This window comes from Aplidium turbinatum, chromosome 2, assembly GCF_918807975.1.
Source record: "Aplidium turbinatum chromosome 2, kaAplTurb1.1, whole genome shotgun sequence".
Classification (NCBI taxonomy): domain Eukaryota; kingdom Metazoa; phylum Chordata; class Ascidiacea; order Aplousobranchia; family Polyclinidae; genus Aplidium; species Aplidium turbinatum.
Window position 1 is genome coordinate 55,918,623 of NC_137473.1, and position 144,179 is coordinate 56,062,801.

At 38.1% G+C, this 144,179-nt stretch overlaps 7 protein-coding genes, 1 long non-coding RNA gene and 1 other non-coding gene across 10 annotated transcripts in view; 4 read left to right on the top strand and 5 right to left on the bottom strand.

The window, feature by feature from the left end:
* LOC145764457 (uncharacterized) overlaps nt 1-384 on the bottom strand; it is a 1,122-nt gene extending 738 nt beyond the window's left edge. The window contains exon 1 of the mRNA XM_082576071.1: nt 1-384. This exon is cut by the window's left edge and continues 738 nt beyond it. Within this exon, the coding sequence (XP_082432197.1) occupies nt 1-384 (384 nt within the window).
* Nucleotides 385-15,866: 15,482 nt separating this feature from the next.
* On the top strand, nt 15,867-17,132 carry LOC145764458 (uncharacterized). The gene has a single exon (XM_082576072.1). The coding sequence runs from the start codon at nt 15,999-16,001 to the stop codon at nt 17,130-17,132; it is 1,134 nt and encodes a 377-aa protein (XP_082432198.1). The 5' UTR covers nt 15,867-15,998.
* A 1,755-nt stretch (nt 17,133-18,887) lies between these two features.
* LOC145764929 (uncharacterized) lies at nt 18,888-22,231 on the top strand. The gene has a single exon (XM_082576633.1). The coding sequence runs from the start codon at nt 20,180-20,182 to the stop codon at nt 21,545-21,547; it is 1,368 nt and encodes a 455-aa protein (XP_082432759.1). The 5' UTR covers nt 18,888-20,179; the 3' UTR covers nt 21,548-22,231.
* An 87-nt stretch (nt 22,232-22,318) lies between these two features.
* LOC145764930 (uncharacterized) lies at nt 22,319-25,326 on the top strand. Its single transcript, XM_082576634.1, has one exon. It carries the CDS (start codon nt 22,568-22,570, stop codon nt 23,894-23,896), a length of 1,329 nt encoding a protein of 442 aa, XP_082432760.1. The 5' UTR covers nt 22,319-22,567; the 3' UTR covers nt 23,897-25,326.
* A 7,217-nt stretch (nt 25,327-32,543) lies between these two features.
* Nucleotides 32,544-38,310, bottom strand: LOC145788204 (MOB-like protein phocein). Its single transcript, XM_082599899.1, has 5 exons — nt 38,167-38,310; nt 35,883-36,046; nt 35,458-35,667; nt 34,935-35,046; nt 32,544-34,526 (listed from the first exon to the last, which is right to left on the bottom strand). The coding sequence occupies exons 1-5, from the start codon at nt 38,236-38,238 to the stop codon at nt 33,969-33,971; spliced, it is 1,116 nt and encodes a 371-aa protein (XP_082456025.1). The 5' UTR covers nt 38,239-38,310; the 3' UTR covers nt 32,544-33,968.
* Nucleotides 38,311-59,060: 20,750 nt separating this feature from the next.
* LOC145764750 (EGF-like repeat and discoidin I-like domain-containing protein 3) lies at nt 59,061-80,475 on the bottom strand. Of its 2 annotated transcripts, XM_082576415.1 has the most exons (5): nt 80,245-80,475; nt 79,893-79,940; nt 73,508-73,669; nt 62,331-62,530; nt 59,061-60,156 (listed from the first exon to the last, which is right to left on the bottom strand). In XM_082576415.1, the coding sequence occupies exons 1-5, from the start codon at nt 80,447-80,449 to the stop codon at nt 60,019-60,021; spliced, it is 753 nt and encodes a 250-aa protein (XP_082432541.1). In that variant the 5' UTR covers nt 80,450-80,475; the 3' UTR covers nt 59,061-60,018. The 2 variants fall into 2 exon arrangements, with proteins under 2 accessions (XP_082432541.1, XP_082432542.1); XM_082576416.1 differs by lacking the exon at nt 79,893-79,940.
* On the bottom strand, nt 59,061-117,702 carry LOC145764752 (uncharacterized). Its single transcript, XR_014288519.1, has 2 exons — nt 116,744-117,702; nt 59,061-59,180 (listed from the first exon to the last, which is right to left on the bottom strand). It is a non-coding gene; the product is annotated as an uncharacterized LOC145764752 (long non-coding RNA).
* Nucleotides 103,089-103,195, top strand: LOC145765789 (U6 spliceosomal RNA). The gene has a single exon (XR_014288661.1). It is a non-coding gene; the product is annotated as a U6 spliceosomal RNA (small nuclear RNA).
* An 11,972-nt stretch (nt 117,703-129,674) lies between the features above and the next one.
* Nucleotides 129,675-137,893, bottom strand: LOC145765705 (collagen alpha-6(VI) chain-like). The gene is made up of 6 exons (XM_082577530.1): nt 137,743-137,893; nt 137,059-137,403; nt 131,721-131,863; nt 131,434-131,550; nt 130,815-130,951; nt 129,675-129,894 (listed from the first exon to the last, which is right to left on the bottom strand). The coding sequence occupies exons 1-6, from the start codon at nt 137,891-137,893 to the stop codon at nt 129,675-129,677; spliced, it is 1,113 nt and encodes a 370-aa protein (XP_082433656.1).
* Nucleotides 137,894-144,179: the final 6,286 nt, after the last annotated feature.

A 144,179-nucleotide genomic window follows, 5' to 3' on the forward strand; every position in this document is an offset into this window, starting at 1 on the left:
GTGTCTTCGTACAATGTGCTTTTTTAAATTTTGTTTTTGGGTAAATGATTGAGGACACAATGTACATTGATATGGTTTTTCTCCAGTGTGACTTCGACGATGGTCAGTCAAATGGTGTCGATGCTTGAACGACTTGGTACACACCTCACACTGATATGGTCGCTCGTTGTTGTGGATTCTATTATGACTCACAAAAGCATGTCTAAATCGGAATGATTTTTGACAAATGTTGCAGAAAAAGGGATTTTCTACATGAAAAGAATTTTTCTCCAAAGCTTCGGGTATGCCTGTGTCGTTTGTCAGATTATCTTCCTCAACCCTACATTCCGGAAACTGGACTTCTTCTGCAACTTCAAACTTCACAGAAGCATTTTCTTCCTCCATTATGTGATCAACTGCACTTACAATTAAACAGAGCCTGACCAAAACCTCAGGTATTACCTTGCTAGGCTGCAAAATACGAACATATTAAACCAAAAAATCCATTACAAATTGTTATTATTGTCCATCATTAATCAAAACATATTACACTATAACCCTTAGAAAGTAGATCAAAAATGGGAAAAACCAACCGAAAAAGGTGATCTGGTACTATGACACTTCCTCAAATGGGCGATCTACCGTACCTATCGCCCATTTGAAGAAGTGTCATAGTACCAGATCACCTTTTTCAGTTGGTTTTTCCCATTTTTGATCATAGATATGGTTTTTCTAGTTTTTCCAAACCTTGTCACCTATTCTGCCGCATTGATTGCTTTAAATTTTTGCACAATTGCAAGTTTAGCATGATGATGTAATAGAAGCGTTTATTCTAGATTTCACCGACATAGTATTTCTATAATCCTCTGCTTAGTAAATTTTATTTGAATTTTCAAGTGTTTGCCATTATACTTGCTCAAGCTAGATCAAATTGAAATTATAATATTCGAAAGTTGCGTTTTGCTAAAACTATAAAGAGAAGAAAAGGCAGAAATAAAGAAATGAATTTGGAGGATTGGAGGTCATGAACATTTTTATTTATTTGATTAATTTGTAATTTTTTGTTTGTTTTTGGTCCAGTTGTGCTGACATCTATTGATATTGTAGGCTAATTCTTATTTCGACTCAGTTGGGTGCAAGTATAGAATCCGCCACCTTGGTCAACATGACGTCACAAAACGGTCGCAACTATTATTGGGAGGGTGAAAAAAAGGAAGGTAAAAAGCGGCGGAATGGAGGTGATAAGGCGGAATGGATAAGGTTTTTTTGACAATTGTACTGTGTTTTTACCATAAAAACATTAAACCTACGTCGAATGTTGAATATAACTACCTAGAATGACAGGCAATCGTCGTTCAAACGTAGCCGCTGGGCGACACTTTTTTCCAATACGTTGTAAAGGCGAATCGATCCTTATTCAGTATAAGCCACCCATGTTTGCAGTGATCGGTAAATAGAGCTTCAACTAAGCTTGCTGTAGTTTTCTCGTTTCTGCTCGGATCTTAACAATTTTGCCATCGTTGGAAAGCACGATCATACATCTACACGAATCAATTAAACAGTAGCACGAAATAAATACTAGCTTTATCTTGTGATAACTTAAACTTCACCAACATGTAACGATTCTCAGCAACTTAATTTTTGCAATAAAATTATTAAATCTTTGAAAACTAAAACAATATGTCTTGCTTTATGCACCTGAAGTGTTTCAGATTTATATCTTATCTATAAAACTGGCAATCGTTATTCAAACGTAGCCGCCCAGCGAAGCTTTTTTCCAATGCATTGTAAAGGCGAAACGATCCTTATTCAGTATAAGCCACCCCCTGTTTGCAGTGATCGGTAAATAGTGCTTCTACTAAACTTGCTGTACCGTAGTTTTCTCGTTTCTGCTCGGATTTTAACAATTTTGCCATCGTTGGAAAGTACGATTATATATCTACCCGAATCAATTAAACAGTAGCACAAAATAAATACTACCTTTATCTTGTGATAACTTAAACTTCACCAACTTGTACCGATTCTCAGCAATTTAATTTTTACAAAAAAATCATTAATATGTTACAAATTGAAAGAGTATGTCTTGCTTTATTCACTTGAAAAGTTTCAGGTTTATATCTCATTTACCAAACGAGCAATTTTTGTTCAAACTTAACCGCCCAGCGAAGCTTTTTTCCAATGCATTGTAAAGGCGAATCGATCCTTATTCAGTATAAGCCACCCATGTTTGCAGTGATCGGTAAATAGTGCTTCCACTAAACTTGCTGTAGTTTTCTTGTTTCTGCTCGGATTTTAACAATTTTGGCATGGTTGGAAAGCACGATCATACATCTACACGAATCAATTAAACAGTAGCACAAAATAATTACTAGCTTTATCTTGTGATAACTTAAACTTTATCAATTTGTACCGATTCTCAGCAATTTACTTTATACAATAAAATTATTAAACTTTTACAAATTGAAAGAGTATGTCTTGCTTTATGCACATGAAAAGTTTCAAGTTTATATCTTATCTACAAAACTGGCAATCGTCGTTCAAACGTAGCCGCTCAGTGACACTTTTTTCCAATGCATTGTAAAGGCGAATCGATCCTTATTTAGTATACGCCACCTCCTGTTTGCTGTGATCGGTAAATAGTGCTTCCACTAAACTTGCTGTAGTTTTTTTGTTTCTGCTCGGATTTTAACAATTTTGCCATCGTTGGAAAGCACGATCATACATCTACAGTTCGCATTGCGGGATTGATTCGTGTAGATTCTACACGAATCAATTAAACCGTAGCACGAAATAAATACTAGCTTTATCTTGTGATAAGCCGCTTATTGTGAATAGCCGCTCAGTGAAGCTTTTTTCCAATGCATTGTAAAGGCGAATCGATCCTTATTTAGTATAAGCCACCCCTGTTTTCTGTGATCGGTAAATAGTGCTTCCACTAAACTTGCTGTAGTTTTCTTGTTTCTGCTCGGATTTTAACAATTTTGCCATCGTTGGAAAGTACGATTATATATCTACCCGAATCAATTAAACAGTAGCAAAAAATAAATACTACCTTTATCTTGTGATAACTTAAACTTCACCAATTTATACCGATTCTCAGCAATTTAATTTTTGCAAAAAAATCAATAATATGTTACAAATTGAAAGAGTATGTCTTGCTTTATTCACCTGAAAAGTTTCAGGTTTATATCTTATCTATAAAACGGGCAATCGTCGTTCAAACGTAGCCGCTCAGCGACACTTTTTTCCAATGCATTGTAAAGGCGAATCGATTCTCATTGTAAAGGCGAATCGACATACTCTTTCAATTTGTAATATATTAATGATTTTTTTCTCAGAGGCGTATTTTGATCGTTTCAACTAGAAGTTCCATGTACGGTATCAACTAACCTCATAGGTGTATCAACTAACCTTCCTGGAAGGTTAGTTGATACAAACCGGAGATGTATGTTTGAATGAGTCTGAACTGATAACCAGTGACACAGGGCCGTAGCCAGACCGCAGAGCTAGGGGGGGCCAACTTTTTGTTAGGGGGGGCCGAGAAAATTTAAACGATTTTGGCATTTTAACGTTTTAAATACCGGTATCCACAAAAATTGCAACATATCAGATTAGTGTTAAGCCCAACACTGGTCTCTTATTTTATCCGCTAGTTAAATCACGGCAACCATATTACAATGACCAACATAACACAGCAATTGTTGACTTGTTGTATAAATAGCGTTAGGCTACTTGTTATGAGCAGTAGCGTAGCCAGGAATTTTGAAAGGGGGGGGGGGGGGGGTTGACGGCGAGTTTCGCTTATCGCGACACCCAGCGGCGGAGGGTCTGAGGGGTCTCCCCCACAAAATTTTGAAAAATTACTTTGAATTTGGTGCATTCTGAGAGTATTTTCAACAAAATGTGGGTATGAATATTCCTGTAAAATGGTGCTGTCAGGTGGCATAGCAAAAGGATAAGATCATGTTTTCTTCGGCATTTTTGGGAAATAAAGCTACAAGTTGTTAATTCCAGGCTAAGATATTTGAATGTTTGATAATGGCAAAACTCGCTCTTTGCAGTTTCGTTTAAAGTTAGGCAAACTTTGTTTTAGAGACATAAAGAGACTGAAAGCATCATTTTCAATATCGTGACGTCACACGCGTGCCAAAGGGGAGGGCTGCAATCCCCATACCCCCCTTCCTCCCTTGGCTACGCCACTGGTTATGAGCAAAAACTTTAACTGGCTCGAAGAAGCTAGTGCCGAGGATTTTGATGTATATGATTACATTCCGCCTATACACCCGTGAGCTAGTCTATTGCAGTCGCGGATGTTTGGATGCAAACCGTCTCACAAACAAGTCTAAATCGATAGATTTCGGTACAGAATGTTCAAAGGCCATAAGCACCAAATTTGCCTGTCTTGGTTGTAACATGCTCCGTCTAGTGGGAGCGTCAACCATTGTTAACTCTGGGAATCCACACTCACAAACGGCAGTGCTTGATCCAAATGTAGCAATATCTGCTGCAAGGTTGAACACTTTACAGATTAGAAAACTAGAAACAAAATTTATTTACACTGATTGAAGAGAAAAAATAGTTACTGCTTAAAAGATTACGGGTTTATATTTTGTATGCGTTGTCTTCAAAAACCACTTGCTTTACCACTGCACATTTTGCGATTTATCACTGCACAAATTTGGTTTATCACTGCACAAATTGGTTATCACTGACCCTTAGAATTAAGTATGGTACCGAGAATAGCGACAGCTGATATCAAATAATCTAATTTGTACCGGTTTGTAGGCCTGCTCGAAAACCATTCCCTCTTTGTTAGGTTATCATTCTTTCCCAAAACATTTTTATTTTGCACAGTTTCTGACAATTTTTCTACCAGCCTAACACGTGTTGGCCGTGGTTGAATTGAACATGTTGAGGTTGCCAAAGGAGGGGGTAGGGGGGCGAAATTGTTTAATCATCTTAGCTGTTCACTAAACAAAACAATTGTAGTTAATTGGGCCTAGGTTGGAGCTCTGCAACGGGAAAGATGAGCAAAATCATTACAATTGTAGCTGTTGCTCGAGAATGTTGGAATTTTGCCAGGGGGAGCGAAATTTTTTTCAGGGGGGGCGAGGCCCCCCTGGCCCCCGGCTGGCTACGGGCCTGCAGTGACATCAAACAGACTAAACTTGGGGGAAAGTTAGCCCAACAAACGAAGTTTCTTTAGCACCATAAATGGTGTTTCTATATCCAACAGTTTTAGTAAAATCTCACTAAATGTGAAAATTGTATCAACTAACCTGCCTTTGCCCTAAGGATCGATTCGCCTTTAGCCTACAATGCATTGGAAAAAAGCTTTGCAGGGCGGTTAAGTTTGAACGACGATTGCTCGTTTGGTAGATGAGATATAAACCTGAAACTTTTCAGGTGAATAAAGCAAGACATACTCTTTCAATTTGTAACATATTAATGAGTTTGTTGTAAAAATTAAGTTGCTGAGAATCGGTACAAGTTGGTGAAGTTTAAGTTATCACAAGATAAACCTAGTACTAATTTTGTGCTACTGTTTAATTGATTCGTGTAGATATATAATCGTACTTTCCAACGATGGCAAAATTGTTAAAATCCGAGCAGAAATGAGAAAGCTACAGCACTTTCAGTGGAAGGACTATTTACCGATCACTGCAAACAGGGGGTGGCTTATACTGAATAAGGATCGTTTCGCCTTTACAATGCATTGGAAAAAAGCTTCGCTGGGCGGTTTAGTTTGAACAACGATTGCTCGTTTGGTAGATGAGATATAAATCTGAAACTTTTCAGGTGCATAAAGCAAGACATACTCTTTCCATTTGCAGAAAATTAATGATTTTATTGTAAAAATTAAATTGCTGAGAATCGGTATAAATTGGTGAAGTTTAAGTTATTACAAGATAAAGATAAAACTTGTTTTGGATTTGTAGCCAATTGATTCGTGTAGATGTATGATCGTGCTTTCCAACGATGGCAAAATTGTTAAAATCCGAGCAGAACCAAGAAAACTCAGCAAGTTTAGTTGAAGCACTATTTACCGATCACAGCAAACAGGGGGTGGCTTATACTAAATAAGGATCGATTCGCCTTTGCAATGCATTGGAAAAAAGTGTCGCTGAGCGGCTACGTTTGAACGACGATTGCCAGTTTTGTAGATAAGATATAAACCTGAAACTTTTTATGTGCATAAAGCAAGACATACTCTTTCAATTTGTAAAAGTTTAATAATTTTATTGTATAAAGTAAATTGCTGAAAATTGTTACAAATTGGTGAAGTTTAAGTTATCACAAAATAAAGCTAGTACTTATTTTGTGCTACTGGTTAATTGATTCGGGTAGATATATAATCGTACTTTCCAACGATGGCAAAATTGTTAAAATCCGAGCAGAAATGAAAAAGCTACAGCACTTTCAGTGGAAGCACTATTTACCGATCACTGCAAACAGGGGGTGGCGTATAGGCTACTGAATTAGGATCGATTCGCCTTTACAATGCATTGGAAAAAAGCTTCGCTGGGCGGTTAAGTTTGAACAACGATTGCTCGTTTGGTAGATGAGATATAAACTTGAAACTTTTCATGCGCATAAAGCAAGACATACTCTTTTAGTTTGCAAAAATTTAATGATTTTATTTCAAAAATTAAATTGCTGAGAATTGTTACAAGTTGGTGAAGTTTAAGTTATCACAAGATAAATCTAGTAGGCTACTTATTTTGTGCTACTGTTTAATTGATTCGTGTAGATGTATGATCGTGCTTTCCAACGATGGCAAAATTGTTAAAATCCGAGCAGAAACGAGAAAACTACAGCAAGTTTAGTGGAAGCACTATTTACCGATCGCAGCAAACATGGGTGGCGTATACTGAATAAGGATCGATTCGCCTTTACAACGCATTGGAAAAAAGTGTCGCCCAGCGGCTACGTTTGAACGACGATTGCCCGTTTTGTAGATAAGATATAAACCTGAAACTTTCCACGTGCATAAAGCAAGACATACTCTTTGCAGTTGCGTTAGATTGGTACGTTTATTGTAAAAATTAAAATGCGAGCAGAAATTAGATAGCTACAACACATTTAGTTGCAAACGTTTCGCATTTTTATTTTTAAAGTTTAATTGGGTAAATTTTTAGTGAATTGATGCAATTTGGTAAATTTTATGTCATTCTAGGTAGTTATATTCAACACTCGACGTTGGTTTAATGTTTTTATTTTAAAAACACAGTAAGATTCTCAAAAAAACCATATCCATTCCGCCTTATCACCTCCATTCCGCCGCTTTTTACCTTCCTTTTTTTCACCCTCCAATAATAGTTGCGACCGTTTTGTGACGTCATGTTGACTAGGGTGGCGGATTCTATACTTGCACCTAGGGTTGCCAGATTGGGCGCTTTTACGCCCAATTGGGCTACTTTTGATTTCTCCAGGCGCCAAAAATTCTCGTTGGGCGCGCTTTTTTGGATGGCGCCCAGTTGGGCTACTTTTTTTTAAAGTATAATATAACCTTTTTATCTAAAAATTGTGTCATGTTTAAGATTTTTACCTAATTCGTAGTTATTTCATTGAGGAGGAGCATTTTTGGAGGCCTCGGTCAGGCAGGGTTACCAATTTGGTAGGCTATAAAGATGCCAATTTTCAAAAATGTGCATGTTTAGGCTTTAATGTCTGGCAATCCTGGCAACTTAAGTGATCCATGTTGTCATGAAAATGCAGTGAGTGGACATCAGTTCAGATTTGTTTTTTTTTCTGACCATCGCAACGAAAAACAATGTACACTTTGTACAGTATGTCAACATAGCAGGGGTCTAGAAAAAGGTAGAAACGACAAAACACGGACGCTATAACGTGCATGATGCCAAAAGCAGGACAATCAGTTAGGGAACGTTCAAATATTACGTAACGCCTTCGAGGGAGAGGGGGGGTTTATGCAAAGCGTTACGTTAGCGTCACATCGGGGGGGAGGGGGTTCAAGCAAAACGTTACGTAACGTTTTCGAGTACGGAATGGCAGTTTTTTGTGCTGAATTTGTAGTGAAAAAGCGTTACATGGGGGAGGAGGGGATTGAAAAAAGTGTTACGTTGGCGTTACATGGGGGAGGGGGGGTCATAAATTCGGAAAAAAAGCGTTCCGTAATATTTGAACGTTCCCTTATGGCATGGTCGCAACACTTTAATAAAGTTTTTACAAAATGTAGAAAGATGAGAAAAAAATGGTTAGTGAAGGCATTTTTTGTGTTTAGGTACCGGTACCTGTTTGTAGCTATTTTAACAAACAGTTGATTGATTGAATCTTTATCCTCGGCCTAGGAAAGCTTCTTGAATAGTTTAATCCTGGCAGTTTCGCATACTTGTAGAGGCTTTAAATTACTGACGCAGGCCCGGTCACCGAGATTGACAGAGTGAAGTTGTCGATTGTTGAAGTTTTGTCGCCGGGGAATTATCCCATCCATTAGGTGCCACTGAATGGAGAGCAGTCCTGAAAATGAGTTGCTCAAGCGCACACCCCGAGAGTCAAACCAGCGCCGCTTGATCTTGAAGCTTCTTCGTTCTTGAAGTCACGCGCTATGCGCTAACCAAGTATCATCTGAGCTATCGGGTGAATGCATGGTTGCCAATCTGTTTGAAAGATGTGAAGAACTGGAAAAACACTTAAAATTTGGGACTGATGATCAAGCGCTTCGGAATAATTTTGTATATTAGCTTATCTCTTTGCTTGGGCTCCATTTTGGGCTCTATTTTAGAACCCCCCAAAAAATTGGGCTACTTTTGGGCTACTTTTTGCATAAGCTTTAGCTCTTTTTTATATTACCCTCTGGCAACCCTACTTGCACCGTAAAGCATTCAGTTTCCAGTTTGAGTAACGAGTGAGTACCGTATCGTACCACTAGATTAGTTTTGGTTCAATTGCTAGTTTTGTGGAAGATTTGTTGATAGCAAAACAGACCATGAAAAGAGCAAACTGTCATACCTGGGAAGTGGGAACTTAAAAGAAAATTGGTGAACAAAGTAATAGAGGGTGTTTGGCTGTTTGCCATTAACGTTATGAAAAACGACTCCGACAAAAAGACTTATAGAAAATAACTGTTGTAGAATGAAATACGGTATATTTGAATAGTCGATGGGTGGTACAAAATTTAAAGTTAGCAGAAAGTGTAGTGGATATCTCGAAGCTTTTTTAATACCGTAGCTATTATATAAACATCTGTTTTTTTTTTAGCCAATCTGGGTTTTTTTAAGATAAAATCTAGGTTTTTTTCAAATTTGTAGATGGGACCACTGTGTGTGGCGTATTATGACGTCGTCATTTTGTCCGGTTGACCAACAGGGCGTCTTGTGAAAGACCACCCTAACTTGTTGAGAAAAAATGTAATGCTTTGTTCGGCAAACACGGTCACATCAATCAATCAATCATTTTATTTTTCGTCATTAACGCGTCCGGGACGAAAAAGATACTAACTACAAAAATCGATATAGACCTACCAGCACGTTAATGAACGGGAAAAGGTGGCAAAACCTTGAAAGCTTTAAAACGTGCCTGAATGAAAAATTATGTAGTAGGCGATTAGTATATATCAGCAGGGCCGGATTAAGGGCTTATGGGGCCCTGGGCTGAGCTGAAAGTGGGGGCCCTTATCAAGTGACATTTTTCGCTAAAAATTAATGGTGGAGTGGAGCTACGACACGGGCCCAGTTGCATGTATCTGTGGCACCGAGCCCCAAACAGCGGACCAGTAGCGTAGCCAGAAACAAATTGTGGGGGGGCCAAATATTTGATGAATTGAAGAGAACAACAAAGTGTTTGATTTAAAGCCATCGCCAGTTGATGTGCAGTGGCGTATCTTGGTGGGTTGAAGCAATAAAAGTGGTAGGGAGGTTAGAGTGTGCCGAAGGCACGCGTATTCTAGGGGGGTCCGGGGGCATGCCCCCCCGGAAAATTTTTGAAAAATTACACTCAAATAATGGATTATACTGCTTTCTGAAAACACTTTTAGGGTAATATTTGTATGAAATTTATTAGCAGATAAACAGCTATTAATTTATTAAAGATAGCTCTTACACACGAACGGGCAAAAACTGCGGTTAAAATTAGAGAACACTAAAAACTCAGCTACACAAAAACTCAATAACTACACAAAAACCCAACAGAGTAAGCCATTCTGAAATTGCTTCCACAAATTACAATAGTTCAAAGAAACGTAAATCGCGTAAATTTTGCGCGATTTACAATTTGCAAAATTTATTGGTGTCTTTCTGTGTGTCTAAAACAAGTCCTTGGGGGTGTTAATAGCCAGATGTCTTGGAAAACGATATAAATTTCTACAAACTTTATTATATTTTCAACAAAGGGCTCAACTTTGGAATCCAAACTTGGAAAATTTGGGGAGCATGGCCCTTTTCGCCCCCCCCCTGGCTATGCCTATGCAGCGGATCACCTTCTTGTTTGCCCTCGGCTTGCCACCCGGTGCAGTAGGTGGGATCTGTCAGTGTATAACTCCGTTGCGGAAGAATGTGTCAATCTGTGGTGTACGGTATCAACGAACTTTAAAAGACTCGATAGAAGAAGAAGAAGAACTGCATCATATCTAACTGACCATCTTGTATCAGATAATGTCTTCAAAACAGGCAAACCATCTAGGAATTTTCGATGGACTTGCCAACGTTGAGTAGGCGAGAGCCATGAATAAAGGCTTTGCAACAATTCAAAAAGCTCAGCGGCAGAACGGCATGTTTCTACAGGACATTTAGGCTATATACCGATTAAATTAAGTTAATGTGCTGTGCAAGGGACATATTGAGCTACACTACATTTCTCGCGCAGAAGAGCTTGAAGACCGTTATACTTGCCACTCATATTGGCAGCATTATCATAACTTTGACCCGCAATCCGTAGGCCTACCATTTTCGGATATAAAAGTATCAAATAAATATGTTTTTTGTTGAAAAAACAAAGAAAAATTGAATAACTGGGATTGGGCAGGGGTGCTGCAGCACCGCAGCACATATGGGTGAGCCGCCCTTGCTTGTTTGAGATACGAATTAAAGCAGTAATCTCCAGCTGTGCAACTAAAAAAATTAGTAGATTTTTTCTTTGAAGTGGGGGCCCCCACAAGTGGGGGCCCTGGGCTTCAGCCCAGTCCGCCCCCCCCTTAATCCGGCACTGTATATCAGTACCGTAGTTAGCACGCCACAAACGGAAAATTACCCAGAGAAATTCTCAAATTCCAACTAATTAAAGAAACTCTAACTTTATTACTCACATTTGAAAAGACATAAAAAATTGGGCTGTAGGCTACTCAAATTAAAAATTGACTACAAAAATGCACTTCGGGTCAAAATTTAGTTTTAAAAAAAAAAAAAAAAGAACGCTTCCGGGTAGTATCGAACTCATTCCCTCTAGAATAGAAGCCGGTGAAGTATCGCCTGCGCTACGGATCGAGTTGAATAAAATTGTCGAATTTAGAACTTATATAATATGCGCTTCTCGTCTTTTGCTTTGAAAAAGGTGCCTGTTAGTGACGTCATGACCGGTCAAATAGTGTTTCAGATTCAAAGATCGGCGCCGGTCAAATAACCACTGCCTATTTTGCTTTGCCATGAATTGGTTTAAATAGATAACCTGATTTGGTACGTATGTATACAGCACTGCATGTATCTGTGTGTTTTTTTTCTGTTGCTGTACAGTACTTCCAATTATAAAATTCCTTGTATTATCAATGGTAAAAAAGTTGTCTATTCTTTATTATAGAACAACACGCATGAATTATTAAGAAAGCTAATCATTAAAATGCTTTTATTGAAATGTGAAAAGATTTGTTTGAAATGTGGAGTATGCTCTCAGTTGTTTTCAAACAGTGAAGCTCTAAATGTCCATTTTTCATCTCATGAAGACTGCTCTTTTAACAATTCAGTTGCCTCAAAGCAAGTTATTAGATCACAATATGCCATGTCAAATCTTGATGGCATATCTATCCCTGTGGGTTTAAATTGTGGTGAAAGCCGCAAGGAACCAAAACACAAATGCAATTTCTGTGGCAAGCACTTTGTTTTCACCGCCCAACTGCGACAACACACAATGAAGGAACATTATGAAGAATGCAATTTTAAATGTGATCAGTGTCATAAAGCATACACGGAAGAGGAGGAATTTGAACTACATTTAATATCTCATAGCAATCAGAAGTTGTATCCATGCAAAGTATGTGACATGAAGTGCACATCCCATTTGGCTTTGAAGAAGCATGGATTATGCCATAGCATCCAACGTCCTCATTTATGTGAATATTGTGGAAATTCATACAAACGTTCAAATACTTTTGTTTTACATATTAGAGTTCATACTGGAGAAAGACCATATCAATGCAATATATGTTCAAAATTATTTTCAAGGTCAGGGCATCTTAGTGAACATAAGCAAACACATATCAAAGACCAATTGTTTATTTGTAAAATATGTTCCTTAACATGTCGTTCAAATGCTTCTTTTAAAAAGCATATGAGAACACACAACAAATGCAATTCGGAACTCAGTAAAAGTTCTTCAAATCGTGTAACTGAAGGAAATATTAGGTTTTTTTTTCGTTGTGAGGTATGTGCAAAGTCCTTTACAACTAAAGCAAGTTTGCAAGCACATATGCTTAAGGCGCATATCAAACCATTTAAGTGTGAATTTTGTCCCAAAGTATTTGGATGCAATGCAAGTTTAATCATGCACAGAAGGACACACACTAAAGACTCTCCATTTCAGTGTGACATTTGTAAAAAGCGTGTAGTCTCAAAACAGAGTTTACAGGATCACAAAAAGATTCATACTGGAGAACGACCTTATAAATGTCATATTTGTTTGTACCGATTCATAAGCAAACGTTCTTTAGATTTTCACAAGTCAACAACTCATACGAATGTTAGACCTTTCATGTGTGAAATTTGTTCAAACACATTCAAACGCAAGTGTCACCTTGAGGCCCACATGAAAACCCATTCCAAAGAGAAACTTTTCAAATGTAAGTTCTGTCCAAAGGGTTACAAACAAAATTTTTATTTGAAAAAACATTTGAAGACCCATGAAGTCAACAGATAGAACTTTTACATTCATAATGTGCTACGATTTAATTACGTAAAAGCAGATGCACTCAGCCTTTACAAAGTTTTAATTTGTGCAAAATCTGTGCTGCTCTTAAAATTTTATATTCCGAAACTGTTGGTCTGGCTCAGCAGAGTTGCGTGGGTCATCGAAAAAATATTTTATTCTTACAATCAAAAAGATGAAATATCTTCTGACTGGTGTCAAACCCACAACAATGCTTGATATGAACGACTCGGTTGTAACATGTCTTGTAATATAAAGGAATTTATTTTCACACTCGTGAGTCAGTTCAATCATAAACAGCCAAAAATTGATTTCAATCAGCCAGCAGCTAGATCATCTTCAGTTAAGCTTATTCAAATAGAATAAAAATAAAATAGATTCTATTTGAATAAGCTTAGCTGAAGATGATCTAGCTGCTGGCTGATCGAAATCGATTTTTGCTGTTTTTGATTGAACTGACTCATGAAAAAATAAATTCCTTTGTATTTATTCTTGCAACATTCTCCTGTTTGTGTTGCAATGAACTTATTTGGGCTTTTGTATTCATCAAATCAATATTAAATTGCTTGTTGATAATGGACTTATCACCAAGCAACTGCATGCAACCATGTGGGCCACTTAGAACCTTCCTGTGGGCCACATGTGGCCTGTAGGCCATGGGTTGGACACTCCTGAACTAGATGCTACGCTTGTAAATTTTGCCTGAATTTTGGCTGTTGTGTGCTGCTCGAAGTGTTGTTGGCCAATTGATTTATATACCTTGAAAATTTTGGATTCCATATTTTGTGCTCATGTATGCAGTTAATGTGCTACTCAAGTGTGTAAATAACATGATGCGTTCTAACACGGCTGACTTCTTAAAGTGAAATTTCAATTTAACTGAAATATCTTTTCTTCCCGGACGCGTTAATGACGAAAAATAAAAGGATTGATTGAGTCACTTCGGGTCAAAATTTAGTTTAAAAAAAAAGAACTCTTCCAGGTAGTATCGAACTCATTCCCTCTGGAACACCAGCCCGAGGACTATCGTTTGCGCCACTGACAGAGTTGAATATGATTATCGAATTTAGAACTTATATAGGGACTTTTTTCTTCTCTTCTCGTCTTTTGCTTTAAAAGAAAAAAGTGCATGTATTGTATAGTGACGTCATGACTGGTCAAAGTTTCAAATTCAAACACCGGAGCCGGTCAAATAGCCACTGCCAAAAAATAATTAACATTTGTGCAAAACTACAGGATTTCATGTAACTAACAAACAAGTTGTTTTTAAGAGAGCAAGTCTTTTAGGCGCAGACAGTTAGGCGCCGGTCAAATAGGCGCGCACACTGTGGCGTCTGGATATGTAGGTGCGGAGCACTGTGCGCCCGTTCATTTAGGTGCTATTCCTAATCTAGTCTGCAGATTGTATCAGCTTGGCAGGTAGGGCAATGCTTTTCACACAAAATGTTGTATTGAACAGAAAAATATGTCATGGCTTCCGTGAGTGAAGCTGCTTAAACCGGCATTGCTTTTCACACAAAATATTATATTCAACAAAAAAATAGGTCATATGGCTTCCATGAGTGAAGCTGCTTAAACCGGCAATGCTTTTCACACAAAATGTTATATTGAACAAAAAAATATGTCATGGCTTCCGTGAGTGAAGCTGCTTAAACCGGCAATGCTTTTCACACAAAATGTTATATTGAACAGAAAAAAATATTGTATTTTAATGCGCGTGTTCGGCATTTATTTGTTGTTAGTCCAGGTTTGCGTTAGCGAAAGCTTTATCAATAAATTATTCAAGTTTCCGAAGATGATTGAGTTCACTTTTATTGAGTCAAATAATAAATAACTATAATAACTACATCAGTAAAAATATACCGCAGCCTATATTCAAGCGGGTGGTAGGCTTGAGTGAAGAGTAACTTAGATTTCCGTCAAAACCCCGACTAGGTTTAATAACGAGCAAAGTCGCACCAGTATGCTTGCAACTTGTAGCCAGAGTTCATATGCCCTATAGAAATGTATTCATGTAGTAGAGCGTTGTCTCATACGTACTCTCCACACAACCAATCCATCCCAAGTTGAAGTAATTGCGAAAGATAACAGATTAAGTAAAGTTCCATCTGGCTGCAACCTGTGTTCAGGATGCATAGTAAATGTCCTGTGGAGATGTGCTAATATCAAGAGTAGTAGAGCGTTGTCCCGCACATCTCCACAGTCCACACGCGTAATAACAAAACAACATATTTTTCTGTTCAATATAACATTTTGTGTGAAAAGCATTGCCCTACCTACCAAGCTGATACAATCTGCAGACTTTACTAGGAATAGCATCTAAATCAACGGGCGCCACTGTGCTCCGCACCTAAATATCCAGACGCCACAGTGTGCGCGCCTATTTGATCGGCGCCTAAAAGACGTGGACCCGTTTTTAATATCCAATGTTGCGATGTCAAACTACAGCTGGTGTTTAACTGCAAATCACTTGTGTCCTGGGGTAACTTTCATGCATCAGTGTTTATGTGCTTTTAAATGTACTTAAGGTTTAATTTAGTTATTTATATTTTGCTTTGCCATGAATTAGTTTAAATAGATAACCTAATTTGGCATGTATTGTATGTATATATAATTGTATACAGTACAGCATGCATCTGTGTGTTTTTTTTTCTGTTTCTGTACAGTACTTCCAATTATTAAATTTCTGGTATTGTCAATGGTAAAAATTTGTCTATTCTTTATTATAGAACAACACGCATGAATTATTAAGAAAGCTAATCATTAAAATGCTTTTATTGAAATGTGAAAAGATTTGTTTGAAATGTGGAGTATGCTCTCAGTTGTTTTCAAACAGTGAAGCTCTAAATGTCCATTTTTCATCCCATCAAGACTATTCTTTTAAAAATTCAGTTGCCTCAAATCAAGTTATTAGATCACAATATGCCATGTCAAATCTTGATGGCATATCTGTCCCTGTGGGTTTAAACTGTGGTGAAAGCCGAAAGGAACCAAAACACAAATGCAATTTCTGTGGCAAGCACTTTGTTTTCACCGCCCAACTGCGACTACACACAATGAAGCAACATTACGAAGAATGCAATTTTAAATGTGATCAGTGTCATAAAGCATACACAGAAGAGGAGGAATTTGAACTACATTTGATATCTCATAGCAGTCAGAAGTTGTATCCATGCAAAGTATGTGACATAAAGTGCACATCCCATTTGGCTTTGAAGAAGCATGGAATATGCCATAGCAATAAACGTCCTCATTTATGTGAATATTGTGGAAATTCATACAAACGTTCAAAGACGTTTGGTATACATTTAAGAGTTCATACTGGAGAAAGACCATATCAATGCGATGTATGCTCAAAATCATTTTCAAGGTCAGAGTATCTTAGTGGACATAAACAAACGCATATCAAAGACCAATTGTTTATTTGTGAAATATGTTCCTTCACATGCCGTTCAAATGCTTCTTTTAAAAAACATATGAGAACACACAACAAATACAATTCGGAACTCAGTAAAAGTTCTTCAAATCGTGTAACTGAAGGAAATATTAGGTTTTTTTTTCGTTGTGAGGTATGTGCAAAGTCCTTTACAACTAAAGCAAGTTTGCAAGCACATATGCTTAAGACGCATATCAAGCCATTTAAGTGTGAATTTTGTCCCAAAGTATTTGGATGCAATGCAAGTTTAATCATGCACAGAAGGACACACACTAAAGACTCTCCATTTCAGTGTGACATTTGTAAAAAGCGTGTAGTCTCAAAACAGAGTTTACAGGATCACAAAAAGATTCATACTGGAGAACGACCTTATAAATGTCATATTTGTTTGTACCGATTCATAAGCAAACGTTCTTTAGATTTTCACAAGTCAACAACTCATACGAATGTTAGACCTTTCATGTGTGAAATTTGTTCAAACACATTCAAACGCAAGTGCCACGTTGAGGCCCACATGAAAACCCATTCCAAAGAGAAACTTTTCAAATGTAAGTTCTGTCCAAAGGGTTACAAACAAAATTTTTATTTGAAAAAACATTTGAAGACCCATGAAGTCAACAGATAGAACTTTTACATTCATAATGTGCTGCGATTTAATTACGTAAAAGCAATTGCACTCAGTCTTTACAAAGTTTTAATTTATGAAAAATCTGTGCTGCTCCTAAAATTTTATATTCCGAAACTGTTGGTCTGGCTCAGCAGACTTGCGTGGGTCATCAAAAAATATTTTATTCTTACAATCAAAAAGATGAAACATCTTCTGACTGGTGTCAAATCCACAACAATGCTTGATATGAAGGACTCGATTAACATGTCTTGTAATATAAAGGGATTTATTTTCACACTTGTGAGTCAGTTCAATCATAAACAGCCAAAAATTGATTTCAATCAGCCAGCAGCTAGATCATCTTCAGTTAAGCTTATTCAAATAGAATAAAAATAAAATAGATTCTATTTGAATAAGCTTAGCTGAAGATGATCTAGCTGCTGGCTGATCGAAATCGATTTTTAGCTGTTTTTGATTGAACTGACTCGTGGAAAAATCAATTCCTTTGTATTTATTCTTGCAACATTCTCCTGTTTGTGTTGCAATGAACTTATTTGGGCTTTTGTATTCATCAAATCAATATTAAATTGCTTGTTGATAATGGACTTATCACCAAGCAACTGCATGCAATCATTTTCATATGTGACTATAAACTAATGACAAAGAAAGCAAATGAAAATTACCAATTTTTCGGAATGTAAGTTTGCCATAAATTATGTCACAGGCAATTAAGTTGTATAATATAAGTCATTTCGAAAAATACCATGTGGGCCACTTAGAACCTTCCTGTGGGCCACATGTGGCCTGTAGGCCATGGTTTGGACACTCCTGAACTAGATGCTACGCTTGTAAATTTTGCCAGAGTTTCGACTGTTGTGTGCTGCTCGAAGTGTTGGTGGCCAATTGATTTATATAATATACCTTGAAAGTTTTGGATTCCATATTTTGTGCTCATGTATGCAGTTAATGTGCTACTCAAGTGTGTAAATAACATGATGCATTCTACTGGAGCAATTTAACTGAACTATCACAATATGTATAAAGTGACAATCTGCTTTTATTCCGATGTTTTGTCAATTAGACACGGCTGACTTCTTCAGGGGCTGGACCAGGTAGTGCTACCTGTCTAGCATGGCAAAACACAGGGCCATGTTGCTGAAAGCAATTAAACATGGAAAATGAAAATTAATTCTTCTAGACAAAAAAAATTGTCGCTTGCAAAACTTTGAAACTAGATGTGGATGACACTTTTTGTATTATAAAAAAATCTTCGGCCAACCAATTCCATCAACATTTGAACACTTGAACAGCATATCTTCAATTTAATTCACAACAGAACATGAAGAAAACTACTCTATATCATTTTTAGATTTTGTGTTATTTGTCACAATGCCACAAACATGTTGACCACTACAATTTCAAAAAAAACCCACACACACTGACAGATATTTAAATTTTTATTTACACCATCCAAAACCTTAGTGCAGATAAAACTCTGTATGACCGCATTGACACACATGTCCTTAATACAATAACGTTCACGACAGAACAAAGCATTACACAGTACTTTGCGCCTCAATGGATTTCCAAGAAAGCGTGCTTGCCAACGACAACCTTAAAGTTTAGTACTTCTACCCAGTATAAGTCTTTTGTTTCTTTACCTTAGGTTAAGGGAGTTTTTAAAAAAAAATCAATGTATTTTATTGGAATTGGTGTAAAAGTCACTTTGAAACCTTTCTTGACAATTTAAGACAAAGTAATTTTTGCCTCCTTTAAAAGATATCTTGGAACTAAGTGAAATCTCAGATTTAGTGTACAAAGTATCTTGTGATGATTGCAATTTAATTTATGTGTTTTGTTCAAACAAAACAAGATCTTAAATCTCGCATTAATGAACTCGTAAGAGCTTTCAAATATCAACTCCAGGAACGCTCCTTGCATGCATGCCATAACTTCAAATCATAAAGTAACTAAAACAATTCTAAAAGTTGCAATAGTTTTTTCGTAGAGGAAAAGAGATGCCATCATTGCGATTCATTACATGAGGCTTTTGATTGATAAACCAACTTTCAGAAATCATGACTCATACTGTCCGTTCACTCTCTTTGCTGTTATTTATGTGTTTTGTTGGTCGTTTACATTTAAACCCTTTTTTGTAGTTTCAAAGTTTTGCACGCGGTAATTTTTTGTCTAGAAGTTGAGTTTTCATTTTCCATGTTTATTGTTTAGTTGATTTTGAACAGCAACATGGTCCTGTGTTTTGCCATGCTAGACAGGTAATTACTATCTGGTGTAGTCCCTTGAAGAAGTCAGTCGTGTCTGATTTGCGAAACGTCAGAATAAAAGCAGATTGTCCCTTTATACAGCTTGTGATAGTTTAGCTTAATTTGCACCAGTAGAACGCATCATGTTATTTAACTAAAGGCCTGGTGATCAGCCTCATTCAATTTCAACCAGTCAAGTGTGTAATTAAATTAACCCAGACGACGAATCGACAGTTTTTGACATTGACTCAACGTCTACACGCCGCTGTGTCTGGGCAAAGACACTTGATGACATACCAAAAATAAGGAAGGCAACTGAATCGAATACTAAGATGTCACTTTGGTGCTTCTTGTTGTCTTTTGTATCGCATCTGCTTGAGGGTTATGCGTCGATTCAAAGCCGATACTTCAAAGCGGCCAATTCAAAGCCGATAATTTATTTACGACAAAGACAATAACTTTAACCCAGGGATCTCTGAAGAACGTACGTTTTTTCTTCAGAGATCCCTGCTTTAAACTTTCGTCGTTGAATCATCGGCTTTGAATTGTCGTGATCCATGCTTGAGTATATAATTTGTTTAATTTATTGGTCATGGTCATGCTTTGCCAAAAAATTGGTTTGATGAATATTTTGTAGCCTGTATAATATCTATGTGTTTTTTTTTCTTATTTCTGTGCTTTCAATCAAATTTCTTGTATTGTCAAGCATGAAAATGTTTTTTTTTTCATAAGAACAACTGGCATGAATTATGAAGAAAGCTAATCATTAAAATGTTAATAGATTTTTTATAACATTTTGCAATGAATAGTGGTGACAGCTGCAGCGGTACTCAGCTGAACAAGGAATCCATTTTCTCGCAAACATTGATGAAAATCTCAAATCGCTTTCCAAAGATTTCTTTGAAATGTGGAGTATGCTCTCAATTGTTTTCAAACAGTGAAGCTCTAAATGTCCATTTTTCATCCCATGAAGACTATTCTTTTAAAAATTCAGTTGCCTCAATTCAAATTATTAGATCACAATGTGCCATGTCAAATCTTGATGACATATCTATCCCTGTGGGTTTAAACTGTGGTGAAAGCCGAAAGGAACCAAAACACAAATGCAAGTTCTGTGGCAAGCGCTTTGTTTTCACCGCCCAACTGCGACTACACACGATGAAGCAACATTATGACGAATGCAATTTTAAATGTGATCAGTGTCATAAAGCATACACGGAAGAGGAGGAGTTTGAACTACATTTGATATCTCATAGCAGTCAAAAGTTGTATCCATGCAAAGTATGTGACATAAAGTGCACATCCCATTTGGCTTTGAAGAAGCATGGAATATGTCATAGCATCCAACGTCCTCATTTATGTGAATATTGTGGAAATTCATACAAACGTTTTAAAACCTTATTGATACATATTAGAGTTCATACTGGAGAAAGACCATATCAGTGTGATGTATGCTCGTGGTCTTTTACAAGGTCAGGGCATCTTAGTGAACATAAGCGAACACATATCAAAGACAAAGACCAATTGTTTATTTGTGAAATATGCTCCTTAACATTTCGTTCAAATGCTTCTTTTAAAAGGCATATGAGAACACACAACGAAAGCAATTCGGAACTCAGTAAATGTCCTTCAAATCGTGTCAGTGAAGGAGATTTTGGTTCTTTCTTTTTGTGTGAGGTATGTACAAAGTCCTTCTCAACTGAAGCATTTTTGCAAGCACATGTACTGCAGACGCATATCAAACCATTTAAGTGTGAATTTTGTCCCAAAGTGTTTGGATACAATGCAAGTTTAATCATGCACAGAAGGACACATACTGAAGACTCTCCATTTCAGTGTGACATTTGTAAAAAGCGTGTAGTCTCAAAACAGAGTTTGGAGAAACACAAAATGATTCATACTGGAAAACGACCTTACAAATGTCATATTTGTTTGCATAATTTCATATCTAAATCAGCCTTAGCATCTCACAAGAGAAGAACTCATACCGATGCTAGACCTTTCTTGTGCCGAATTTGTTCAAGAGCTTTTAAACGTAGCACTCATTTAGAATCCCATATGAAAACTCACTCTGATGAAAAACTGTTCAAATGTAAATTTTGTCCAAAGGGTTATAAACAAAATTTTTATTTGAAAAAACATTTGAAGACACACAAACTCGATAGCTAGAAGTTTCCATGTGAAAATTATTTAATCGTCGGTTATTGTGAATATTATTACGGTACTCAACCTATTGTGCAATGCAACTGTATGAGGTTAAAATAACAATGAAAGCTGTAGGCTCATTTATTGATGACCATTTTAACGCAGCGGTTTGTAATGTTTTTCGTTATTGACACCACTTTAAAATCACCAGCTAGTTTTTACATCCCCTTTTAGAATTGCTAAACAGTAATAATTCTCCACAATTCAGAAAGTGTTTTCAAAGACCGGAATAAAATCGAACAGCTTGTTCTAACCAACCAGTGATTTTTCATCTAAGCAACAACAACCCAACAGTTCCTGAATATCTACGGCAAAAGCAGCCTTTGTTAAGAACTTCTGTTTTAAGTTGATGTGCACTGTTACTGCTGTTGTACCAAGAAACAATCTGAATGTGAAATTCCCAGAGATAACCCATCATTTGATTTGCTTCCATATTTCAGCTAAACTGATGAAACTTTGTAGTGAATTGTTTATATGGTTAGTTTAAGTTTGTTTGTACGTGAACAACTTCGTCAATCGAGATAATCATTTCAAGAGGGTTTTCATCATACTGCTTACTGTTTATGAACGTCGATTTGTAGTTTTGAGTTATGTTTTGTTCGTTATTATACAACTTACAATTATTATTAATGTCCACTGTTTTTTCAGGGTTTATAATTGTGTCATTATTTTTAACAGAGTTTATGAAGTTTTCATTTCACAAAATCTGCAGTTATTTTCAAAAAGCTGCATCCTCTTTTTCACGTGGGCAAGCAGTGATTGGAAGTCTTGTAATAAATGAGGCTACTTTGCATTTGGGAAGGTTTTTGAACAACCAAAGTTCCATATGAAGTAACAGTTGTCCTTGGTCGCTACTTGGTATTGATAGCTGTGTGAGTGTGTGATATCATAATGCGAAAGAAATAACCTTATGCTGAAAGCTCCACTGATTTTTCTTTACCTACGAGGAGTCTCCTGTGCATTCGTGGACCAATCTTTAAGTGGATGAATACCGAACTTTCTAACAATCTGATTGAAACATCTTTTAGATGTGGAATATGTTCCCAGCTGTTCTCTGACAGTGGGACCTTGAATTTTCATTTTTCATCGCACGAAAGTGTTTTGAAAAGTAGGTCTCTTGTTGCAAGTCGGAATGAAAGCACCTGTTCAAAACCAAGTACTACTGAAATACGTCAGAGTTCATCTGAGGAAATACGTGTAACTGAGGATTACAGCGCTGAAGGGCACAAATGCATTTTTTGTCAAAGACGTTTTGGGTTTAATAGCACTTTACAGCTGCATATACAAAGGGAACACCACAAACAATGCCAGTTAAAGTGTGGTCAATGCTCAGAGGTGTTTGTTGAAATAGATAAATTTAAATTGCACTTAATATCTCACACGAGTCTAAAGTCGTTCTCATGCAACATATGCCAAAAAAAGTTCAAATCAGAATTCACTTTGAGGCAGCATGCATTGTGCCACAGTGAACAACGTCCCTACTTGTGCGAGTATTGTGCCAACTCTTATAAGCGACTAACAACCCTAGCCACCCACATCCGGGTCCATGCGGGTGTGAAGCCGTTTCAATGTAATGTTTGTTCAAAAAGCTTTACAAGATCGTACCACTTGTCTCAGCACATGAGCATGCACGTCAAGGAACGTTCTTTCATTTGTAAAATTTGCTCCAAATCGTTCCCGTCACGAATCTATTTGAAAAAACATTTGAGAAGGCATTCAAAAAAACCTACTGGCGGTGCACCAGTAGCACCACCCAACGGTTGCCCAACGCCAACAAACCAAACCACTGGTGGTGCAAAATTTAAATTGTTTCCATGTGATGTTTGTTCGAAAGCATTTCCAACGGAGAGCTCTTTGACTGACCACACGAGGCGCAATCACATCAAACCATTCAAGTGTAAATTTTGTTCTAAAACATTTGGATGCAATTGGAACTTGGTACTTCATAGAAGGACGCACACAGGAGACTCACCATTTCAATGTGATATTTGTAAGAAGCGTGTTGTGTCTAAGCAGTATTTAAAACAACACAAAATGATTCACACCGGTGAACGACCTCACAAATGTCCCATTTGTTTGCATCGTTTCATAAGTAAATCGGAGGTAACGTCCCACACAAGAAGAACCCATGCAAAGGTGCGAAGATTTTTATGTGAAATTTGCTCAAAAGCTTTCAAGAGAAAATCTACTTTGACCTCGCACTTACAAACTCACAGCGCATTGAAGGGTTTCAAATGTGAATTGTGTTCAAATGCGTACCGTCAGAAAGATAGTTTAAGAAAGCATGTTCAAAAGTCTCATAAAGTTGGTTAAAGCCATCTTATTTCTAGTGGTCGCGTTCATAGTGTATAGGCTTCTTGTTTTGTGTGACACCGGGGTTGTCTACCTTTATTTGGCCACGAAAGGTGGATTCCCTTAATGACAACCATCCGGACCCCAGCTTTTAGACTAAGTCTTGTGTAAGCAGTTGGCGTTTAAATGAAATATTGAAACCAGAATGAATTAAAAAATTGCCTCAAACAAAATGATATTTTTAAGAACCATCAGAAGAGGAATTTTAAGCAGGTAATTTATGCGATTTAACGTCACTTGTTCCCCGTAGTGCGAAGGTTGGACGCCAACGAATGTCTACTTTGTCTGATGGCAATTTTCAATGGTCCGCAGATCCCCGGTCGGATACTACTGGTCTACATTATGTTAGCTTGGTATATTTTACAAGATTGGTTTTGTTACTACATGGTAACATTAAACCTTTCTACAGAATGTGTTGTGCCCTAGGCTTGATTTTGCAACTTCACTTTTGCTAAAAAATCTTATTAACGCTTCAAGCACCATCAGATTTCTGACAAAGACATGAACTCTTTCACGCATATTCTCTGATGTAGCCTACATGCGGTGACCGGCTGTGCTTGCATGTGGCTAGTGATGGTTTCAATATTACATGACCGCCCTTGGTGTCGCCAAAGCCGTTATGTTTCGTTACAAAGGTGAAAAACGTCATATCGACAGAGGAATGAAGGGGAATGGCATCATTTCATATTGCACACCCTCGTAAGCTTGACGTATACGATTACAAATTCACTTCACAATGAGCAATTGTTTCGTATTCTTTTAATTTCGGTTGGTTGAAGAATTGAATTCTAAATTAATTTTGAACTTTCTTTCGAACAGCTCACCCTGAAACGTGTTTTCATTTATTGACTTTAAAACTATTCATGTACAAACCGTCAAAATGGAAGGTTGTATAATTTTGCCACGTCATTGGTCTCATTTCGATTCAATGCAATAAACACGAAAATAATAAATTGCTTGGGTTTGGTTTAATTACAAGGTTTAACAGCCGCATCTAATTCCGGTGCTTGATGAAACGTGGAAGAATGTTAATTTGTTGATAACATTTTAGTTGTTCCGACGAAAGCGAAGAATTGTGAAGATATTGACTGACAATTATTGTGGAATATGGACTGCTCTATTTTTTTCAGCGTCGGCTGGTACAATCGCTTAATTCAGTTCGGTATTTTCTTACTAAACCTTGTTGATGACTAGGAATGTTATACAAACGTTTTTTTAAGTGTTTTGCTTTTATAGTGTTTTTAAGTAACCTTTGGTGAAACAACCGCTTTTATTAATTATAATAAAGACCACTGTAAAATTATAGCTGCTGAATAACTTATTATAACTTAAATTAGTTTACTGTACTGCGATTTTGACTTGGTTCTGCAAGTCAGAAGTGCAGCCGCATTCGCAGCAAGTGTTACCAATGACGAGGACTGTTCGGATGATGAATCCTTTCGAAATGGTCCCTGCGGTGATCATGTTAACAGTCAACCTACGTTGTTGCTTGTCTTGATTCCTTTTATTAGTTTGTTTTTGTATATATTTTGTTGCTTATATTATGATGAGTAAGTGTTCTTTAAATTCAATTGGTGATTCCACAGTCTAGTCGATTGATAGGCCTATAGGTTAACTTATTGAGGTATTTCAGAGAAGCAAAACTGCAAATTTTGTTCAATTATTTAAATTTTACATATAGGCAAATGTTTTTTTATTTATTTATTATTAAAAAAAAAAAAACAATCACAAAAAAACGACTTGGGTTACAGCCTTATTGATAATGAGAAGTAAGGTTGTTTCAATGATTGAAACAACTTTTCAGAGGCATTTATATTCGTAGCCTACTGGCCGTGTTTTCCGAAACATTTCAACGTAGGGGGACGATAGATTATTTAGTTTGACATGGAAGCACTGGCAGCATCCTTCGTCCAATGTGGCCAAATTAAATCAAAACAAGCCTCATGAACTTATAACTGATAGTATTCGTCAAATCTATAATTATCACCTAGCGCCAAGCCAAATTGCCCACTTTCGTCGCCATATGTGATGGCATAGTACTCAATTATAGGTAGGCTGCGGTAAGTGCTTAATTTCTGTTCAGTAATTCTCACATTAAAAAATATTCATTAAGTTGAAAAGATTTAATCATTATGCCTTTCCAACAACTTAATTAAAGCTCATGGATGGAGTCAGATTTCTCTGAATTAGTTATACGACACTTTATAAGTTGAAAATGTTCGATACCTGATGATAGGCTATAGGAGAGCTCAAAAACAACATCAAGACAGGTAGAGTTTTCAAACATCATGCATAAGCCATCGGAACTGGAGTTTGAAGTTGATTGCAGATAAAAAGTGTAGGCCTATTGGTTTCTATGTCTAAATGTATTTCAAGCCATTCAGTATTGTTGTTTACTTGTTTTTATCATGGGGATGCTTTAATAAGTTATGAAAAAATAACAATATTCGGAATCAAAATATCTTGCGGAATTCTCCATGTAGATTCAAAAATTTTCCTTACCGGTAGCCTATTAGGCCTACTTTATGGATTATTACCAATAGCCTATGCCAAGACTAAGATTGTAAAATAGACCACAAATGACTGATAACTTATTTTTCAAGAATAGCGTGTAAACTAAGTAGCCTAGGCTACGTCGATTAAAACAAATCTAATCAACCGGAAGTAGCCTATTGCAAAGATGAATTACAAGAAGTCTACAATTAGGCCTACTACAAAAGCCTAAGTCAGCCCTGTGAGCTCAGTGGTAAGCGCCAGAAACAAAATCAAGCTGATTCGACTCTTGCGGCGTGAACTGCTTGAACAACGCATTTCAAGACTGTTCCATTTAGCGGCACTTAGTGGATAGAATAACTAACAGACAGCAACAAGCGGATACTTTACTCAGTCAATCTCGGTGGCCGGCCTATCGTCAAAAGCCTCTGCAAGTATGAGAAACTGCCAGAAACGACCTATCAGAGACTTCGTCAGTTCGAGGGTAAAAATTCAAAACTAACCAAATCAGTTAAAAGCTAGGCTACAAACCAAATCCACTTGATATGTGGTAGCTGAATTGCCATCAATATTTAGGATGATTGATGTGCATTAATTATTATTTGTGCTCTAAAGTAGCATTTTTTTGTCTTCTGAACAACGTTAGGCCATCTATTTTTGTATGGCCACGATTTTCAATCCCTAACTGCTTTCATTGCAATAATTCCTTTGTGTTGGATTTTGGTATAAACAAGGCCCAACCGTTAGCGCTTCACTGTATTCTTTTCAGGAATTAAATTTTGAATCCAGCAACTTTCAGTGTTTGAAATATGATGAACTTTTCCGCAATGGACTATTCTTATCACCAAAACGATTCAAATGAGAGTAGAAGTTCAATCGCTCCGCCCACTCAATCACGATTGGTTGAAGAAATAATGATTGGCATTTTGATCGGGGTTAGTCTGTACCTCAGTGTTGCAGCGTTGACGTATCTATGCAGGTTTGGACAAAGAAATGTTAGACTCACGAATTTTCTGTGCGTCGCAGCGCCGATAGTGCTTCTATATTGCTGCATTTGGTTTGAAATTGAAATCTATGGCCAAAGTGTCTCGCAAGAGCTTTGTTACATCATCAAAGGGACAGCCGTGAGTGTGGCAACTATTGAAAAGCTCATGATTTACGTCATTTTGTGGGTGAGGCAAAGAACTTTGACCACGAAATCAAATCTGTCTCCAGAAACTTTGAAGAAGCTCTACGCGGCGAACAATATCGTCCTCACTGGGATGATCATTTTACCGATTCTGCAAGTTGTGGTTCTGATGGTGCAGCCAATCCACTCTGCAGATGGAAAGTGCGTTGCTCATGAACCTATTGCTTTTGTAACAGTTGCAACCCCGGTGGTCTACATGCTGTACGCTCTCTTTCAACTTGGCCTTCTAGCGCTTGTTTTAAGACCAATTATTGTTCACTTGAAGACAGCAAACGAGCGAAGTGCGCAACCCAAACTGGAGGCGTTGGTGATCCGTTTGAGCGTTTGCACCGCCGTTTGCGTGCTTACTGACATCGCGTTTGTCGCGATGGCAGCGTCGAGACAACACGAAGTCTCTTTTATATACATTCCAGTCATTCACAGCGTCAACTCTTTGATAAACATCATTGCGTTGTATTGCTCTTTCGTGGACTTCGCCAAAAGAATGTTTCCTTTTACTTGTTCTCCCAATCAAACAATCACTCCATCGGAAAGTTCGAGTCAAGCCGAACGAAGAACCTCAGCACTTCCAACTAGTCACGTGAGAGCCATTGACTGATTGTTGACCGAGTGGTGAGATTGTCTGCGCGATATTCGAAAGGGCGCCGGTTCGACTCCGCGATTGTCTCAGCAAAATATTTGGAACAGCTGACTCAACGATCCTTCGCTGCTTCCTGTTGTGCCGCTTCTATGATCCGAACTGTATATTTTGTACGAGCCACTGTTTACGAGTGTTATTATTGCAGCGGATTTTCATCACCTCAATTTGTGACGTCACGTACATGAAGACTTAAAGCCTTTGTACATGATCTGTTCTCGTCCTACGTTAGTTTATGTAATATCTTCGTGTACAAACATTTGATTTCTTCGTGTACAAACATTGGCCCCTTTTCCCGCGCTTTTACAAAGTAAGCAGCAAAGATTTTGCTCTCCAGGTCTAAATATATAAATTGGATTAAAGAAAAACTTAGGCCTAGAGCATAGGCGTACGAGCCAGGGGGGCAGGGGGGGCAGCCGCCCCCCCTGTTGTTTCAAAACGTCGCGAATTCGGGCAAAATCTTGAAATTATTAGGGCAAAAATTGCTATATAAAAAGCTACAAAATTGCATGAATTAAGAAAAATTATAACTTAGTAACTTTTACTTATCAAACTAAGTACAGCCTCTTATTTGCACAAGAAATGTGCCGCAAAATTGTCATTTGGCACACCCGTATTGATGTATTGTATTCCATGGTGATCAAATTGTAGTACGAAATACATTTAACCAACTGCATCATGCCAATTTGGGCAGCCACCAAAATATGTCTCTAATAGTTTTGTGAAACTGCCCAAATCAAATGGCAAAATTTGCAATATAGCTAATTTTATTAATTTTCACAAATGCATCGTGTTGATTTGGGCAGCTGAAATCATGAAATTAGGCTATTTGATGAAACTGATTAGTCTGTTTATGCAACTGCCCAAATTAGCGTGAGGCAGTTTCCCCAAAATGAACAAATTCATTAATTTTTCCCATTTACATAACTGTATCGTTTAGACTTGGGCAACAAAAAAATATGAAAATATCTGATCATAGCCTAGTCTATTTATAAAACTGCCCAAATTGGCATGATGCAGTTGCCTCGGCATCAAAATTTACAAAGTCTTTAATTTTTTTCATAATATCAATAAATGCATCATCTTGATTTGGGCAACTACAAAATATGAATTTATATAAATCTGGTGAATAGTCTACTTTTATAAAACAATTCGGGTGGGGAGGTCACTGTACTTTTTCAACCATAAACGGACATAGCTAAGCAACACCACAACATTTAACAAAAACATGTTACACCTGTTAAAAGTAATGTTAAGGTGTTGCTATTAGCTTTGTTTATTTACTTTTATAAAAGGTTCTGCTACTATTCGGCGAGTTCCCTATTCGGCAAGAGCCTTTTTCGGCGAGTTGCCTATTCGGCGATTTTTTGAAAATCCAACGACGCCTTCTGCAAATCCGATGATTGAATATTATTCAATATTCAGACATTGAATCAATGTAAATACGTACTGTTAGGCTAATTGGGTTCTTTGAATCCTACGTCATCGTCTGTATGCAAACTTAGAATACTGTATATTAGTTATTTTTGTCATCAAATTACCTAGCCTATCCATATTTTTAGAAGTAGTGCTGCCAGACCTTTTTATTTTTGTACTAAACTTCGTAGGCTATCATCAAAACTACTTTAATTGATTGAACAAAGTTTATTTGAACAGAAGTACAGTAGTATGTCTGTGTTTTATTACATTTAATTATAATTTCTCTATTGTTATGTACTTTTTTCTGAATCCGCATGGTCACCCTGAGCCGGTTTCCTGCAATGTTTATTTTTCTGAGTCTTTTATGACATCACAACTGAATATTTAAGTGGCATTGTTTATTATTTGTGGTGTGTAAAACAATATTTGTTACTCCTACTTACTATGCCAAAGTGCAGAAGCATCGAGCAATGCACAAGCAAGGTATCTTCAAAGATTAATTCAGTTGTTCTATCTTGATTAGCCTACTTTGGTAAGAAATTCTAGCTAGCTGGTAATCAGTGGCGTAGCCAGGGGGGGGGGGGGGGGTGGGTATTGCAAAGAGCGAGTTTTGCCAATACCAAACATTCAAATATCTCAGCCAGGAATTAGCAACAAGAAAACATAGAGACTTGAAGCTTTATTTCCGAAACATGCCGAAGAAAACATGATCTTATCCTTTTGCTATGCCACCAGACAGCACCCTTTTACAGGAATATTCATAACCACATTTTGTTGAAAATACTCTCAGAATGCACCAAATTCAAAGTAATTTTTCAAAATTTTCTGGGGGAGGCCCCCCAGACTCCCCACTGCTGGGTGTCGCCAGAAGCGAAACACACTGTCAACCCCCTCCCTTTCAAAATTACTGGCTACGCCACTGCTGGTGATCTTGTTATGTTAGTTTTTCACTGTTATCACACACCGCATGCATTATATTTGGGCAATTTCTACAAAAGCGTGCACATTTGGGCAAATTTACGTTCTGCCCCCCCAAAATGGTTTGGTCTCGTACGGCTATGGCCTAGAGAATAGGTAATTTTAGACAAATTAAGAAAGGAATTTAATTGTGGTCATTTCAGTCCAAAAATATTCGAAATTGATAAAGAATTCGCAAAGACAGAACAATTCAAAGAAACCCATGTCAAGAATCCAAGTCTGCGGTTGCCGCATGTAGCAAACAAGCAATTGACTCGCCAGCCTCAGCTCTGAAAGAATAGGGATGAGGAAAGTAAATTATTATCCAGTGAAGCAATTGAAGTACAGTACGGTAGAAAATTGATCAAACAATGATTAGTAAGCCATGTGAATTAATTGTTTTACATTCTATTGTGTAACATCTTGTTTGCTACCCATTATCAAATCCGTTCAAAGTTTGTCCTAAAATTTTTTGTTTTAAATTCAGTTGTTTTTTAAACTTTTGTGTATTAGTGTGTGTTGTATCAGTATAAATCAATTTAATTAAACCAGCGCAAGAGTTTTTAATGATAAATTACTTAGTTTTTGACATAAAAATCGAACGTTGGCCAGCAATCAAGCCTAGTCAGTTTTTAAGCAGGGCTGCCAGACAAGTTTGGATCAATCGCACATAGCATAGCCTAAATCGACAAAAGTGCTTTTTTTTTCTTGTTTTTATTTGAATGCGAAGTGTTTGATTTTTTTTAATTGATTTTAAATTTTGTTGCTTTATGTCAGTGGAAAAGTGACAAAAATTGTCATAAATTGTTATTTTGGGCTCAAACTTTGTAATGATACGTCGCCTGGATTTGATTTGTTAAATTTCGTCTGAAGAAAACATTATTGACCTATTGTGTTGTTCGGTTACACTCAAATATTTCTCATTTACTAGTTTCAGGATTGTTCGCTAGTTTCATGCAGCCTAACAGGTCACACTGAGAGTCACTCAGCCATTTCTTTTATGACAGAACAATAGGCCTATACCTTTTTTTTAAATTTTGATTATTTTTGTATTGTAATACTGTTACTAAAAATGTTTTTACTCGTATAGTCTTGTACTATTTATTGGCTTGAACTTTTCTCTGTTGCACTGAAGTTTAAACGCCCTTGCTACAAGAGGTTATTGATTTTAAAAGTTTTTCCTATTTTTAATCACCCGGAATAAAGTTTTTATTTGAATAAAAAACCACAGGACTTCACTTGAGGATCGCAGCAGCACATGATTTTTTTTTTCTTTCATTAATATTACTCAACATCAGCCTATCTTGTTTCAACGTAATTTGCCGATGCTTGACATTTGTCACATTAAGAACTGGGAAGCAGCTGACTCGATGACTGATATAGTCTTTCGCTGCTTCCTGTCTGTTGTGGTATTTAGATAGCTATTTTATTCGTATTGTCGCAACAGACAAAAGAAAAGGTTTCTCTCTCTCTCTTGTAAGCTTAGTTTAAATGGCAAAATCGTCATTTCCGTAGGGTGGCAATTGACTTGTAGACCGTATGGTCGTTTCGTTGTCTCCCAGTCGGTATGGGAACTTGTGTAACTTTGCATTGTGTACATTAATTGCATATTTCAAACATCTACCTATGTTCCTGTTACTGACAAATAAAACATTGATTGATTGATTTGATTGCCAGTGTGGCGTTCCAATCAAATTAACGTTTTGTACTTTCACCTCAATCACATCTTTTTCACAGTAGACTGTATAATGCGGTTTTACCTCAATTTGGGTGATCAACTGGTGCAAATTGTTACATATTTCTCTTTGACTTTTTCTCTCTTCTGTTGTACATGTCAATAAAATTACAATAACGCTTTTCATTTTGTTCAATAAACGTTTCCGCTGTTGTTTTGTTGTTAAGAGAGACTTAGGACACTTGTACGTAAGATCTTTATTGAGTTCCAAAAAGTGGGCTGCGGTTTTCCAACGACGATAAAAATACTGTTTCTGGATAATACGCACCAACATATTCTACGATACGACAAAGACACGCTTGGCTTGAAGCAAGCAGGCATACATATAACCACGACCTCAGCAGCCTCTCCTGGTCGTTATTGAGCAGTAGATAAGGAGCACAAAGAACTTCCTCTTCACTTAGGCTTACCATGACGTCACAGTCACACTTCCTACAAAGAGGGTTCCACAGCACGCTACAAACATTAAACAATCCTATGAACGTCTTGGATTTTACAAGTCGCAAAATTTTCAAAACAAAAAAATGACTCTGCAGTTGTAGAATAAATTGGAAAATGTGAACCCATCAAACCAACATCCATCCTCACAACCGGTAGATACCACGTCTTGACAAGTCGTTCTAAGATGAACTGACTGACAGAACGTGAGAAACAAAGCAAAAAGGACTTCATCGCAGCAAGCAATGCAGGCGTGGCGGTCACTTCAGATGAACCATCACGAACCCACTCTAGGGATTGTAGATCATAGGGATGCGAAACTTCATCCGCGTTTGGCTTATCCGCAACACTTAGAAGGGTTACGTTTTTTTGTAATTTACAAAATATTTTACTTTTTATGGGTTATATAAGAAGAGTGAAGTTGGTTTTAAAGTAATTTAAGGTTTTTAGTTGAAAGCAAGCCAGCAGTAAAGCGTAAAAAAATGTTAAATTGGCTATTGACCCTTCTAATGTTGAAGGAACAACGGAGTTGCGCGTCCCGTAATGTACTGTCCCTAACCCACTCACTGCTTGTCCCCCACGATTAATAGAAACATTGTCTTGACAAGCTTGCACAGTCACGGGCTACAAGATCACAAAATATAGAGCTACACATAATTAACTATTTTCAACAAGTAAAATGATAATAAACAACAGCAATCACATATTCCCAGGGGCTCCTTGCCATATCTTGTGTGTTAATATTGCCCATATGCCTTGCATTTCATCCGCCATGTTCGATTGTTCGTGTGAGTTTTGGGAAACATGGAATCAGACCAAACGTTCCACAATGCACGTTTATGGCGATAGATGGGAAGCAGCGGATTTCATGAAGAATAAGATAATTATCATGGATATCTATCTAAGCAGGAAGCTATACTTGACCAGGCGAGTACTCTGATACATATATATCACTAGAACGGTTTAAAAAACATAACAAAAAAACAGACTTATCTCCTCAGCCACAGCTTAGAAAACGTAATGAGTATATACTGTACTTTTAATTTGCCCAAACCGACAGAGAAGGACCGCGTTCCGTACATGTGGCAGTTAGCTTGCATCGACGTAAGATGCAAAGATTGTTGCGAGTTTCTGATTTCAAACTTTTTCCTAAAATAAAGCTCTTTCAATCTTCATCTTCCACAGGACTCTCAGCAGTTAAGGAGGAGTCTTGGGTCGCTGATTCAGTAGAATCGTTCTCCTCAACAGCGGCATCAATAACAGTGCTGTCCAGAGTGGCTTCCTCTTCCACATTGGTTGACTCACCATCGCTAGGTTCTTCTTCCGTGGTCTCTTTCTGTGGAACACTTTCAGGATCTTCTTTCATCGGTTTCAAGGTCGCATATTGCGCATCACCAGAGTAGGAAAAATCATCATCCACAAGTGCTCCACTGTCGTCTACATCATCCAGGACATCACCAAATTGCTCATCGATTTCAACATCATCACCATCCGGAACAACTCCTTCTGGGAGGTTAAGGAAACTGGTGATCCCGGAGGATGCGTTGGGTGGTTTCTTAGCGATGGAGTAGCTGGCAGTGAGAGCAGCCTTCACGGAGTTGTTGTTCGAGGAATTGCCGTCGCTTGAAGAATCACTCAGTATTGGAACAATGAGGTTGTCACGCGACATTAGATTGTACTTGATCACGAACGAAGTGAAGCGGCGGCACAGAAATGTTTCGTTCTAAAATAAAAACACAAGACTTGATTGAAGATTCCTATCGGCATCAAAATAAAAAAATACTTAACAAAATAAAAACTAAGTTGTAAAGATTCAAAACGTTTAATTAATATTAAAACTAATGAAAAGTTGGCCGTGCGAAAGAAACTTCGCTCAGTCAATCTCGTTCACAGGCCTGCGTCAGTGGTTCAAAGCCTCTGCGAGTATGCGAAGCTGTCAGGAATAACCTATCAGAGGCTTTCTCAGTCCGATGATAAAGATTCAAAACCCTCCCAAGGATGTTTCCAAGCTCAGCCTACACGCGTGTCCCTCGTTGACACTTGGAAATGCGTTGGAGCAAATAAAATTATCATCTCTACTGAGATAATGATCGATTCAAGCGAAGTAAGACATTAAGTGTCAGCAACACACCTCAGCCTCATCGAAGACCTGTCTGTGGTGGTAGTAAGCATGAGAGAATATCCGATACACTCGTCTGCAAACTGAACCCAACTTGGCAACTGATGAATCCTTTATGCTCACTCTGAAATAGAAGCGTTTCTTATTTTTGAATAAAAACCAGCTATATCAACACAAGCCAGCAACGAATACTCTGCATTCTGGTAGGTCTGGACCCGATTCCAGGTCGGGCACACCAAAAACCTTTTACAAATGGCACCAATTGTATTCTTCCTGGAGAAAAGTGGCAAGGGTTAGTCGGAGAAATGACGTGTTTACAACGTAAATACGATGCAAATTAAACAAATCAAGTCGGTAGAAACCCTTAAAGTAGTAACAGCATGGTAGCAAACATATCAATATAATTCTGCACTTCTAGCTTCTCCACAGAACAGTAGTTGCAGGAAACAAGATGGACTTTTTATGCTGATACCAAAAATTGAAGGAATTAAAAAACCACACCATTTCCAAACACATCGTGAAAGAAGCGACAAACCTGCTTGGGAAGTATTTGTTGCTATTCAGGAGACAAGCAGCTCCATCTAGTGTGTGACGAGTGTAATCAATAGCTGGACACTCTTTCGGGGTTTTGTGAGCGGCACACAGAAATATCCACTGCTCTGTCGCAGTCATCTGAGTGCATGTTTCAGGAGTGCACTCAGCCTGCAGTCGCACTGCCAGGCTGTTAAGTTCGAGACAAAACTGCCTAAACACAAAACAATTGATCATTACAATGAAACACAAACAATGATCATTAATACACCCAGTAATGCACAACAGAACACTTTTGACAATTCATTTCTGAAATATTGTAGTGATTTTTAACAAGAAATGTTTTGTTTGAAGCTTATGAAGTAAACAAAAAAGAATGTATATATATATATATTGAATGATGCAGCTCTGGTGTGAAATTTTTGTTACCTTAAGTGTTCGTACTTCCAAACACCTTCATCTTGACCTAATGGAGCTGATAAAATCTTTTCAACATCAGTGAAGTCTTGGCGAATCGTTTGCTGTATATACTGCTGGACGGCTAAGGTACTATCCATTTCATCCAACTTCTGAGCAGGCCATTTGTAAAAATCCTGTAACAGATCACCATAAAGTTAAGGGTTGGAGGCAATGAAGTAGGGTTGAAAAAAACCCGGGTTTTTTTAAAAAAGCCCAACCAGCCCGTTTTTTTTTTTTTAAAAAAACCTGTTTTTTTTGGTTTTTTAAAAAAAGATGCAAAAAAAGGTAGATTCGTGGTTACTTCACCTTCAAACTACATTTTATGAATGAAGTGCCTTTCACTCACAGTACATGCTTGCATAACTCAATAAAATAATGCACTAAGGCTGTTGTTGCTTGAATGTTGCATCATCTATTAATTTCAAGATCAAGTTGGATGTTGCATCATCCACTGATTTCTATACCAAGTTGATGCTACCGTGGTAGAAATCACATTATTGCATCATTTGCTTTAGATTTGAAGGCAAGGAGCATTTATGTCATCATGTTTAAATATTTTTTATCATTTATATATATATTATACATATATAGTAATGGATGAGCAATTGAGCGATTGCATGGCCATTTAGGCAATTAGGCAAATGCTCTGAAACAGCCATGCATTAGAATCCAGAATCTGTAATTAGTAAATAGCCTCCTAAATTGCATTTCACATCATAATACACTACAAACTACAGTAGAGTAGTACTTTCACCAGTTTAACTAATAACTATAAGGCCTTCTTGCATAAATGAGTTTTAGTGTAGTATACACAAAGTGGCATTACTTGATTTTTGTGTACTGTAAAATATCCACTGCATTTTCAGTTTATTCTTGGAAATTTACTTCACAATCACATCCTTAAGTCTTAATTTAAAGTTTGTTTTAAGTACCTTGTAGTGTTTTTGTTCATTTTTTTAATTTTCTAATAAAAACTGGACAAATATGATGCTCTGGGTTTTTTATGGGTTTTTTAAGTGGGCTTTTTTAAAAAAAACCCACCCGGGTTTTTTTAGGTCGGGTAAAATACCGACAACCCTGGCACAATGAAGCGCCAAGTTTTTCTGTAGAGAGATTATTCTACTGCAGTTTTGTAATCTAGTTAATGCATTTATCCAAATTATGCAGTTATTCATATTTTGTATCGCTATAGCTACAGTCTACACCTGACACTAGATTTTAAAGTGCTTGAACAACAATAGAAAGATGAATTTTCCAAAACAAATATTTGAGGTCAAAATATGTTCAGTATCATTTGCTATCAAAAGTTTTTATCAACACATTTCATTCTCTTCAACTGGAAAAGATCATAACTGTGTTGGTTTCTTTACTTTCAAGAAACAATCATACTGCACCATGTTACGTCTTACGTATTACTGTCTAAAATGTAAAGTCCCAAAGAACACATTGTTGTGTTCAAAGAAAGTTGACAATATCATGGTTCTATTTGAATAAGCTGGAGATGTTATGACTCTAGAGAAATCAATTCTTAATAAATTACACTGAGAGGTTAGATTGTTGTGTAAATGCCAGCATTTGATGAATGCAAAATAACAGTATCAGGTTCTCACTAAGTTTGCGTATAACATTAAGTGTTTCCCATAATCTGAATATTTGTTACTTTTTTAAACTGTAACAATAAGTTTTATCACTTGTATTAAACAATTTTCTCAAGTGAAGAAATAATTAATTAAAATTTTATAGAAAGACGCAATTAACAATATACAAATATGCTATAATTTGTATCCAATCGTATAAAAATGTTTTGTAGCAACTGAATGGCAATGATATGATGTGATGAAACATATTACCAGAATGGCCCGTTTCGGCTAGTCCGATTCGGCTAGTTCCCTATTCGGCAAATGTTTGAAAATCTAACCATAATCCTTCTGTAATCCAACAAACCAGCCGAAAAAGACTGCAGCCGAATCGGTCTAGCCGAATAGTAGCAGACCCACATATTACGTATGATACCGTACCGCAGCTATTTGCATTAAGTAGAATATAACATTTCTCAAACAAGAAGTCACTAAAAATAACAGTTCCATGAAGCAATAACAAGTATATATGTGAAGAAAAATTTCAAGCATAAAACTGTAACTGTAATCAACATAATTTTGAGGATTTAATTCTTTTCATCTCACTATACAACTACTTAACCAATTTAGCAGATATTACAAAACGATATTAACAAGTAAAGAAATTTTAAACTTACCGCAGCCTTGGTTCCAGGAGGATTTCTGCAGACAGTGTTCTCGGAGTTCATCATTGCAGCACTCGAAACCATCTCAAATAACAATTACAGTGGCACACAAATTTATTTCAGTGATTCAACATACTTAACGTACGAAGTATTTTATCAACAGCTAAAAAACATTCAAGTTGATAACACAATCTTCATTCTCTATATAACGTACATTTCCTGATGTTTCTTGATTGAACATTGGTAGTGGGTGTTGATTCAGTTCCTAGCAATTTGCACTTCATTGCATATATAATTGGGGATGGGGTGTATGTAGGGATGGGCATAATAGAATAATTAGCTATTCTAGAATACTGAAACCGAATATAGAATACAGATATCTATTCTAGAATAATTGACAGTTTTTACCATCGACACATTTTAATGATTTTTATGACTTTACAAAAACAATGAACATCACAAAAATTGCTGATCACAGGGTAACAAATTTAGGCTTTCTAAATTTTCACCAGTCAAATGGCATCTCAACTTGGTGGCAGTTAAACCTGCACTTGAAAAACATCTCTCTAAAGAAGCAGATGTAGCACACGATATGGAAGGTACACAAAAATATTTTGAAACTAACTGATATAAACAAGAAAATTGGTTTTTGTTTGCTTTCCACCAAACAAGGGCGTTTTCAAGAGATGTAGTGGATGCTTTCAACCATTGTTGAGCAACATGCAAAGCTCACGAGACAAAACAGCAGAAAGAGCTGTTTTAAGAGATCATTTTTTAAATTTTTACGTGTAGGATATAATCGTTCTTATTACGTAACATTCCATGATCGTTAAAGTCAATATTCAAATTGGGTAGAAGTTCCTCAGATACTTGGAAGACTATCAACAAGATAATACGTAAACAAAACAAATGAATTACCATCCAAAATCTCGCTTAACAATCACACAACTACAGAAAAACCAGAAGAAATCTGCGAGGAAATGAATAACTATTTTGTGAATATCGGTCATAAATTAGCCAAAGGTAAACAAATAAGCACAAATTACAGAAATACTCTATATAAAAAATGGACGGTCTAGTCCTGTTACTTCCGTCAGCCTGCAACCAACAGATGATAACGAAGTAATAAATATAATTGATGACCTCAAGCATAACAAGTCCCCAGGATACGGCGACATTCCCTTGACTATTATAAAGAGCTCCAAGTTCTTAATAGCTCCTTATCTTACCCGAGTCTTAAATAACTGTATGATTAGTGGACACTATCCTGAAGCTTTGAAAATAGTCGAAGTCATACCTATCTATAAATCAGGCTCCAAGCAGGAACCTCAGAATTACAGACCGATATCGATTTTATCGCCTTTCAACAAAATATTTGAGACAATCATTCACAAGCGCTTGGCTAATTTCTGGGAAAAATATAAACTCTTCTCCCCTTTGCAATTTGGATTTTGCAAAAACTACTCTTTAGGGTCATTCCAGCTCAACTCAACCAGTGCTTCCATGGGTACCGTCTCAGATTTTGCTCAAAATTGCACCAAATGTACCTCTATGGAAGCAATGAAAAATCCCCAAGTTTCAGATGAAAATTCCAAGCAGCTTTGATTTTATGGCCGTTTAAACTTTAAGGGCCTCATCGTTTTTTCATAACAGTGGACCGCCGCGTTCATTTTCAATGGTTTTTGAAGGCACATACGTCTTCATTTCTATGCATGCAATATGCCTGAAAATTGGGATTATGGGTATTTCTGGGCTGCTCTTTCAGAATCTGCTGTCATAATTGGACTAGGATGTGTTGATAAAAAGTTACAAGCATCTCAAAACTGGATTTTTGTTGGTCAAAATGTAAATTTTTCACATTTTGACCATCCGCTGTGAGTCCCTCTCTTGGCCAACATCACCAAATTTGTGTATTTTAGGCAATAAGCATTGTGTAGAAGCAAAATGTCTTGATACAAACAGGAAATAATGGTTTTACAGGCTGCTGAAAATGGTCACCACTTAAAAAATACCCCTCGGGCCCCCTTTTCCGGGGGGTAGATAACCACGTAGATGGTACCCCAGAGTGATGAAACTTTCACCACTTAAAGATAGAAGTCTTGGCTATGCCTGATATAAATTAGAACATCTCAACTCAACTCCTTCCTATATTACTCAGCTATTGAAAAGAAGCAATTTTCCTGTACTCGGCCAGTACATTTTTAGGGTCATTCCATATCAAAACAGCCAATATGAAGATATCTAGTATATGGTCCCTCTCAGATTTTGCTGAAAAGTTGTCTTACTATGCCTTAGGCTATCAAACGAAAGAATCCTAGATCAATATCTCAAACGGTTTTCCTATGGCGGCTATTTGAATTTCGGGCGCTACCCTCATTTTTGACTTGGGGGGGGGGGGGTTAGTGAATAGACATTTCAGTCATTTTCAGAGCTTCATAACTTATATTGTAATTATGGTAGAAGACTAAAAATTGCTGTGCTAGTTTATCATAAACTATACCACACAATTAAATAGTAGAAAACAACATCTCTTGATGCCTAAGTGGTAGGTGGGTCATCAAAATCCTGCTTTTTTGCCTCGTATAAGTGTTTTTTTCAATTTTCAAATGCTTCTACTACCCAAACCAATCAAAACATTTCTCTAAAACCTAATTATTTGTAATATTGGGAAACTTTTCTTCTGCCAACTTGAATTTGAGAGTTGTGGTGCCATTAATAGCTCTGTTATGAGGGTTTGAAAACCCCATCAGGCAGAAATCGCCCTTTTTACCCATATGTTTCGAGCCCTGAATGACCACGTGGGCATTTTATGGTCATGCTGAAAGTTATACCAGACAAACGTGTAGATTTATTCTTTCATTTTATGAAATAAAATCTTTGATTATCAAACTCCTTTACAATACATTTTATGTCTTTAAAATGTAACATTTTGGTCAGTTTTGACAAATAGTCTCAACTCCGTAATGTAGGTCAGAGAAAATTCAACAATGATTTATCATGAAAACGGTGAAAATAATTAGGTACTATGCTTAGTGATCATAAACATTGGAATGCTGACACTGCTTACCATTAATTTATGTTCAAAATGATGCTTTCACCCCTTCTCACCTATGAAAAAGTACCCACCTGCTATCAATGAGCTATGAAGTGGAGATGAAATTTAGATAAAAAAGCATCATGTGGAACATAATATTAAAGATTAATATATAAAAGATCAATGCTTTTGAAATGTGGTGCTTCCTTAGAATGCAACGCATTTCATGGCTGACAAAGAAAACAAATAAAGAAATTCTACACCAAGTGAACCAAACCAGAACTTTGTTAAAAAGTATGAAAACCACACAATATAAATTTCTCCGCCATGTAATAAGAAAGCAAAAACTGGAGCATCTCTCTTTAACTGGTAAAATTTTTGGAAAGCGAGCACCTGGCAGACAAAGACAAACACATCTGGAACAATTGAATGACAAAACAGAAACAATCACAAGCCTTAAAGCAGCCGGAGGCCATGGCCGCTAAGTAGTGGTTGAATGACCGCCGGTGCTACCCAAGTTTGGCCGCCGGTTTCTTCTAGCCAATTATTAAATTTCGCAATAGAATGATTGTGGATTAAATGACGAAAATATGTAGTCTCAAAGAGTGACGCAGAATTAGGTCAGCGCATCATAGTCACTACTGTTGTATTGAATATATACAGCTGCGATCACCAGCGCTGTAAGTCTTGTTTGCAATTTCCGATGTTTATTTTAACGAAGTGTTAATCCGAAGTGCTAATTTACATCGGCTGGCAATATTGTCGTTTTTATATCGATTCAATATTGTCGAACATTGAATCGTTGTTAAAAAGGAGAACTAGGTTAGTTGACATCCATGGGTAAAACACGTGTCTTCATAGTTGAGAACGCTGTGGGTTAGTGACTTCACACCCTCAATGGTGACATCATAACGGAATAAATGGTCAGGTTTTATGAAAGGTGGTATGCAATTGAAACAATTTACTGAGCTGCGAGCAGTGAAAACAATTTAAGGTTGTTAGATGGTCCCGCAATACCGAATTACAATCCCGATAAAGCATTTAATGCGTGGTGCAACGATTCTATTGCAGGACGTCGCCCAGACTTCAACAACGCTAAGTGATCATTTTAAATGCAAGTTTAATGCTATTTACTTGTGCTATCGTTATTGTATTTTGGCCTCCAAGCACGCAGATTTGGCCGCCGAGAAGGAGCTCTCGGTAGGCCACGATGGCTGCCGGGAAAAAACACGAGTTTTAAGGCCTGCAATCATCCATATAACATAATTACAGCTACCGCAAAATGACTTGAGACCTCGATCATTTTCACACGTTTTTAATTGCAATAAGTATTAAACCATTGTGTATTGCATAAAAGGCAATTGTTTCACTCAAATCAATTATGATGTATAGTACGTACACAATGGGCTATTAGCAAGACAATGTTACTGTAGAATTGCTTTGGGCATTTTATTAGAATAAAGTAGTGATAAGAATTCAGAGGAAGCTCAGCACCGCCTCCAAAAGGACTTGGATCTTCCGAGCCGTAAAGCTGTCAAAAAGCCTCTTATCAATGAGCGGATGAAAAAACAACGGCTAGCATTTGCCAAAAAATATGCCCATTGGACCACTGAGCAATGGAGAAAAGTAATGTTCTCTGATGAGAACAACTTCCAGGTCTTTAAGATGGGGTCTACTACGGTTCGGCGTCCAAGGTCATCTGATCGTTTTGATCCTCGATATACAGTTCCGACTGTTAACACCCACAGTCAGTCATGGTGTGGGGAAGTTTTTCTGGAGAGAAGGGAAGGGGAGGCCTGCACTTTCTTCCAAAAAACACAAAAATGAACGCTGATCTCTATATGCAAGTTTTGGAGGAGCATATGCTCAATTTCTTCCACATTCATGGCTCCGAGGTGTTCATGCATGATAGTGCACCCTGCCACAAATCTAAAAAAGTAACAACTTCCTTGAACACCAACAAATAAATGTTCTTGAATGGCCTGGCAACAGCCCAGATTTAAATCCCATCAAAAATTGCTGGCACAAAATGAAGAGAATGGCCGAAAAAAAAACTCCTAACCTGGATACTCTTAAAGAAGAGCTGAAAAAAGTGTGGTGTCTGGAAATGACACCGGATTATTTTAGAAATTTAAGCGACTCTATGCCCAAACGCTTGCAAATGGTTATCAAAAACAAGGGCAATACGACAAAATATTAACAAAAGTGACTATTTTTAATACAAGCGTTATTACAAATAAACCTGTGTTTTTCTTTAAAAATAAGGTAGGTCTCAAGTCATTTTGCGGTAGCTGTATAATAGGAACATTCAAATGGTCTAATTATTCATCTGAGGCCGTCGATGGCTGGTTCAGGCAAGGCAATTGAAGAAGATTAATGGTAAACAGTGTAAGCATTCCAATGTTTATAATCACTAAGCATAGTACATACCTAATTATTTTCACTGTTTTCATGATAAATCATTGTTGAATTTTCTCTGACCTACATTACGGACTTGAGATTATGTATGTTAAAATGTAACATTTTGGTTATTTTTGGCAAATAATCTCAATTCCATAATGTAGGTCAGAGAAAATTGAACAATGATTTATCATGAAAACAGTGAAAATAATTATATAGGTACCGTACTATGCTTAGTGATCATAAACATTGGAATGCTGACACTGCTTACCATTAATACATGTTCCAAATGATGCTTTTTATCCAAATTTTATCTCCACATTACAGCTTGTTGATAGCAGGTGGGTACTTTTTCATAGGTGAGAAGGGATGAAAGCATCATTTTGAACATAAATTAATGGTAAGCAGTGTCAGCATTCCAATGTTTATGATCACTAAGCATAGTACCTAATTATTTTCACCGTTTACATGATAAATCATTGTTGAATTTTCTCTGACCTACATTACGGAGTTGAGACTATTTGTCAAAAATGACCAAAATGTTACATTTTAAAGACATAAAATGTATTGTGAAGGAGTTTGATAATCAAAGATTTTATTTCATAAAATGAAACAATAAATCTATATGTTTGTCTGGTATAACTTTCAGCGTGACCATAAAATGCCCACGTGGTCATTTGGGGCTCGAAACATATGGGTAAAAAAGGCCATTTCTGCCTGATAGGGTTTTCAAACCCTCATAACATCTCTGTTAATGGCACCACAACTCTCAAATTCAAGTTGGCAGAAGAAAAGTTTCCCAATATTACAAATAATTAGGTTTTAGAGAAATGTTTTGATTGGTTTGGGTAGTAGAAGCATTTGAAAATTGTAAAAAAACACTTATACGAGGCAAAAAAGCAGGATTTTGATGACCCACCTACCACTTAGGCATCAAGAGATGTTGTTTTCTACTATTTAATTGTGTGGTATAGTTTATGATGAACTAGCACAGCAATTTTTAGTCTTCTACCATAATTACAATAAAAGTTATGGGGCTCTGAAAATGGCTGAAATTGCTATTCACTACCCCCCCCCCCCCAAGTCAAAAATGAGGGTAGCGCCCAAAATTCAAATAGCCGCCATAGGAAAACTGTTTGAGATATTGATCGAGGATTCTTTTGTTTGGTAGCCTAAGGCATAGTAAGACAACTTTTCAGCAAAATCTGAGAGGTACCATATACAAGACATCTTCATATTGGCTGTTTTGATATGGAATGACCCTAAAAATGTACTGGCCGAGTACAAGAAAACTGCTTCTTTTCAATAGCTGAGTAATATAGGAAGGAGTTGAGTTGAGATGTTCTAATTTATATCAGGCATAGCTAAAACACGGAATGGCCCGTTTCGGTGAGTCCGATTCGGTGAGTCCGATCCCTTAACGGGGGATTTTTTCAATTTTTTTTTAATTATGGGGTACCGTAGCCTAATTATCATTGCCATTTTAGGGTTAGGGGTTAAGGTTAGGGGTTAGAAGTTAGGAACTCACCGAATCGGACTCACCGAATAGTAGCAGACCCGCCAAAACATGTATCTTTAAGTGGTGAAAGTTTCATCACTCTGGGGTACCATCTACGTGGTTATCTACCCCCCCGGAAAAGGGGGCCCGAGGGGTATTTTGTAAGTGGTGACCATTTTCAGCAGCCTGTAAAACCATTATTTCCTGTTTGTATCAAGACATTTTGCTTCTATTGCTTCTACACAATGCTTATTGCCTAAAATACACAAATTTGGTGATGTTGGCCAAGAGAGGGACTCACAGCGGATGGTCAAAATGTAAAAAATTTACATTTTGACCAACAAAAATCCAGTTTTGAGATGCTTGTAACTTTTTATCAACACATCCTAGTCCAATTATGACAGCAGATTCTGAAAGAGCAGCCTGGAAATACCCATAATCCCAATTTTCAGGCATATTGCATGCATAGAAATGAAGATATGTGCCTTCAAAAACCATTGAAAATGAACGCGGCGGTCCACTTTTATGAAAAAGCGATGAGGCTCTTAAAGTTTAAACGGCCATAAAATCTAAGCTGCTTGGAATTTTCATCTGAAACTTGGGGATTTTTCATTGCTTCCATAGAGGTACATTTCGTGCAATTTTGAGCAAAATCTGAGACGGTACCCATGGAACTTTTGTTAAAGTTGGTTGAGTTGGGCTGGAATGACCCTCAACTAATTTAGCAATTACTCACTTCCATGAAGATATCATAAATGAATTAAACAACAATCACATTGTGTGCTCAGTGTTTATAGATCTCAAAAAAGCATTCGATACAGTTAATCATGAAATCTTAATTGACAAGTTAAATCATTATGGCGTAAGGGGAAACGTTAAAAACCTTATTCATTCATATCTAACCAATAGGCAGCAATATGTACATGGCGAGGAAATCAACTCTTCTCGCTCAAAAATAACTATTGGAGTTCCTCAGGGCAGTGTACTAGGCCCCTTTTTGTTTCAGTTTACATAAACGATCTTCCCGATGCAACTAATTTGAAAACTCTACTCTATGCTGATGACATAGTTCTCTATTTGGCTCAAAAAACTACCAGCAACCTCCAACCGATGATAAACAAAGAATTATGCAAACTCTACACTTGGCTTGATAACAATCAGTTGACACTCAACTTGAGTAAAACTAACTACATCCTCTTTAACAATAAAAAGACTACACTCTCCGATATGCAAATTAAATCGTACAATAATTAAGGAAGTTGACCACACACGCTACTTAGGAATCACAATAGATAACAAACTCAACTGGAAAAAACACATTGATAGCCTTTTGAAAAAACTATCCTCTTCTTCAGGCGTACTGAGTAAACTTATAAAATTTACTACTAGAAAAGTTATCATCAATATTTATTATAGCATTGTACACTCGCACCTACAATATGGAATTATCAACTGGGGATGCGCACCCACAAAATACTTGAATAAAATTCAAGTTAGACAAAACAAGATAATTAAAATCGTTACAGGAGCATTCGAAATGAAAACTAAATTACTGCCGCTCTATCAAGAAAATAAAATACTATATAACTGTTAATTCTACTTATAAACTAGAAATAAGTAAATTTATGTATATATAAATTTTATAATAATAAACTACCGGAAAACTTCAAAACTTTCTTTACACATGTATCAGCTATTCATTCGTATAACACCCTACGTTCAAGCTCCAATTCACTTTATACTAAACAGGCAAATACCCAATTATTTCAAAAAAGTTTAAAATGCATGGGAATCAAGGTATGGGACAGTTTACCTCAAAATATGAAAAAAAAACATGAAAAAAGGCTTCAAATTCTTCAGTAAAATATGCAAAAAAACACTTCTTCAATAATCAAGAGCTATAGAAATGACATCCACTACTTGACTATGGGTCATTCCATGCCAAATGAGCAAATGGGTTACACCACATGTCATAGATTTTTTTGAAATTTGGCATACTTGTAGATGTCAAAGAAATATGAAGAATACAAAAAAAATTTTTGAAAAAGTTTAAATATTAGCAGAGTTATGGTCATTAGTAAAATCACCATTTTTGCCTGTTCCGCTTCAGTGATGTTGTCCAATTTCCTATAGTATTTCTAATTTCTTAACCTATGATCAAACAAAATGGCTGAAAATTGCTAGACAGACATTTTAAGATCCAAGGAAACCAAAAATGTAAATTAAAAAGTTGACAGAGAACTTCTTGATATGATTATAAAGGTTTCAACTTGCTACATGCATTTTTCGGAGGCCAAACTTTGAGGGCCTATAAAAAAAATGGGTATAAAAATTAAGAACTGAAATTCACATGTATTGGACTTATACCAATACTCTTTCATGTCAAATAAAAAAAATTGAATTAATTTTGATAACTACTATGATAAAAGCTAGATTTTCTGACTTGCAAATTTTGACCTTTTTTACACTCATTGTTCAAGATTTTTGTCTATGACATCACAATTTACATTATTGCTTGTGGATGACATCACAATGTACATATTGTTTGTCATAATGCAGCTCATGAATGAATTGAATACTGGTAATACACTAAGGTTTAACGTTGTAGGCCATGCACTATAGTAGTTATCATATTATTAGTACTACATTAGTTTTACAATAACACAATTGTTATGGATTCATCACAGCATTATGACATTGGAAAAAAATAAGGTATTGTACCATAAAAATTCACTTTGCTAGAAGCATTGGGTTTTTGGACGTTGGTGGACTTGCAGAAACAGATGAACATGTTTATTATGAACCTTGACATTTCTCTGCTTCAAGCAGGTAGACGGGCTTTGAACACTTGAACAGTGGGAAAAGTATCTTTTCTGGTTGCAAGATCTGTGGAGCATGTTAGGAATAATACATTGCTAATAGGACAACCTAAAATTGAAATCACAGTTAAAAGAGTAATTAACTCAATAACTCTACAAGTTACCACTACTATGGTGCATGGCCTACTGCACTAAACCTTAGTGTATTACCAGTATTCAATTCATTCATGAGCTACATAACAATTGTCATGACAAACAATATGTAAATTGTGATGTCATCAACAAGCAATAATGTAAATTGTGATGTCATAGACAAAAATCTTAAACAATGAGTGTAAAAAAGGTCAAAATTTGCAAGTCAGAAAATCTAACTTTTATCATAGTAGTTATCAAAATTAATTCAATTTTTTTATTTGACATGAAAGTGTATTGGTATAAGTATAAAACATGTGAATTTCAGTTCTTAATTTTTATACCCATTTTTTTTATAGGCCCCCAAAGTTTGGCCTCCGAAAAATGCATGTAGCAAGTTGAAACCTTTATAATCATATCAAGAAGTTCTCTGTCAACTTTTTAGTTTACATTTTTGGATTCCTTGGATCTTAAAATGTCTGTTTAGCAATTTTCAGCCATATTGTATGATCATAGGATCAGAAATTAGAAATATGACAAGAAATTGGACAAAATCACTGAAGTGGAACAGGCAAAAATGGTGATTTTTCCGATGCCCATAACTCCACCAATGTTTGAAATTTTTCAAAAATTTTTTTGCATTCTTTATATTTCTTCGACATCTACAAGTATACCAAATTTCAATAAAATTTATGACATGTGGTGTAATTTTTCCAAAAAATTTGCTCATTTGGCATGGAATGACCCCTATGTTAATTGTTATTATCATTTTTTGTAGTATCTGTGTTTGTTTTTTTGTTTTTCTGTTCTTCCTTCCTTCTTCTTTATTGTGTAAATTTGCTACAATATTTAAAAACGCAATACTTTCATTCGTATAACTATTTGAATGAGAGAGTGCAGACTCAACGACCTCCTACGCCTTCAGGGCTACGGTCTTTCGCACTCTCTCATTGGATGCACACTGTCAGTTTTTGTCTTATGTATGTTTCGACGTTTCGCATCCAAACAAAAATAAAATGACCATCCATCCCATACGTACTTCTGCGAGAGAGGGTCACTAATCCTCACACCCTGTGGTCGACATTGCCCTACATAGTCCTGAGCATGGGAGCTTCCGATGTTGGGTTGCTTAGCGAAGGCAAGTCGACCCTTGTGTTCTACCAGAAACAACTTAGGTTTGTTGTACCGAAACAGAGCAAAATCCCGAAAGCGGATTAAGCTGTTTCGTGCCACATAACACCCCACAACCACCAGTGTCTGTTGAGGTTTACCCGAGACACGCAAAGGTAGAGTGCCCTGCGGCGTTAGGGATCCCCAGTGCGGGAGAGGTCCTCAAACCCTGTGGTTGACGTTGCCTTACATGCGAGAGTGGTAGCTCACGATGTTGGGTTGCTTAGCAAAGCAAGTCGAGCCTTGTATTCTACCAGAAACAACGTAGGTTTGTGGTACCGAAATAGAGAAATATCCTGAAAGTGGATTAAGCTGTTTTGTGCCACACTTCCGCAAGACTGTGAGGACTACAAAGCGCTTGACAAGAAAGATCTCTTTAATGTGAACAATGAAACTCGTGCGTTTTTCCTACGCCGCATCGCACTAAATCGATAAACAATTCTACTTTCGCTGCAGCGAATTCGTTGCGACCAAACGAACTAGTACGAAGTCGATCGTTAAAGCAGTTTCAATTATCTGATTTCATATGCATTTTGAAACCGGTTAGGCTCTACAACCGGTTATTCTATATTCGGTATTCTATTTTGCCCATCTCTAGGTGTATGTATGTGAAGTGAGTCCATATTCAGCATCACAGAATAGTCATAGCCCAACCAGGACTTCAAATTTACTTTGGTTTACTTACGAAAAAGTCATAAATACAATGATATAATAAATACAAGCATAATCAATTGTTTTCAATCAATCAAGTTTATTTCAGCATAGCTCCACATTCATTTTAATGTTCAATAGCAGAAAATGCAACATATCACTTTTATTCATATGGAAGCTACTGTACACCATGGGGGCAGGATGCAACGTATTTCGTCCCCTCAACACTTCGTACCCCGATTTTGTCCCCTGAAATCGAGGTACGAAGTGTTCTGGGGACGAAATACGTTGAATCCTTGGCTAAACCCTGACATCATTGCATAGCACGAACAATTGTTGCGAGAATATAATTTCCAGCGCATTCTAGAAAATGTTGATACTGTATATATCTCTTAGCTCACATTTAAGATGAAAACTTTGGACTTTTATCTTGCTTCTTAGCTAAGAATGGATGGGAGTACCGTACCTATTTCCACACTAATCACTCAGCGCAATTTAGTTCAAGTCTTACGTCACAATGTCTGGCTTTGATCTCTGAGTAATATTGATAAGGCAACGTTGATTACAAAATTAGATTATACAAGTACGATAGGCTAAGTTTTGGAATTACAGTGAGAAAGAAAAGGCCCAGGAAAAATTCTACAAGTGAGAATAAATACAATGAACCTACTTGCTCTTCATCACTTTTGCTCACATGACACGAAAAAACAAACCTAAGCAAACAAGCCTAGTGAAATGGTTGACTCTTTAAGCGCAGGTCATTGGTCTGATGAAAGCCTTTCAGTGACTTCGCTGAAATTTTAAAAAGTCTTCTAAACAGTAGATATAGTTCAAGATAAAGTAATTAAGCATGACAATCAACGAACTCGTGTGTCTTCCGTGAGACTTAATTTGTCTGCCGAGATAGCTGCTCAGACCGGACTCGTTTGTCCGCTGCCAACAAAATCGAATTTTCGAGGTCTGCAACCTATTTCGTCCCCTGAAAAGATCAAGAGAAATTTTGAAATGTTTGCGGCAACTCTGATCAGCGACTTCGGCTCTGTTGTATTTTTTTTGTTAATCTTTTCATCATCATCATAATCCATCGTCGGTCTGTTTCCCACTAGTGGGGGTGGCCGATTGTTTCCGCGCAGCAATTGTTTTAATCCCTTTTCTCCATTTCACCTTGTCCCTTGCATCTTACAAAATAGGTTGCACCTATTTAAGCAAAATATTGAAGGCAATACATGATAAGCATTGTTCAGATAATTGCCGAAAGTGTTTTGGAAACACTGCACTACTGCAATAAATGAACATTGAACAATTGAACATGAAGCAGCTACAGGCATGTCATATGAGAAACAAAATGCAGATTAGCGTCAATTAACAAACTTAAGGCCAGGAAAATTCCTGCTTTATGTTTAAGAGATATATGGATGAATAGAAAACAAGTAACCTACAATTATTATTCAATGACTTGACAAATTGCTTCATAATCCCAACTTAATGAGCACTGGTGGGAGGAAGATGTGATTACGCTTCACCAACTTAGGCTACAAGATCATGATCTAAACCACCCATATTATGCTAAGGCCGATATAATTTTGATTTTGAAATCTAAGCTAAATTTACTTTATATTTCTTTGAAATGATAGTTTTGAGAATTCAAATTGCCAAAGTGTCATCACTGACTCTTAAAACAAGCAAAACTCTTGTCTTGATGATACCTTCAAAAAATGACAAATTTTTTCCCATTTATCAGCGTTGCCAGACGCTTTTTGGATTCCCAGCATAACCTACTTTCACAGATGCATTTTTTTCTCCCATGCTATTCAATTTCAATTCAATTTTATTTTCCATTGCAGGCGCGAAAATTTACAGAAGGATACGAAATTTAAAACCAACAAAAGGGAAAGATGACAAAACCAAAAGATATAAAATATGCATCAATAAAACAATGTTTAAAAAACATAATCTTAAAAATGCACAGCCACCAAACCTAGAAAAGAAAGCGAAAGAAGAAAACTTTTATTTCGTCTGTTGTAAAATAGACCTACAATTAACACTTACAAGAGCAACAAGGGCGATTTAGCACAAAAGAAATTCAAAAAGTGACAAGTTTCCCGAAGTTTTTACTTTGCGAGTCTCACATTCAAAAACTTGGTTATGATGTCATAAAAAACTCAGAAAAATAAAAATTGCAGGAAACCGGCTCTGTAAGACCACACGGATTCAGAAAAAAATAAAATAAAAATAGAGATATAATTGAATATAGTAAAATATTGACATACTACTTCTATTCAAATAAACTTTGTTCAATCAATTTCACTTTCCAAAAGTTTTACAGAAGTTACAAGTGAAAAATTTTCTGGCGAATTAAATGCAAATTCGAAATTAAGAAGCAAAGTTTTCGCTCTCGGGGTTCAAATTTAAAAACTGGATTCGTGATAAATAGAGACCTGGAGATAAACTAAGTTTAGTTAAATGAAGAAGATAATTCGATTGTGAACATTTTAAAATCAAGATTTTCAAAGTTGTTCAAGGACTCAAAGAGAAATGATAGCCTAATAGCCTATCAAGAATCCAAGCCTGAGGTTGCTGCAAATCAGGACAAAAAAATATCGTTTTCACAGAAGACAAGAAGTAGGCTTTCAAAGTATGGAAACTATAGGCCATATGAAAAAGTTGCCTGTGCTGAACTGAAATATGATTAGTTATCATTAATGTGTCATTCCATGTGTCTAATGGGGTGAGACAGGGTGGTGTATTAAGTCCATATTTTTTGCTTTGTAGGCTACATGAATGATTTGTCGTGTGAGCTGAATAACCTTGCCGTAGGATGCTATGTTAGGAATTCTTGCCTTAATCACATTATTTATGCAGATGATGTGTGTTGTTTTGCACCCAGTATTAAGGGCCTGCAAAGAATTATTGATGTGTGCCAGCAGTAGGCTATGCTATGTTGCATGACATTATATTTAATTGTAATAAAACGGTTGGAGTTATGTTCAAAACCAAGTTCTTAAAACTTGATTTCCAACCGTTTGTTTATCTGGGTGATGCATGTATTCATTTTGAAACGACAGTAAAGTAGGCTACTTGGGCATTGTGATTAATAGGCTAACATGCTGTCTGATGATAAGACATAAAAAGACAGCTCCGGTCACTTTACTGCTCTGGCAATATGCTGAGAGCAAGATTCAGATCAGGTGTTCTACCACTGTCAAAAACGTACTATTTCGATCCTACTGTATGCCAATGTATGGTTCTCAGCTGTGGTGTAAATATTTTTCTTACAGTATCAACCGTCTACGTGTAGCGTAGGCTATAATAACAGCTATAGAATTATATTTTATCTTCCGAGGCGTATAGCCTAAGCTCTGTGATGGTAACTAACAAAATTATGACGTTTCATGCTCTCCTTCGTAAAAGTATATATCAATTTACTGATCGCTGCTTTAACACATCGAATACGTGGATTCAGCATTTGATGAATTCCGAGTGTTATTATCATTCTGCTTTCTTCCAGCATCGTGATCGTGCTCTCCAGCCTGAAACTTGTGGTTAATATTTGTGTAGTACCGATAGCTGCTACTCGTTTGTTACATGTACCCTACCACGTTTTTAACTAACAAAATTATGTTTTTAACATTTAACCGAAATTATCAGTATTGCAAAATGCATTTCAATGATGCAAATTCAAAAACCTAAATTCTGTTCTCACGGAATCTAGGTCACGCTTTCCCAGAAATGCCACTCTCACAGAATTAGCTCACCACAATCGTATTTCTGAAGCGCTATAATTGTGTAACTGGTTTTGCTTAATAATTCTCACGATAGGCTATTAGGCTACTGATAAAATAGCACCACATTATGAAATAAGCGGGGAATTGACAAATGAAAACATTCATTCAATTCAATTCAATTTATTTTTCTTTGTCGGAAAACAACAGCAATGATAAAGTTACAAATAGAGAACGGGAACAAAACCAACAAAAGGAAATTCAGAGACAGACTTGCAAAGCGAACAGACTGAACAACAGGAGAACTAAAATTCACAACTGGAGAATGTCGCTATTCTGACACCGGTTGAAATAAATTAAATTAATTAGATGTTTTTTCAATTTCCCGAATTTTTAACTTTGATTTAAATAAAAATGTCCAATTCTTTTTAATTCGTTTGCTTTTTTGTAGGAAGTCATACCCCTAGACTAGACAGAAAGCCTAAATTATCCTTTTTTATTAGAGACTCAGAGTCTCTCAATATTCTTTTAAATTATCTTTTTATTTTTATTTTATTTAACAAAATTTACGAAAATTAGACAGACATACCCTACGCTGGGGTGGTAAGTTAGGCCAAACCCTACATTGGGGGCAATAAGATAGTTAAAAACCCTACACGTTGTCTGTGTGGTATTGTATTTCGTTTTCTTTGTGTGTCCTATGGACCAATTCTACTTGTGTCTGAAACAAAATCCAAATAAATAAATAAATAAAATACAACTCTGAATTATCAAATTAGTTAGGCTATTGTTGTCATCAAATTGTTCATAAAATTATAAGTCATAAGTCCGCCATGTTAGCTCAGTGGTTACGCGCTCGACTCAAGATCATGCGGCGCTGGTTCGGCTCTCAGGATGTGCGCTTGAGCAACGCATTTCAGCACTGCTCTACATTCAGGGGCAATTCAGAGCAACGTTATTCAAAGCATTTCGAGAAGTTCATAGTGGAGCTGCTCTCTCTATCCGAAAAGATTTCAAGCTAAATAACACACCATTTGGTACTTTGAAGAACAAGGTTAAAGTACATTCGTAATTTAGTGAAAACTTACCTGGATGCTCGTGGCATCGTTGGTGCCAAATTCACAAAGAACCTACCTTGTGAGGATTGGCTAGATGGATTCATTGTACGCCACAACCTTTCGAAAAGATTAATGGACAACGAAGCAAGTATGCTGAACTGTCAGCAGAAATACTGAACGAGTATTTTGATAATCTTGAAATAACATTGCGATGAAGACCATTTGTATAATTCTGTTTCGTCATCTAATTATGATGAAACAGAATTATAGTGGTCCCCAGTGGTCCCCGCCGAATCCAACTACAAACTGATCATTCTAAAGAATCCATTAGTGTGATGTTTCGTGGGAATGCTGCTGGAGAGTATCTTCCTCCAATGGTTGTATATAAGGCTAAAATATAGATTCCTCTTGGACTGAGGGGAGTCCAGAAGGAGCGGGGTATGATGCAACACCCAGTGGCTGTTTTGATTCCAGAACTTTAAAAAACTGGATTTGCAAAGTTTTCCTTCCCAATGTTAAAAACAAAAAGGGAAATAAAGCAGTAGCCTAATTGGTGATAATTTATCTTCTCATTTCTCCCCAATTGTCATAAAAAAGCAGCAGAAGAACGAAATATTATGTTTGGGTCAAAGGAAAATCCGCACTGTGCCATAGGAAAATCCGCAGTTTGCAACCCTTCATGCTTTGATTGCCGATGTCTTTTATGGACAGCCCTTAATTGCATCATCATAGATTCATACATCATCGTAGATTTTGGGGGAGGCTCCCCAAACCCCCCGCTGTTGGATTTGCTTTCGGCGAACACGCAGCACCCCCATTTCCATAACTCACCAGTCGCCACTGCACAGTGCACACCCTCTTTCTTGGCCGTAAGCATCGCCAGATCCAGCTGTAGTAGTCTGAGAGGGAGGGCAGTGATTGCAAAAAACAAAATGATTGATGTGTAGATCTAACAGTAGCTTAATCCTATCTTGTAACTACACCATGAATAAAGTTACTTTGCTGTGTTTTAAGGGGGCGATCGCCTCCTTCGTCAGCCAAGAGCAGCCGTTGGCCCACACGAATGTTAGTTCTTCTATAAAACCATTCTAAAATCCATTAATCCATCATCACACCAACAGAGAAGCCAATAACACCAAGCTGGGCTTTAGCTCACATTAGACATGCTAGAAGCGATCGTTGCGATTCAGCCCGCCAGAGGAAACTATGGAAAGCATTAGCCTACATACATTTGGACCAAACTATTTTAACATTTAAATCACGCCGAACACAGAGTGTCACAATCAATGTGCATTGCCTCGCAATGGCTTGCTTTGTATCTTGATCACACGCGCTCTTTTAATTATGAAATTCGTGAGCGGCGTGTTATTATCGGTTATGACCAGTTGTAACCTTTGATTGTGAAATCGTTGTAACGTAATCTAGATCACTCTGTAAGATTCGAATCGGGAACATTCTGTTGCTTTCAAAATTGCCAATATCGTTTGTCATGATGTCACAAGGTTGTTTACCAATGGATCACTGATTGCGTAATCATTATTATGCATGCATTTTCTGGAATCATTTTACTACGTCACAATCTAGAAGCTTCGGCTTGTTTACAACTTAATGCAACTTGACAGAACCTTGTGTCCTATGATGTAATATTACGTAACCTTCTCGAAGTTACTAGACCGAACAAATCTTCTATAAATAGTGGTGTAATTTGTGTAATGGGTATTATGATGAATCGTTATTATGATGAGTTGGTGATGAGAGATCATTGTTGTAACTTAGTAGTAGCAGTTGTTAATAGACGCAAAGATTATTGTTGATCGAGAGTTGAAGTTATTAAATACGAGAAAAGCAAAGTTGATGCTAATATAATTTCTGATTGAAATTAGAATCGTATGAGAAGCTGTGAGTGGATCACGTTAAACTCGATCAAAAGCCGCAAGCGTTGCAATCTATTGCTGTTTACTGTTACTTTGATTAATTGCTGGAAGTGGTGAACCATTCGTTGGAGTCCTTCAAGCGTTTTCATCATTTCACTAGTAGAACTATCCGTGAATTTAATTGACTGCTTTTCGGTTATAACCCAATAAACTACGTCATTGAACCTTTCCAAGTCTCTTTTCTGGTAAGAGATAGAAAGAAATCGTGACACAGAGTTTCTTTGAAAGGTTTTAAAGCATAATTCAATCTAGAGGGGGGTCACCAAACTAGGCTACTACACCCGCTGGACTGATTCGGCCTGCAATGTTTGTCCACCGACCCACACACTGTGCTCGGGAAAAATTACATCTACAGGTAATTGAATTTTTATCCCCAGACTGGGAAAGCTTAATCCTAGCAGTTTCACACACTTGTAGAGGTTTTGAGTCACTGATGCAGGCCCGATCACCGAGATTGACGAGGTAGTGTTTCCGATTGTTGTTTCCGTTCTCTGGATTGTTGTTGTCGGGCCTGCATCAGTGACATTGTAGCGATCCATTATTTCATCATATAAATTCCATTTCTTTAACTAAAATGAACCATTTCAAACCATGCGTAATTTCCCAAAGAATTGTAATTTTCCATTTAAACTGCTCCCGAAGTAAATAAGAAAAAGGGAACACAAAATAAAATGGTTTGTTCGTCCTTTGACAAGAGCTCTATCACATCAAACCAGCTCAATTAGACAAAGAGCTCTATCAAATCGGACTAAGCTCACATCAAACAAGCTCAATTAGAAAAAGAGCTCTATTAAATCGGACGAGCTATCACATCACACCAGCTCAGTTAGACCAGTTCAGCTCTCAGAAAAACATTAAATTGATTGTTTAATTAAAATGTAATAACTCGTGATAATGTTTCACTATCCTGTAATTTCATTATTCTGTACTGTTTAAATTCAAATTGTGTTATAGACCTACAACATTATACGAACACCTTCTGATAACTTAAAATTATAATTCGAATAACAATTGTGTGGAAATTAGTTCATGGAGTCAGATAGCTAAATTAGATAGATAGAAATTTCATCAGGCAGTCAGAGAGCCTTCATCTTAATTCAACTTATAAACAAACCATTCTCATACTTAAACGCATACTTAAATATAAACTATATCCTCATACTTAAATAATATAAATAAAATATTACCACATTTTTATAAGTTACGGTACGTAAAATAGATAATAACCACAACATTCCATCCACTAGATGCTGCTAAATGGAGAGCAGTTGAAATGCGTTCCTCAAGCGCACACTCTGAGAGCCGAACCAACGTCGCTTGATCTTGCAGATTTTTAGCTCGTAAAGTCAGAGATTCAAAGAGGTTAAGTCCCCAACGGCGATCTCTTTTTGGCGGAAGAGGTAAGTGTCTGACGGGCAAGCATCCTGTTGGGCGGGCCTCGATGCACAGAGCACCCGGCAGGCCGTTGCAACCAGTTTCCCTTAAGCTGCATCTTTCGATCTTATTTGACCGCAGTGGACATGAAGCTGGCCAATAGTGTGTGCGTAGCCCTAGCGTAGTCACGACCACCTTAAACAACCACACAAGCAAATGGCCTTAGTCTCAATTTGGACCTGGACCAAACAAAGCCCAATGGCGATGATATCACGGGTGACGGGGGCAGACTTGATAGAGTTGGAAGCATCCAGCTCGGTTTCACACACTGGCGGCGGATCTATGATGATCATCTCTCAATGAACTGAGGTGACATTGGGTTCCTGTATCAAGACCCGTGTCCGGGCTGCGAAATATTTTTTCCTACGAGATTTTTGTCTCATTTACATATTTTGGTAAAAGTTTGTATTAAAACCGTGTGGAATGCAACAGTTTCTCGTTGGCACGGTTGGTTCAGTGGTATCATCCTCCGCCTAGTAATCGTGTGAACGAGGGTTCGAAGTCAAACCTTTTTTTTCTTTAAATTAATTTTTGCGGTGCACAAGAGCTTTTCAAAAAAGTAGGGTTAGGGAAAGCTTATATTTTATTATCATTGCAGAATTTTATTGGCAAATAGTTATTTCGCAATCTGAATCAACCAATCTCTCAAACACTTTCGGAAAATCTTACTTTTAAAGTGACTAAAATAAATGAGACAAAAATCTCGTAGGAAAAAAAAATTCGCGTCCGGGCTTGCCTATCTAGGATTTCCCGCAACCAACCCCACATGGGGAAGCACCTAGAAAAGGTGGGGTAAACATCGGACACCTCAATTCTCATCTGGCCAGCTTGCTGCAGCTGACGGATTACCCACCGAGCTAAAGCTAAATTCGATAGAAGATGAAACCAATGCTCGGACACTAGCTGGAGCCGACGACAATGATAGCACTAGCATAGACTTTAGTGACTTTTAATTTAATTTCGCTGGCTTTTATTTTGTCCACTAGGTGTCGCTTTAACTTTATTACGTCACCAGCGTTGTAAACCTATCCATGACTGAACTTTCAAAAAACCGATTGCATCAATTTGTTTATTTACAATCAGAGTATAAACAAATGTGGTAACATACGCGATAATTATCCTCCTAGACAACTAATAAAGTTCATATGATATTTTATGATCGCATAATATCAGACTATGGGTCATCGTTGCAATTTGGGCGGAAAATTTTAATGAAACATTAAAGGATAATTTTGCCATTGAAAACATTCCACATGATTTTTCGTTCAAACAGAATGGTTTCCAGCAAACACCCGAGAAATATTTGCAATTCAGCAAAAGATCGCTATTCAGCTCGAAGCTATTACTCATCAGAGATTGTTTGACTACAATTACAATGTCATTAATCATAATAGTCTACTTGTTATATAATTAAGATTACGATTGCAGTTGTATAAAATTTCAAAACAATCAAAATACGATTACTTGTTTATTCTACGATTGTAATCACGATTGTTCAATGTTTCAAACACTGATGATTACAAAATCTGTAACGAGCAGCATTGACACGTCACAATGGCGTCTCAAGGATGAGAAAAAGATTGCAATTTAAATGTTAGAGAAAGGTTATGAAATGTGTGCAGAAACTCTACATTGTACAAACAGTGAACAACATGGAGTCATTCGAAACTCTGTTGAGTCATTCGAAACGGAGGAATGGAATGTTGGCTATATAACCATGTCAACATACCGCGCAACGATTACACGACAAACTGTTCTCGATTATCCTAAAATTGTTGCTCATTGCTGTCGATGAACAACGATGAAATCCTTTTATCGATGTAATTTGACGTAAAAGCAGCATGTCATAAATTTGAGCAGAACAGAAGTAGTATCACTGATGATGATGAGTGATGTCGAAGGCGAATGTTATCGATTGTTTGGGTTGATTATGTGCAAGTGTGGTTGATTTCAATTTCCAATCTATTTCATCTTCAAGAATTAAAGTTTGACAAGCTTTGTCAGTCACCTGTTCAACATGTGACGTAATCCATTCGGAGGACGATGAATCCATGAAATGTTTGAACAACAAGCCGGAAGTATCTTGCCACCAGAGGGCGTGGGAAAGCACGGATGACGTGTGTGTTTCTATCAGTGTTACCTTGGAACACCTGAAGTTGTAAAAATGTAATGTAGAGTTTCTCATGCTTTCATGAAACAAGTAAACCCAGTATTTGAACCGACGTCGCTTGCAACACTAGACGATAGAGTCGATTACTTAAAGTTAATTGGTTGTACAAAACGTGAAAATTGCGAGTAGAATGTTGCTCTTACTTCGCAGCTGCAGGTTTTCGTCTGACTCTCTTCAGGAGCGCGGATGACGTGGGTGTTTATAAAAACTATTGATTCAGTCCTTTACCGCCAAAAAGAATTTGTTTATGCCTCTTCGTTAGTTTGAATTCTTCCTTGAAATGTTATTCCTGGTAGTTTTGCATACTTGTAGAGGCTCTTGAGTCTTGACGCAGGGCCGGTTAACGAGATTGAGAGAGTGAATTTTTTCCGATTGCTGAAGTGTCTGTGAATTATGCCATTCATTGGGTGCCGCTGAATGGAGAGCAATTCTCAACGTGCGTTACTCAAGCGCAAGCCCAGAGAGTCGAACCAGCGCCGCTTGATCATGAAGCTTCTTTGTTCAAGAAGTCACGCTCTAACCAACTGAGCTATCGGGACGAAATAAAAAAATGATTCGAGTAAAATGTTGCTATAGTTCGAAGCTGCAGGTTTTCGTCTAGCTCTTTTCAAAAGTTATCGTCGTGGTTTGACTCTCAGGGCGTGCGCTGTAGGAACGCACGTTAAGGACTGCTCTCCACTGAGCGGCACCCAATGAATGGCACAATTCACAGACACTGCAACAATCGCTAAAACTTCATTCTCACAATCTCGACAACCGGCCCTGCGTCAAAAGCCTCTACAACAGTGGTTCTCAAACTTTTTCAAAAAATTTGTTGAACGGTCCCCTTGTGATTTTTTCAACGATTCACGGTCCACTAAAAACTTAAGGCAAATTAGCACAAAAACGGTAAATAATAATTTTTTGTTACATGCAATTAAAACTGCACCCGTCAATAAAATGGGTCCACCTGCTTGGATGTTATCAGTTCTATATTAGGTTCCGTTTGGTTCAATATGATCTTGATATTATGCATTACATCCAACATGTTTTGAGTTAGGCATCAATGTGACATTGACTTCTGTATCTTTGACACCACCTGCGACAAAATGTTTTCCGATAGCTTAGATATTCTCCTACTCACAGTGTCGTCTGGCAGATACTTGCTTCAGCTTTTGAGCTTCAGATTCTCCCAAAACTGATACAATAACTTGGCAATAAGGCAAGATCCCTTTAATTGTTCTCCGATGGTGTGACTGTGAGGCTTCCCAGCGATAGCCATTTTTCTTGCAACTTCGTAGGAGGACCTTACCCATGCAGTATTTCCCTTCCATTGATCACCAGTGCTATCGAATCTTGACCTAACTAAACTATTAGCTTGCCGTTTAAAAAAATCTGCATCTTTGTTTAGATAATCTGGATGATGTGTTACCAAATGTCTTTTCAGCTTGATAGGTTTTAGAGCAGAACTTGCTAAAACTTTACAACATAGCACGCACTGCGGCTTTTCTTCTCCAGAATGTATCACAGTGGAAGCGAATTAAACATAGGAATCATTGAATCTTACTTTTTTTCGAGACTGAGCCATTTTCACTTTTTATACTCAAATTTAAGTTAAAAATTCAATTATAGTAAAGTTAAAAAGTTATTAATTTTTGGCTAATTTGACTGAGGTTAAAAAAGCTAAAAGTTCGGAAAGGCACATTCGATTCAAAACTTAAATCAGTAAAAATAACCAGCCTTAATCAACTTCGCCTAACTCTTTTTTAGTCAAGTAATTTGGTAATTCTGTTCTTGATCTGGTAAACACAAGTGTTGTAGAAGTACGTCACCACTATGCACTCCTTGATGTCACCAAGGCGATAGAAACGAAACAAAGGCTATCACAATCAAACGAAAGGCCAGGCTTAAAAAACTGTGTGGAGGGATGCCAAGCCAGCTTACTAAACTATATCTTTAACTTTGGTTTGGAAAATAAGTTGAAAATAAGTTGAGATCGAGCAAATTTTTTTGGAAGGTGCTTCGCGGTCCCAGAAAATTGTCTCGCGGACCCCAAAAGGACTGCGGACCCCAGTTTGAGAACCACTGCTCTACAAGTATGTGGAACTACCAGGAATAACCGATCAAGGCTTTGTCAATCCGAGGATAAAAATTCAAAACTAAAACCAACCAAACCTTGTCATTCCCATTCTCGTCCTTTATAGTTTTCAGAGTTGAAACAGAGTTTCCATATTGGATTTTGTAACTTGTTATCCAATATTCAGGATTAGAAATTAGATTAGAAATTCCTTCAGGATTAGAAATTCCTTGAGTAACAACACCAGCAACACGAGTTGGCTCCAACAAATCAATTTGTATCCACTCGCCAGGTGTTTCTGCAAATAGAATCAGGTTATTATTTTGATCCTGTTGTTATTAATCGTTGTCTATCCTACTCTGTCAGATTGACTTCACTGAGGGAGGGCTTATTAGTATAGGACCAGAACCAGAACAACCAAACCAGTTGTTGACATGGATGTGTAGGGTTCTGCCTAACTGATGTTACAGATGAGCACTGAGCAGTTGCCTCCGAAACAATTGTGCTTGGAAAAGTCTTGGTAACTTACATGGAGTCTACACCGATATGTTTAGCGGTACACATTGCTCGGATAGTGAGTACTCAAGCCTTGTGCTGACTGTCAGGTTGATTGCTCCTTCCACACAAAAAATTTATTCTTGGTTGATTGTTTTTTGTCCACAATGGTGAGTATTCATTTGACTGAATGAAGCAGTGATCGAGACCTTGGTAGCATTAATTAGTGATGCGATACTGATGAGCCTAGACTCATGCACGAAAAAGATGCCTGTCGCTGTTGGTACATTCTTGGCGACACCTGGCTTGATTGTTTTAGTCCACAATGGTACGTCTTCTTCATTTGACTGAAAGAAGCAGTGATCGAGACCTTGGTAGCATTAATTAGTGATGCGATACTGATTAGGCCTACCATATTTTCATTGCCCAAAAAGAGGACACGCTTCGCCAGCAAGTAGAATTTTACGCTTCAAGAATCTTTTACATGTTTTTAGATCATTACAGTATAGCCTAAGAGGCTAAGCCCACGCAGCAAAAAAAACATGAAAACGATTGACTGAACGTTTGACTTATTTTTTCTGATTTCTCGTGCTTCCTTAACTCTTTCGCAACCACCGAGGTTAAGACGTTTAATCTAAATAACCAGACATTTTTCACAAAAATCTTTTGTAGTTACGCCGTAAAACATCTCATGTGATCGACCTAGACGCACAATCTTGACATCAAATGAAAGCATACATCTTCAGCTATCCGAAGATGCAAAGATTTCCATTAAAATTTAAAACATTCAATGTACAACTAGCAACTTTCCAATCGGTATTTCTTCTCATTTCTAAAAAAATTAAAAATTGGCAGAAAAGTGTACTTCATTATAATCTTTACTGCCCCAAGCATGATACAATAATATGAAAATATATATATTTAGTTTAATCGAATGCCAAAACAATTCTGCACATGAGAAAAATTTTACTTGGTTTCTGCGCGCAATGCTTTTGGAAGCACAGCAGAACGATTATGGAGAAATTTGAAAAATTTTAAGCAAAAAGTTTACATAATTTAGCCTACAGTCTTTTTGATCGAGAAATTTCCAAAGTAAGGGGTTGCCTAGCCAGTTTTGACTGCCAATTCCAATAAGTGAAAAGAAAAAAATTTACTGTGTCCCCATCTTTAAGAAGTCCTCATCTGATAGCTGCACCGCCAAAATATATTTTTCCTTTGAGGACCGTTGGTACATATGTGTACTATAAACTTTTTCCACGATGTCTAATCATTTTCTTGTAGTTATCAAAAAGTATTTGTCTCTAAACGTTTCTTAAATAAATAATCTATTTATAAATTTAAAAAAATTGGAAATTGTATTTTGTTTAATCTTTGCTTTAACTGGTTTTGTTTGGTGAATTGGTCAGGGTTTGAAGCGGTAAACTTTGAAAGATCAACATGACAAGAAAAAAATTTAAAAAAAATATAATTTTTATTCTACATCAATGTTTAGTGATTAATCTGACTTATCCCATCAGTAAAACCATAAAAAAATTAAAAAAACATGTTGCTAGACAATGCTAAACTTTTGTGGTACACATATGTACCAAAGGTCCTGAAGGGTAAATTCTATTAGTCTAATGGAGGGATATAGTGATGTGGGAAAAACTTAAAAATTAAGACTGTTGTTGTGAAATTTTAATATAAATAACACGTAATATTTTAGGAATGTATTTTAGATCTACATGCAAAGGTAAATTTAACTGATAGCATTACTTCCGGTTGAAAAATTGTCAATAATTTGACGCGAATTATGTCAATACTGTATATACAAGCAATTATGGTTTTCGTCGTCGTCGCCGTGTGAGCCTCTGAAAACAGTCCCATCTAACCAAATAACTTTACAGACTTTTTGAAGTTAGTTTTTATTTCGCAGAGTAGCGATGAGCCATGAATGTAGAAGTGTTAGCTGTAAAGTTAGGGTATTCAACAGGTTATAGGAAGTTCTAGTCTAGCCTAGGGCATCTCAAAATCATTTGAACCTTGTATGCAACGGCTAGGCTAGTCAAGACTAAGCTCAATACTAGTAAAGTTTGTCTCTTAAGCAATACTGTTAGGTTTTTTTTAAATACAGCTTAGGAATATCAACTTTTCAACAAAGTTTGAAAGCATTTTTTCAAAATTTGGGGTAAAAACATGCTCAGAAAGCACCAAATTTAATGTGATTGTTCAAATTTTTCTGGGAGGAGACCCCCCAGACCCCCCCGCGAAGTCGTTCGCCTTCGGGGAACTCAGCGGCGGGCTTCGTCCCCCTCCACTATTCATTGCAGCCCCACTGCTCACAACACAGCACCAGCCGCCACTGTGTAAAACCATACCAGCAATGATACTAAACATATTACCCTTAAGGACCAATGGTACACATATGTACCACAGCGTAACTTCTATTTAAAATAAAAAAAAAATTTTTTTTTTTCAAATACCTCTTTAAAGTGATAAACTTGTAGTAAAAATCATCAATATTTAAATAAAACATGTCTCAAAAGTTTATGGTCCTCAAAGGGTTAATTAGCCAAAAAAGGACAGGCAAAGACTATGGATCTGCCATCATTTACAAATTTTTTTACCAGTGAACCACAGGCAATGAACGTTCCACAACAGTTCCATAAAATGCGCCAATTTCTTGTAGAATTTATAAATCAGTAGGCTAGGCCTACGTTACATTGGTGTACAGAATGTTAAAAAAACAAATAGCCTGCAAGCCGTCGCTGAAACGTCTTCAAGCAATATGATCCCGTTGAAAATCGGCCTATAAGCATGAAAACCCAAACTGCCAAAAAAGAGGACATTTGAGCATTTTTAGTGTCCTCGGAGGACAATTTATTTTTCTTGAAAAAAGAGGACAAATCCTCCTAAAAGAGGACGTATGGTATCCCTAATACTGATGAGCCTAGACCAGTGGTTCCAAACCTTTTTTGGTGTCGGGGCCGAATTTCAAACTTCAGAGTACGTATGGAGCCGCATGAAAGCACTCAAGTAATTATAACGAAAATTTTAAAGCATGAAAGCATGTACCAACGAATAGCAACACTAACAAGAAAAATAACACAAATCAATATTTAATGTCCTACTTGGCATTAGCTTTGAGCTTTAACAAGTTTGTCAAAGCGAGGCGCAATTGCAGAGGAAGCAGTAGCTGCTTGAGGTGGTCATCGGTCAACCGATTGCGACAGGCCCGGATTTAGGGGGGGGCAGAGGGGGCAGTTGCCCCGGGCCCCCCGACTTCTGAAGGGCCCCCCTAGGTGGAAAAAAAATGTAATTTTGTGTTATTTTTTTCCTTTTGGCCTTTAAATTTCTGCAAAATGCTGTGCAGTACTGGACTGCTGCTGCTGTAGACGTAGAGATGGTTTTTCGCGCCGCAGGCGCGAAAAATTTTTTGCACGGGGGCCCCCCGATCTAAAAGTGCCCCGGGCCCCCCATCAGCTAAATCCGGCCCTGGATTGCGATATCTATTTTTGATTATGATCATTTTGCTAAAAAGTGCTTTACATACGTAAGTTGCTCCAAATACAGGGGCGTTTTTCTAAGCATTGGTTTTCGCAAGAAGGCTTAGCTTAGCAAGTTTTTTAGCCGCAAGAAGGCTAGCTTGGAGCCGCATGCGGCTCTAAGAGCCGCGGTTGGGAATCACTGGCCTAGACTCATGCGCGAAAAAGACGCCTGTGGTAGTCAAGTCTTGCTACACTTGACTGCCAAAAAATCTTTGATACATGTTGTACTGTTAACTGTTTTATAACGGTTGCACTACACCATTTCAAAATAAAAGTTTATAAACTTGGTTTTAATAGTTGAGGCACTCCAAGACATTTATTGTCAAAATTTGAGTATTCGGAAACGATAGAAACTTGATTTGGAAGTTGAAAGCGTGGTATTAAACAATGCGAAATCACTAACTATTAGACCAATCTCTATGAATAATCGGCGACTTGTGAGTAAGTTGCTCAGTTTATTAAATGGAAGTTTCATCTTGGTTACAAGAGTACTTTAATGCTTGCCTACAATCTCTCCTTCTTCCTGTCACAACCATAACTTGCAATCGTTTATTTGTATGAATTTATTGAGTCTGAAATGGGAATAAAAACCTGATTTTTGTACACAATTATGATTCTTCACAACGGTTAAACTCAAATCCCAAGTGCACACATATCGTAAAGGTGTCCTGGCCTCTCTCTCGCTTGCTTTACCAATACTGAATTTTAACAGAAAAAGGTAAATGGTCTCTCCCAGTGGCGGCTGGTGAGTCCTAGAAATGGGGGTGCTGTGGCCGCGAAGGCGAATACAACAGCGGGGGGGGGGGGGGGTCTCCTTCAGAAAATTACATTTGATTTGGTACATTCTGAGCATATTTTAGCTCTAAATTGTGATAAAAGTTTAATGTAAAACTTGTCTTATAAGTTTTGCAAATGTGTAATATTTTGAATGGGACGATCAACAAACATATGTGAATAACACGTTCTTAATGATTAAAAGAGAAAACGGTTGTTTTTTTTCATTACCTACTCGACAAAAAATTCTACCGTGGCCTATGTCACTTTACATTTTGGATGTAGATACGTTGCTTGTTGCATGACATATTAAATTTAAGCAGTTTTTTTCCAAGGATGGGAAGTAGACCTATCCTAAAAAGTATCAGTTTTTCTAGTGCCTCCGTATTTGCGTTCTTCTTTAACTAAAACTACCCTAATACTAATCAGCGAAAATGTAAACTACTAATTGGTTTATTGCGTAATATTTAACAATGCGTAATTTTACAACGTGAAGGCGGATTCACACTGGTGTCGCTATTGCCTATTGCGTTGTAAACCACTTTTGACGTCACCACGAAGCCAGACACAGTGGATCGACTTTTCACTCTGCCTTTTTTCCTTTTTTCTCGTTCTGCCTGTGTGCTGCTCCGAAGACAGCACATCGCTTTGCAATTCGCTTGTACAGCCAATTCAAGAAAACTGGCGGCTCTACGACGTCACAGTCGATGCCTCTACGACGTTATGCTGGTGTGCTGTTTCAAAACAGCACATGTTTCCTAGCACGCAGAGTTTCCAAATATAATTTACACTTATAACAGTCAGCAATTCTGTGAACAGAGAACAAAAAATACATTTTGGGCAGAAGAAACGCTAAGATATTTGAGAAACTTTTTGTAAAAACTTTTATGGGAGTGCTGCAGCACCGCAGCACACACTAGCGAGCCGCCCCTGGTCTCTCCACACACAACGGCTCCCGGCACGAGACAAAAGCGACAATTAAGAGTGAAAAGTCTGAGTTCTCAGGCAGGCCACGTCTCGGAGAACGAAGAAACAACGCAAACTCAACGTCAGCACAATTATAAATCAAGAGGGCAATCGAGCAGCTGGAACACATCTATTGAATCAATCTTTGATTGCGGTAATTATAAATTGAAAGGTCGTAATCAGGCGCGGATTTATGGGGGGGGCCCAAGGGGCCCGGGCCCCCCCCGAAATTTTGTGAGAAATTGTTGAATGGTTTGATATGCTTCTAAACAGCTGATATTAGTCCCACAGCTGACTTACAACCCCCCCTTTGGCACGCGTACTGTGACGTCACGAGATTGAGAATGATGCTTTCAGTCTCCATGTCTCTAAAACAAAGTGTACCTAATTTTAAGCGAAACTGCATTACAAGAGCGAGTTTTGCCAATACCAAACATTCAAACATCTCAGCCAGGAATTAGCAACAAGAAAACATAGATGCTTAGCTTTACTACCGAAAAAATGCCGAAGAAAACATGATCTTATCCTTTTGCTATGCCACCGGACAGCACCATTTTACAGGAATATTTATACCCATATTTTTGTTGAAAATACTCTCAGAATGCACCAAATTCAAAGTAATTTTTCAAAATTTTGTGGGGGAGGTCCCCCAGACCCCCCGCCGCTGGGTGTCGTCTTTGGCGAACACGCCGTCAAAACCCCCCAAATTCCTGGCTACGCCACTGATTGTTCATAGGCTATCTGTTTTATCTTTTTCTTACTTTTTAATTCATTTTCAAATTTTCTGGCCCCCCCCAAAAAAACTCCTAGATCCGCGCCTGGTCGTAATCCTCATAGAAACAATGCTACCAATACAGTTAATTGCAGTATTTAAGAAACTGATATAGGCTAAACAGCAACTTAAGCATAGGCCTATGCTTCGCTTCAAATGTAAACTATTAATGTTAAAAACTGAAAAAAAATACCAAGAAATGCAAAAGCAATAACTCATCCAGGCTTGTGGATAGGTGTTATAAAATGGTCGTCGGACCACTCAGCATGCGACAACTCAGCAAGTGCTTTAACTCAGCAAATACATTTCAGCTACTGAAAAGTCGGCAAATTAGAATGATATTTTCTTGCTCACTTCGGACTTGCTTGGTCATCGGTTGCTAAACTGAATTTGCTGACTAGGGACATGCGGAGTTGCGGCGTACTCAGTTGTTATTTGCTCAGTTTTATCATTTGCCTTTTGCGTCTTTCTTTTTCGCCAACAAAACAAAAAATAAACTGAACTGAACTGCCAACTTTAGCCACGTGCTGAAATGTTGCTACCTCAGATGTCAACTGAGTCAACTGCCGTTTGCTCAGTTCATAACTGTACTGACTTGTAGGAAACTCTTATCCCATCCAGCCATGACAACTGGGGCCCATCTGGGTACCTCATCTGGGCACTTAATGGGCAATTTGTTTGGCCGTCACTGGGCTGCCAGATTGGGTCTCAGTTACATTTGTCCGCGGACTACAGTTCTCACCCAACTGGCGGCCCAGTTAAAAATGTTAAAAACACTGCGCGCGTTGTCGAACTCATGTCTTTTGTAATCTGGATCGCAGAAAGATGCGATGCGCCATTGAACCTCATGCCACGAACTTCCAGTTTACAGATAATCAACTTTTCTTTGTGGTTGAAGTGATGGAGAAAAAATGATTGGGGAGCCACTTTAAAATGACAATTTTCAGTAAGACCGAATGACAACGTCAACCAATCAAAACATGTTTAAGTGACTAATGTCCAATTGTGACCCCTCTAACACACAACCAGAGAGTTGATCTTACTTTGAACTTTGTTTGGTAATAAAAAAAAAGAGTTATGGAAAGAGTGGGCATCGAACCCAGGTCATCGAAATGTACTCCCTAGCCTAGTGGTTCTCAACCTGTGGTACGCGTACCACTAGTGGTACGGGAAGTCATTTTAGGTGGTACCCAGTTTGTTTTCAAGTAAAATTACAGTTTTAACAATACGTTAAGCGAATTTTTTCCATTGAAATAAACTATACATTCATCGTAATGATTGTATAGTTAAATATTTTATGCGTCATGCAATCCGATGAAAAATCAATGCACAAGGAAGTATCTCCAGTCAACTTCTGGATGAGCATGGCCTCTACATACAAGATTTTGGCTCGTAACGCTATTACTGAGCTGTTAGTTTTCCACAGTGCATGAGAGCGTGAGCAGGGTTTCTCTTCCTTGATGTGCATCAAAACAAAGAGTCGAAATCGCTTTGTAACTCCAGGATACGATTTCCGATGCGCTGTGAGCTCAGTTGGACCCTGTCTATATCTAGTAGATCAGCTTGTAGAGAAGAAACAATTGCAGCAACCATCACATTAACCTTTGTCTTGATAGTGTGTGTTATTAATAAAAATCAGGAGATGATGCCCGGCGGGGTGACTTTTTGTTATCAACTTGAACTTCTTCGAGAGTAGTGGGCCAAATTTGTTTCGAAATTTCCAGGCTGACTAATTAGCTAATCCTGTTAATAATCTTATATACATTTTGAGTAAAGTTGAGTTCGATAATTTGTTGGTAGGCCTACGCAACAAGATCATAGAACCTCAAGGTGGTATGCGGTAAAAAAAGGTTGAGAACCACTGCCCTAGCCTTAACCCTCTAGGGCTAGGCCTTAACGAATTATAAAAAAATGGTGCATTAAATTACTAATCTTCTGAACTAATGTAGAAAGTTCAACTCAGCCTAAATGTTGCAAAATGTTGTTGTGCAAATGAGCAGACCAACTGAACCAACATGAAATCCCACATTAGCCCTTGCAATCATTATTGGCAGTATAACATTTTTCAATATTGGGCAATCCACCTACCACCTATGTTCGGATGATTTTACAAATGGGCTATCCAGACTTAGCCCACATTACTGCTCATGCTCCCTGCTTTACTTTTCCAACTAAAAGAAAATAACAAGCAGTTGATATTAAGAGATTGGGTTCGTTTTGAGGCAATTAATTAAACAAACATGAAAAATTGGAATTGTGTTAACACATTTGTGGCTCATGAATAACCCACATGGTATGCCCAGGTGACCTCTTGAATTCTCACTTGGGTCCAAGTTGGGCTTGCGGGTTGATATAATATGATGCTCAAACTTTCTGGTTAAATGCTCAATGATGGTGTCTCGATTAGAGATGTAAATGCAAAAAAACAAACAAACCGTTTTTTTTTAAAGTCTTTACAAGTCTTTGCCTGCTTAGAAAACAATGCGATCATTTTACTTTTGGTGCGTTGTTTTCACCACATCTTAGCTAATGCCCAAATTCAATTATTGTTGTACCATCCTTGAAGTTTAATGGATATGTATTTTAGGAAAGATTTTTTTTTTAAGTTACAGGAAATTGAAGATCTTTTCCTTTTTTGTGTATGCAAATGTAGAGTTTTACAAAACGACAGATGGTCAGATACTTTTCATTGTTAACATTCGTTTACATTCTAATTTATTGAGGCTGTTCACCAGGCATTTAGATAACACGATATTTCTTCTGGTGTAAACTAAGCTAAACTTAGTAAACCAGATAAATAAGGGCATTGTTTGCAATCGCAGAGAGTTCCAGGGGATCTCAAAAAATTTTCATTTGGAAGGAAGAAATGTTTTACTTAAAAAAACCTTTATTGGAAAAGTTTGCCATCTTTTAGAGTCTTCTATGCCATCTCAATTGAAGGTTGTGTACTGCTGCAGGTAGCTTCTTATAACTTCTGATAATGTTGATAACGTCTATGCTGAGGTTGCAAGCAGCAGGGAATTGTGAAAGTTGGTTATGTTCGATGTTGATGACCTACCTTTGGAATAGGAACTTCTCGATATACCTGTCTTTGAAGAAGAAAGTGAAAACGAAAGAGTATAGAGACGTAAATAAACGCTTGATGACATTTCCTCAACGATGGAGATTATGCTGCTATGTATATCATGCGGCAATTGACAATGCGACGTCGATGGAAATCCTTGTCCAAGAAAGCTCAGAAGGAGAAATATAGATACGATTCATACAACTTGATATTTCAGTTACAGATTGATTCTGCTGTAAAAGGTAATAAAATAGAATAAGGTTTACAGCCGCATGTCGCCTTGCAAACCCAGTTAAAAAGATGACCTGCTCGGCCTATATATAAGCAAATGAAGTGTTAGCTTTAACCATGACTAGTTAGGTTTTAAAAGCTTTTTTTATTATTTATTCCCTGAGTGATAACTATGATTAATACAACGGTAGATCTCACGCTATTGTATAAGATTGCTCCATACTCAGTTACTGAGCTTCGAAGAAACATGATAAGGTTCTCATCATGTTAAACCTTCGGCACTAGCGCGAGTAGGAGAGTAAGATAGCCAGCTCATTTTTTCGCCGTTTTTCCTGCCACAAATACACCCACACCGGGTATCGAACCAGGTTTGCATCATTAGAAAGCCAACGCCTCATCCGCTGCGCTATCTCACGCGAGTTTCGCCTCATCGAATCTAAATGTCAAAATTTTCTGAACCCAAAAGCGGATTCTGCTCCTACATTCATAGAATCTTATTGGTCTGACAACCTGAAATTATATTCCAGACCATTGCTTTTCAACTCGTGGGATGGTACGCACTTCTCCTAATGCAAAATTCTAATGCGGATGAGGCGGATGGGAATTCTGCCTGATTTGTATGTTTCTTTATGTGCAATGATTCAAATAAGCTTCCTAATGTATTGTTAGCGATGACCATGTGTCTTTGATGCCTGTGCTCAAGCGCACACCCGAGAGCCAAACCTCCATGTACTACTTGTTCTATGGCCGCTAGCAGTTGCTTTATAAGCAAAGTCGTGCGCTAAATCCGGGTGGTATTGACATATTCGGTATAGGCTTAATGAGCTCAACACGACTTTACAAAGATGTGGAATTGATATATTCAAAGCAGATACTTAAAATCCCATTTGTTGAAGCAAAAAATTCAAAGTTGGAAGAAGAATTCTACAGTTATAACCTGACAAGTTTGATGACGCTCCACGTCTTCATGTCCACACAAATTGAATAAACTCCGGATAAGCTTATTATCAAGGCAGTGAGCTCTCATTTCTACATTCTGCTTAACAGTTTCAACATTTAACAATTTTCATTCTGTATTCACGTAATTTTGCGTTATTGCTGTGTGTTTTCTGCCTTGCGCAATTAAGCGTCATGTGATTTTGCCTCTTCGCTGCCTTGCCGTTTCATTCTTATGCGTTTAGTTATTTCATTTTTTGATTTTGTGTAGATCAGTTTTGTAATTTAAATTTATGTGTAACATCAGTCAGTTATTTCCTTGAAAGAGCTAACATGAGTATGGCGAAAAACGTTTGTAATTTTTAGTTTATTTTCAAGTTATTATATCATGTTGAATGCCGTGTGGTTGTTAGGTTTTATTAATATTGTCTGTGGTTCAGAAAAATCATCTTTTCACCAAAATTGTATTATAAAGTTGTTTATTTATATAGCAACATCATATCTTCTTACGATGACGAGAAGGATGAGGGTACCAATATCCTACATCTCCTTTAGATCGCGTATTATCCAGTCGTCCATGTGCAGCACCGTAGTTGCTGGTGTACTCAGAAGAAGCAGTTAACTGGGAATCCTGGATTCTTCCATCCTTCATTCCCACAGAGCAGAGAGCGACTGAAACCAAAGAATATAATCAAGCAATATCACAGACGATTGTAACTTGTGGACAAATAACAAGTTTGGTTTACAACCGCAGTGATAATAATCATCGCTGTGTGTGAGTCAGTAGGCTACGTAACAATCAAGGAGATTGGCACACATCGACTTGTTAATGATCAATGTTGTTCATAGTGGAAGTAAAGAAACTCATTGATTCAAAGAACGAAAAATATGGCAGATCTTTGATGATCAAAACATGGATAGTTATTCGGGAGGTATGTGTTACCGGTTTGAACACAGCTACAAAACCTTAAAATAGGTTTTGTTGGCTTATTAAAGTTGTTTACTATTGTATACGTTTTTATCAATACGTCATACACACTTCTCAAGTCAGCATAGCAACAAATCTATATGAAAAAACTGTCTAACCTACAATCATGGGCGTTTTAACACCATCTTGGGTCCCATCCCGAAATCCACTAATGGAAATCCCCTACGTGTAGTGATTTCTCGTAAAAAAAGGACGAGAAAGTGTTAGGTAAGGTCCGCAAGCTCTTGCAATGCAGGAAAAAAATTATATTCATCACTCTAGCAAAAGCCTAAACAACTCTACAGTTTTCTTTAAAAAAAGTTAATATCCCGACAATGCAGTGGTCGCGGATCTAAATAAAAGTTGGAGAAGGATCAGGGTTTTAACCAAAAAAATTTATAACATGAATGGACAATAACCTGCAAAACTTAATGCGCGCAAAAATCAAAGTTGAACAAGGGATGTGGGGGCTATCCCAAAAAATTGACAAGTTTAATCTTGTGTTGGCCACTTTTTAGGTATTTTCGGCGCAATCATATTTTTTTCTTATCAAAATGCACACTTGGCATGAAACCATGACATATAGGTCGCTAGGTATGTAATAAAATTGATCAAATTAAAATTTGATTGGGGTAGAAGGTTTTTGGTTTAAAATTTAAGTTAGTTTACCATTTCAAAAAAACTTCATTCACGACCACAGAAGGATTTTGAAGATTCTATTTTTTGAAAGTTTGGTAGGCCTATAGGATTGTAGCCTTTCAACACGCTCGAGCTTCGAAAATCTATTTGAAGTGGCTTCATCTTCGTTTCACTTATAGGCCTCGTATTTTTACACCACATTACACTTTATAGAAATCTCCACACGGAAATTTATCAATTTAATTGTTGATTAACTAGGCTGAGTGAGTAGTGACATTAATTTGATGGCTTTTTGTGGGACAACTAAAATTTTTTACTCCCTTAAAATCTACTTTATGATATTATGCCATTCCCCAACGTTGCTGGTGAGGCAAATCAAATGTGGTTGAGCGAGCAAAGCAAGCGAGAAAATTTTATAAAAATGGAAAAAATATTAAATGTTACAATAATCGCTAATACAAAAAAGTGCTCAACGCCGAGCAGAAAAGCCAAGCAGACCAAATTACATCAAATACAGTTAATGTACTGCATTCTAAAACCTCTAAAGCCTGTTTCAAACTTATTTAAGATCATCAGAAGGTCCTGGAAATCTTTTCAAGTGTTGCCGATTTATTATTTTTGCATATTTTTCAGGATCTTCTGATGATCTCGAGTAAGGGAGAAACAGGCTGTAGAGGTGTCAGAAAGTAGTAACTCTATTTGATATTAAACGTTACATGTAAAATTATCCTACAAGCTGAACAACGCTGCACGGGCTAAATATACGTCGGCCTTAGACGGAGATGGGCCCCCAGCCGGGGATTTGGGAAGCAGTGAATATACAGCCTTGCTTGATGTAATATATTGATTATCGAGCTTTTGTAGCAACTTATTTTTTTTTGGGGGGGGGAGAGGGGATTAACACGGTCCTGCTTACAATGCAAAGCGTCATTACGCGGCAACTGCGGCACAATAAGCACTTGGCTATCAATCATCAAACGCCTTGCTTAGCATCTCATCTTTTTAGTTTTGCAAAATTATGCATTTATTGTTATGTCACAAAACAATCTACAAATCAAGTTAAGATTCAAAGAAAATGAAGAGGTGTACCAGTAAACATCTATAGGTTTGGCCCATGATACAAGAGAAGGATCCACAGAGGATGCAAACTGTTATGCATAAATCAACAAGTGAATAAAGAAACTTGCAATGGTTAGTTTAAAGTTGTCATCTGCAATGTTTGTCTTCTGTTTGGAAGATTTGTCCAATTTCGATATGCAACAAAAACTTTTGAAATGTTTTTGTCTTGAACACTCGTAACTTTCAATACAATGGTACCATAATCGACAAATCGTTTTTGCTTTTCGTTATATTGGTTAATTCTTTGCGGTATATTCGTAGAGTTTAATCAAACCCAAAATCTCTCTCTTCACTAAACTGTCTTGTCAAAACTCAAAGGCCACTTGTCAACCATATCACTTTTTAGAACTCGATCAAGGCTTTTTCCAATGTCCACGTACAGTTTCTTGCCAGCCGCCTTAAACTTTTCCATCAATTGTGAGTTGTGACTCTAAGGAAAGGGCGTCGATTTTCTGGCACAAATCGTGTTTGAATTCTCGAAATCTTCCATCTCGAACATTTTTCTTTCGTATGAGAGAAATTGTTTAAATTCCAATGCCGATGATGGAAAGCCAGGTTAGTGTAGAGTCATCCAGTGCTGCCATGCAATGCATTCCATTTGGTGCTTTGTGGATGGGGAAATTTAAGAATGACATGGTCAGCAGCTTGCTCCTTAGCGCCACAATCGCAAGGATTCTTCAAATACTTTTACAATTACTTTCGTTCTATGTTCCAGCAGTTTGATAATTTTAAAACTTTCTCAAAATCTTGTATCACTTTTTCCACTGTATATTGGTTTCGATCATCAACTAACTAGCTGGGATCTTCAAACCATCCAACAAATATCTAATGTCTGCAAGCCATTGATTGATATTACGGATCAAGTCCTACATTGCTAATATGGCACACGCCCCGGCATGATAAGCGGAGCTTTCATGACCTCGAATTTGCTGCGATAAATGTCTCCAGCATTTTAAACTTGTTGGATCCAATAGGTTTTGACGTGTGTTAGAAGTCATCAGAGAGGCATTTTCATCATAAAATAAGCAGCAGGGTTGGCATTGAACACGGTCCATGTTTGGTGAACAACATAATCAATATCTTCGTAGTTTTAGACCTGATTGTGTTACATCGCCATGTGTTACATTAACAGTTACTGTCTACTTTAATTTACTGAATACCCTTTCTAGAAAAGATCTTTAAGAGAAGGTCCTTTATGTCGTTTGGAATTTGCTGCAATAATTGCTTTCTTGATCTTTGAGTTTGTGATGATGCCGGATGGTCATCATTTTTGCTTGCATCTCATCTATTATATTAGTACCGGAATTTTTTCTTCGGTATTGTTGTTGAAACTGTTAACGTCAACAAGTATAAGGAATAGATTTCACTTCTCTAATGCTGATGTCTTACTTATCCTCTTTACCATTACGACCTATTGAAGCTTCACGAGCATTACCACAACATTCTTGAAGTAACAATTAAAATAATTTTATTTTGCGTCGTATAATTGTTATTGTCACTAAGGCAATTCACCGAAGTTACTTGCTCGGTTGTTGCTCAACCATCTCTATGCTTTGATGGTTCTGGGAGTTTCTGGCTGCCTCAGCTATTTGTTCCTTTTCAGGTAATCTCTTTTGTGCTCTGCGCTGAGCTCTTTTCATACTAACTTGTAACTTAGTCAAATAGAGTTTTTATAATATTGTTGCTCAAAACCTAAAAAGTTTAATAAAAGTTGGACAACAGTTAATAAAATATTGTACGGTATAAAAAATATAGGTCGAGGCTAAATTGACTTTCACTGAGTGGTTCTAGCAACTACGCAGCTGTCAAATGGAAACTAAGCGTGGGTGTTGCAACAATTGAAAGTAAGTAATATAATATCATTGTAACAAATAAAAATGATCTTTGATTCAGTATCATCATATAAGTTCCATAAGAGCAAAATGAACCGAGCCAAGCACAAACATTAAGTGGATAGAGTGGGGCCCCAAGTAAGCAACGACAAAAACTTCAAGTGATAATCGAAAATCTCGCACGAAAAAGACTATATAGCCATCTCCGACGAAAACAACTATATCCTGCGTGTACATTAGGGTGGATCGAAAAACCCAAAATTTTTATTTTTCTAAGCTAGTATGTGAAAAAGGTGCGAAATACCCATAATAACATACATGCAAATTTTTGTTTGGTTTTGACAATTTTTTGATCGCCCCCCGCAAGGTTTTAATTTCCCTAATATCGGGTTGGAGAAAGTCTCCCGCAAAATTGGTCAAATGCATAAATACTGTGTGACTCACTTATGCGCTTTATGATGTCATAATAAGCGACTTGTGTTCAAACAGATAGGCTACAATTGACCGTTTTATCACCATTGCTAAAATACTTGGTTGGGTATCTCAACAATTAGCTGATGTAGCATTTGATTCTTCAAAAGAATTCTAGATACAAAAGAAGCTTTATAGTAGAAGTATTGGAATTTGCTTGCACTGCAGGTTCCACAAATTTTAATAAAAGTTATCATATATGCGCTTCTTACAGATTAAAAGGCAGTTTACTTAGACTAGTATGGGTAACTCTTCTGGGCGATGGCCTAGTTTTATTATTACTTGGTACTCCCTTCATCAATCTTCACCATTCAGTTTGACTGCACTGGTGAATGTAGCATTGATCTGGCGATGCGAAATCCAGGATGCTTGAATCACTCAGACACTCACGATGGCTGACTACAGCTAATTAATAGAACCCTTAGATTATATGTCAGCGATAACAATCCGTATGGGAGACGACAAGCATTGGTTATGTTCATTATCCGTGTTTATGCTCCAATGTGGTTCACAATAAAATCACATTCATCTTGCAAAGATGGAGCTAGACACATTCACCAAATGATAACCACATCACGATATCTTTGTCAGAAACACAAGAAAATTATCGACCCAGTTATGCACCGCAACTCATGCTTTGCTCATCCGGAAAATATAGGCCTAACTTTGGCTATAATAACTTACCATCGACCACATATTCGAGAACTAGGCCTGCGTGGAGTGATGAAAGCTAGAGCTGCAAAACCCAGGGGAAAAATACAAAAATTTAAAGTTCCCTCAAAGCTTAATTTTGATGCAGTGAAATACTTCGAATTGATTAACTGGACAGATCTTCCTATCACGGAGCCTCCTGTAATTAAAACAATGACGGATGCTGAGCTCCTGCAATTCATCATGATAGATGTGACTCCCACTGTATTTTTTCCCGAATTTCCATGTCACACGCAGGCTGTTAAAAGGCTCGTGCAAGCTGGTTACCGATGCATCTAAAGCAGTTTGTGGACCGACATATCGAGACGGCTTCATTTGTGCCCGAATTGCTTCTCGTCAGTTAATGCCAACATTTGAGTCTAAACGTGACTTTACTCACTTCAACTTGTAACTGTTTGTAATATTGCTTGCAGTCTTTGTATGCATGAGCGCATAAATTAATAGGAAGTGACTTTGCCAATGGGCCACCTGTCAAATCAGTCATACAAAGTTTAAGCTTGTGAGTCTATACTCGGCCATCTGATGGTGATGGTTAATAGGCGTTTACCTATTGGAACCGCGGGTGGTCCATCAGCCAAGTCACTTTAAAATTAATATGCTGAAAGAGGGTGAAGTCAAAACTCTTAAGTACACATATTTTCATTGTATTTGAACCTTATATTAGAACCTTTTGCCATGTCTGCAAAGCGAGTTAAAATCGAAAAAAAATTTGCCATGCAGTTCTTGTATGTATAAGTGCCTAAATTTGTATGTCGCGGGGGGAGATCAAAAACTTGTTCAAACCTCTTCAATTTTTTACATTGTGTTATGGTGATATATTGGCAACTTTTGCCATATCTAGCTAATCAAAATTGAGAAAAAAATTTTTTTTTGCCATTTTTGATCCACCCTAGTGTACATTCATAACAAAATAACAGCAAGTTTAGTTTTAACTTAAATATTTTACAGTAAAATGTAGCAATGCGGGGTCTCTTGCTCTGGAACTTCCGTGCATTGCACCGGCGATATGTGGAACATGTTCTTTTCGTACCTGCTCCATTGGCATCATATTGACGTCACTCATCCACAAATGAAACGTTGTTTTGATGTTTTCAATTCCTCATTGTAATGTTATGAAAAAACAGCTTTAATTTCATCATTGACGTCATAAACTCACCTTTCGCATTGTCAGTGAGGAGAATCGAATTGAAAGTTGCGGCTTGATCTGCAAAATGATGAAGAAAATTGTCAACGAAACTTCATTCGTTACGCTTTGCAATGGTGGTTGTGATTTAATTCGTCAGACGTCACTTCATGTCTTTCTCACAACAAACAACTTAAGATTGCGTTTGCCATATTTCCAACATGTCAACTGTTTGGAACTTTGAGGATTTATTGGATCACATGAAGCTTCATAAAAATATAAGAACAAAACAATTAAAAGAAATGTATCTTTTTCAAACACAACTTAAACCCTGATTTTAAGATACAACAGAATATTTTCTTTCATTTATTTTATTTCCACACACCACGAAGCGCCTGGACTTGTTCACGGAGTTCTTCTACATCTCGGAGGTCACAAGTACATGTCCCAGGAGGTCCCACAGGGCCTTGTGGTCCCGGAACTCCAGATTCTGCATCTTTTCGAACAGGAATAAAAACCTCATCAGTTTGTCCTCTCCCACAAATTGCTAAGAAGATGCACAAGACAATGAAAACTAGTTTTATTGACATGTTTAATTCTTTTTAACACTTGATAACTTACAAATTTGCTGTGATAGAAAATCTTAATAAAAGTTTGAACTTTTTCAACCTTTACAAATTAAGCAAGACCAAAATCTCAAAAAAATCCAAGTTGCAAATATTGCACTTGGTTAATGGTTATGGAAACTAAACAAAATTTTTCTGAAAATAAAAACTACGCCTTAGAAATATAAAGTTTCATATGTCAAGTGATAAATCTTGTAATTCCTTTGTGGGTATACAATTCAATATAATATACTTTTCATTGCTGGCGCGAACATGTAGAAAAAGATTCATTTCCTACTATTATTGGTTATAAAATTCTGAGTTGTCAGTTGAATTGTTGTTCTATAAACAAAATGAACTGTGTATCCACTTGTTCACACTGTTTCTAGCTCTAGTCTAGGTGTTGTCGAAACATTTCAATCAGCTGTGTTCTGAATCATCTGCATTGAACAACCGTTAGCTGGTATTGAGATTGCAAACAAACACATTCTTTGGACTCAAAACAAAGTGAGATAACTCGATTACGTCCAAACTCTAACAACTCGATCAGCTTTTCGTTGGTTTCCTTTTTCAGACCGAACTGTGTGGTAGTCGACAGGTGCTAAAATGCACTCAGAAGAAAAAAATGTTAAATGCACTCAACATGTAACAGGCTACGAAAGTCGTTTTCGTTGACGGCGGAAAACGTGTCCGGTCTGAGCAGCTATCTCGGCGGACAAATCAAGTCTCACGGCGGACACACCAGTTTTTGCGTCGATCGTCATGCTTAATCACTTTATCTTGATAATTCTTTGCCATTTGAGAACTATAGCTACGGCTTAGAAAGCTTATTAAAATTTCAACGAAGTCACTCTGAAAGGCTTTCATCAGACCAACGATGTGCGCTTGAAGAGTCAAAGCGCCGTGTAGCTGCTCAATATGCCGCATAACTGATTAACTTCCACCAAACAAGGTCATGTGGCTTCTTGCGTCACAATGCTCTGGGCACGAGTTGTTGGTCTGACTTCTACACTAACGCTACTATTTTCTGCTATGCAAAGTTTCACTAGGCTTTTTTCTTTCGGTTCATTTTTGAGAGTCATGTGAGCGAAAGTGACGAAAAGAATAAACAAAACTTAAGAAAAAGCACAATTATCTTTTGCTGTCTTCGTGATGCGGTCGCCTCTCCAAAATAGTATCAGTATTCCACGAGATCACGGCAGGCTCGGAGTTATAATCAGCGCAGTCATGGCCGTCCAAGCATTGAGAGCTTCAATAGTATCGATCTTCAAAGACATGCACCAATATCCACGAGATCACTGCTTGTCGTTAAGATACGTAATACTGAGATCTACTCCGTGTCTTTTCTCCAGACTAGATAATGGAGGAGAAAGCGTAAATGGGAGCTCTTCTTTAGCGATAACACTAGCCGACGAAAAAAAAAAAAATTTTGTGGTGCCGAAGATTTTTCAGCTGTTTTCGGCTAATTTGTGGTTGCTGATTTCGAAAATGTAGTCAGTTTTTGTCCATCAGATCTAGTTTTCTAGTTACGGTGATTCCACTGCATGAGTGAACTTGTGCATGAGGGCCACTCCGTGTCGATTCACACAGTCAAGAGATTCAACCTTTCGATTTTCTTTAAATTTTACACACCTTTTTACTATTCTATGTGATAAACACTTGCAAAATTTGAGTGAAATATATTGAGAAACACGAAAGTTATGAACCATTTAGTTTGGGGGGGTCTGCTGAGGGAGCACAATTTTTTTATTTTTGGCCATGTTTGAGGCCCTATTACTGCTAAACTAAATTAGGTAACAACCCAATTTTTTCACAGGGGATAGTACTTCTGCCAAATATTAAAAAAACAACATCGTTCACTTTGTCACTCTAAAAGGTCAAAGGTCATAAACTCCCAAATTTGGCCGTTTCCAGCTCTCGGTTAAAATTTTCCAAAATTTGGAAAGCTCACCAAGACCCCATTTTTGATTGATTTTGGCTGAAATTTGGTGGAAGTGTTGTTTACAGGATTCTCTATGAACTAAAAAAATTTCAGTACAAAATATTAAATAGATTGGGAGATATTTTATATGAAACATCGGTCAAAATGGAAAAAAGTTAAAAGTGGGGTCCTTTTAATATCCCGGTTACCCATAACCCCAGAGAAAATTTGCACTGAAATTTTATCCACATATTCACTAAGATATGACAAGTCTACCATGCAAAATTGATCCATGGTTCTCAATGTTTTATAGAAAGTATGCGTCAAAGTAAATCCAATTGTGGCAACCCTTCAAAAACAGGAACAGGAAGTTCTTCACTGTGTACAAGTGTGTAGCACTGGCCTGATTGCTGAAGCTAGGTTTGGATATTGCAAGAAAGTCCTATTTTTCCTGTTTATGCCTTTTGTGTTTACTGCACAAAAACAGCAGTCGCTAATGATATTTTGGCTCATGCCACACCATTAGACTTCTTTTGTTTCGTCCATTGACGTAAATGTTCTTTCGAAGTTTTGCAAACAATGTGGGGAGCCCAAGACTTATCTTGATCCCCAACTTCACTTTACAGCAAAGTAAAGGTGTGGAGTCTGAAGGTGTTGTGTGTCCACACCTTTACTATTGTTTACTTTAAAGTTTATGCTTACTTTACTGTAAAGTGAAGTTGGAGACCAAGATAAGTCTTGGGCTCCCCACATTGTTTGCAAAACTTTGAAAGAACATTTACGTCAATGGACGAAACAAAAGAAGTCTAATGGTGTGGCATAAGCCAAAATATCATTAGCGACTGCTGTTTTTGTGCAGTAAACACAAAAGGCATAAACAGGAAAAATAGGACTTTCTTGCAATATCCAATCCTAGCTTCAGCAATCAGGCCAGTGCTACATACTTGTACACAGTGAAGAACTTCCTGTTCCTGTTTTTGAAGGGTTGCCACAATTGGATTTACTTTGATGCATACTTTCTATAAAACATTGAGAACCATGGATCAATTTTTCATGGTAGACTTGTCATATCTTAGTGAATATGACGATAAAATTTCAGTGCAAATTTTCTTTAGGGTCATGGGTAACCGGGATATTAAAAGGACCCCACTTTTAGCTTTTTTCCATTTTGACCCATGTTTCATAAAAAATATCTCCCAATCTATTTAATATTTTGTACTAAAATTTTTTCAGTTCATAGAGAATCCTGTAAACAACACTTTCACCAAATTTCAGCCAAAATCAATGAGAAATAGGGTCTTGGTGAGCTTTTCAAATTGTGGAAAATTTTAACCGAGAGCTGGAAACGGCCAACTTTGGGAGTCTATGACCTTTGACCTTTTAGAGTGACAAAGTGAACGATGCTGTTTTTTCAATATTTGGCAGAAGTACTATCACTTGTAAAAAAATTGGGTTGTTACCTGATTTAGTTTAGCAGTAATAGGGCCTCAAACATGGCCAAAAATAAAAAAATTGTGCCCCCTCAGCAGACCCCCCCAAACTAAATGGTTCATAACTCTCGTGTTTCTCAATATATTTCACTCAAATTTTGCAAGTGTTCATCATATAGAATAGTAAAAAGATGTGTAAAATTTAAAGAAAATCGAAAGGTTGAATCTCTTGGCTGTGTGAATCGACACGGAATGGCCCTTATGCACAAGTTCACTCATGCAGTGGAATCACTGTAACTTAAAAAGTTGACCTGATGGACAAAAACTGATTGCATTTTCGGATTCAGCGCCCCAAAGTTAGTCTAAATCAGTTCAAAAACCGCCGGCACCAAAAATTGTGTCGGCCAGTGTAATATATACGATTTCAAACAGTCTCTTTATTTTGATTTTTTTGTTGTCACCCCTTTTGTCGATGGCCTTGACGATCGAAAATTGATGGCTTGGGTATTGTCTGCCAGATATGCTGAAGCTGCAGCCATATGAGGTAACGATGCCTTGTGATCTTTGATAGAACCAATCCTTACATTCGTTGTTCCTTTAATGTAATTATGCGACATGCGTCTTTCACTACTAAATTTCTCACATTGAGCATCTGTTGCTGCACCACTGCAGGATACTTCCTGCAGTAACTTATTTGCACCACATTAGATTTACTTGACCGTTGTCGCCTTTATAACGCAACCACTTGAAATTTTTTTTCGATCCACATTTGGATTGTAGCAATACTGCACACTCGTTTTTGAGTTTTAATAACGGTGGCTGTGGCTTTATTATCTTTATCCACTGCCGTAGAGCAAGTGGGTTCTTCGCCCTCATTCTCACTTTCAGAATTTTCCCTGGACCTTTTCTTTTTTACTGTATTATCAAAACAACAAGTTTTGCTGCATCTTGCTGTAGTAGCCTACTCGTATAATCTAATTTTGTAACCAACCTTACCCATGGCTACCTATAAAGATACGGCCTGAATTGTCATATTTTGCAAAAACTTTCAGATTTTGCTAACTTTTGGCGAATGTTTAAATAAATTTTTCTAAAAATTATATTTTTAAGCTTTCTTTGCTGTATTCCCCAAATGTCACAATATATTTTAACATCCTCTGATGTTGACAAACAAAGAAAATTTGATTTCGAAGATTTTAGTCAGACTGTTAATTTTTCAATAACAGTGTGATTCAACGTTTTTCAACTTACTTTTTCTCATTTGCTACTGTTTCAGTGTTTCTCCAAGGCAACAAAAATTATATTCTCGCAACTATTGTTCGTGCTATGCATTGAAAATTTGTATCGCTAATTCCTGTGTTATTTCTCGGCGGACAAGTATGACCGATCTAGATGGTACTTCCCGTGGACATCACATGCTATGACGGCGGACATGTCCGCCCTGAATTTCGAGGCCTAATGTAACGAAAACACAAAATCAAGCAACGCATTTGATAGGACGACTCTCCAATTAGTACCACCTAGCAGATGAAATACTTCACAAGCAACAAACTTCAGTCTGTCAAACTCGCTAACCGGCCTTGCGTTAATGGTTCAAAACCTTTACGTTATAAAATATTTTTGTTAAGTATTGCCTAGTGTATCTTTTCTAAATTTAGTAGTTTGCATGACAAGAATCAGGCATACATTGGCACAACCAGACATTTGGTAAGCAAGACTAGAACGTTTTTGAACACAGTTGGTAGCCTACTGTAATAGAACAAGACAATCTATGACTCATTTAGGGCAAGTTTTTGCAATTTTTGAAACTTTTTTTACAGCTTCTGATAGCTTCCTAAATACTCAGAATTTATGTAGTAGCCTATGATGTTTTAAGCTGTTTGTATGAATTTTATATTGCAACTTATTTCTATTTTACATACAACTTTTTACTGCAACTTTTATCAAGTATTGCGTGAAATGTAAAGGTGTGATTTAAAAAACATGCTGTAAAACTGTTTCTGATATGATTCTACTGTTTTTTACAACTTTTTTATACAACTTATGATTCAACTTTTTTTTACACCTTCCGGCAGCTTCCTAAATACTTAGAATTTATGTAGTATGATGTTTTAAGCTGTTTGTAGGAATTTTATATTGCAACTTTTTGCAACTTATTTCTATTTTACATGCAACTTTTTAATGCAACTTTTATTAAGTAGCCTATTGTACAAAATGTAAAGGAGTGATTTAAAAAACATGCTATAAAACTATTTCTAGTGTGGTTCTATTCTCTTTGCTTTGCATAACGAAGAGCTATGTGACGGTTTAGCTGCATCCAAGACGGACTATATAAGAGGCCATGACAACGTACAATGGGATTGTTAAAACTGGGGGCAGATAGTGATGTCATAGTGCCATTGTCTTCAATGAAATTTCTCTGCAGATGCTTCCATTTTGCAGTGCATTTAGTGCAGGGTAGTCAGGAGTTATTTTACTTTAATGAATACCGGTACAGTAGCCTACTTAAGTTAGAACTCTAAACTTGGTAGGAAAGTAATTTATAGGTGTCCTATATCAGCATAAGGATGAGATAGATCGATATTTGAAACAGAAATAGCCTACTTTGATTTGTTTTGGTATTTCAAAATATGTTTTTTTAATCGTTTCCAAATCTAAGCAATTTCATTTGGTTGTGCGTTTGAAACGACAGTGAAAAACTGGAGAATCTGAGAACGTAGGCCTAATAAGCTGCCAGACTAAATTTGACCCAACACGTCTGATACCTATATGAATGAGAGAGTCTCCTACAAGTCAGCAGTTCTTGAGATCACCAGCTGAGTGTATGAAACTGCCATACAGAACTACTAAACTAGGCTACTAGTTTGAGAATCTCAAATAGGCCTATTAGTTTCTGTGAGGTAGAAAACGAATAATTTACTTTTGCCTTTTCCGGCGTATTTTTTTTATCATTTCATTTTGATTTGAAGCAACTTATACTTTTCTTGGCTTCCCCCTAGGCCCTAATCCATATTTCGGAAATTTTTGCAATAAACAAATTGATATCATCAGTCAAAAAGTTTTCCAACCCCCAGTGCTATTGCATGGTAAGCTGCTTTTCCGGTTGTAATACAATGATTGTTTTTACGTTCATGGATGATTTGATTCGAAACAGCATAGCCTAATTGAATTGCTGGTCGTCATTTGAGCTATTAGGGCGGAGGCCCGGAGGGTCTACTCTTGAGCAGCCTTGATGGATAGGCTATTTAACGTCTTAATACGTCTATATTTGATTCAATCTTATATTTGATTTGTTTTACGTTGTGAAGCGTTGTTTGTGATATATTAGTACTCTTGTAAATATGGTTAAGAAGTGCTGTGTCTTTAATTGCAATGGAAATTATAGTGAAGAAAATAAAGTTGCAGTGTTTAGACTGCCTAAATGCCAACCGGAACGTGATAGATGGCTTGCCACTATCCCAAGGGATAATATTCCCGACTCAAAGGACATCGTCGTTTGTGAACGCCATTGGCCAGAAAACTATCCTACCACCATCAAGTATGGGAAAGTAAGACCTTTGTATCCACCATCTGTGTTTACCTGTGTCCCTTTGAGTTTAGTTCCTTCAACACCGTTTCTTCCTAGAAGTACTCAAAGGGCGTTAAGTGGAATTCGCAATCAGCCTGTTGATGAATTACCTAGTTTTGACAAAAGTGACATTATTGTGAGCTTTGAAAATCTCCTGGCTAATGCTTTTAGTGTCCAATTTCCTTTTTTAGCAGGTGATGACATTGTTGTATTTCGGGCTCATCAGACGCTTGTTTTTCAATGCAAGGAATTTATGCAAGATTCCGGCATACCCAAGTTTGTGTTAAGAATTGATGACAATCTGAGCTTTGAAGCATTTCATTCTGGAGTAAAATGCTCTATAACGTTTCTATCAGCAAGTAAATGTTCCAGATGGTCACAAATTCAAGAAGCTGTAAGATTCTTGCATTATATGGAATTATCTCATCAACAAAGCATTCTTTTACAACAGATGAAATCTATGAATTTTATGCCGGCTATAGAAAAGAAATACACCGTGGAAACAATCGTTAGGTCCTTCGAATATTTTTCTTTGTCCAGAAGCTCATACAACCGACTGAGACGGGATTTTAAGTTGCCCAGTATAGTCTGGGAGCCAAATGCCATTTTTTCCCTTAACCTTGCATTGTTGTATTAAGTTTTTTTTATTGTTGATTTTGGTAGCCAAGGGTCTCTATTATCAGAAACTGCTTGATGACATGTTGTCACCTTTGAGCAATTTGAGAAATTCAAGATGGTGTCCAAGATGGCCGCCATTACCTATAAATGACCATAACTCCCTACCCATTCACTTTAGGAAGGTGATTTCTGTCTCTATACCTAGGTTTTAGAGGTCAAGCTATCCATTAAAACTAAGTATTACGTTAATATCGTATAACATAATGATAATTTCCAAGATGGCGTCCAAGATGGCCGCTATTATACCTATAAATGACCATAACTTCCTACTCATTCACTGTAGGAAAGTAATGATTGTCTCTATACCTAGGTTTTAGGGGTCAAGCTATCCAATAAAACTAAGTATTACGTTAATATCGTATTACATACTGGTAATTTCCAAGATGGCCACCATTACCTATAAATGACCATAACTCCCTACCCATTCACCTTAGGAAGGTGATTTTTGTCTCTATGTATCTAGGTTGTGAGGGTCAAGCTATCCATTAAAATTATGAGCATTAGTATATTAGAGCATTAGTATTATGTTAATATCGTATTACATACTGGTAATTTCCAAGATGGCGTCCATTACCTATAAATGACCATAACTCCTTGTAAATATCACATTGCAGGCCCATAAATTCACGGCGGACATGTCCGCCGTCACAGCATGTGATGTCCGCGGGAAGTACCATCTAGATCGGTCATATTTGTCCGCCGAGAAATAACACAGGAACTAGCGATACAAATCGTCATTGCATAGCACGAACAATTGTTGCGAGAATATAATTTCCCGCGAATTCTAGCGCGCATCTACAAAACGTGAATACTGTACCCCTTAGTTTCCATTCAAGCAGAAAAACTTTCGACCTTTACGTTGCTTCAAGTTCAACGATTGATGACATTGAATCAGCGTAACAAAGGTGAACTCTTCGCTAAGTCTCGTCCGATTAATCAGTTATGCGGCGTATGAAGCAGCTACACGACGCTTTGACTCTGCAAGCGCACGTCGTTGGTCTGATGAAAGCCTTTCAAAGTGACTTCGCTGAAATTTTAAAAAGCCTTCCAAACCGTAGCTATAGTTCTCAAATGGCGAATAATTATCAAGATAAAGTGATTAAGTATGACGATCGCCGTTAAAACTGGTGTGTCCGCCGTGAGACTTAATTTTTCCGCCGAGATAGCTGCTCAGACCGAACACGTTTGTCCGCCGTCAACTAAAACGAATTTCGAGGCCTGTATTGTAATAGACGGGCACTAATATAATTCACTGTCGTCTTTTCAGGTATAGACTATAGTACTATAGTATAGTATATGACGATCACCAATAGTGAAATATGAATAAACAACAGTGCTTTTTCGTGTCCAAATTTGGATGTGAGAATAAGACTGAACCGTTGAAAGACACGGGTCCTGTCAGAATTCAAAACTTTATCAAGCATAGCAAAATCTACGGGGACAGGTATCATAAACTTCTTGAAGAAAAAATTATTGAAAATCCAGAATGCACAGTAAAATGTCACAGAAACTGTGCTTCAACATATACTTCAAGCCTCCAGGTTGAAAGGCACAAAAGGAAGAATCCAGGAAGTTACTCGTCTTACATTCCACCTAAGACCAGGAGACGGTCATCACTACCAGGGTTTATCTTCAAAGTACATTATTTGTTTTGTGGGAAAATTTGTGTGCTTGAAAAAGATCCCAAAAACCCAAAACGTTGGCGACCAGCATATTCTTATTCATGTCGGGAAATAGGCAGCGCAGGTGGCAAGAACTCACTCAAGCAAACTATACGTGAAGCCTGCGAACGGCGTCAAGATGAGCTATCAGAAGTTGTGCGGCAAAGGGTAGATAGCACTGTAGCCTAAGTGACCTTCATGCAGCTGATGCAAGGTATCATGTAGATTGCCGAAATAGCTTCTTGTCAGAAAAAAATGTGACTTCAGCTGCAACTAAGTCTGATAGCCAAGTTAACATTGATCGTGCCTTTGAATCACTTGTTGTAATGATAAAAGAATCGTCCGGCTTCCTGAATTCAGTTGAGTTGCATGAAGCATACAAAGAATTCGGGGATGATAGGCTGACACGTCGTTTAATTGTCCAAAACCTATGCGAACGCTTCGGCGATGGGTTGGTGGTTTTAAAGTCTCCAGGGTTAGCAGACATTGTTAGCTTGCGAAGTATAGCTGCAAGTCAGAATTACAATTAAAGAACATTTGAATATAACACCTGTGGTCGTTTTCCTTTTTATATTTACCTCCAAGAGTGAATAGTATATAATGTATATAGAAGATATTTTAGTGTTACGGCAGCCATCTTGGAAATTACCAGTGTGGAATACGATATTAACATAATACTTAGTTCTAATGGATAGCTTGACCCTTACAACCTAGGTATAGAGACAAAAATCACCTTCCTAATGTGAATGGGTAGGAAGTTATGGTCATTTATAGGTAATGGCAGCCATCTTGGACGCCATCTTGGAAATTACCATTATGTAATACGATATTAACAAAATAATTAGTTCCAATGGATAGCTTGACCCCTACAACCTAGGTATAGAGACAGAAATCTCCTTCCTAAAGTGAATGGGTAGGGAGTTATGGTCATTTATAGGTAATGGCGGCCATCTTGAATTTTTCAAATTGCTCAAAGGTGACAACATGTCATCAAGCAGTTTCTGAAAATAGACACCCTTGGCTACCAAAATCAACAATAAAAAAAACTTAATACAACAATGCAAGGTCAATCGTCTCTGCCACCGGACTAGTACTAGAACACTTACAAGACTCACATCAATTGTCAAAAACACTGATGATTTTTCTTTTCTTCGGAACGTTTTTGCTTCATTAGATCAGAGGCAAAAGACATGTCTGCTTTTAATCGATAAAGTTTATGTAAAGGCAATGCTGCAATACCACGGTGGTGTCCTCTTTGGCAAAGCTGTAAATAAGCCAGATTTGCTTGCAAATACAATGCTGAGTTTTATGGTAGTATCTCTTTTTGGAGGCCCCAAGTTTGTTTGCAAAATGTTGCCTGTTAGAAAACTCGATGCAAAGTTTCTTTTTCAACAAACTCAGCAGCTTATTTCAGTAATTAAAAATTCTGGTGGAAAATTAGTTGCAATACTTTGCGATGGTAACCGGGTTAATCAAGCTTTTTTCAAATCATTTTCTACCAAACCTGGTGCTCCATGGCGAACGGTTGACGACATCTTCTTGCTGTATGATTACGTGCATTTGCTCAAGAGCGTACGCAACAATTGGATAACAGAAAAAACTCAAGAAATACAATATACTAGTGCCGGAAGAAAACGCATCGCAAAGTGGTCTGATCTGAAAGCACTTCATTGTCATGAGAAAGAAAAGCTGGTAAAACTTTGTAAACTTACTGATGTATCCATATCGCCGAAGCCTATCGAAAGACAAAAAGTATCGACTTGCCTTCAAGTTTTCTGTGACGAAACGTTGTCTGCGCTAAGAACGCACCCACTTCTTATTGATGATGCAAGCGACACTGCCATTTTCCTGCAAACCTTCATTGACTTCTGGAAAATAGTTAATGTCCACGGTCCTTATGAAGATACCAAGTTCAATGACCAACGACGTGCAGTTATCCGATCAGTGTCTGATAACAATTTGCGATACTTAACAAGCGTTGGTGATCTCGCAAAAAATTTGTCTCCAGTACTTGCTAGCTCACGCGTGAAGTCGTTGACTCGAGATACCTCATCGAACTTGGCTCATACTTGCTACGGACTGGTTGATTTGACGAAGTTTCTTCTTGTCTCTGGTACTCATGATTATGTTACTCTGGGAAGTTTTACAACAGACCCAGTGGAGAAAGAGTTTGGCAAGCTTCGACAGGGTTCCGGAGGCACCTACTTCATATCCGTCCAACAAGCTTTAGAAAAACATCAAATACGCAAAACCAAGCTGTGCTTGAGGTTAAACACTGATTTATTTGAAGCCACTGCGCAAGTGTCTCACACTCATAGCTGTCCTAAATGCTGCTTCAGTTTATCAGAACGTTTTTGTGATATGATTGACAGTTTGCCACAACTAGAAACATGCTTATCTGAAGATACTAAAATGGCTCTAGTGTACATTGCAGGCTATATTTCACGACTTGATCACGATGATGAGGACACGTACAGTATTTATTCGCAGTATGGCTCTTATCTTAATGAGTTGAATCGAGGTAAATTAAAAGTACCTGGTGATTGCTTGTGTCATTGGTCATTTTTTTGCTACATCATGTTTCACGCTATTGCTGATTTAACCTGCATCTCATCACTTTGTAAGGTATTTCTAGTGATTTCAGACTTCTATGGATTTCATGTTTCGAAAGCTCACTGTCGTATTTTAAGCAATATCTTTTTTAACAACTATTCTTCACTTTATTGTCCCAGATCTGACAAAGAGCCGAGACAGAAAATTCTCAAGCTTGGGAGTTAATTATCATGGATTAGTTAACGTTAGTTTATGAGCTTTTCTGGATATTTATCTTGTTTTTTTCTTGAGTGTTCTCATTAATACTACTATAAGTCGGGTTAGCATAATAGTCAAATTATATTGACCTACTAAAGATGATGCGTATCAGCCTTGTCTCGATATTGACTTGTTTATAAGGCTTGGTGAATGATGCATTACTTTTTACACGTTAACAATTAATCTTTTAACTAACCGAGTCTAGGCTACGAGTAGCTGGTGCATTGTTTTTTACATACTTTTGGCTAGTGATGTTACCACTTTTTTAAATATCTCAGTGTTATCATGGCTCATCCACCGCAATTTTCAAGGTTGGTGTGGTACAATATCAGTATCACGAACGATTTAATTGTATTTTTCCTTTTACAAGTTTGTGATGGGCCCGTTTGATACAAGATTAAAAAATACTTAAATTGTTTACAAGACGAGTAGCGTAGCCTGCTTGGCGATTTATTTCAACTTTCAGTAGGCGACCGTTCTGTAACAATATACAGTATTAATTTTTTAAAGCTGCCACAGCTTTCGTTTCAGTGTTATAAATCTTAACGTTCAATGTCGGTTCAATTGAAGACAATGGCACTATGACGTCACTATCTGCCCCCAGTTTTAACAATCCCATTGTACGTTGTCATGGCCTCTAATATAGTCCGTCTTGGCTGCATCTCAACGTTACCTATGACGCAACAGTTGGCTTGCAAGCTAGAAGTTCACAAATCACAACCTCAGCAAAGCACGACAGTGCCCGAACTAAATTAGAAGTGGAAGTATGACTTGGCTTTTGGCCAAGCCCGCATCAACGGAAACAGGTTGTGTCAAGTCTTTCGAAGTAAATGAATGGTAAAAAGGTAAATAAATAAATGCAACTTTTTACTGCAACTTTTGTTAAAATTAAGTGCAAGTTTTTCACGATTTTAGTGCAACAAAAACTTGCCCTAGTTATCATGTATTTGATTTGGTGTGTAACTTTCCAATGTACTACTTCCTTGAATCTATGCAAAATTATATCTATAGTGAAATGTGCATGTTAGACTAAAACTTTTGAAACTCATTATATTATGTAATAAAACATAATTGCCCCTACGAGAACTAGTTCGTGATTTCTGTTTTTGTGTCTTTTGTATAATTAGTTTTGAGTAACGTCATGTAGATTATTTACTTGTTGTCAAACTGAATAACACTATGTCATTTTGTGTTATTCATTTTCAGTGGAGAATCCAGCATAGAACAATTCTTCACAAATTCCCAACCAACTGTAGGCTATTCACCATGGCTTACCAAGGTAGGCTAAGGCGTGGTTTTCATATCAATCATTTTTTCAATTTGTTGTTTTGTTAGAGCAAAATTAGAAAGCAGGCTAATATCATCCTTCCAGAAAGACCGACGGTGTTAAAAGCGTTTTGCAATTCAAAAAGGCTTATGTTCTAAACATTACATATAAAAATTTCCAAATGGGCCCCGATAGCTCAATTGGTTAGCGCGTGACTTCTGGAACGAAGAAGCTTCAAGATCAAGCTGCGCTGGTTCGACTCTCGGAGTTGCGCTTGAGCAACGCAAGTTAAGGACTGCTCTCCATTCAGCGGCATCTAATGGATGGAATAATTCCGTGGCAACAAGATTTCAAAAATCGGAAACTTCCCTTTGTCAATCTCGGTGACAGGGCCTGTGTCAGTGGTTCAAAGCCTCTACAAGTATGCGAAACTGCCAGGATTAAGCTCTTCAAGAAGCTTTCCCAGTCCGAGGTTAAAGATTCAATCAATCAATCAAAAGCTGTCTCATACTGATTCCAAGCGTCAAGGTATGAGAAAATAAGGTTTTTGTTATGTAAAGACTTTGTCTCTAACACAAGCAAGATGACCAGTTCATTTCTCCTTTTTCTTCTAGCAACTATGCCATCCTTATTTTTTACACTTGGTAAAGGTGTGCGATGATTTTCAACAACCAGCTTCAGCTAGGAGTCGAACCAGAATCATATGATTGGAACAGAAGTGCCTTTCCCCTGCGACATCCCACTGCCATTATTTCGTTGATAACGTTGTTTAATTATCAGTTTAATCGGTAATTACTTCACAAATCTCGCACTATGAGGTGGCATTTGCAGTGGAATGTTGTTCTACGACCTTGTTTGAGCAAGATAAATTAGTGCAAACCAGATTTAATTGTACGATAAGAACAGTCGCTCTAGTTCAACTTCCGCGGTGTGCGCTGGTGAAACACGGTGAAAGAACCACTGTCCAACAGCAGCAGCACCTAGAAAATGAAATAATTCAATCATGATGATATTTCAATCTCGCTGATCGGTCTGCGTCAGTGGTTCAAATCCTCTACGTGAATGCAAAACTACCAAGGTTAGGTTTCTAAAAATGGTTGTTCAGTACAAAAGTAAAGCTACAAATAATCAACTTCAGTTTATTTTATTGGGCCAAATATTGCACTTTATCGTCACCTGGCGTCAATGTTTTATGGTGCAAATAATTTTAGCCCCGATAACCCGATGATTGACCTCTTCTTCTGAAGGAACAAGGTAGTTTGTTTAGACTAAGGAAGAATCGTCCAACAGTGACCGAACCAGTGTGGACTTTCACAGAACGTGGAAAAGATTTGAAAAGCTTTAACTTTATTGGATTTACCTCTATTTTGTATTCAATGTTTCCTCCTGGATTTCATTCAGATATTCATCATCGGGAAGCAGGAATTTTTATCTTTTGCGCATTCCCAGTTAAATTGATCGTTGTCGTCTTTCAAGGGTGTGATACTTTTTGTTTTTATAATATGAAATTAACCCATTTAACTGTCATAAAAATGAATAAACCAAACGAAGTATGCAATTAGTCAATAACCTAGTAGCCTACACTAATCGGTTATGTTGGTAAAGGATAATTGGATCGAATTTTTCGATATCACGTGATTCCACAACTTCTTTTCAGAGACTGATGACGTCACTTCATTCAAACCATTATTCTGATTGGCTTCAATGGAGGTCAAAATTAAGTTACTTACTATCCACACAAGAAAAAAGATCGATTGAAATAATTTTCTGTTTATGTAACCAAAGTATTTTCTTCATTCAATTTCATCACTGATTGGAGCAGAGGTGGGCAGCAGTGAGCTACTTTTGTAACTCTGCAACTGTTTTGGAAGCGGTAACGCTGCTACATTTTTGTTGGAGTAGCGGATGCAGCAACGGCGATACTTTTTTCAATGCAGCGGTAGCAGAGAGGTGCTACATTTCTTCAGTCACACTCCCGCTATTCGGTACTTTTCAGTTTAAAGTAAAAAAATGAACGTTTTTAGTGATATTTCATGGAAACAATGCGTGAGAAAAATCAAAAGCAGAAATCATTCGACTGTTACGGGAGACATCAAGCCACGTTGATACCGACAAGAGTGACACCAACACCAGTCATAATTCCAAGGATGACTTTCTTCGTGTCTTGATGCCATCGCATGAAACGTCGGTACGAGAAGACAAGGCAATTGTTATGGCCTGTATATCTGACAGAAGCAAGCCCTTAAGCATGTACTTCTAGACTAGTCTAGTCTAGCGCTAATAACGGGTCTAGAAGTCGTAGTCTAGAAGTACATGCCTTGAGCTTTCGCAGTGCCGATTTAAACGTGCTTTTATTAACACTAGAACGGCCGAAAAAAGTATACCTCCAACGGCCGTTGGTGTCGAAATCGACACTTTTCACAAAAACTTTATTTTTTCGCAAAATTAACAGTAATAGTTCGTTTCATTTTACACTGATAAAATTATCTGAACCACTTATTACTTTTGTCACCTACTTGCACTGTTCATTTTTTGGTTTCAGACGAAAATTAGGACGTCGACTACCAGGTTTTGATCAGTTCGAAGCTTGACTGTATCTGTATCTTGACTCTGTACTGATCTAAAATTCAACAGAGCGAAGACATTATTATCATAAAAATAGCACACATTTCCTTATTCAGAAAAAAAAATCAAACAAACCAACAAACACTTTATGCAGTGCAGCCTTTGCACTCTATGACTTTCCAGTCACCATTATCACACTTCCCACTTTTCGACAGTGGCGGCAAATGGTAACTGTATTGTTTTTGCAATAATGTCCAGCACATTTTCTGCGTTTTCTAGATTGTTGTCCTTGCTCTTTTCTCTGCAGTGTCGGCTTTCGTTTCAGCACATAAGCAGTTCTCAAGCTCTCAATCTGGAGGATAAAATCACGTCGGCTGATGTTGCTGCCGGAACGCATTCGAAAAATAATCCAAAAGTTCAAAGCTGCAATATCTAGCATATTTGTCCAAACTGCAAGAGGCAATCTTTTGCTTGCTGCATGTGTGGTGCATTTTTTGCCATTTGGTCAAACGCATCAACTGCTACTTTGTTCTCGCTATAAAAATGGATCACAAAAGGTTTCTTTTTCTCTGTTGCATCAATACTGGGGGCTGTCATACACAGTGCAGGATTAAGGTGGATGCTATTGATGCTGCAGCATTAGGCCCATTCCTGAAATAGGCCCAGACGAAAACAGACGTGAATTTTCCGGACGCTGAACAGTTTTCCTTTGCTTAATTAACCCACAAATAATTCTTATTATGAAATTTGTAGTCCGACTTTCGCACGCCTAGGCACAGTGTTACGCCTAGGCACGTAAGATAAAGCAAGATTTTGGCATAGACTACTTATTTAAGATGAAAAATTATAACACTTTTCGAGCTGTTTCAGGGCCCTTCATTACTTCAGCCGCAGATAAGATGCACGGCTTTATTAACTCTTCCCCAATCGTGTATGCTTTTTTTGGTTTTAACTATTCGTAGAGAAACTAGATAGGATTCATGAAGAAAGGATTTTTCGGTAGTCGTCATCTTTTCATTTGCTTTTTTTAATCGTTCATATCAGAGAATATTCGTCCAAAATATTCAAGTGGCTTGCCTTCAAGATTGTTGTGCTTTGAATGAAAGTGACGAACAACTTTAGAAGGTTTCATAACGTCATTTGGCAGAATTTGGAAGCACACCAAACATTAGGGCCGTGACGATTGTTCACTACCCGGAACTATTGTAAAACCAAGCTCCAAGTATTTTTATTGTATTGCCTGACAAATTCCCCTTTTCGTTTCTTACTTCCCTCTGTGACACTCAACTTATCTGCATATGCCCTTTTCGTGGTTTACATTTGCACCTACTGATACTTGGTTCATTTCCATTTTGAGAATTATTTGTTTTAGAAGTCTTAGTTTTTTCCTTCTTGTTAAAATACACTTGTTGGTTCGTTGATTCCATATTAATCCTTCTGTAGTTTAACAGGACAAGCTATTGCAGCATCTGAAAAGTGAAGAATGACCTTGTATTACAAAACTTTTTGAAAGCTAGACGCAGTTTATGACGAAACAATCATAAACGGCACAAAATCTAGGTCATCGGAAGGTTAACATTTATTATTAAACAGTTCTGCTGTATCAACGAAGGAGAGATAGGCTATGCCAGTTTTAGCCTACTGCTGTGAATCGGCCAAGCGTAAAATGAGTTTTACAGGAAGTATCAACTTTGCAATGCTTATGATTCCAGATTAAAATTAGCTTGGCAGAAAGTAAGATACGGTACTTCGCGGACCGGCGGTTGAGAACCACTGATTTAGGCTAAGCCTTAGGAATAGATTAGGTTAAGGCAGTAAGATTAGTACTCATTATGTACTCATTACTCATTATGTACTCATTACTCATTATGTACTCATTACTCATTACTCATTATGTACTCATTACTCATTATGTACTCATTACTCATTATTTATGCGCACCCAGAAATCGGTGAGTGTGAACGAGTCAGCAGAGCTTACCATGTACAAGCTTTTGTCGTCGTTGAACCTTTCTCAAACATTTCCAAACGTCGAGATTGCTTTGCGCATCTATCTGTGCTTGATGGTGTCTAATGCCTCCGGCGAGCGGAGCTTCTCAAAACTGGGAATAGTCAAAGGAGAGCTGCGGTCCTCGATGAGGGAGGAAAGGCTAAACATGCTGGCGCTTATGAGCATTGAACATGAGGTGCTGAGCAGCCTTGACTGCACTGACATGATCGAAGATTTCGCGCTTGCTAAGGCTCGAAAAACAGTAGTATAAGTAAGCAGCACTAGCGCAGCATTGACAATATGCCAAGCCAACGTTAAGTTGATCTGGATTAGCCTTTTCTTCATTAACTCCGCTTTTCAGGCAATATTGGTATTGAATTGTGTTGGTGTTACATAGCCTGATGTTACTCTCGAGTTTTTACGACAACACGTCGTTATTATTGTTCATGTTCATTAAAATTTGGCTGACTGCGTCGAAAGCAATAAAGGCTCTTTGGTCGGTCTGATTACGCGTGTACGGTGGAGTCAGAGTGTCGAATGCATATGTACCAATGCCTAGAAAAAATAGGCCTGTTTTTGCGCTGCAGCATCAGGCCCAGTTTCGTCTTAATCCGGCCCTGGTCATACATTTTACATAGTGGAAAGGACAATTGCATTTCCTTTTTGCACTGATAGTTTACAAGCATGCAGCTGTTCGTTGAATTGTAGAAGAATTTACTGAAAAATCTTTCTCCTCCACCCTTGTTCATCTCCTTTGTCAATCCTTTACTGTTAGCTCGAACAGTTCCAACAGTGGTTCTATTTCTTTCCTGTAGCAAACCAGCAAGACTCACCCTAGTAAAGAAGTCAACTGTTGTGGCGTTGTATACCCGCTAATTGGGAAAATTGTAACATAAGATTCCCGGTTCCGTTCGTCTGTATGCAATGACCGAAAGAAACACTCTTCTGAAAACGTCTATTCAAGAATTGTATTTCTGTAAAAATAGCCTCAAAGCTGTCGAAATTGGGACGCAACACCGTAGTCCATACGCCACTAAAAGTTGTCACTACGATACAGACTACTTAGATAAAGACGAAAGTTTCATCCAGCTGGTAAGCACTAAGCAAAACAGTTAAATATGCGACCAACTCTTCAAGCAACAATTTTACAAATGACGAGAATAGATTGCAATATTATAAACGCACGTAAGCAGCTTCTGTGACATAGTAGTGATAAACATTGCGAAGCAATTCTTAACAGGTGTTCAAAGGTGATGATGCAATGTTTCATGTTTCAACAGGTGTGATACAAGTCTTACGAAGTATGTTGCAATCTTGGCTCATTTTTTAGGAAAAATTCCATGACGTAAAACGCTAAGATTCAGTAGACCTGAACGGTTTTATATGACGTTTGATTTGGTGAACAATTGTCGGGAACAACGCTATAAAGCAGTGTTTCCCAAAATTTTTTTCAATAGCGCCCCCCTGGACAACAAACAGAGTATCAAACGCCCCCTTCGACAAAAAAAAGTAAAACCAAAGTTATTATCCATTCACAACAACTTAAAGACCAATTCTAATGAGACGGATGAGGTTGGTGCAGATCAGCCTCTTGATATCGGGTTTCACTTTGGATAGGAACAATCTTAAGTCTCCCCGTCTGACTATGCCAAGACGGTTTCTTTTGTTATCCAGAAGCGTTGTTAAGGCACTGAAAGCACACTCCATCAAGTATGAGCTGGGAAAGGCAATAATAAAAACTTTGACCCGATTCCGCACGTGGGGGTATTTCTCTTTGATTTGGTTCTGTAGCCAGAACGATTGACACGAGATATTGAACTTCGGTTTGAGTGCAAAATCGCTTTGCAATTTTATTAGTTCCTCCTCAAGAATTCCATGTTCGGAAATATCACAGAATGGGTCGATTACCCAGTCATGGATTTCTAACTGGAATAATACATCCTGGAATCGAACTCCCATGCCTTTGTGGACTTCTTCAAGATGATTGCTGTACGTCTCTACATCAACATCAGATATGCCTTTGTCACTGGTATCAAGTTGATGCAAGCTTGAGAATTGGAAAAATTCTCGTCTGGCTAAATTTCGCTTATACAACACGAGCTTATTTCGTTACCCTGAAGGGATAATTAATTTTGATTCATTAAATTTGGAAAATACCCTATGTCTGACAAGTAGGCGATATCATTTCTCACAACCAGGACGTCATTCGCAAGGCCAGGGTTACAACTATTTAGAAATTCCACGATAGTTTCAATCAGGGAATAAACCCGTGCAAGGCAATTTCTCTTGGAAAGCTATCGTATTTCGGTGTGGAGTAGTAGGCTAATGCGCTCAAAAGCTTCATCGTTCTCATTTGCACAATCGTTTGAATAAAGCGTGTATTCACAGCGTGCGCTTTAATTTTATTCATTGCTTTGATGACAGTCTTCAAAGATAAATTAAGACGAACGCTAGATCAAAATACTCTCAGACTGTAAGGTCGGATTTGCGTAATCGCAGTGCTTCAAATTGTCATGCGTTATGCGTTACGTTACGACCTCAACTAACTTGTAAGGCACTGCGAAGCGACGTTGCCAACATAATTTCCACAATATCTGCCACAGAGCTCTTATAGTCACCGTCTTCTTTTGTATTTCTTTGAAGCGAAACATGACAAAAAATGCTTTGCAATCCTCTTCTTGTAACTGCCCCGATTTACTCTCAGCGCCCCCCAATCGCCCACTTTATAGCCAGCGCCCCCTTCATGGTCGCCAACGCCCCCAGGGGGGCGCTGGCGCCCACTTTGGGAACCACTGCTATAAAGTGTGAAAACTATTGAATTAGTTTTTTTCACACAGAAAATCTTTTATACTTTTCAAATCTTATTAAATTTGTATGAGGTATCGATTTCGACACCTCGGCCGTTAGAGGTAGATCCACCCATTGTACATAGCATAAAAAGATTTTTTAGAAAAATAATACTGAACTATAAAATGTAAGCATAATTGGGAAGCTACTGAAAGTTTGTAACAGTTGTGATAATAACTAAGGCCCAAAATAGTGACCTAAATTTCTAAAAGTGTCGATTTCGACACCTCGGCTTTCTAGTGTTAAATACAACACCCTCATTCCTTCCAGTGGTGCGGTGGAGCTTTTTCTTTGTTAGAAAAGACGCGCTGAAGCCAAAGTGGCAGGACTTAGCGGCTCACATCACACATCTGTTGCTGCACCATTGCAGGTTACTTCCTGCAGTATTCGCACCACATTAGATTTACTTGACCATTGTCGCCTTTATAGCGCAACCACTTGAAAAATTTTCTTCGATCCACATTTGGATTGTAGCAATACTGCACACTCGTTTTTAGTTTTAATAACGGTGACTGTGACTTTATTATTTTTATCCACTGCCGTAGAGCAAGTTGGTTCATCGCCCTCATTCTCACTTTCAGAATTTTTCCTGGACATTTTCTTTCTTACTGTAGTATCAAAACTTAACAAGTTTGCTGCATCTTGCTGTAGTAGCCTACTTGTATAATCTAATTTTGTAACTAACCTTAACCCATGCCATCAACATTACTCGGAGATCAAAGCCAGACATTGTGACTTAAGACTTGAACTAAGTTGCGCGTGATTAGTTCTAGAAGTAACAGTCCAAGAGTTACTGCGGTCCAAAAGTTAACGTGCTGCTGCAGCGTGACAGTCTAGAAATGACGTCAGACCACAAGTGAACAAAGCTGCCCAGCGCTTCCGAAAGTGATATAAAACCAAAACAAATTAAAACTAAGTTCAATTGAGCAGTTGCTCTCAAGCTCATGTATACCTTTTCATTTAAGATTAATCAATGCTTAAAATTGTTAATGTAACTTTTTGAGCAGTAGGAATTTCATTTATTTTCTTATATATATTTGGCAACCCTGGTAACGTTTTGACTGCGGTCACTTCTGGACCGTTACATCGGTACTCCCATCGATTCTTAGCGAAGAATTCACCTTTGTTACGCTGATTCAATGTCATCAATCGTTGAAGCCACGTAAAAATTGAAAGTTTTTCTGCTAGAATGGAAGCTATAAGGCAGGGGTTACCAACCTTTTTTGCATGCAGGCCACTTTGGCACTAAGGAGAGCTGTAGCGGGCCGCACTACTAAGATGTTAGGTAGGTTGACTTTTACTCTAGAAAAGAACGCATTTCGTACCCAGTATCCAGCGTTACATGGGGTTCATATTTATGTTAGAATACCGCAGCAACAAAATTAATCGAATAACGCTACTACCAGGCCAAGCTCCTTTTGCAACACTTTTGACTTTTTTAACAATGCCTAATAAATAGAGGCCACTTGTTTTGCGCACTTATACCGAGGCGGGCGGTTTCATCAGAATATCCATCGCCAAGCAAGAGTGGTGTTGTTACTTCGCTTCGCAAAATATATCTTGCAATTAACAGTTTCAGTAAACAAGGAAATGTTTGACACATCGCAATACAGGCAACAATAGTGACCTGTAAACATATCAGCGAAAAATAGGCTCCAATAACAGGGAAAAAGTAACCAGGTACCATGAAACAAACGCTTGTGGAAATCACCGAAAAATCGTAATTCTATCGTAATTCATGAACAGTCTTTTCTCTAAAAAAGCAATGAGTTGGTTTTTCATCCTTTTTGTGAGAGTCTATAAAACCGTCTTTTTTTATTATAGACAATCTGTCACTTAAGGTGCTCATCAGCGTGGCAAGAATTTGTTGATTAACAACATTTTGCAGTACTTGCTTCCGCAGTACATATACTATAATTGGAACGATACAGAGAATATTAGCATGGCTCCTGTGCAAGAATGACACGCAAAATCGTGAAGCTTTCCATATTTCTTAAAAAAAAAACGTTTTGCAGTACTAAGCTAAATCTTTTCATAATACAGTCAGAAAAAGTCTCTAAATTTATATGTAATATTTTGCCAATTTATTGTAAATTGAGTTGCCTCACCGACCCATTTTGCTAACAAAAACTTGCATAGCCTACATGTAAAGAGAACACCCTGGTGAAACACAATAACGGTGAAACTCGCACTAGTGTTTACATGATATTTGCAAACTTAAAATAAGCAACCCTATGCTCACAGACAATTTCGAAATTCAAAAACAAATGTTTGAACCAACCACTGGGACAGTGTGGCTGGACATCGCATTGGAATAACTAGCAACCCCAACCTAGAAGTATAATCTCATTGGTCGGTCGCTGGAAGCGCATGCAAAGCGAAAATATGCTTCACGGAAAGTATTTTTTGCCTTCGTGCTCTTTAACTCTTCAAGAAAAGTATTTTTGGTTATACTTCTACGCTGATACCTTCCGCGGGCCGCCGTTTGGTGACCCCTGCTATAAGGGATACAGTATTAACTTTTTCTAGATGCTCGCTAGAATGCGCGGAAATTATATTCTCACAACAACTGTTCGTGCTATGCAATGACGATTTGTAGCGCAAGTTCCTGTGTTATTTCTCGGCGGACAAATATGACCGATCTAGATGGTACTTCCCGCGGACATCACATGCTATGACGGCAGACATCATATGCTATGACGCCGGACATGTCCGCCTTTAAAGCAACGCATTTTGATAGGACGACTCTCCAATTAGTGCCATCTAGCAGATGAAATACTTCACAAGCAACAAACTTCATTCTGTCAGATATCCCTGGTAATTTTTCGATGTATTTTTTAATGAATAAACCAAAGTATGCAATTAGTCTATAACTCAGCACACTAGTCGGTTGTTGTTAGCAGGAAGCCAAACCATGGCCCACTCAAGAAAGGAGGAAAATTCGATCAGATTCCTCGATGTCACGTGACTCCACAAATTCCTTTCAAAAGCTGATTATGATGATGACGTCACTTTATTCAAACCATTTTAAATATAATTCACACTAGAAAAAAGATTGAGTGAAATAATTTTCTGTTATGTAACCAAAGTATTGTCTTTATTCAGTTTTGTCAGTTATTCGAGCAGAGGTTTGCAGTAGCGCGCTACTTTTGTAACTCCGCAACTTTTTTGGTAGCGATAACGCTGCTACATTTTTGTTGGAGTAGCGGATGCAGCAACGGTGATACTTTTGTCAATGCAACGGTAGCAGAGAGGTACTACATTTCTCCATTCGCTCTCCCACTATTCGGTACTTTCCAGTTTAAAGTGAAAAAATTAATCGTTTTTAGAGGTGTTTTATGGAGACAATGCGTGAGAAAAATCAAAGCAGAAATCATTTGACCAATACAGGAAACGACAAGCCACTTTGATACTGACGAGAGTGACACCAACACCAGTCACGACTTCGAGGATGAATTTTTTGAACTGGTGGCATTGCATGAAACGTCGGTACGAAAAGAAAAGTCAAACGTGGGAAACTTTTTTCAAACAGAAAGCAAGTCCTTGAGCTTTTGCAGTGCCGATTTAAAACGTGTCTTTATTAAGTAAAAATTCCCATTTCTTCCAGTGGTGCGGGGGAGAGATTTTTCTTTGTTGGAAAGGACGCGCTGAAGCCAAAGCGGCAGGACTTAGCTACTCGCAGTTAAAAATGCTTGTGTTTGAAATTGATACCAATAAATTTCAACAAGATCCTATTTTCTAAAAGGATGTTGAAATGACAGTTTAAATAAATGATATAATTTGTTTTCAAAGTAATTTTGACATCACAAAGTGCTTTCTGTGTTAGTTTAGGTTTAAACAAAAGTACCGTAGTGGGAGAAGTAGCGGTAGCGGATAGCGCGCTACTTTTAAAGTAACGGATGCCCACCTCTGGATTTGTAAAATAACTTTCGTAAGTAACTTTGACAAAGTAAGGTTGGGCAAAGTGAAACAGCGTTTGACTTTCTTACGTCAGTAGCTTTGTCATGAACTCAACCCAACCATGAGTAAAGTTCCACAAAATCTATTGCAGCGATTTGTTTATTTACAAACCTAACATATACAGCTTTCAACATACTAACATACGTCATAATCATCGGGTTAGGCAATTGATGTTTCCATGGCTTCTATGAACGCATAATAACAATCTTACTTTGCATAAATGAGAAATAATGTGAGTTTCATTTTTTCTTGCCTTCAACCGCACTGCAGTATGAAACTTTGTAAATTTTATTTTGTGTGTTATTCGTTCTGAGGATGCGCATTGTCATGGTGCGCGAAACGTCAGTGAAGCAATAAACCATCCTGTTTATTGTTGCTTTTACTTTCAATTTCATGAGATGAACGTTGCAACTAGTGCTACAAAGAATTAATCAGACAAAATGGAAGATATATTTAACGCTGCTTTTAGCCAAATAGGTAACCCTATCGGTAGCATCACGGGGTTTTATGAGGTCGCTCCACTCTATTAGTGAAATATTTCACAAAAGGAAATATAGTAGAAATGTGAAATTTCTTGACTTTTAGGTTTTAATTTTTGCAAATCATATGTTCTAAACCTAAACGGGTCATTTTTCTACCTTGCTGACCTTCACAATAAGCATTTCGTATCAGATGGCTAGAATTTTTTTCGTGCAATGGTAGATATATATATGTTAATGTTAGTGCAATATAAATGTTAGTGCAATTACTTTGAAATGTAGAAACGTTCAAAAATGCCTTATATTTATGAGCAAAAGTAATATTTTGTTTAGTTTAGTTATTATTAAAAAAAAATCAATTTTGAAGCTATTTTCAGGAAATTAGAATAAAAACCGGGTTTCTGACGTTTTTTCATCTCAAACAATTTATTTCAATAAATTTGTTGGGTAAAAAGTTAATTTCTATACGCACAATACACATCGCTATCATCTTGTAAAATATTTTATTTCTGTGATTTTCATATGTTCCGTTATTAGCGGTTAATTAGCACGGGGCCAAGATAGCCCGTGACGAGCCTTTCCGCGTACGAAAACAGCTCGTATTAAGATAGGTTAAGAAATGCTAAATGTTCAACAAATATCATCCTGCTCTTCTCCCACCTAGCAGATTAATATCTTGCAAAAAATGTATAAAGAAAAACCACATCAACTTGAAACGAAGAAACAAGTTTCGATGGTCTACAACACACATGTTATAGCTGTGTTCTTCGCTGTTCAGTTTATTTATTTTTTCTGCTGGCAAATAAACAAAAATATACACAACCCAATAAGCAAAAATAATTCGCATAGCAAGGATGGCAGCGAAAGACCTAAAGGTCACTAAAGTCAGCTGCCACCCAAACATATAAACAAAACACAAAAATTAAAGAACATAATATCGGTACTTAGCATAGTACAGTGAAACCACAAAAACAAAGCAACATAGAGAATATGTGCAAGGAGATAAGCAAATGTGATGTTGGCAACATGAGTCCATCAGCACTGCTTGTAAAAACACAGTCAGGCTAAGAGCCAACTTATAATTTCATAAACAATTTGATGACAAAAATAACTAATTTGCAGGATTTAAAGTTGTATTTTTATTATAAGGATGAATATAGTTGTAAATATATAATATAGTTAGTAAATATTAAATATAAGTATAAGGATAGCAGCGAAAGACAAAAAGGTCACCAAAGTCAGCTGCCACCCGAACATATAAGCAAAGTACACTAATTAAGGAACATAATGATTGGTTGGTTTTGAAATTTTATCCTGGTACTGACAAAGCCTTGATAGGTTATTCCTGGTAGTTTCGCATACTTGTAAAGGCTCTTGACGGAGGGCCGGTTACTGAGATTGGCAGAGTGAAGTTTTCCTATTGTTGAAGTGTTGTTGCCGACGAATTATTCCATTCACTGGATGCCGCTGAATGGAGAGCAGTACTGAAATGCGTTGCTCAAGCGCACACCCCGAGACTCGAACCAGCGACGCGTGATCTTGAGTCGGACGCGTAACCACTGAGCTAACGGGGCGGACACTACAATACCGGTACTTGACATAATATAGTGAAACATGGCCACCTGGAGATGCGCCTGATTCGTCACATTTTGCAGATTTTGATTCCAGCTACTGCTAATGTCTGACTGACATTTTATGAGATTTTTTTAATTTTTGCTGTCTCTTAATGATATAATAACTTTTTGTTGCCTTGGGGTAGGGACAGTACCATCCCTACCTTGGGGAAGCAGGACATACAATAAGGCAAAACTCGTTACAAAGATCATTAATAGAAGGAAAGATAAATGGTAAAAGAAACAAAGGCAGACCAAGAATGATTTGCACAACAAACATCACTAAGCGGGCAAAATTAAGTTATGAAAGTGCAGTACGCACAGCTCATGGTCGAGAACAATGGCGCATTGTATCCAACCCTCAATACGAGGAAGGAACATAATGATGATGTTGGGTCAGCTTTTTTCTTGTCTTGGGGAAGCAGTAGCAAATGAGAAAAAGTAAGTTAAAAAATCATTTTATAACTAACCTTGCAATGATTCAGCACCCGCACACCCCTTGGGAATAGTTTTCGCACCCCTGAGTAATACGTGCATCTCTCAACCCTTGTTTTACTGTTTTTTACTGTTCAACCCTTGTTTTATTTGTTTTACTGTTTTTGTTGCTGGCATGCCAGCTATTCAGCTTGCACTTAGCTTGCACTAAAAGTCCTTTCTATGACTTTGGGACACATTGATCAATAATTTTAGTTTTCCTTTGAACTGAGATTTGAACTGAGAAGGAAACTAATCTTGTGTCTTCCCAAGACACAGCTGCATGCTTTCAACAGGTGTTGAACTTTTTGGGGATCAGATATGCTTTCACTATTCAGCCAACAGATTTATCTGATTTTGCACAATAGGCTAGAGTTTTGTGTTCATTCTTATTTAGTGTGTATTGAGAATGCTGAAGGTGTCTAGTGTCCAACAAGTCATTGCCAAGCAAAAACCACTGGAGAAGGGTACAGATTTATATTTGCAGTAAACTTCCAATCTAAAGTAAGAGCTAGACTTTGCCAGGCCATTTTTTAGTGCTAATAACATACGAAATCAATGATCAATCCCATAAAGTGCATGAAGACTGGATCGGCTGGAGAGGCAAATGAATCCACCAATTGGGTCAATGGCTTTAACACTTTGCTCCTCAAAGGGAGGCCGGATTTGGCCCCCCCCTCATATTTCCTTTAATTATTTGAAGCACAGTAACGCCATGCACTTGGTTTTTCTTGACTTTTCCTAAAATTGCCAGGCGGATCTGATGATATTAAATTTGATGCTAAAAGTTGTGTAGTTTTCTTGTAAATTCAAGATTTTGGTGAATTTTTGCTATTTCTAGCTAACTTCCAGCAAAGCGTGAAATGGATTACATTGCGATGACAAGCCATAAGCTCATAATTGCTTCGTGCATCGATATGCGCGAGCAGAGAGAAGCATTCTCTTGCTTTCTTTTGTTTGGTTTGACCTCAATAATACAAAGCGCGTTATTTCTTATGCTACAAAGAAAAGCCAGTGATCGCAAAGCTGTTAATTAGAAACAATAATAGCAAACGTTTTTTGCGTTATCAGCTCTACAAAGAAGAATAGCAATCCACGATCAAAATAGTAGACTATGGAGGCCACAAACTATTCAAAACAGTTGTTTCAAGCAGATAATATTCATTGACGAATAAAAAACGTTACAATAAGAAATCTTCTCTTGGATAAAGACACGAAAACTTGGTTTCGAAATAAACGTTCTATGGAAATGCTCTCATTGACAAAACTTGCAATTGAGGAAATGTATCACTGCAAATGCTTTTGGGAGAAGCCGGAGAAATAGCGTTTTTGCAAACAGTAATTGTGAGATACTCAAAATTATGAGATAGGCTTCATTTACACGTAGCAGCTAACTCGATGGCGTCCCTTCACTGATTTATGTCGCCTACTTGTTGTTATGTCCTGTATTTTTGTTTCACAGTGCACTGTGTTTTGTTCCAAAGAGCGCAAAATAAAGATGATAATGCTTCATCTACATTACAAAATATTTTGTAATGTAGGCCTACAAACAAAATGTACAATGTACACAATGTACATTACAAAATATTTTGTACTGTAGACGAGGCATAAAGTTAGGCGTCACATAAGACAAACAACAAATCAGCTTTCTTCATCATTGATTCAACATCTGAATACGTTGCGCCAATGTATAAGAGGCCGGCTATTGTGAAGACCCGCCATTTAGGCTATAAACGATCCGATTATACCAAAAGTGGGACAAACTAGTGGATCAAAGAATGAATAAACAATGCTGAGAAAACTAAATCTAAGTGACGAACAATACCGATGTCTTCATTTATCTTGGAAAAATGCTGCCCAAACTTATCAACAAAAAATACCGTAAATAACGGCAAGGATCCCGAAAGCAGAATTTGCTCAACTTTGGCATGAATTTAGTCAGACATCTACAGTAATAATTCCACACATACAATAACGGGCTCTCAACTGCTGTAAGATAACACGATGGTTCTGGTTCTGGGCGATTTGTGTAACAGTTTAGGGGAAGACACTACTTGAAATGATGCACCACACAAAAGATTTTCAATGAAGACTGAGTCTAAAAACCGATGTGGATTGTGCTGCACAATGACTTCAAGTTCAGGACAGACAAGGCACAAAAATATCACGATAAAAATAAAGACCTTGTGGGAGATTTTCGAGAATCATAACACGATGCAAATACCAAAAACGCATGGTTTGCATGCTGCTCTAAGCTGGCCGGCAACCACAAAGGTAGACAATACAGGCAGTTTATAATTCGATAACAGCGCAATAAACATTATAAATACGTAAACCGACAATTTTCTTTTACAAACGTTTTACGTCTAATAGTAAATTTTCCCTCAACAATTTTTTGTGAAGCACTTGCAAACCACGGTTTTATAAAATAATTCATCATTATTATTTTTTACTTCTCGGATATTGTAAAACGTCATCAGCAAAATCACAAAAAAAATTTCATTACTTCAATGTAGTAGGCCTAAGAATTTCTTATAGAATTGTAGCCACGTTGTTTCAACAAAGAAGCCATTTTTTAGCAATATAGAGTTATAGAAAATAATTTGCAATCATGCAAATGGTTGGAAAGAATCTAGGAAGTCTTCTCACAATCTGGCACAAAATGATTATGTTTATTGTATCTCTGTAAAATGTTTTACGACAAACTTTGAAGCTTCGTTATAATCATTTTTATCTTTGAAGTCAAAAGTTATTTTTTTTTTTTTGGCCAGAAACATAATCACTGCCTTGCTGATGTTGTCGATATTACGCGTATTTTTAGTGCTTCAAACAATAAGGACCCAGTCAGCAATCCAGTCCTTTTACATTGATTCAACATTTGTAAACGTTAAATTTATGTAGATTTGCTGACTGTGGGTTATTTCACATTTCCTTTGTTTACGCACGTTCCTCAATTCGCTGTTGCATTATTTCGACGCTGGCGGCAATTCGCTGTTGCATTATTTCGAATTGATTGACACAATCTTCAATAAAAAGTGAGCTTCGAACTTAGCTTTGTTGATATAAATGCTGTATTTTTTGTGGATGTAATTTATGAGTCATGTTTATAAACACCCGTAAGCGAAATGACTTATGATGTGGCCTGCATGATATTTGTGATGCGACTTGACACAAATCCACAATTTCAAAAGCACCTAATTTGAACTTAGAAATTTCAGATAATTTCAACAACTTGTTCAACTGTCTTCTCTCTACTAAAAATATTCATACTACAAACTCAATTGTAGACCTAAATACACAAACGAAGATGTAAACAGCTATTCAAGCAGGCTAAGGTGTTACTTATGAGAAATTTGGTTCCATAAAACTAGAAGCTAGCCATGAGTTTGGGAATGCATTAGTTTAGGATAAAAATGTAAGACAACAAACGCAGTTTTTTTTTTTTTTCAAATTCGTGTAACAATGTTACTTTGATTGTAACTATTTTAGAATCAGTGAGTAGCTTACAATAAGATTTGCTCGCAAGTCGTAAATTCTAATCAATGCAATGATTCGGCACACCGCACACACACTTCGTGCGTTCGATCGAGCTCTTTGTTATTCAGAAGTTTGCATGAAATCGGATTAGCACGGTAATTAAATAGCGGCAAGTTAAATCAAAATTGTCGTTTTTGGGTACCTTTGCAAAAATTGAAATATCAAGTTTAACATATAAAATTTTAAAATAATGACTTTTCAAACTTATATACAAATGATTTGCTTTCACACCAGTGCAACTTCTGTTCAAATAGCATCAGCGGATAACACGTAACAGCTGATTGAATTTGATCCAAAAACGGCCCCCCCTTGAGCAGTTAACTTCCAAAAAAACGTTGAAAAGCAAAGGGTTAAGAAAACAAGATCCAGATCCGATGAAAAACAACGAGATCTGGTCCGGATCCGGTTTCTGTACACCTCTGCCAAAGACACAATTAATACTTTAGCCAACTTTGAAGAAAGTTGGGCAAGGCCACGCCCTTTTTTGCTTATAACGTTTTCTACGCTTTGAGATTGTTGTGCAAAAATTTTGAAAAATGACTTTGAATTTGGTGCATTCTGAGAGCATGTTCAACAAAAATTTGGGTATGAATATTCCTGTAAAATGGTGCTGTCCGGTGGCATAGCAAAAGGATAAGATCATGTTTTCTTGGGCATTTTTCAGAAATAAAGCTAAGTCTCTATGTTTTCTTGTTGCTAATTCCTGGCTGAGATATTTGAATGTTTGGTAACTAGCTCTTTTAATGTAGTTTCATTTAAAATTAGGCAAACTTTGTTTTAGAGACATAGGTTGATCGCTTTTTTGCCAGATTATTACAGTTTTATTATTGATTAATTTTGTCCTTGGTTGATCAAAAAACGATCTTATTCCGGTAAGCCACTAACTTTTATGCTTTAAAGTTAACCCAAAGTTTAGAAAATGTAAACAAACGTCATACATCTTGATGAGTATCAGACAAAAAGCTTTAAGACAGTGAACTTACTTCATTTCTGATATATTCAAGTTTTGTATAACGAACCACTGTAATCAGCTATAGGCCTATATAAAAGATCAGTGCAATTTTACACAGCTGTGGATATTGCAGTGTTTCCATGGACTGTACGAGTTAGCTGCAGACTATTATGGATACTAAACAGCTGTAGAGCATTATAGATCCTATACCATACTAATTTAGTGTTGATTAGAAAGCACAAAACACTGAAAGCATAATTTTCAATATCGTGACATCACACGCGTTCCAAGGGGGGTGTAATCGGTTTACTTTTACTTGGTTGCATAAATATGCATACAAAACATGAATGAAAATACATCAAAAACACAATGCTCAACTTTCATGAAATGTGTGCATATTGTTTTATGGGAATATTAAAGCATGAAATATAACAATGCAAAAGAAACAAACCCAACCAAACGTACCTGTGCAGCAACCAGCAATGACTCCTTATTATGCTTAAATTGGTCGGAATCCATCTGAACTCAGAAGTAGGTACCTAGATTGAAGTTGTTTGAAATGCTTGCAAAATGTCTAGCAGGTTCACTTCAGAAAAAGTTTTTACTAAAACTGCTGGCTGTCAAACTCAAAATAACCCTGCAACTGAAGATGGGCAATATTCTCTGTCAGAGTCAGTTTCTATACAGTGGCAGAGCAGCATTTAATTAAATTGTTTGCCTCATTCCTGCAAATGCAAGTTAAAACATAATCAAGCAGGCTAGAAATGGATTCGTACATGATACTAAGCCACAACAGGCAAGACAACAAGGGGAAATTTTGAAGACGAGTGAAGGTGTTATTATTGAAGACATCATGCATCAAGTACGTAAACCATGCAATCATGCATCTTAATACTTTGCGGTGAAATATCTCATGTTATACTAACGTATTGAAAAATAAATACAGCTACTCAATCCAAGGAAAAAAGCACATTGAGATGTATATCTCAATAAGTTAAATATGAAGTATCATATATAACATAATAAAAAAATGAAAACCACTGCACTTGCTATTTGCATGCCACATCTAGTAGCTCAGAGTAAAGACATGTTGTAAAACAATTTCAAGATTATGGTATAGCGCACACTAAAGCATGCCATGTAGTTCATTAGGGCTATATAGTGAATGATGTAAAATACATGCAAAAATGCTATGGCGAGGGCCGTTTGAGAAAATATTTATCTGGGATTTCTTATCAACACCAAATTTAACTGAATAGACATTTTGTACGCACACTAGCTCTTCGAGCAAAGACTTGGCGTTTAGGTCATTTGGGTAAAAATTAGCCAGCACATCACATTTAGAGGAAATCGAGCATTTCTGCTATTGATCTAACATCATTGCAAGCAACTGGAGTTTGAATAAAGCAAAGCTGACCTCAGAATTTAGTGGAATTAATCTGTTACCACCAGTAGAGACATCATTTAAGATGTTGTCAAAGAAGTAGATTCACTGGTGTCATTACTGCATTTACTGCAACTAGTATATTTTAAAAACGTAGAAATTGAAGAATGCTTTGTATAATTGCTCAACAACTCTTTTTTTAAATCCTTTTTTTCATTGCTCCACTTTTACAATGATTAAGTATAGCTAATGGATAAATCACTAATGGTACTCTATTATTGAGTTCAACAACCTTTGCTGGTACAAAAATTACATTGGAATATCACCAATCTTCTTCTTCTTGCTTATGAGGCAGCAATTCAGGTAACATCTCCCAATTGTTGCAACCAGAGCAGTGTCTTCATATATCATCAATCAATCACATGATTATATTACTATTCAGTGAAAAACATCCAAGCAATGAATAAGTGTAGGCCTACAATGTAGCCTACTGCACAAACTGTACAATGTGTACATATCTAAATACAATAACAAGTAGCCTATTTTAAGATTTAAAAATTGTTTAGGTTGGGTACTACAGAGTAATCAACTTGAAACAATTTGAAACGATCCGGTCCCCTTAAATGTTATTTTTCAACCCATGGAATAACAATGGCATTTTAGTACCGTATTGTACTGGAAGTAACATGTATCTAAACACAGTTGCCACAAGATTGAAAATTTTGGTTTTTGTTGTCACTGAGCAATGTTAAACATTTGGTAGCCTACATGGCGTTTTGAAAAAACCTGGGCCCCTCAAAATTAGATTTTAAAAATTACATGCATAGGGCATCATAATGATAGTTTAATACTGGAAGTAACATGCATTTAAATTTTCACAAGAGTGAAGTTTCCTGAATTCATAGAATATTAAGTGATTTGATACATGGCGTTTTAAAAATCCGGGCCCTTTAAATGATTAGTTTTAAAACTACATATCATATATATGGCATAATAATAATGGTTTTGCATAGAAAGTAACATGTATTCTATTTAAATGCAATTGTCACAAAACGAAATTCTGTTGTCACACTGCCATGTTAACTATTTGGCACATGGTGAAATGTCGAGGGGGGCCTAAAAGCATGTAAAGGTGGCCTGACGCGACAATTTCAGCACTTGCCTCACCCTAAAGCCGCAACTGACTTCAAGGATACCGGTACTTGCTTGGGAATCGAATTGAATTTTTTCCATTGGACATGACAAAAATTACTGCATTTTCTGAGTAAATTGCAGGCCCCTAATTTGCGGGCCCTGTGCGATCGCACGGTTTGCACACCCCAAAGACCGGCACTGATAGTGCACAATACTTTGTTAAAACTGGGACTGTGAAAGAAGTAAAAATCGTAAAAGAAGCAGGCCGCGTGCAGTATCGGCAACAGTGGCGTTGGGCGTTGGGCTCGCAGTCGAGAGCCTGCATGTTCGATTCCAGCCACCCGCACTTGCTGTTGTTTCTCTGGGCAAGAAACATTACGATAATTGCCTCTACCCAGTGATCGATTTCGAGTAATGGGTAGTACCAAATTTAAGTCATAAGCAGAGTAAACAACCGGAAACAGACATTGCCGTCGGCTGCAGCGTGGGTCAGGTGTACGTCGGAAGGCGTACACGGATGCATAGCGCTCAAGTCCGCTCTCCCGCAATGCAGGATAAAGATAAACAAACAAACAAAATTTAAACTTCAGTAAATTTGAAAATAAATAATAAAAATAAATAAAACTACATTGATTGCAGTCTGCAAAGCGATGTACTTTTCACCCATAAAATCGTTTAATTAAAGCACGCCAGTGAATTATGCAGTGGTGCTGGAAGTATTTTTCTCTATATTTTTGTGTCATTGAGCTTCTCAATCACATTTTCAGGCGTCTTGTAGCAGAAAAAGAACGTTCTGATGATGCAGCTGAAACCGGGAGGCAAAGGCAGAGCTACACGAATTCTCGCGTTTCTTTGAAAAGATCGAGTGTTAGAGGGTTTAGTTGCGACAATATCTCAGCAACCTTTTGAACGGAGTTTGCGGTTTTTCCACTTACAACATCGCTGAGCAAGGTAAGTTCCGTTTTTAGGCGATCTTTCCTCACCGTTTGCACAGCTCAGAAGGGCCTTCTTTCTGTTGGCTGCTGTAAGCAGATCCGCCTGGTCGAATCTTCGATCAAGCTCAGCTTGAACCAAATCAAGGGCTTCGGTGTATTGCTGTTTCCACGCTCCTTCTCACGCAGACGACAAAGCATTTGATTCCTATGTGTTTCGAAATCTTGCTGGAGTTTTGTTAACTCGGGGATCTTTTGGCGTCTTCTATGCTGTGGGCTAAAGTAGATGATTACGCCACAAGCCAGCAACATACAGCTGGTGACCTACAAGCGAACAAAATGAGACGAAAAGCAATATCATATATTATTGTACAATGTTCAAAAGTAAAGCGTGAAATGTAAATATTGCAGAATGATGTCCAATAAACGATGGACTGCCGTGTTAGTAGGGAGGGAGCAAGTACCGCTACTGTGAGGTATAGCTCCCTGTAATTGACGGCTCTTTGTTGCGAATGATGAGCACGGCCACAGGTAACAGTAACTCGATACATCGTAGCAAAAAATATGTTATTCATATTCACCTTAAATTGTCAGAATTTTATAGGGAGGGGGTGAAGAAATTATCGAAAATTCCAGGAAGGTTGAATTAGCTCTAGGGGGCTGCAGTCCCTTGAGCACTCCTACTTCCCGCACCCTTGGCGGTATGCTCTGTCTCTGCATTTCCGTCGGTCGTGTTTAGATTGATACTTTTATCTTTAATTTTGCTTCGAAGGAAAACTAAGTTTTCGCAGTCACCTGCCCCTTTCTAAAATAACCCCTCGTAGCCTAACCCCTCAATTAGTAGCCTAATCTCTGATCTTTCTTACCTCAGCGCAGATGTCCACTAGGTGTCGTTTTAACTTTATTACGTCACCAGCGTTGTAAACCTATCCATGACTGAAATTTCATAAAACCTATTGCATCAATTTGTTTATTTACAATGCGAGTATAAACAAACGTGTCGATTATACGCGATAATTAACCTCCTAGACAACTAGTAAAGTTCACATGATATTTTATGAACGCATAATATCAGACTATGGGTTCATCGTTGCAATTTTGGCGGAAAAGTTGAATAAAACATTAAAGGATAATTTTGTCATTTAAAAACAATCCACATGATTTTTCATTGAAACAAAATGGTTTCTAGCAATCACCCAAGAAATATTTACAATTCAGCAAAAGATTGCCATTCAGCTCGAAGCTATTATTAGGCCTACTCATCAGAGATTGTTTTGTTACCATGACAATGTCATTAAACGCAAAAGTGTACTTGTTATATAATTAAGATTACGATTGCAGGTGAATAAAATTTCAAAACAATCAAATTACGATTACTTGTTTGTTCTACGATTATGATCAGTAGGGCAACCAATTTTTTTGACATAAAAACTTGAAATTTTGACTTTATAATTTACAAATTTTGACCTAATTTTGACCAATAACTTTCTGTGTTTGCAACCCAAATGCGAAATACAAAGCATATTATAAATCATACCATTAGGTAAGAATATCGTCTTTTTCTAATGAAATAAAAACAAAAATGTGGAAGACTCAACCACACCACTGCTAACGAACAGGTAGTGAAAGTCACTCGAAAAACTGCAAAAGATAAATATGGAGTGTCTTTAAATATCCCAAAATTACTAAGACGGTTCTGCAGCATTATACTTCAACATTAAGTAATGTTTCACATTATCGCCTTGGAAGTTCCTGTCTCCTGTCATTCACCTTTAGGTGTTGAGGTAAACTCATAAGCGTAATCAAGCAATGTTAGAAGAATTTGATTGTTTAACCTTAGGCATAACTATAGGCTAGATTAAGACAAATTTGAGAACATCAGGAAGCTAAAACTCAATACTAAATGTACGGTATAATGGAGCATTCACCTAAACAAGAACAAAGACCATGTTACCTGCCTTCCACACCCAGCCTACTTAATAATCGTCGGTAGCCTACTGGGCGAAACAAGATTATTACGTCAGAAATTGCAACAAAAAATCAGTATCTGTGTAGTTTTAATAAAATATCAATAGAAAGAAGAAACACTAGGTTAAAAGAAAATTTTGACCTAACCATAAAATTTGACTTTTTTTTTACTCAATAACTTTGAAACCTCTCTTCGTGTCAGCCTGAAATTTAGTTTGTGGGCGTTTTATAAACTTTGAACAAGGCAGAAAATTTTTGACTTTATTGGCTTTTGGTTGCCCTAATGATCAGGATTGTTTAATGCTTCAAACACTCGACGATGATTACAAAATCTGTAACGAGCAGCATTGATACGTCATAATGGAAGGCTTAAGGATGAGAAAAAGATTGCGATTCAAATGTTAGAGAACAGGTTATGAAATATAATTATGTAGAAACTCTACATTGTACAAACAGTTAACAATATAGGCGAGAGTGAAGCTCTGTGCAGTCATTCGAAACGGAGGCAGTGCCGGATTAACCATTAGGCAAAGTAGGCACGTGCCTACAGGCCAGCCAAAAATTCAGGCCACTTTAAAATCAATAGAAATTTAGTCATGTTTTCAAAATAATTATTTTCTAAACTAATATGTATTTATCTTGATAGCTCTGTTTTTCCAGATGAAATAAAGGTTGCAAAAATCGTTAAAAAAAGACGAATTGAAACATGTTGTCACTTTCTTCTTAATGTTTTTAAAATGCGCATTTCCGTTGGGTGACCCAACGAAACAAACGTGGCTTTGTGTTGTGTTAAGAAATTAGAAATAACTTTTAATCAGATTCACAATGATGATCAGATCAGATTGAGTATTTGGACGTAGGTAGTGCAAGATTGAGTCTCGGCCCTCGGGTGGGGTCTGCTACTATTCGGCGAGTCCGATTCGGTGAGTCCGATTCGGTGAGTCTGATTCGGTGAGTTCTTAACCTCTAACCCTAACTCCAAACCCCTAACCCTAAAACGGCAATGATAATTAGGCTACGGTACCCAATAATTTAAAAAAAAAATTAAAAAAATCCCCCGTTAAGGGATCGGACTCACCGAATCGGACTCACCGAAACGGGCCATTCCGCTCGGGTGTATTTACTGTATAGCAAATCCTAACGATATGTGTATTGAAAGCGATCTACTCCAGTCAGATTGACCTCCAAGAACTAGTTAACACGTTTTCAATCGCAAAAACGCGCAAAGGCGTTATTTAGTTAGGCATATGACCAAGTTTTTGCACGGTATCCTGTGTTATAGTTGCAAAAACGATTTTTGTGACAATGATTTGGCAACACTGACAATTCTAATTTTTTATTTGCAACCCTGATTTTCGGGCCACTTTTAAAATGTGCCTACAGGCCAGCAGACCCTTAATCCGGCACTGAACGGAGGAATGGAATGTTGGCTATAACCATGTCAACATACCGCGCAACCATTACATGACAAATTGTTCACGATTATCCTAAAATTGTTGCTCATTGCTGTTGATGAACAACGATGAAACCTTTTTATCGATGTAAGTTGACGTAAAAGCAACATGTCATAAATTTGAGCAGAACAGAAGTAGTATCACTAATGATAATATGAATCATATCGAAGGCGAATGTTTTTGATTGTTTGAGTTGATTGTGTGCAACTATTGTTGATTTCAATTTTCAATCTATTTCATCTTCAAGAATTAAAGTATGATAATCTTTGTCAGTCACCTGTTCAACATGTGACGTAATCCATTCGGAGTGCGATGGTATTATAAAATGTTTGAACAACAAGCCGGAAGTATCTTGCCACCAGAGGGCGTGGGAAAGCACGAAGGACGTGTGTGTTTCTATCAGTGTTTCCTTGGAACACCTGAGTTGTAACAAATGTAATGTAGAGTTTCTCAAGCTGTCATGGAACAAGCAAACCTGGTATTTGAACCGACGTCGTTTGTAACATTTGACGATGGAGTCGATTAGTTTTTATGAATACAAGCATTACTTAAATAGTTGATTGGTTGTACAAAACATGAAAATTGCGAGTAGAATGTTGCTCTTAGTTCGCAGCTGTAGGTTTTCGTCTGACGCTCTTCAGGAGCAAGGATGACGTGGATATTTATAAAAACTCTTGATCCAGTCCTTTACCACCAAAAATAATTTGTTTATGCTTCTTCGTTAATTTGACTTCTGATTAGCCAAATTTACATTTCGTTTCTCTTCTACCATGAATACTTCACCACATTTAGGTTTATTTCATTCTTACGATAGCTCCTGAAGAGAGTCAAATGAAAACCTGCAGCTTCGAACTATGGGCAAAATTTTACTAGAAACACTATTTAATTTAGCCCGGATAGCTCAGTTGGTTAGAGCGTGACTTCGTAAACGAAGAAGCTTCAAGATCAAGCGGTGCTGGTTAGACTCCCGGGGTGTGTGCTTGAGCAACGCACTGTTAGTGCTGCTCTCGATTCAGCGGCACTTAATGGATGGTATAATATCACTGCAACAACACTTATACATCGGAAAACTTCACTCTGCCAATCTCGGTAACCGGCCCTGAATCAAAAGCCTCTACAAGTATGCGAAGCTACCAGGAATAACCAATCAAGGCTTTGTCAGTTCGAAGATAATGATTCAAAACTAAAACCAACTAAACCTTGTCATTCCCACTCTCATCCATTATAGTTTTCAGAGTTGAAACAGAGTTTCCATATTGTATTTTATAGCTTGTTATCCATCGATTAAGATTAGGCCTTCCTTGAGTAACAACACCAGCAACACGAGTTGGCTCCAATAAATCAATTTGTATCCACTCACCAGGTGTTTCTGCAAATACAATTAGGTTATTATTTCGATCCTGTTATTATTCGTTGTCTAGCCTACTCTGTCGGATTGACTTCACTGAGGGCTTATTGGTATAGGACCAGAACCAAAACAACCAAACCAGTTGTTGCCAAGGATGAGCAGAACACTCCGAAGCAATTGTTTTTGAAAAGGTCTTGATTGCTTACGTGGAGTCTACAGTACACCGATATGTTTAACGAAACGTATTGCTCGGATAGTGAGTACCCAGCCTTGTGCTGACTGTCAGGTTGATTGCTCCTTCCATACAAAGCACATTCTTGGCTACAGCTGGCTTGATTGTTTTTGTCCACAATAGTAAGTATTCATTTGACTTAAAAGAAGCGATGTTCGAGACCTTGGTAGCATTAAATATTTATATTTAATTGATTATTGCATCACTTTTAGGCAAGTTTTAGTCATCAAAAATAGGAAATAAAAAAAACATGAAATGAAGTAAGAAAATTCAATTTCGTGGTATTGCTAAACAAAGAAAGTTGGATAAGGTTGGTTGTAAGTCTAACAATGGTGGTAGACTTGATGAACTGTTACTGTAACACAAGTGTAACCTTTCCTGTAACACCAGAAATCCATCCAACAACAGAAGATCAAAGCCCTTTTTGCCAACCTTCTACTTCAGCAAAAAAAATTAGGAAAACAAGACAGTGGCAAAATCTCTGCATATTCAGAAGTCTGCCAAATACTCGACAAGTTTTGACTTGACAAATCAAGAAAGAGAAGCTTTGACACATCCAAGGCCAGGAGAAAAACATTAAAAGCACTTAAGAAAAAATTACAAACCCAAGCAGAGGCAAAAAAGGGTCTACTTATGATAAAGGAGGCTTTAAGGTGTTGAAAATGTTTATTGTTGTTTTTCGTAAAATGTGATTTTTGACCAAGTACCAAATTTTAATCCGAAATATCTCTTTCATTTATTTGCCAATCGCTTTCAAATTTTTATCACTATCAGACAGAGTAAACATGCAAAGCCTCTGGTAAAAGAATTTTGAATGATGTTGTCGGCATCCATTTGTTTCATGTCCGAGGATCAAAAATTTTTGAAAAAATACAACAATTCGAATAACTTTTTATTTTCTCAAAATATCTTCATTTCCTTCCATAGAGCTTCAGTCTTGATACTTATAAACATTCTGTTAAAATGTGATTCAAATCCAGTGAGTGGTATTAAAAATATTTGTGTTTAAAATTTGTGTATTTTTCACCACTTGGTGGCGGTTTGGGGAAAAACGGCCACATTTTCAAATTTTTTTGCTTTTTTTAAATTATTTCATCTACAAGCATCATTTTAAAAACAAGAAATGGGTTGTATGTTGAGAAATCCACATTTTAGTTTGTGCAGCAATGATGCAGTAACCCTCCTATTGTCCACTTCAAAACAGAGTCAGCAATCCCGTTGTTCTAGATATCCCTGATTTGACTTAAAGAAGCAGTGATCGAGACCTTGGTAGCATTAATTAGTGATGCGATACTGATGAGCCTAGACTCATGCGCGAAAAAGATTCCTGTCGCTGTCAGTTCTTACTACACTTGACTGCCAAACAATCTTTGAAACATGTTCTACTGTTAACTGTTCTCTGATGGTTGCACTTCACCTTTTCAAAATAAAAGTTTACAAACTTGGTCTTAATAGTTGGGGCTCTATGGGATTCAAGACATTTATTGTCGACAAAATTTGAGTGTGTTTCTCGGCAGTCGAGTGTAGCAGAAACTCAGCGATAGACACGTGTTTCGCCCATGAGGCTGGGCTCATCAGTATCGCACCACTAGTGTTGAACTGTTTTATTCGCATCAGTAGCTCACGGTACAAAAGATTGACACGGCGAGAGAGTACAAACAAACATAGCCAGGTCGAAGACTTTAGGAAACCGGCCTGCCACACCCCGCGGCGGCGGGGAGCGGCGTGATTTATGGGGTGACAATGCACCCGGAGGGTTAAGTCCACCAGCTTAGGTCGCGAGGGCCAGGCTTGGGAGTCGAGGTACCTGTGGAGGGAGAGTGTGGATCGAAAAACTATATGGCCCGTCCGCAAATTTAGAATGGTGGAGCGGGCCAGGGAGACAGGCTCTTTCTGCATAGCCCAGAAAGAAGCCCTGCGACGGACCAGGCGACCCGTCGCGTGTGGACGCTGGAACCGGCAGTAATTGACCGCCGGGCAGCGCCCACGTCTCCTTCACGCGTCCTCGCGCAGGTACTTGGACTCTCATACCCGGTCTGCCAGTAGGCAGAGCGGATAAAATTGGGGTCTCCCACGAGGAAGAGAGTCGAACCATTTAAGGATAATTTGGCTCTCGTGGCAGACGAATATTCAATAAAAATGTGGAGCAGAGGCTCGATTATTCAATATACTGTAATCAAAAAAAAAATATATATATATATATATATATGTGGGAGTGTAATTAATACTCACTGGAGAAGAGTAAGCTTTCATTAGGAGAGCACGGATGTGCACTGGCCAGACGTTGAGGCAGGTTCGCCCAGCTGGGTCAGGGAGGTTAGCGATCGAAACCAGAGGCACTGATAGGCTACATTACCGGTAAAAATAGAAAATTGGGGTAGAAATTTTGAGGCTGCATTGAGTTGATCAGGGGATCGTGTTGATCAATGCGTTGAAAGCGGAGCGATGTTGATACGAGCGGGCAAGAACAGCGTTACAAGGCGAAAGCAGCGTATGACAGTTCGAAACAATTGATTGATTAATACTTAGAGAATCTAGTGATGATTGAAATTGCTTAATTGCTATTAATCCAGTCTCATGTCACAATGTACATGAGGTATTTTATTTCCTTCCATTTTACTTTAGAATGGTTGTTTTTGATGAGACTGGAGTATCATATAAAAGAAATGGCGCTGGTTTATAGAAATATGGTGATGATAGGTGATCAATTTTAAGCCAATATTGTTATAAGGTTATAACATCCAAACGGTTTGCTGTCTTGCGCGCTCGGATACTTACTGCAACGTTATTAGGGAATAAGTTTCTGATCGCTGATGTCGTCTTTTCTATGACGTAGCCCCTCCACAAGTGAGCCCGGCGATCCAAGCTTTCCAGACGAGGAAAAATCCTTCGATTGAGAGGGAGGCCACTTTTCTAGCCACCTCTGCTACCCCACGAGCAGGAACGCCCAAGGCCGTCAGAGCTCGAGAGCTCGTCGGAGCATAGCTCCCGAGGGAGCCTACGATGAACGGAAGTGACAGGACGTCCCTGCAAGAGCACTTCCTGTCTTCCTTTATGTTGACACATAACTCGCCGTACTTGTCGTGTTTCCTGTCGGCGGCTTTTCGAAGAGAATCCGCGCCGTTGTCGAATGGGCATGTGACGTCACATACGACCGTGACACCGTCAGGGCGTTGCAAGACGATGTCAGGACGCAGATCGACACCGCTCGCTTCCACGTGCTGTGGAACCGTACTATCTATGGCAAGCCCGGGTTGCCATTCGGCAGGCACGTGCCCCACGATCTCCCTCAATACTGAATTGTGTCGTTCTGTGACGACAGTCATCAGGTTAGGGCAGTTATTCAATATGTGGGGGAGAGTCTTTTCCGCTTTCCCACACGCACGACACATGGCAGGTAGATAACGGCGGCCATGGCTTGGTTTTGACTTAAGTAGCATTAGATTCAGTCTAGCTTTGTACGCAAATACTCGGTCCGCGTGATCCAAGTGCTCCGGGCGCCGGGTCCAGGAATTTGAAAAACCGGACAGGCAGTGGGCACTGACTGTCTTGCCTTGGTCAGGTTTGGATTCCCACTGTCTCCTCCACCACAAGTTACTGTGTTGATGGAGGGTCGGCACCACTTTTTTCCTTAAGGGAGGGGTGATTGTGGAGCTTCCCGCGGCCAACTCAAGGCCGCCATCCGAGCGGGCGGACCAGCGTACATTCAGACGGCGGGTGGCCGCCGGGACACGGTCCCACAGGCTCTCGCCTGTAGAGCACGGTCTTGAGCGGGCGCCGTCGGGAGGGGGTTCACTATTTAGATAACTGGCCAGGTGACCAGGCGTGGGATCCGGAGTGCCAAGCATCAGACAGGCATGACGCCTAAGCTGCCCGAGAGCGACGGCAGAGACAATGTTGTCAGGTGACGTCAGCATCTTGAAAGCATGAGCTACCGAAAGCGTGTCACTTTCGCGACACAAGTTCAGGATGCCCAAACCTCCTAATGCAGGCTTACAGTAGAAGAACGCGCTGCACGCCAACAGGGGAAGACGCCACGCCACCTTCAAACACCGCAATACGAGTCGGTCAAGCTTCAGAAGCTCACACTGTCTGAAGCGCCGCACTCGCAGATGGTATGACGCGGATGGGAGAATGATAGTAGTAAGTGCCAGGAGTTTCTGGCTTGGGGTAAGAAAGGATTTCATTAATAAAGAAATGTGCTTCTCCAGAGTGGAGATGAAGGGTTGGGTTAGGAATGCGTCCGAGGCGTAACCGGTTCGAGCGCCGAGGTATTTATACGTCTCGCCTTTGGGAATTTCCTCTCCGGCAAGGGAGAAAGGTTTCGGGTCGACCCGCAGACGGGACGTCGACACTTTCCCATACGACAGGGTGCCACACTTGCGTGGGTTGAACCGTAGCCCGGACCAGGAAGAGAAGGGTTCTGTAGAAGATAGGAGAGAGATCATCTGCTCGCGATCGGAAGAAACGAGACAGATGTCGTCCGCATAAGCCATACAACGCACTTTAATGTCTTCTTTGGCAGGAAGGTTGTAGCCGCAATCCGTTTTGTCACGGACGCCCTTGAGGAGCACCTCGATGACCAAACTGAATAGCAGCCCAGACAACGGGCAGCCCTGACGGACTCCCCGCCCCACAGGGATACGGTCGGTTTCACCATTGCCGCAGCGGACGGTGCAAGTGTTGTCGACGTATATGTCGGAGATGCACTCAATACGGTAAGGTCTGTGGGGGCGTCGAAATGACGCAGGACCTCGGCTATGCAATCGTGCCGGACACTGCCAAAGGCGTTTCGAATGTCCAGAAACGCAATCGACACAGGCCTTTTGCGTGACTGTGCATCCGAGAGGATGGTGTCGAGCAAGAACACATGCTCATAGACGCCCTCTGTGGGCATGAATCCCTTTTGCTCTCGGCTGATAACATTCCCCTCTACCGCCCTTCGCTGCAAGCGCCGTGCCAATACGGCGGCGTAAATTTTATAAATGTTTCGGCAGATGGAGATAGGCCGCCAGTTGCTGACGTCGTGCTCTGAGAGTCCCCCTCTTGGGTCCAGTGTCTTCCAGAAACCGTAGGATAATCCGTTAGAACCAGGAGCAGAACCGACATCAAGCGACTGGAGGACCGCCTCCACCTCCCGGGCCGTAATGAGACCTTCACCGTCATCGACGGAGAAGAGGTTCACATTATCATGCTCGTAACTGTGGGAGTTCATCCACTCGGGCATCTGCGAGCAACTCCCAGCTTCAGGAGCGGTCATGTTGCGTCGAAATCTCTCCTCAATTTCTTGAGGTGGGATTTCGCAACGACGCTCACTGTTTTTTCCTTCAACGATCCGGCGGACCGTTCCCTTTGGGTCCTGCGAGAAGGCGGCTCGCAACCCCACGCCCCTACGATATCGGGCTCCGTTCCCGCGCGAACCCCGCCGTCCGACCGAGGAGAACCCCCGTTCGAACGACGGCGAGCCGCACGAGCCGCACGAGGCCGGGCGCCACGATTGAAGCGTGGTTTGCGAGGACGTGTCCTCTTGGGCGGCGAAGTGCCAGCGGTCCACTCTTCCAATTCAATGCAGAACTGGTCAAAATTTATGCCACCCGCTAAAGTAAGGTTCACTAAACTGCAAAGAGCACGCCTGGAGCTTTTCGTCTTACTTTTCCTGACCGGTTCAACAGGGTTTTGGATGGATCGTTGATTATTGGGTGTGATGGACATCCTTGGGGTAGTCTGTGGGACTCCGGAGTCATGCGTGGCTTGATTGCATGCCATGGTGTCACTTCGGGGTCCAATCAAGGTTTGGGAAGAGATAGTTGACAGGAATTCAGAGCGAGTGGTTTGGGTAGGTGGGATAAAGGGTTGGGCTTCAGCAGACAGGTACAGACGTCGAGGTACAAGGTAGTATAGGAGAGATGGAAACAGGATTTAAGGGTAAGGAGGAGTGAGATGGGTAGCGTTGGAGAGACTGGGAAGAAGAAGTCTGCATGGGCGGCTTAGAAGAGCTGATTGAGTCCCCAGCTTCAGCTACGGTGGTAGCCGTCAGAGGCAGAGAAGAAGAGTGGCGTGAAGCCTGCTTGGATAAACCGAGCGAGTCCACTGCCATGGATCCGGTGGTCGGCTTGCGCAGAGGTACATGTAGAAAGGGATTCGCACTGACAGTAGGGCTGTGACCGTCCGTGGTTGGGCTATCAGGCAAGGAAGTGGAGGAAGAGGTAAGAGATTCGCTGTTCAACGAGTCGTAAGAGTTCGCAATTTACGACCCAGGTCAGGCCGAAGTCAGGCGAGGAAGAAACAGCACATCTAGATCAGGCAAGCTGTCAGCATCAGGTGGGCTGAGCGAAGTCTTGCCTGGATGAGATAGAACAGTACGAAAAAGTTCTGGTATAGTGTCAGGTGGGGGGGGGGTGCAAAGTGGAAGAGCTATCCAGGCCTTGGCGCCAGAAGACTTGAGAGCAGATGACAGAGGAAAGAGGGGATGACCGCTCGACCGATGCGCCTGCAGTCGAGGGCTGGCGACTTCCATGCCTAACAACAGAGGCGTAGGAAGGCCCAGGCTTGGTCATCATAGGGGGCCTGGTTTGGCTCTCCGACGGCGTCAGGTCATTGCTCGGCCAGGGAAGGCAGGTTGGCAATTGAAGGCCCTTGGGGCAGGCTCGCCAGTGCTCTTGGGCCCCATCCAGCTTGTAAGCTCGAGGGAGAACACGGCAGCACCTGCAACAGGTGATCAGGAACTCGGCGCGCGAACAATGGAATGCTCGCATATGGTCCTGATACGCCTGCACATCTCGGTAAGGTTGAGATGCTCTCCTGCAAGTGGAAAAAGGACAAAGAAGGGGGAATAGATTGGGGAGGGTGAGGCGAATAGGGCAGACGGACTGCAATCTATTCGACCTCGGGAAGGGTGACTCGAAATGGGTGGGGTAGCCACGATGTGGTGCGGAATTGCGGATGGGACACTCGTCACCGTGATGAAGTGGCGAGTTCGTGAAAAGCAGTGAGTCTACCGGAGAGGCTTCACCATCTGGGTTGAGTGGGTGCCCACTCACAGGAACCCGCTTCCTCGTCGGCCAGCCTAGGCTAGTGGACTCAGAAGGTGGGAAGAAGAAACCAACACCGGCCAGGTTATCTCTTGAAGTCTACAAACCTGCACTACTTGAAAAGCGAGACATAATTCAAATGAAATAATTATAAAAAGCTGGTTATTACAAAGATTTAAAGTTTACGGCGACGTTTCTAAGTTTAGAGATTTAAAAGTGACGATATAAGAACTGGTAGCAGATTGTGATCAAATGAATTTAAAAACCAACGATTTACTAAAGATTTGGCTGATAAAAAGCAATTTACGTTGATTTAACGTTACAGGATAATATTATAATGTAAAAATGTTAGTGACAGATAAACAAAAAAAATAAATTTTAATTACGAATTGGTGGGAGGAATAAGAGGAAAATGATAAAGCTTTAAGAGCAATTGAATGAATGTACAATTGTGACGTCAGTTCGTAAACTTTACTCCAGCTAGCAGAGTGACCCTGCGACGATTAATAAAATACAACAATTAAATATAATATAATACGCCAAAAGTCGTTACAATTGATTGGAAATAACTCAGTTAAATGGTTTCGGATCAACGATTAAGGATTCAGTATGAAACAATTAAAAGCAACACGTAATTCAGGCTTAAAAAGAGAGAATATGAAATTTAATTTTGGAAGCACTGGCAGAATTTTTCCTTGTTAAAGTGGCTAGCAAAAAAAATGATGCTAAAAAGCTATGGCGATGAAAATAATCAAAATGAGTGGAATTTGGGTAATGGGCAAATTAACTTATTTTTATAAAAATTTGAAGACACAACAGGCTGGTTATACAAATTAACTGAAATTATTGACATTGGTAAAAACTGAGCGACAATATTGGTATAGAGAATGTCAAAAATTAGGCTATGATTTTTTTTTTAAATATTGGAACTGTTTTTTGTTTTTAAATTTACGAATAAAGGTTACTATTAAAATGGAAATAAAACACAAATAATTACAGTTTTAAAGTCTTTTCGTCCTTCTACAAGCTAAAAATACTGTCTTCGAGGTAAAGATGGAGGGTAACAAGACCGGGCTGGAATTGCAAATCCCGGTGCTTGTTAAGGGTGGGAAAGGTTAACAAGGGTGGAGGTTGGGTACTGAATTCTTATCCGTTGATTGGGTAGGGGTTAAGTATGCTATAGTCTTGATTAATCGGTTGCAGATGAGTTTTTCTTGAGCTTTTTTTTTTCTTTTGTCTTCAATTTTTCCAGATGGCTTTAAACTGTTTAGGCTACTTTTGTACTTGTGCTGGCAAATTTCTATAGCCAAAACTGTCTACTTTCCTGGCCAAGATTTGCTTTATTTTTATTTTTTATTTTTGTCTACGTTATTTGTAAATGATTGATTGATTAAAGGTTATTCGAGTTCTCAACCGCTGGTTTTGTCAGTCAATTGAATTCTTACCTTAGTGGAAAGAAAACAAGAAACCAACTGTCGCCAAGGATATGCACTGTTGAAAAGTACCTGCTACACTCGACTGCCGAGAAACACTTGACTTAAACAAGTAGTCTATATTCAGCTAGTTTCACAACCTTTTGTGATCAAAAAATACAGCAGCTGCAGAGTGTTATTGGTAGGCTACTTCAATTAATCGGCTTGATTTAAACATTCCGAAACAAGTATTGTAGCATCTGTGATAACAACTAATACAAATTTAAGAGTTCTGTCAATCACTTTCGAATTGGAATCGAGCTGGTATTAACTTTGGGTTACACTACAATTTAATTAAGCTGTTGTTGATCATCTAACAAAAGGTAAAGGTGCTTCCATCATTGCACTGGAGTAAGTTGTAAAGCTGTAGAATTGGTCGTGCTGAGCCATTGTTAAAGGATACCATTACTAGAAATGAATTTAAACACAACTTCAAACAATACAATAGGATTATCATTTTCATTAAGCTCCAAGAACAATAGCCATCCGGGATGAATGCAGCTCTATACACAATTACTATCATTATCACAACCTTCTATAATTTGAATTCCTCTTTGAAGTTGTGAAACAACGTTGCTGAGGTCGTCAAAGTCTTCCACTGTGATCACTCGGTCTTTAGAACCAGCTATCAACTCCAGCTGTTCAGGCTCGTAATTGCTTACGCCAACAGCATACGATTCCACGCCGGACGATAGAGCGAAACGTGTAGCTCCAGGAAGATCACTAGCAAGAAAAACACGTTGTCAATGATGCAGTAGAACTCAGTTGAAAGTTGATGCAACCTCCAAAAATGATTGTAAGATCAAATGGAGATATATTGTATTGTAGATCATGCCACTGCTCGAGAGAAAATATTTTCTTCTGAGTTGAGGGTGTGGGTTAGATACCAACTCAGGTCATAAGGTTTCTTCCTGTGTTGAGATGCAACACCAATAACATCAATGCAACTTCACAAGTCTAACTTACTTGGTGTTGACAACATTAATGACTTAAAGAGTTTATTCAACTTAAAAAGCATAGATCAAATACATAATCTTACTAAATGTAAGAAAAAGATTAGTTGTGCCTGGTGACATCTGTTGGGTTGACCGTGATGCAAAAAACAATCCGAAAAGGTTGCAAGCTGATTTACATAAGTTAACCAGTGAAAACAAAAATTAGCAACTTTTCATTATAAAGTTCTTCCACGCATACCGAAAACATACTTTATATCAATTTTTAAATTTAGCCTCGATCTAATAGCTCAGTTGGCTAGCGCGTGACCTTCAAGAACCATTAAGTTTAGGTGGCGCTGGTACGACTCTCGGGGTGTGCGCTTGAGCAATGCACGTTAAGGACTGCTCTCCATTCAGCGGCACCTAATGGATGGAATAATTCCCCGCAACAAAACTTCAACAATCGGAAACTTCACTTTATAAAGTCGGTGACTGGTGGGCCTGCGTCAGTAATTCGAAGACTCTACAAGTAGGCTATGCATAGCCTAACTGTCAGGATTAAGCTCTCAAGAAAGCTTTCCCAGACAGAAGATTCATTCAATCGAGATAAAAGAATTCTAACCAGGAAGCATTAACAACTGCAAAAGGCATTTCTTTAGAAGTAGCTGATTTTTTTGACTTTTTATTTTCACTTGTACACAAGCTTACTTCGCATCATCCGCAACTCCGTCGGTGAGTAAAATCATCACTCGTCTTGCATCCGGGTATCTGTTGGCCTGTCTCATAAAATCTTCCTTCACTGTCTTGTTTATAGCGTGAGCCGTATAAGTACTATACCCATGATACTGTCAAACACAACACATTTCCAACTTTAGTGCACAGCAATTATTCGTAAAAGATGCATTACAATTGAGCACATGAACCAAACGCTCTTTAATTAATGCTGCCTACAGCTTTTAATCGCTATCAAGCGTTGTTGGTTTTACAGTAGCCTATGGCTACTTTCCATCACGCTGTATCCATTGCAGGTAGGTTTCAGTCTCAGTGACTTGCATGATAGATGGTTTGAACTAAGCCGTGCAAAGACTCAAGTAGCACATGCATAAAATTGTCGAATCCACCCCGTTGGTGGAAGATTTAGATAAAGTCGATGGAAAGGCCAGGAACCCAATCTTCGTGCCCACCTTCAGTCATGTCTTTAGTTTTCCTGCCAAACGCACAGTCACATGCTCTTGAGAGGTGTCGAACCGGCGCCCTTTCAAGTGTCGTAACAGCGTCTCACCACTCGGTTATGCAACCGACAGTAAAATTATGAGGTTTTTCAAACCTTTATTTTATCTACGGCTTCGTCAAATAGTTTCTTGTCTTTGAATTGTCCAAGATTTATTTCGGTTTTCATATATTTCTGATAATATTTGTTTGGGTAGAAGTACGAATATTGAACCTGCAAAAGCGTGACAAAATTAGCAAATTTTGATTTTCGACAATATAAAAATTTGATTTCTTATGATTCAAGCAGACATTTGAGTGGGTACAATAAGTGTCATTGTCTAAAAACCCGATGAAAACCAATCTGCGCCACACTGGATAGCAAAAATTGCATGGTAGGCCTACCACTCCGATTTGGACTTGCTCCTTGATATCAAAACCGTTGCTGACTTCCTTGACCCATTCTTTGACGGTTTTGAAGCTTTCGTCACCGACAGAGAAGGAGCCATCCAGAACAAACATCAAATCGATATTTCTCTCAAAACAACCTGAAAAATTCGTTATACCGAAATTTACACTACTCTGGAAATAATCCTATCTAAGTATTACATGCACCAAACATACCAATATTTTATTGCCCAGCAATGATAGGCCAATGTGTGTAGATAGTAGATTTATTAGCAAAATAATAAGGTTGTAAAACTTCTACAGAGTCTGCAGAAGTTTTTCCATCTTCTTTGACCAATGGCCATATTTCGGTGAAGCGGTGACCATGTGCTCCAACCAGTTGTTTTATATCAATATCTTGGACTGGATCGTCATGCTATTGTCTGGTTGTTTATTTATTTTTCTAACGTAATATGCCGAATTGGATTTATATTTATTATGGTTTAACGTGTAAAACATACGGTAACCCAAATTTATCATATTACTGTGACATGCCACTACTATATCCCAGCTAGAGATGCCTGTCATTTTTGCATTGATTCAACGTTTGCTAACGTTGGATCGGTGTGGAAGTGGCGAGTTTAGCTGACAGGGGTCTAAAATTATCGCTTTATCAACGCAACTTTTATCAAAGCACGCTTGATATCTTTAAGATATAACTTCCCCGAGCATGTTGTTTTTGCTAGTTTGTTTTATTTGTTTTTGTCATTGTTTTTATGTCGTCAAGTTATAGCCTATCTCAACCGTCTCCGTACGGGCGTCAGGCTTTTCCGCTAAAACCATGCACCAATGGAGAATGGCCTCTTCCTCCTCCTGTGAATGTGGTGCCGAGGAACAGACCGCAGACCACATCATCAATGACTGTTCCATCTTCAAGCCACCAAACGAAGTGGAGGTCTGCGTGTCATGGATGATGAAATCAAAGACTGGCTGCTCTCTAGTACCCTTCCAGTGTAGTCCTGGAACATCGTGATTCTGGGGTGTTAAAAGGATAGACCCTCGGCCCCAGAGGCTCACACGACGACGACGAGCATATTAGATTTATTTGTGGGGTTTTCTTTTCCTGCTTTGCTCTTCTTTGCTATGAGCTAAACGCATCAGACGTGTTCCCCTCATGACTATCAGCACTAGGCTGGCGCAAAATCTCGAAAAAAAAAGTTTTTTCTTTTAAATTTTTCGTCAGTTTGTAATATTGTTCCTTTTGGTAAATGTATCTCCTATACCAAATTTCACAAAAAAATATTAACGTTTGACCCTGGTTCACCTGGTTTGAATTTTTTCAAAATATCGAAGTTTCGCTTATCCCTGAAATTGCTCACTCGCTATCTTCTAATGCACTCTAGCATCTTAATGGACACAATAAGAGGCAGTAACACAAACTTGTAGCAAGCAAATTGGTTTAATTAGCAACTCCATGAACACTGACACGTGGGCAGGACATGTGAGAGTCATTTTAAGGTATTTCGAGGCCCCTGATTCTGAAAATGCACTAAGTTTTATCGAATTGGCTCTAGCTTTTGAGTTAGCCAAGATTCCAGCTACCACTTTTGATAACTAAATCTTTAACTACTACAGTAGGTGGTAGAAATGGTTTTGAGAAAAAAGCTTGACCTTGCTCCAAAACATTACTGAAGGTATTGAGGTTACTCTCAGTCATGCCCGTTTTCCTATTGTTTCAAGCAAATCACCACTTGAAACAAGAGAGGGCAAACAAAAAACAGAAATAGCAACGTCCACGCAATGACTGCCTTGCCCATTCCATGTAAACATGATGTTCCAACTTCCTTCGAACATGCTCACCGTACAGAACAGAAGTATCAATTTTCATGGTGATTCCACGGCTCTCTTTATGCCATGGCACTCTGAACTTCTTAGCCTTGAGCCCAGAAACGGGTTTCAGTGCAACGTTTGCATACTTTAGGAGGAATCCAGGACTTATCTTGATCATCCAGCTTCATGTCAAAGTAATAATAATAATAATGCTTGTTTTTATATAGCGCTGTATCTATCGCAGAATGCGTTGCCTCATGCAGCAAAATATATTTGGGTTGTTGGTACAGCATCCTACTTGTCAAAGGCGTATTTTATTAGCCTATAGGTATGCCATTTATTTAGCCTATAGACCAGAAAAAAACTTCTTGCAGCAAAGACTTGGCCTTAGCAAAGGCTTAGAATTAAATTTCATTTGTACAAGTATCCATTTCAGTAGGCCTACCTTTTCAATATAAAGCTGCATTCATAAACACATGACTTTCGGGATATTTTTCTTGTGATGTAGACTGATTCACAACTGTTTTCATTGAATATTTATGTCTCCTTTACATTAAACACAGTTCATTTCAACCTTTGCTTGCGTTTTGAACTTTCGTGCAACATGAACCAATTGAACTAGACAAGTGCAATTATGACTTCATAATGGTAAACAGGGCTGAAAATAAGTAATTTGCTAATTGAAAGCTTTTGAGTAACGATTTCAAAAATATGTTCATTGTCGAATATCTCGAAAACTAGAGCCAATTTGAAAAAACTAAGTGCATTTTCGGAATCAGGGGCCCTGAAATACTCTAAAATGACTCTCATCTTTTGTGCCAAAAATTTTTGTTGGTCTATTATATGTTATAGATTCACTGACTGCGAAAAGGCTGTAAAATCAAATAAAATGACACTATAAGCATGCACTATTAGTGACTCTCAGACTTGGAGTAGGGTGAAAATGTTCCACGTGGAAGTTAACAGAGGAAGTGACGTCAAAATCACGTGGTCAAATTTTGAGAAATCCCCTCTTCAGATACTGCTAAACCACTTTGAAATTTATTAATTTTTCAGAAAAATTCAGAAATTCTCCTTGGGTGAACCAGGGTCAAAGGTCAAAACCCAACAAAAATTTTTGGTTTGCAAATATCAGTGAGCAAAATGGAACATTATTCCAAACTGACAAAAATTTTAAAGAACATCAAGGAAAATGAGCCACCCTAATCAGCACTCTTGATAACGCACCATGGCCGATCTTCATAGCAACTGTTCATACAAATCTTAAATATATCAGCTAAAGTTATGTGGGCTAATAAAGCTATAGCCTAAATATATGTTGTCTATTTGTTTTTGTTTTGTAACATTTTCTTTTTTTATTTTCCTTTATATCTTAAATTTTTCTGAAGGTGTTGCGACCGTGCCAATTTTCTTTCAACTCAATAACTTACTTCGGTCACAAGCACGTTTTAACGTTCGCGTTTTGTCGCTTCTACCTTTTTCACTACCTTTGCTATGTTGACGTGTATTGTTTTTGATATGATGGTCAGAAATAAAAACAACTGAACTGAAAATATAAACTATTAATAGTTAAAAACTGCAAAAACATGCCAAGGATTGTGAAAGTAATGTTTTGGACTAAGAGGTAACTTTTTAAACTTGATTAATAGTCATTTTCAAAGGTTCCGTGACCGTGTTTAGGATACCAAAGTTTCTCAGTGGATTTAACAAGGGCAACAGATACTAAAAAAAATAAGCTCCCATATACCTCACGAAAATGGCGGGAAAGTTGTTATTTTAGACGTTTTCCAAATGGCCGCCACCGCCATCTTGAAAAACTGATAAAGTTCTATTTCTTGGCGTGGATGGCCAAAAATGACAATTTGGGAGTCAATCCCCAATAATTTTGGTGTCAGAAACACAATGGGATGGCATAATTCATGATTCAGAGTCCCCTTGACCTCAAAATCCAAGATGGCAGACTTATGCGGTCCCATACTCTAGCCCAGTGGTTCTCAACCTTTTTTCTTTCGTGGCCCATTTTTGTTTGCATAAAAGTTCTGTGGCCCATTCAGTTTTTATGTAAGAAAAAAAATTACAAAAAAGGTTTATAAACAAAAAGCAGCAGAACATTGCCTTTGGAATGTTGCTGGAATCCTCTCGTTGAATTCAGGCGCTGACGCTTCACACTATCTTGTTTTCGTTAAAAAAAGTTCACATCTTCATCCTTGTAATTTGGATGAACTTTTTCCAAGTGAAGTTTCAGTTTTGATGGCCTTAATGAATGATGACTAAGAACTTTACAACATAATACACATTGTCCTTTTTCTTCTCTGTTATCAAAAATTGATGCACATACTGAATGTAATTTTCATCAAACTTAAAGCTTCAACTATTGTCAATTCCTCGCCAAAATAATCCACAAAATAAAATGCTGCGCGTGCTAAAAAGCGGTTCTGCAGAAGTTCAACAAGGCTACCGCTTATAAAGACGGCTTAATTGTAACCACAAACTAGTCAATTACATCATAAGTGTTGTAAAAACTGAGTTGATGTAAGTTACAGTAAAACTGTATGTTGCAATAGTTAGAATGATGATTGCCACTTTGTAGCTAAAAACAGCAGCATCATTCATTGTAACTAAACAAAGTACACAAGTGTAACATTGACTATAGTGACAAAAATGAAACAAAATGTTTCAATAAATCTTTCAATTTTTTAAATATGTCTGTGGCCCACCTCAAAATGCTTCTATGGCCCACCAATGAGCCATGGCCCACTGGTTGAGAACCGCTGCTCTAGCCTATTAAGATTCACTATCACTGCAGGACAAATATGATGCACAGCTGTCAGAATCACTTCCGCTGTCATTATCGCTGTTCCCTATACATAACTGGCTTGGAGTTGTTGGAAGTTTCAGAGATCGTGAAAGTGCAGTTTGGGTATAGCGTGGGCCTACTAGGAGGCATAAGCCATTTACAAGGTGCCATCTTTGGCCAATTGGTGATGGATGATTCTGAAGCTGGAAGCTCTTTTGCAGATATGTGACGTAATTGGTGCGCTCTAAGTGTGGTCGTAGACTGTCAGAGTCAGGTACCAGTCTGATGATCGTCTTTTTCTTGAGTACTGACCACTTTGCTGCTTTCACCTCTCCCAGTGTCTTGTGTTTGGTGTCACGATAGATGTACCGGATAACAAATTTCTGTAAGTCATTGATGATTTCTCGTGTGACCGAGGGGATTGTGCCACAACTCTTGAAGAGGTTGTGAGCTTCTGATGATTGTCCTACACTGTCAACAATAGTTTTCTTACCTTCTCCATAAAAGCCGGGGTTATGATCGCATCCGGTAAGAACATAAAGTGGGATCAAAGACTCCCCATCGCCTCATCACACAAACACCGAGCGCTTATCAGCTGAGATTTGCGTTTCAAACACAAGAGTCCTGATATTTGCCGAGCTACACAGGCTGCCTGAACATAGTTATAGTTATTGGCATCCTCAGTGTCTATGACAACCGCTTCTGAATACCCCTCGGATCGCAGCTTACCATAGAGTGTGAACAGAGCTGTGGCTGCTTCTGCATGGGCGCATGTGAGATTCTGCAATACTTCATCTGTGATGAGATTCCTTGCTGGTTTGGCAACAACACAGTATATGAGCTGAGTAGTGATTGTAAATGCCCTTCTTTTGAAGGCAGCTTCGATGAATGCTTGGAGGCAAACTTTATTCTCTGGCTTACCAAGAATAGCATAAGAGTCTCTACTGGAAGGAAATTTGTTCTCTGAATTCATAAACACATTGCGAATGGACTGATGTTTTTGATGGTGTTGTCGTTCACTATCTTTGATGGAGAAATCTTGCTCGTACGAGTCATTCACCAAGATAATACGTTCTGCATTCGTATGTCGGGACAAAGTTCACAAGGTTTTCACCATACTCTCCCGACGTTAACTTGGTTCCATCTGCTTTTTCTCTGTTTTTACTGTAGTAGTAAAGGTTGTCAGACGCCATATTAGTCCAATGCCTACTATTGATGTGTAAATATCAGGGTAGGGCATGGATGTCATTGTCAGCTGTTCCTGTAGCCTACTCTTTTGCGTATTGCGCATAATAGGACCATTTACATTAAATATTGAAAGGCACTCAACTGCTACTCGATGCTGCATTAAGTCTTCGATGTTTAAGCCATCACTTGCCTCAACAAGTTTGATGACAGAGGAAAATACCTTACTCTGCATTTCTTTAGTTGCCTGTTTCAGGTTTTCACTTCCTGTCTTCTCGATTTCTTGAGTTGCAAAATTACCTCTTTTACTACGTGGTATTCGAGCAGTGAGGGACTTTTTGAATAAGGAAGTTTCAGGGAATGCTGGAGTAGCAGACATTGTATAGGTTCCTGTATTTTTACTGATAATATCATTAAATAATCCAAAGCTCAAAACAAAAATATATTGAACTGCAACATTACTGAGGACAAGGCAAAGATGGATGAGATACTGAAAGGAATGGAAGAGATTATGAAAAGTCAAAAAAGGTATAAGCAAAAGTATGCTAATGTCCAAATCACTGCTGCACCCCCTGCTGTTGCTGTGTCTTCATATTTTACAGACTTCAGCAGGCCCAACACTTGGAGCTGACGGAGCTATCTAAACAAGTTTATGCTCTTCAAGAGCAAGTTTGGGAACTCCATCACTCTATATCAGTGCTCTTCAACCTTTTTGTCCGTGGTACACCTTTTTTCAATTTTTAATAACTTCGTATACCTCACAAATAGCAATGTTTAATTGTGCACAGAAAGCAAAAAAAAACTAATAATTAATTAATTGTTTGTTAAAGTGATTATAGTAGTCTTGAACTGGGCACAAGAAACTACGCATGCAAAAGTGCAAAAAACGTCAAAATTGAAGTTGATTTAATGGTTAGCTTGTTGTTGCATTGTTTCGGCAAGTTGGACATAACGTGGTGTGAGCTCTTTCTCTATTCCTCCCCGCATTAAAGAATCAATGTCAAGTATCGAGTTTTGTTTGTTTGACTTGATCTCAACAAGACTGGAAAATCCTTCTTCACACAAATAAGTGGTAGGCATCTGCACCAAGACATCAATTGCTTTTTGCGCGAGATTTTTGTATTCGGGAAATTCAAGAAGAGAAACCCAACATTCTGCTTCCAGACATTGGTTGTTATCTTCAGGAAAATACGTAGTCAAATTGTCGGCAAGTAATTTCAGGTGACCAACAATAAGGGCAGACAAGTTATCTTCAGTAGAAACGTCCTCAAACTCCTAGCTAGACTCTTTCATGTATTGACTTACCGGTAATACAGGAAAGTCGTTGAAGTTCCTCGACAAAGCATTCTCTTTCCAGAGTGCAATTTTCATCTTCAGCGCATTGATCTTGCTAGTTGACCGAAATATATCACCCCCTCTTCCTTGAAATCTGATGTTCACTCGGTTCAAACGATCAAAAATCTAAGCCAAGTATGCCAATTTTGCAATCCAGAATATTTCACGAAACTTGGAAACCCTTGGGTCTCCGTGTTCAGTGTAAAATGCCCCTAATTGTTCGCGAAGTTCAAACACACGAGAAAGAGCTTTCCCTTGCGATAGCCACTGTACCTCTGTTGTGACTTCCACTATCACAGATCTAAGCTGTATACCCTTCGTATACCCTTCTCCAGCTGTATACCCTAGTTTTGATCTGGTATACACTTGGGTATACAGTATACCCGGTTGAAGAGCACTGCTCTATATACAGGACAGAGCGCAAGCTAGATGACCTGGAGCAGCATGGGCGAAGCAATTGCGTCATACTGCATGAATGTGTTGACACCCCAAACAAGGAAAGTAATGTTGATTACTCAGAATATGTGGTAAAAAAATTAATCAAGTTGTTAAACCAACTAACTGCCTTACTGTGAGTGACATAGATGCATGCCACCCCTTGCCATCTAAAAAATTAAACAAGCCAATAATTATTAAATTTGTTAGAAGGATGACAAGGGACGAAATTTTTTATTCAAAAAGCAAATTAAAAACTGATGATGGTCCTAAACTATCGATCACAGAGTCCTTGAGCAAACGACGTCTGTCATTAGCCTACTTCGTCAACCGAGAGATGCTTTTGGTTTCAAGGACGTCTGGACATCCAAAGGAATAGTGTGGTGCTTCTGGAATAACAAAAGGCAAGTGATAGATGATTTTTCAGATATTCCAAAAATTTTTAACCATAAGACATCTTAATCTATTTTGTTGGCTATACCATTATGCAGTTTTCAATTATCATTTTGAAGCTAAACAAACCATATGATATTTACCAATGACAAAAAAAACAAACTCAGGAACATTTTTACTTTATGCATTCTCTTAAACCTTAGCTCAGCTATCTTTTAAGCTTAGCTTTAAACCAACCCTATCTTTTACCTTTTTGTTTTTCAATTCCTTGTTTATACATGATAACAAAACCAAAATGTAACTATTGTATGACATCAATCAGTAAAAATCAAAAATATATTAAGTGTTTAACTTGGCCCATTGAAGTTCATGTCAAATGTTGTAAAAAAAGTGCAAATTATCATGACATACAAAATTGGACATGTACCTTGTGTAGTGACTGGAATCCCCCTTTTGTCCATCTATCCAACACCGAATTAATTACATTGGTTGGAAGCCACAGTGTATCAACAAATCTTACCTTCAAGCCTGACTATTTGAACGATATGTTTGCTAGTAGCCTACATCTTACACAAACAACAATGACATAGATGACCTTTTTATGCCTAATTTATCTGAAACATATGTAGACTCAACAACTGTCAATAAACTAAAAATGGACTGCTCACTAGGGCCAGTCTTCTCTTCATTATGTATCAATGCTCGGTCTATTGTTAATGTAAAAAATTTCACCAAACTTGAGGCCCTGCTGATGTCTATAAACAATAAACATCAGTCCTGATTTAATTTCTGTAGTCAAAACATGGATTCAGCCTAATTCAAAGGGTCCTTACTTAAACCTACCAGGCTATACATTCATATCAAATGCTCAAAAAACAGCCGCGGTGGAGGAGTAGGAATATACTTAAAAAGTGATATTATGTATACCAAGCGTGATGACCTAACCATTACGAAAGAAAAAGTATTTGAGTCTATTTTTATAGATATTTTCGTTGGTGGTAAACAAGTGACCTGTGGTAGCATTTATCGAGCACCTGCATTGGATGCTAAGTCAAATTTGGAGTTTCTTGATCTTCTTAGTGAGTGCATTAATAACATAGGTACATCAAAACAATGCTATATAATGGGAGATTTTAATTATAATTTATTGGATTATGAAAACATCAATGTAGGCAATTTTACAGACTTGATGTTTTCAAATTCTTTTTACCCACTAATTAATAAACCTACCAGAATAACTGACACCAGTGCAACAGTCTTAGATCAAATATGGTCCAATGTGCAAACAGGTAATGAAACTCGCTGTGGAATTCAAATTAATGAAATCTCAGACCACTTCCCAGTTATGCATTGTACAAACATTGGAAAACCCTCAGTTACATGTCATCAATATACCATGAACAACATCTGACAAATATGCATATGCTGATGACTTGGCCATCTTGCACTCTGCAAAAGATTGGCAATCATTAGAAATGACGTTGAGCCAAGACATGACGACCATATCTGGATACCTTTATCAATGGAAACTGAAGCTCAGCGAAAGTAAAACTGTGACGGCAGCCTTCCATCTCAACAACAGGGAGGCAAAACGTGACCTGAAAGTGACCGCTAACGGCAAAATTTTGCCGCCCTGCCCAGAACCTACATACCTTGGGGTCACACTTGACAGGTCACTCACATACCGTCACCATTTACAGTCACTACGCAAAAAGCTGACATCTCGCGTCGCCCTGCTGAGACGTTTGGCAGGCACAACTTGGGGTGCAGGTGCTGACACCTTGCGCACTGCAACCCTGGCTGGTCCACTCAACTGCTGAATACTGCGCCCCTGCCTGGTGCCGCAGTGCCCACACCCGCCTCATCGACAGCCTAATCAACGACGCATTGCGAACTGTGACTGGATGCTTGCGCCCAGCTCCAACAGAGTATTTACCAATCTTCGCAGGCATCCAACCTGCTGAGCTTCGCCGAAAGGGAGCCATGATACACCTGACTCGACGGGCGGGGGATCCTAACCACTTGCTTCATGCAAAACTCAACATCCCACCTCAGGAACCTCCCCGGCAATTATAGTCAAGACACCCCTTTGTGCCAGCTGCTGTTGAATTACTACATCCATTCAGCGATCATGCCATCAGCACAGCACATTTCATGGAAGACACTTGGAATACAGCGTGGTGTGCCACCGACACCAAACTACATGGTTTTATACCTCAGCCGGTGGCGTGCCCCCCTGGTGTGGACGTGCCTCGGCCGACTTGGGTCAAGCTCAACAGAATCTGAACCAGAATCGATCGCTTCCATTCCAACATGCACAAGTGGGGTTTGACTCCCTCACCGGCCTGCGAATGCGGCGCGGAGGAACAATCTGCTGACCATGTCGTTCTCGAATGTCCCATCTACAAGGCACCAAACGGAACGCATGGTATAGCAACGCTGGACGAAGCTACACTCACCTGGCTCTCCATCAGCTGCCCTGAAATTTGATTTGATCTAGTCTCAAACGAAAGAAGAAGAATATACCAGATCATTTAATCTCTCAAACATACAGAATTTCTCAAATGCTCTGGAAAATATGGACATCACTTGTTGCTTAAATCAAACTGATGCTGATGAAGCTTATGAGTCATTCATAGAAGAATATACCAGTCAAATTAATAAGCATTTTCCTTTGCAAAAAACACCTTTAAAAAAGAATAATTCTTGGTTAGATAAAGAACTACTACCCCTATAAACATTTATAATAACTACCCACATTTATATAGTATATATATAATAACATTTATATAACTACCCCAATAGTTTTATTTGATATGTACTTTTTAAACAAACGCTCTTTTCTTCGTAATAGATGTCCCCATAAATATTGGTCGTGAAAAACACGAGAAATATACGTGTATTACACGAGTTTCCTCAGAATTTCACGTGTTTTTCACGACCAATGTTTATGGGGACATCTATTACGAAGAAAAGAGCGTTTGTTTAAAAAGTACATATCAAATAAAACTATTCACTCAAAACAGAACTACACCTCTGCAAGAAAGTTATACTTCCATACAGTTCAACAAAAAAAGAAGGAATTTTATAAATCTAAATTTGAAAAGCAAAAGTTTAATATGAAAGCTACTTGGCAAACAATCAACAATCTATTAGATAAATCCCAGTCTAAGACTAATCTCCAGTGTAGTCCGGGAACATCGTGAATCTGGGGTGGTAAAAGGATAGACCCTCGGCCCCAGAAGCTCAGACGACGACGACGACTATAACCATGGCATCAAAATAAATGATAGTACAGTCACTGACAGATTAACTATTGCAAATCACTTCAATGATCACTTTTCCTGTGCTGCCCATTCCCCTACAAAAAAAAATTCCCAAATCAAATACAACATTTTCAATATATCTTGATTCTCCATGCTCTGAGACAATTTATATTTATCAAACTACTTTAAATGAAATGAACAATATTATTCATGCTATGCCAGCAAAAACTAGCAGTGGCATCGATGAAATACCATCCATAGTTGTAAAGTCAACCCCAAACAATATACTGCATGCTTTAACTCATATATTTAACTTATATTTAACGAGTGGAAAATTCATAAATTCATTTAAGTTGGGGAAGGTGATATATACATATTACCTATCTTTAAAAAGGGTAGCTGCTAAGATTCAAACAACTACAGACCAGTCAGCCTACTACCTGTTTTTTCAAAGATATTAGAAAGAATCATGTACAACAGATTATACTCGTTTTTAATTAGACATAAATTTTTCTATAACAATCAATTTGGTTTCAGATAAAATCATTCCACAAGCCATGTTGCTTCAATGCTAATAGAAAGTATCACTAGTATACTCAATGACAACCATCTTGCGTTAGGAATCTTTCTTGATTTATCTAAAGCATTTGACACCATTGACCATAAAATTCTGCTAGCTAAATTATATCATTTCTGAAATAGAAAACAAAGAGTGGTTTTCAATGGCACACTATCTTCTAATGCAGTGCACTGGTTCCCAACCTTTTTCATCCGGTGGACCCTTTTAGTCAATATTCAAATCTAAATTCCCCCCTATAAATTTAGTTTGTTAAAATTTCGTTTATATACATATTTTAATCTACGTTTTTTAAGATAAACTAAACTTTCACTAGTAATAAGCTTTTTAGCCTTTAATATTCCTTTTCAAACTAAAATAATTTAATTAGTGAAGAACGTTGCTGAAAAGTATTCTATTCAAAGAAAAAATGAGATACAAAGACCAGCTGAAAGTCTTCCTAAACCGTGCAACATTGATCTGGATTCATGGGAACAACTTGCTAAAGACAGATCACTCTGGAGAAAAAAAACCTAAGGAAGGCACGAAAAAACAGGATACAAAAAGCCCGTGAAAACGAAACACTAGAAAAGAAAAGCTAAAACTACCACGTCCCCCACCATCCATTCAATGTAATTTTTCTCACGTCCTTCCCATCATAGACTGAGGCTCCAAAGCCA

Bases quoted from the DNA above. Each gene is read 5' to 3' on its own strand.
- LOC145788204 (XM_082599899.1), bottom strand. From the start codon at position 38,238: ATGGTTTCGAGTGCTGCAATGATGAACTCCGAGAACACTGTCTGCAGA. The intron at 35,047-35,457 runs GTTTGTCGCTTC...CTTCTATTTCAG, and splicing joins AACAAATACTTCCCAAGCAG to AGTGAGCATAAAGGATTCAT. The intron at 34,527-34,934 runs GTGTGTTGCTGA...TTTTTATTTTAG, and splicing joins AGGTCTTCGATGAGGCTGAG to AACGAAACATTTCTGTGCCG.
- LOC145765705 (XM_082577530.1), bottom strand. From the start codon at position 137,893: ATGTCTGCTACTCCAGCATTCCCTGAAACTTCCTTATTCAAAAAGTCC. The intron at 137,404-137,742 runs GTAAGGTATTTT...ATACGAATGCAG, and splicing joins GGCAACTAAAGAAATGCAGA to AACGTATTATCTTGGTGAAT. The intron at 131,864-137,058 runs GTAAGCTGCGAT...CGAATTTTTCAG, and splicing joins AGCTCTGTTCACACTCTATG to GTTGTTTTGAGAGAAATATC.
- LOC145764930 (XM_082576634.1), top strand. From the start codon at position 22,568: ATGAATACCGAACTTTCTAACAATCTGATTGAAACATCTTTTAGATGT.
- LOC145764750 (XM_082576415.1), bottom strand. From the start codon at position 80,449: ATGTCAATAAAACTAGTTTTCATTGTCTTGTGCATCTTCTTAGCAATT. The intron at 79,941-80,244 runs GTGTGTGGAAAT...ATCATTTTGCAG, and splicing joins ACAAGTCCAGGCGCTTCGTG to ATCAAGCCGCAACTTTCAAT. The intron at 62,531-73,507 runs GTAAGAAGATAT...TTCTATTTGCAG, and splicing joins CCCTCATCCTTCTCGTCATC to AAACACCTGGCGAGTGGATA.
- LOC145764929 (XM_082576633.1), top strand. From the start codon at position 20,180: ATGAATAGTGGTGACAGCTGCAGCGGTACTCAGCTGAACAAGGAATCC.
- LOC145764458 (XM_082576072.1), top strand. From the start codon at position 15,999: ATGTCAAATCTTGATGGCATATCTGTCCCTGTGGGTTTAAACTGTGGT.